General features: G+C 42.8%; 1 protein-coding gene and 1 non-coding gene across 3 annotated transcripts; one reads left to right on the forward strand and one right to left on the reverse strand.

The window, feature by feature from the left end:
- The first annotated feature begins 13,126 nt into the window (after positions 1-13,126).
- TULP4 (TUB like protein 4) lies at positions 13,127-108,380 on the forward strand. Of its 2 annotated transcripts, none has more exons than XM_035108641.2 (15): positions 13,127-13,340; positions 42,005-44,333; positions 80,768-80,896; positions 81,507-81,668; positions 88,019-88,199; positions 92,156-92,290; positions 93,097-93,263; positions 93,701-93,925; positions 94,922-95,156; positions 95,834-95,978; positions 98,023-98,167; positions 98,529-98,622; positions 99,443-99,586; positions 101,119-103,763; positions 105,920-108,380. In XM_035108641.2, the coding sequence occupies exons 2-15, from the start codon at positions 44,082-44,084 to the stop codon at positions 106,034-106,036; spliced, it is 4,776 nt and encodes a 1,591-aa protein (XP_034964532.2). In that variant the 5' UTR covers positions 13,127-13,340; positions 42,005-44,081; the 3' UTR covers positions 106,037-108,380. The 2 variants fall into 2 exon arrangements, with proteins under 2 accessions (XP_034964532.2, XP_034964534.2); XM_035108643.2 differs by lacking the exon at positions 13,127-13,340 and adding an exon at positions 13,395-13,692.
- TRNAI-GAU (transfer RNA isoleucine (anticodon GAU)) lies at positions 22,104-22,179 on the reverse strand. The gene has a single exon. It is a non-coding gene; the product is annotated as a tRNA-Ile (tRNA).
- Positions 108,381-113,593: the final 5,213 nt, after the last annotated feature.

The following is a 113,593-nucleotide window of genomic DNA, read 5'->3' on the forward strand; positions in this document are numbered from 1 at the left end:
CACACTATTTTTGACCTCTTGATATGCTTTGGAATTTATCTTGTAGGCAAACTTGGTTTTCGTTTTTTTGTTTGCTTTTTGTATAAGTCTTCTTTCGCGGTCACTTGTAGCCGAGTAAGATTGTCTTCCATAAACACGATTTTAAAAATGGGTCCATAAGTGACTGTGGAGGCCAATTCTGCATCCACACGTCCTTCCACAGTGGGGACATTGGTTTCTGGGCGGGAGTTGATCACGGTGTGGATTTGCCAAGCGTGCCTTCCTCTTAGCACGTTTCTCTCTTGCGTCCTGTGTTGGTTTTTTTGTGTGTTTTTTTTTTTTGCTTTTTGTATAAGTAACATGGTGTCCTCATATGGCGCCATGATTATCCAAGCAACATTACCTGCCCTCCTTGGTCTTCCCTGGTGTTTCCCTTTGATCACCAGACCTCTGAGGCATAAGAATACTGTAGGTCAAGTAGCTAGAACTCACTCAGCCTATGATAGAGGGAAGTCTTGCCCTGTTGGAAGTTGCCAGGCAACCGATTTTCCTGAGGACCTTGAGCAAAGGAAATTGAGGTGAGCAGCTGGAACTCCCTCATCTTACAAGGGAGGCAAGTCTCCCCTCGCAAAAAAACAGTAAATTCCAGTTCTACTGGTTTGCAGAAAGCCATTTTTTAATTGTAGGTATTGATATTCAACAGTTTCCTCTTGTTCCCTCGCCTCACAAATCTATTTTTTAATTGTTTATTGTAGTAATCTGAGTATTGTCTTCATTGCAGCAAGCTTGCTTCATGACGCCTCACTTTGAGATGAAAAGCACTTTAGTGAAAACTATCCATATAGCATAAGACTTGGTAGAATTAAAATATTTGAAGTTTTTCCACTTAGTGACTACTGCCATTTTCTGGGAGGTTTTGGTATTATTTATATTAATATTATTAATATTAATATATTAATTAATATATAAAATATTAATATTAACAGTGAGAAGCACTGAAGCTAGGCCAATATTTGTGGCACTATAACATTGCTATTTCAATATTGTAATAAGGCCCAATGGCTCATATTTAGATCACAGCCAATATTGCTAGGCTGATACAGATGTAAAGGAAGAAACAATGTCTCCGAAACACATGATATAAAAAAAGGCAGTAATAAAAGTAGGCAACACTAACACAGCAATCCTGTGCAAGTTTACTCTGAAGTTAATTACCATTTGGTTCAACGGGGTTTGTTCCCATGTAAGCGGCATAGCATCTCCACCCAAGTATGTCATCAGGTGGTGAGAAGAAAATGTATTATTTTGTTTCCTTATTATTTCTAGCCCACCTTTAATCACAAAGGATCTATGGTTAAGGCACAATAAATCATTTAAAAACTTTAATAATGCCATAAAGCAAGAGCAGTTAACAAATCAATACCAAGAGCTACCACAGAAATAACTATACTTCACAAATGCCTGAGCAAATAAGTGTATCTTCACTTTGCTGGGAACAAAACCAAAGAAGAGATGGCAGCAATCATTTCCCAAGAGGGAGGCCATTCCACAAATGGGGTGTCACCATTGAGAAGGTCTCCCATGTCACCACATAAGAAATCTCATGTAGCAGTGGAGCATCAAGAAGGCCTCCTCTCAACTATGATGGGGTACATCAGGCACCCCCAAACTCAGCCCTCCAGATGTTTTGGAACTACAATTTCCATCATCCCTGACCACTGGTCCTGTTAGCTAGGAATGATGGGAGTTGTAGTCCCAAAACATCTGGAGAACCGAATTTGGGGATGCCTGGGGTACATTTCTGGACTTTTAAAAAGCAGAAACTAATGTTGAGGAAACAAGCCTCCAGTTTCAAATATTAATGTCACTGAACAGAAATTCAAATATTTCCGAATTTGAATTTTGAATCAGAGATTTGATGACTACAGCTTGAGACATTTTTCTAGTTTGGGGTAAACTTCAGTGTTTGAGGGGGGGTCTGTATGTATCATTGCTCAAATTTTGGTGAGAAATTTTGGTGGTCTGAAGATATCTGAAGGTATCTGAAGAAGTGTGCATGCACACAAAAGCTCATACCAATGACAAACTTAGTGGGTCTCTAAGGTGCTATTGGAAGGATTTTTTTAATTTTTAATTTTGTTTCAATCAGATGTAGACTACGAAATGCCCCACTACGAGAATTCTAGCTATTCCTTCTTTATTTGTATTCCAGTGCCAATTAAAAACATTTCTTATTTAGATGTACCTTTCACAAATGTGGTTACAACTTATTTGTATCCTTGTAATAGTTGCTTGTTGGTTTACGTATTGGCTGTTGGTGGTTGCTCTCTACTTTTTCATTTTTTTCTGTTTGTTTTGTTATTTATTAAAGTTAAATAACTTGGAAGCTTCATTGTGGAGCGAAGTATTTGGTTTACGAACTTCGCAAAACCGGAAGTAGTGTCTCGGTTTGCTATCTTTACATCGGTGTAACAACCATAGCTGCCAAGTTTTCCCTTTTCTCGCGAGGAAGCCTATTCAGCATAAGGGAAAATCCCTGTAAAAAAGGGATAACTTGGCAGCTATGGTAACAACGGAAGCTGAACAGTGGAAGGGCACCACCGGTGGGAAGCCTAATTTTGCTACAGCCTCATCAGGGAAAGCACGCCTCGGTTTAAGAACTGTTTCAGTTTAAGAACGGACCACCGGAACCGATTAAGTTTGTAAATCGAGGTAGATGTACTACTGTAATACAAAATTTTAATTTAGGTATACTAGCCTAAAGTCAGGTTGCTGATTTCAGACAATTATTATTTTATTTTATTATTCATTAAGTTTATATACCGCCCTTCATCCAAAGATCACAGGGCAGTTTACAGCATAATTATCCAGAAGTAACAACCTGAACTGAGCAACTGCAAAGGGCGCTATCCCAATTCGCTCTAGATAGCATGGATCTGTGAGACATATATTAAAAGAAAGAACAGACTGCTATTATGCATGTTCTGTATTATACTGATTTTTATGCTTATAACACAAATGAGAGGAAACTAATTCGGTGAGGCAGGAGGTTCAGCTCAGCAATCATTAAGCCGGATAATCAGGTATTACAAGTAGTGAGTAAAAAGCTGAAGAGTAGCCTTTCCAGATTTCTCAGGACTCAAAACACTTCCAGTTGTGGCTGACATCATTTGTCATGGCTAGTGTTTGCATGTGTCCCATTTTTAAGCTTGGGCTTTAACAAGCACAATAGATTGAAGGTGTGTATGGACTAGAGTACAGTGGTACCTCTGGTTAATAACTTAATTCATTCTGGAGGTCCGTTCTTAACCTGAAACTGTTCTTAACCTGAAGCACCACTTTAGCTAATGGGGCTTCCTGCTGCCGCCGCGCTGCCAGAGCACAATTTCTGTTTTCATCCTGAAGCAAAGTTCTTAACCTGAGGTACCATTTCTGGGTTAGCGTAGTCTGTAACCTGAACCGTTTGTAACCTGAACCGTTTGTAACCCGAGGTACCACTGTAATGTCTTTAAAAACTAAATTTGTTTGCACAATGTCTGAAAGGTGATCCTATATCTGTACCGCTAGATGCATGTTCAGGCTTCCCACGTGTCCAAGAACTCTGCATGATTAAGATTTCCAACCATGTGGAGAATCTATGTGTGCACAAGTGTTTGTGCATCTCCTTTTCTTTCAGCACAGACATGGGGTGGGGGGCAGTGGGCATGGTAATATTGTGAGCAGCTGGGCTAGACAGATGAGATCCTGCTCACCTCTTTTGTATGGTTCCTACAAGTGCTATTTTTCTAGAAAAAGTGGTGCCGGAACTCACCATGAACTCACCCTTGTTCTCTTATAATGGCAATGGCACCCATCTGAGAGGTGCCGGAACTGAGTTCCTGTGAGTTTTGGCTGAAAAAAAGCCCTGGTTCACACACACAGGAGGAACACGTGAATAGGGCTCCTGTTTCTTGTGTCAAGTAGAATGTTGAGATATGGAGTTGTGTTCAGTAGATTCCGTGTGCAGGATTCAACTAATGCGTCATTCTTGTAGAAACCTATGCAAGGACTTCTGCTAGAGCAATGGGACTTTCCCCACTTCTCTGCATGCGTCCTCTGCAATTGGCTTGGGATAGTGTGAAGAGAACCCTGAGAAAAGCATGGAAGAGGAGATGGGGATCGTTCTGTCTGGCAACCTGATTTTTTTGGTACTGACAGAACGATTGCCATAGCACTATACCAGGGGTCAGCAAGTTTTTTCAGCCATGGGCTGGTCCACTGTCCCTCAGACCATGTGGTGGGCCAGACTATATTTTTTGGGGGGAAATGAATGAATTCCTATGCCCCACAAATAACCCAGAGATGCATTTTAAATAAAAGCACACATTCTACTAATGTAAACATACGCTGATTCCCGGACCGTCTGCAGGCCGATTTAGAAGGCGAATGGGCTGCATCTGGCCCACGGGCCTGAGGTTGCCTACCTCTGCATATACAGTACAGTATTGAACTCCTCCCACTGAAATGAATAACCCTAAGTCGTGTCCATTAATTTCAATGGGTCTAATTCTGAGTAGGAGTAGCATTTGATACCATCCAAAGTTATTATCTCTATATATAAAAATATAGGCATTGTGCACGTGGATGAAACAGCCTTTCTCTGTAACTGCTGGACTATAATGTGACAAATTTGGCCACAACATCAGGGAAGGATCTAGCATAATTTTCCCCCCCCCAAAAAAACCACACCTTTCACACCTAAAATAATGATTAAACACAAAAAAGTGGCGCCCAAATTAGATGTCACCACCAGAAGCTCTGAAGACTCCAGCAGCTGCGCTGCCAGATGACATCACAAAATTCCACAGCAACCAACTGAAAACAGTCCTTTTGCAGCAACAAGGCCCAGCTTTTTCAATAGGCCGCAGCATTGCCAAGCAGGGAAAAACAAACAGAATAGGGCCTTTCACAAGGGGGGGGGCAGGGATGAGGCACAAGAAAGGGAGGGGGGACACATAGCCATGGGGGAGGGAGGAGCCTGAGTCAGCCAAAGCAGTGGGGGTTAGGTTGGGACAGGGAAAACTGAGTAGGCCAACTGCCAAAACGGCCATTCTACCTCCAAAGCCCAAGCCCAAAGCCTCTCCCGGCGGCTGCATTAATAAACGCCTGGCAGCATTAGGCAGTCATTCATCATTTCCCCTAACACGCACTTGGGGGCACGGAGAGGGGTTTTTGCTTTTTAATTTAGTGGGCATTGTGTCACATGCGAGGCTACGACAGCCATTTTAAGTAAGGGCAGTCGTGCCCCTTTTAACCTAGGCTTTATACTATGACTGATTGCCAGCCTCTGCGTCTTTAAAAAAACACACAACAACCATGCACTTTCTCTCCCCAGTTTAAGTCCTCAAACCAACACCACATCCTACATTCAAAACACCTACTCCAAAATTAGAAAATCCAAATAACCAAAACAAACAAACCACAAAACACACAACGCCCAAATCATACAATGCCCACCAAAATATATGACAACCCCACAAATAAAATCAAACAATAGTAACATCTGCTTCTCATATTCTTATTTCAAAAAAAAATATCAATCTATATATATATATATAAATGTTCACGATGCATGCGCAGTAGCCAATGTATGGAGATACAGGGGGGAGGGGACAATACTCCCCGGGGACAACAGAGGGCTCAGACAAAAGTAAATACTGGGAAATAGAACCCAGAAACTGACAGTTCCTTCTCCAAGGGTGGGGGCCAATGTAGGAAAATACAGGGGGAAAGGAACAACACTCCCCGGGGACAACAGAGGGCTCAGACAGGGGGGAGGAGGGGGCTCGATAGTTCATGAATCAGGACAGGGTGGGGCCAGTCACAGGGATGCGCTGTAGGGGTGGGGGGAGAAGGGGACTCAATAGCTCATGGGTCGGGACAGAGTGGGGCCAGTCACATGGATGTGCTGCAGGGGTGGGGGGAAGGGGGCTCGATAGCTCATGGGTCGGGACAGGGTGGGGGCAGTCACAGGGATGAACCAGGGGGTGGGGGTAGGAGGGGGCAGGATAAGTTATGTGTCCAGACAAGGTGGGGGGAATCACAGGAAAGAACCACAGCAACGCGTGGCCGGGCTAGCTAGTGTCTTATATAAAATGATAGACTTGGAGGGGACCTTTTAGGCTTTCAGGTCCAAGACTTGCTCAGTGAAGGAACTACAGAGCTGCAGCCCACATCCTTTTAAGTAATTCACTCCATTATTGAAGTACTCTAATTGTCCATAAGTTGTTCCTAATGTTCAATAAAAATCTACCCTCCTGTAACTTAAGCCCACTAGATCTAGTCCTGCCATCTTGGGCAGCAGATAAGTAATTGTTTCTAAGTAAAAGTTCCTCGGATATTGGAAGAGTGCTATTACGTCCCTCCTCTGTCTTCTCTTCTGCATGCTAAACATACCGTACTTAACTTTTTCAACCTTTCCTCGAGGGATTGGTTTCCAACTTGTTTACAATCTTAATTTTCCTTCTCTGAACCCCTTCTAAATTTGTATATACACTATTTAAAGTGTAACAGCCAGAAATGAACATGCTGCTCCCAATGAGGCCTAGCTGCTGCACTATAAAGTAGAACTATTACTTCCTGTGACTCGAGAACTATAGTTCTATTGTTGTTGTTATTTAGTTGTGTCTGACTCTTCGTGACCCCATGGACCAGAGCACGCCAGGCACTCCTGTCTTCCACTGTCTCCCGCAGTTTGGTCAAACTCATGTTGGTGGCTTCGAGAACACTGTCCAACCATCTCGTCCTCTGTTGTTCCCTTCTCCTAGTGCCCCCAATCTTTCCCAACATCAGGGTCTTTTCCAGGGAGTCTTCTCTTCTCATGAGGTGGCCAAAGTATTGGAGCCTCAGCTTCACGACCTGTCCTTCCAGTGAGCACTCAGAGCTGATTTCCTTCAAAATGGATAGGTTTGATCTTCTTGCAGTCCATGGGACTCTCAAGAGTCTCCTCCAGCACCATAATTCAAAAGCATCAATTCTTCGGCGATCAGCCTTCTTTATGGTCCAGCTCTCACTTCCATACATCACTACTGGGAAAACCATAGCTTTAACTATATGGACCTTTGTTGGCAAGGTGATGTCTCTGCTTTTTAATATGCTGTCTAGGTTTGTCATTGCTTTGTCATGGATCAATGCCTTGTCGTGGTGAAGGGGCTTGAATAACTGAGAGAAGCTATGAGCTATGCCATGCAGGGCCACCCAAGATGGACAGGTCATAGTGGAGAGTTTTGACTAAACGTGATCCACCTGGAGAAGGAACTGGCAAGCCACTCCAGTATCCCTGCCAAGAAAACTCCATGGACAAAGACAACAGGCATAGTTCTAAAATTTCATTATCTGCCACGTTCACCTTATGATCAGTTACAATCCTGAGATCCTTTCCTCATGTACTATTGCCATACCATATTCCCCATCCTATACCTGTACATTTGACTGCCGCCCCACCATTCAGAACTTTGCATGGTTTGCCCCTATTGAATGTTACTTGCTGCAGTTTCCGCCCAGTTCTGCAAAATTCATGTTGAATTTTATTCCTGCTAATTGCAGATGAAGATCTAGAGTCTGACAAATCACAAGTCACTACAACTGAATTGTATTCCAGCATTCTTCAATAAATGAAATGTGAAATGGTTTGTCTTCTAATAATGTTATGCACAGCCCAATCTCCAAGTGGTAAGGTACTTTAGGGGTGTCAGCACATCTCCTGGATTTGGTTCCATTAGAATGAAGGTCACTGGAGACTACAGACTTTACGATATGACTGAATTAGCGTAACATGAAAGGACTTCACAACATTAACACTGCAAGACATCCAGCTTCCCCATAAGGCTTTTAAACCTCCTCTCCCAAACCCCATACCTTTGGATTATGCCCAGAGAGGAAGTCAAATCTCTCTGTGCCTTCCCAGCTGCCAGCTTCAGATGAGACTGGTCAAAAACAGAAAACCTAACCATGAAAACCATATCCCTTAAATTCCGTACAATTATATTTTGCAAATTATGTAGTTTTTGAAATCGCTGTTTCATTTAACCGATCAGTTTACAACCAAGTGTTAGATTGACACCAACTCACAGCTGCTTCTGATAATACTTGTTGCTTTCACAGGAGGGCACTCACAAATCACTCCCATGAAAAAATATGGTTGACATTCTGTGCCACAGACATGGTGATTTGTTCTGAGATTTGCAACTTTCTTCTGGATGTGTGAATAGTATTGGTGTTATTATACCTTCGGGTATAGGGCGGTATAGAAATAAAATAAATGACAATAAAATAAAAATATTGTTTTTGTCAGGGAAATTATTCTCCTGTTATTAGAAAAGGTGGTATTAGGACTGAGCAGTCAACAGAAGTGGTAACATGATACCAATGTATGCTAGTGAGGTTTTATATCAAGACTTTGAAAAATCCAATAGCATAAAATAAAATAAAAACCCCTAGTGTGATACTGCTAGACAGGTAGGAGAGATGGAAATCCATGGTGAATAAGCAGTACAAAGCTTTGAAAGAGAATGTTTGGAAGATGATGTATAGATGGCATTTAACCCCGGTGAAACTAGCAAAAATGTATAGAATGAGTAATAGAATGTGCTGGAAATGCAATGAAAAGGAAGGGGACTTTTATCATATGTGGTGGAAATGTGAAAAGGTTAAAGGATATTGGGAAATGATATATAATGAATTAAAAAAGATTTTTAAGTATACCTTTCCCAAAAGACCGGAAGCCTTTTTGTTAGGAATGATAGGTCAAGAGATAACCAAGGAGGATAATATCTTATTTTTGTATGCGACAACTGGAGGACACTGTTAGCCCAAAAATGGAAGACCCAGGACTTACCGACAATTGGAGAGTGGCAGACAAAGATGATTGAATATGCAGAATTAGCGAGACTGACTAGCAGGATTCGAAACCAGAGGGAGACAAGGTTTCTAAGAGACTGGAGTAAATTTGTGGATTATATGGAAAAGAACTGTAGAGGTTTAAAGACACTTGCAGGCTTGAAATAAATCCTACGAATTGACTTTAAGGACTAGATATAAAGGAACTGCGAGATAAGAACTGATTAGAAAACCTATTGAGGGGAGGGAGGGAAGTCAAACTCGGCGGAGTATTTTTTTGGTTAGGAGTAATGAGAAGTGTTAAAAGAGTGATGTATGTATTTTGAATGTTTGTTTGTTTGTTTGTTTTGTATAATGTCTTAAATGTGTTTAATTGGAAAATTTAATAAATAGTTATATATAAAAAAGGAAATCCATGGTGAATATGCCACACTCATTCCCCAACCAACAGAAACCTAATTTTGCCCTCTAACAGATTTTATATGGGATGGTGTTTATGCAAGTATTGTAGTACTGTCAAGGCAAAACTCAGTTATGCTGATTGTAGATCAATCCAACAAATTTGGTGTGCTGGATGATGTGTGCTGAGTTAGGAGATCTAAGTGTGTTTTTTTAAAAACAAACAAAAACAAACAAACAAACAAACAAAAACAGAAGACAATTTCAACATGCAACATCTCCTCCACTGCTGCAAAGATCCCACCATGACTTTGCTGAAACCAATTTTACAAGAGTTTGCAACGTGTCAAGCAATATCCTGGAAAAGCAAAAACCTAGAACAATGACTAAGACTTTTACAGTAGATTAAGGGCGGCGCTGTGGGTTAAACCACAGAGCCTAGGGCTTGCCGATCAGAAGGTGGGCAGTTCGAATCCCCGCAATGGGCTGAGCTCCTGTTGCTTGGTCCCAGCTCCTGTCAATTTAGCAGTTCGAAAGCACGTCAAAGTGCAAGTAGATAAATACAGCGGGAAGATAAACAGTGTTTCCGTGTGCTGCTCTGGTTCGCCAGAAGCGACTTTGTCATGCTGGCCACATGACCTGGAAGCTGTACGCCGGCTCCCTTGGACAATAACGCGAGATGAGCACCACAACCCCAGAGTCGGTCATGACTGGACCTAATGGTCAGGGGTCGCTTTACCTTTAAGGAGCATAAGACTATCAGTGGCTACTAGTCATGTTGGCTATGTTCTACTTCCACTGTCAGAGGCTGTATGCTTCTGAATGCCAGTTGCTGGGAATTACTAGCAAGGGATGATTGTGAGCAACACCATGGGAAGGGTATTTCCAGCTATCCCAAACCCCTGCTTTCAGAAGCCTTGCAAGAGGCTACTGTAGGAAGGGCTGTGAGCAGCATCATGGGAGGGTCGGTTTGGATTTTTCCATGGGAGGGGTTTCAAGGAACACAGGTGAAACTCTCAAGCTCTCTTTCTGCTGTTATGCTATTATATTTGTAGCATTTAAATGTTCAGTTGTTTTGGCCTACAACTCCCATGATCCCTAGCTAACAGAACCAGTGGTTGGGGAAGATGGGAATTGTAGTCCAAAACATCTGGAGGGCCGAAGTTTGGGGATGCCTGCTTTATATGCTATTATAGTGCTGTCTTATTATTATGAAATTGTTTTATGTGATTGTCATTTTTGAGACATACTGCTGCTTGTGCATGTTTTTTGAGTGCCAAGGTAGCATAAAAATTACCGGTAAATTATTACTATGAGAGTGATGCTGCTGCACTCAGGCCCTGCTCATAGGATCCCTATAGGCATATTGTTTGCCATGAAGAGAACAGGATACTGGACCTTTGGCCTGATCTAGCTCGGCTCTTCTTTTGATTTAAATTTCAGTGTAACTATTGCTCAGAAATCCAATCCACTCCAGACACACCCTTTAACTCCAGTGCTCATACCTGGTTATTTTATTTTATTAAAATGCTAAATCAAGCATACAACAAAATAATCACAGGAAACAGGTATTAAAATATCAAAGCAGAGACCGGGGGTGGGGGGTGGGGGTGGCAGCGCAGAGGCATCAGTAATACACTCAACTTTCAATATAATACAAACTATAACAAGTCTAAAGGTAAAGGTAAAGGGACCCCTGACCATTAGGTCCAGTCGTGACCGACTCTGGGGTTGCGCGCTCATCTCGCATTATTGGCCGAGGGAGCCGGCGTATAGCTTCCAGGTCATGTGGCCAGCATGACAAAGCCGCTTCTGGCAAACCAGAGCAGCACATGGAAACGCCGTTTACCTTCCCGCTGTAGCGGTTCCTATTTATCTACTTGCATTTTGACATGCTTTCGAACTGCTAGGTTGGCAGGAGCTGGGACCAAGCAACGGTAGCTCACCCCGTCACAGGGATTCGAACCTCCGACCTTGTGGTCAGCAAGCCCTAGGCTCAGTGGTTTAACCACAGCGCCACCTGGGTCCCATATAACAAGTCTATATACAAATAAAAACACCATTCCTGATTTTCAGGGGGTGAGGTGGGTTTCCATCACACCTTTGTCTGTGAACCTCTGCACGTATTCCTGCTCTATTGTTTTATCCACAGCTCATACCAGTTTTAAACCTGTATCTGAATCTTATTTGAATTACGTAATAGTTTATTCATCAACAGCGCACTTGCAACTTTCTGCCTCATAACTTCAAAGGATAATAGTTTGTCTATTTCCCATGTCGACAACATTTGAGCGATTATTAAAATGTCCCCATCATGTTATTTCTTACTTGTCATTTTAAAGTGCAATTCTCCTTCAAAGTTAAATTAGCTGGAACAGAAGCTATATGCATTCTAGTAAATTCCATTTTTTATTATTTCAGCAAGCCTGCCTAAACATATAATCTATTTCCACAGAGGTGTGTCTGGATTTATTATGCATCGAATGCTGAAGATGCACCTCTTCACCCTGGCCTTTAAGAGATATATTATTAAGGGCCCACCCTATTCCTGGCTGTAATTTGTTTTAAATTGTTTTTAATGTTGCATTGTCAAACCACGGCAAGCTGCCTTGGGAACTTATGGTGAAATGCAAGTAAGAAATTTAAATAATCATCTATACATTTTGCAGAGTGGTGTGTTCGCTCTGCATTTGGACACCTCATAAGATGTTGTAACCTAAATTTGCATGGTTATTGAGATCAAGGAGTGGATTTTCATCTGTGAGGATGCAACTGCCTGCCATTTTTAATCAAGAAGGCGGACCAAAACTGCAGATTTTTTTGTTTTATTAGAATTCCAGAGCAATGCAAGTTATGAGGGCGCTAGTAATGACAACATTGGTTTTAGGTGTTTTACTGTTTTTATTTGCTTTATTGTTATTTGTACATTTGTTTTAAGTTTTTATTTTATTGTTTTTTTAATTTTATTATGTATACCACATTGATTAAATGATTTATAAATCCAGCGGCAGACTTGGGGCTCTCAAATTTATGTGGTGCCCTGTGCAATGCTAAAATTTGGTCTGCCTGTTCTACATTATTGCTGCGGCAACCCTTGCAGTGCCAGCGCCCAGTGCATCTGAACTGGTAGTGCTACCCTAAAACCGCCTCTGTACAATCATTCTAAATACAAACACATCTTTTCTGAAATATAGAGGATTAGGCAGAATGGCTACAATTAGGAACTAGGAAAGCGAGGACACACCCTTTTCCATCCGGGGAGGCCCATTATACATTAGTTATAAAGCTATTGATGCTGGATCAAGGTTGGTGCTGTAGGCAGCAATAAGACGGAATTTGCAGTTGTTGCTCCAGAAAAAACCAATGGCCTATAAACCACCTAAGAATCTATACTTAAATATACCACAAAGAAAACACATCCCTAGGGGAAGCTGCAACCCCCCCCCCCCAGAATGATGTCTTAAATCACGGGAATATTGTTAAGCAATGCAGTTATTAATGTTATTACAAACGTTCAAAAAAAAACGCAGTGGCAAATGATAAACAATAACGGAATCTTCCTTTCGCGATGAAAATAAAGGAATCGCATTGAGGCAGTACCAGGCCGAGGCCTGAAAGCCGCATCCTTTGACCCGGAGCGACTGCCTCCGCTCCCGTATAGCGGGGTGGATAGGCTCGGCTGCGGTTCCCCGCCGCGCGGAGGGGCAAAAGCGCTCTGCACATGCTCAGAGGCGCGGCTCGCCTTTTGCCCTCCTCGCGTGACACCGAGCGAGAGACCCCGGAGATACGGAGAAGAGGAGAAGGGGGGCAGAGCCGGAGTTGCGGGTGGGGGCGGGGGGCGGCGAGAGACAGAGAGAGAAGCAAGTAACATGTTGGGTCATGTGGCTGCGTCACGTGAAAGGGGAGTCAGGCCCAGCAGCAGCAGCAGGACCGAGAGACAGAGACACAGACAGACTCTGGACTCCGGGCTTGTTGGGGAGGAGCAACGGCAGGCAGACGGGGCTGGCGGGGCGGAAGCCACACAGGACGAGCTCTAGTGGCTGCCGCCGGCGCTGCCTGTTTAGTCTGCTGCGCCCTGGACGGAGGTAAGGAATTGGCCTCTCTCTCTCTCTCTCTCTCTCTCTCTCTCTCTCTCTCTCTCTCTCTCTCTCTGTGTGTGTGTGTGTGTGTGTCACATTTTCTTTTAACTGCATCCACCCACCCTATTATCTGCTATGTCGGAACTGGATCTCTCTCTCTCTCTTTTCTTTCTCCTTCTCTCTCCCCCCTCCTCCAATTGCATTCCCTCCTGGCGGTATTCTTCTCCCTTCCCCGCGGATGCAGGATCTCTGTGTATGGGCGGGAGAACCTCGCCAGGGCTGATGTTGGTGTCTATAAAATCCTGCCCATCTCCCCCCCATGTCAGATCAGATGCTCCGGCTGCTTGTGGATGTTGAGGTATTTTATTTGTTTGTTTTCCTCTCGCGATGGAGCAGGGCTGCTTCTCGCTCGGCAAGAGATTTCGTGTGGCTTTATTTTCATTTCCTCTATTATATTCATTATTATTATTATTTTAAAAAGGAGAGGGTGGGGGAGAAAAGCGTGAGACCTCTGAAAGCAGCAAAAATACAGGCTGCCCAGAGGTGTAGGCGGAGGCGATTGGGGTCGGGGTGGTGGCTGTGGCGGGTGGGTGGGTGGGTGAGTGGGAAGGTGGCTGTGTGTTGTTGTGTCATGCAAGGAGCCAGGTTTGTGGTTCTTTTGTTCTGATGGACCACCTGATTTTACCCCCCCCCCTTTCAGGGTGCACTGTTTTTGTCTACAGTCTTGCCTGCCAACTAGCCATCCATCCAGGAGGCTATGTAGGAAAGGAGGCAGTGACTGGAATGGAGCCCCTTGTTTTGCTTGTGGTGTAGGTTTGCAGCAAAACCACCCCTCTTTCCTCTTCTCAAACCCCTTCCCTGTGCTTCCTTCCTATGTGTCACGCCATTGAAGGAATTTTGATTTTCTGAACCTTCCTGTGTAATATAGCTTGCTGGGTGGAATATACAGCATTGCTAAAGATGGACCTGGCAGTGGCTGCCAGCTTTAAGGATAGAAGAAAGGAGGAGAAACAGCATTAATTGTTGTCTGAAAAATACTGATGTCATTTACCTGTAGTGCTGGACTTATGGCTAAGTCTTGTTTTGATCTGGATGTTTTTGCTACCATGTTTGACTTCTTACAAATGATGCTAATTTCTGCACAATTTGGGATCACTAAACCTTTTACCTAAAAAACTTAGGAGATAGGGAACAAGTAATCAATAAGGTCCTGGGAAGAAGATTCTGTGAGCTTTCTCTGCTACTACAACTAATCAGACAGTGTGATAACTTTCTCAGCTCTAGGTTAATAGGCAATATCTCCAGCCCTGTCATTTTCTTTCTAACCCTTGTTTATTTCAAATAAAAAGGAGAGTTGGTGATGGACTTGCCAGGTTACCCCCCACCATAGTTGGTACATATATCTGTGTTCAGTTTTTCTTGCAAAGTGCAGGAATAGTTTTGACTAGGTAGGCAATAGGATGTAAAGGGTCATCTGATGAGAACTGTTGGTCATACAACTGTATGTTGTGCAGCATGTTTCACTGGCAGGTCCATTTTATCATACTGAAATTTGTCTGCCCAAGGCATCCCTTTCTTAAGCCACATGCTGTGCTCTCAAATGCGAGGCTTTGGTGTTTGCATTCTGATAGGGTTTGCAACATCAAAAACCAGACACTGGCAAAATTAGTTTTAAATGCCAGCCTTTGCAAGACAAGTTTGTGAAGTGGAAGATGCTGAACTAAAAGCTCCTCATGCTCCCCCATCCCTCCCACTTAATCAGATTTAAATGGATGGCATCAAAATAAGAAAAGTAGTCCTATCATATAGTTTGCAAGCTCTGAAAATTATTTCATGTTCACTATTCTTCTGATGAGGTTCCTAGAGTTTTTCTAGTTTTACTAATATTTCATTTACATTGATCTTTTCTTTAAATAAAAATAATTTTAAAAATAAGATTAGGTTTATTCATCATAGTTTTGCATAAACTGCAGCTGAGAACTAGAATAGCATATTGATTAAGGATCAGCTGTGGGCTAGGACAGTCCCAGTTCACATCTCACCTCTGCTATGAACTTAGCAGACACCTAAGCCTCATTTCAGGCTCAGTGTACTGTCTGTGTTATTATAATACTGGTGCATGATACAGGGCTGTTGTTCACTGAGCTAGAAAATGTGTTATTTAAATATATTAGTATTATAGTAGTAATTATAATGACTGCATTATTATTGATGTAGATCGGAGTTTCCCAAAGTTGGGTCTCCAGCTGTTTTTGGACTACAGTTCCCATCATCCCTGACCACTGGTCCTGCTAGCTAGGGATGATGGGAGTTGTAGTCCAACAACAACTGGAGACCCAACTTTGGAAAAACCCTAATCTAGAAAGACAGAGAAAGAGGGAATTGCGGGAATATTTAATTCACTGCGCCCTAAGTATAACGTTCTAAGTAAAATCATAAGAGAGCCACAACAACATGGGACAGAGAATTTATCTGCTGTAAAGGATTAGGTAGAAGACAATTAATGTGCTGTTGGGACAAGGTGGGTTGTGGGTGGCAATATTGCAATCTAGACCCAGAGGGCATGTTTTCCAGGTCAGTACCCTGATATTAGTGGGTGGAGTTGGGGGAAGTGAAACTTGGAAGTGTAGCAGGCAGGACGTGCTACCCTTCTGAGTAGGCATAGGCAGAAAGCAAGGCTTCTGGTATGTAGAAGCAGATATGGCCAGTGCAGAGGTATCGTCCTGCCCACCAACTGCAGAAGGTGATGTTGCACACCTCTGTTCTCCCCCACGAGAAGAGGTATCTGAGGCCTAACCACACACAATCCTTAGTAGTTTTGTAGGCTGCGTCCCAACCTCACAACTCAGTGTTCCTGGTTTAAGTCATGGCATGGTATGATTGTATCCAGCGTATTTTTTTTTAATTTTATTTTGCCTGCCTGTGTCAGCCATAGTTCTCCTCACCTTTCTTCTCCCTTACCCTATATGGAGTGGGCAGTTCTATGCATGGTTGCCAGAGTCTCACAAGACTATGAATTTCATATTACATATGGTGGATCTGCAAGCTAGTACCATAGTACAAGGGCGAGGCAATAGTCAGTGTGATCTGACATTCCCGTTAATGTTCTTCTCACATGAATTCCTCTTGATCTGATGTATTGCCCTACAGCTGTGGTTGGACTACAACTCTCATCACCTCTGTCTGGGGCTGGTGGGAATTGTAGTCCAAGAATAGCTGGAGGGCACCATGTTGGCTTCCCCCTGCTCTACTGCAGAGGAAATAGGGAAATGCCTAGTTCAAAAGTTGCTATGTTAGGAGCAAAGGAGCCTGACTTATACTGAGTCATACCATTGGTCCATCTAGCTCAGTATAGTCGTACCTTGGCTCCTGAACGCCTTGGGAGTCGAACGTTCCGGCTCCCAAACGATTGAAAACTGGAAGTGAGTGTTCCGGTTTTTGAACTTTTTTTGGAAGCCGAATGTCCGGCGCAGCTTCCGCTATTGTTTCTGGTGCGCCTGCCCAGTTGGAAACCAATTGGAAGTTGTGCCTTGGTTTCCGAATGTTTCGGCTGTTCAACTTCCAAGGTACGACTATACTGTATACACTGCATTGACTAGCAGCAGCTGCTTCAGACACGGGTCTCTCCCAGCCTTATCTGAGAAGCTTGGGATTGAACCTGAGACCTCCTTCATGCAAAGCAGGTGTCCTACCACCATGCTGTGGCCCCTTGCATTGTTTGTGAAGAGCTCATCGAGAGCCAATTCCTGTTCGTTTTCTTCAAGCAAGGCATAGCAACCTCCTCTGACTTGCCGAATGAAGGGCCAGTACGTGCTAGCAAGCAGTTCCATGGAAGCTGTTAAATTGCCCCAGTGGCAGCACATCCTTCTGGGCTTGTCATATTAAACTAGTGACTTACTGCAAATGTAGAGCAAGCTCACAGCGATGAAAATTGAAGTGAACTTCACGTGGCCAACACCATAATCTGCTCACAGGGCAGCCTAACCAGTTGGCTAGGTAATAACCCCCCCCCTCGTTTTGCCATGAATCTGTTTTGCTATTTAGGAATAGGGTTGAAATCTTGCAAAATATCAGAATTGATGGGTCCAGTAAAAAAAAAACCACAAAAAAACAATTACAACTTAACTTATTCCCTGTCCCCGTTATGATGGGCAATCTTCACTTCATAAATGCTGCGTAGAGCAATTTTCAATTGAGTGATTCAGAAAATAATTGGTATGTACGAATCAACTTTTGTGGAAGGCAACTGTCAAACACCTAGAAGAGTGAGTAATAGTTACTATTAACTTTCTTATATGTGATTCTACATAGCCTTGTATGTTGAGCAGCTTTAAAAATGAAATGGAGAATATTTATGGGATGTGGCGAGAGCTCTGTAATTTAGTTAAGAGTTCGCTTAACTTACACCACCCTTCCTCAACCTGGTACCCTCCAGATACTTTGAACCTTGGCATCAGTCATCGCTAGGCATTGGCCATGTTGACTAATGAGAGCTGTAGTCCAAAACAGCTGGAGGATGCAAGAGCAGGGGAGACTGGTTTAAAGGATGTAAAGTCCTATAAGAGGGCAGTGTTGTGTGCCTCACCAGTACTTTAATTTATCTCTTACAGACAAACCTATGTTATACTGAGTCAAACCACTTCCTTTCTCATTCAGTACCATAAACATTGATTGACAGTGTATAGGTCCTTGGAGGTGCCATGGATTGCTCCTGCTTTTGCAGCTTTGGGACTAAGTGGTTTGATCACACTGCCCTGGTGGGGAAGAGCTGCAGCTCAGTACCGTAGTAGAGCATCTTTGTGTACAGAAGGTCTGTCAGGTTCAACCCCTGGCATCTCCCGGCAGGACTGGGAAAGACCCTTGTCTGTAACCCTAAAGACTGGCCAGTCAGTGCAGACTGAAGTGGGAAACCTAAGGCTGTGGACCAACTGTGGCCTCCAGGTCTCTCTCTTTGGCCCCCAGGATTCTTCCCAGGGGAGGTTCTGTTGCACAAATACAAATCCTTGCACTGACAGAACTGCTTACCTGAATACCTATGGGCTCCAGTTCAACCTGGAAATAAGCTCGGTGAACTCAGTGTGACTTGCTTCTTCTGAGTAGACTTGCCGATGAGTAGATAATGCCCTGAAAATTATCTTTTCATTTCCTTTTTTGGTTTCTAATGGCCTGATCCAAACAGCTTGCTATGCCAACAAAGCTGAGATACAGTGACTGCTACGCCAGCCCACAGTTCTGACCTGTGGTATGGCACCAACCCGAGAAGTTTCGAAATTTCAGTGCTGTTCCAATAAGACCTTTAGTCCAGTGTGGAAGAAAAGCAATGCACAGAGCCTTTCAGTTTATTTTATTTTAGTTTTTGTTTGTTATTTACATCCTGTTTTTCTGTAGGAACAATTAAAGTGGCTTACAGTAAAAAGGATAAAAATACATCAAGGCAAGAATAAACAAAATTAAAACACTAAATCCGCTGTAAGTAGTAAAAATGACAACAGTTGAAAACATTCGGAAGAGAGCAGTTATTAAAAACTCAAATCTCTAGCGTATAGCAGGTTTAAAACTCTTTGAATAGCAGATCATGCATTAAAAATTAGGTTGAACGTTTAAAAAGCACTTCCTAACCACTGAAAGACAGGCAGAGAGGGAGCCTAGCGGGTCTTCACTGAGAGGGCATTCCACAATATTGGTTCCCCACCTAATCTTGCTTATGAATAGGACAGAGAGCTGTTCTTCTGTGACTGATCTTAAGGGCCATGTTCACAGAGGACTGAAGGGGTGGGAAGAGTCAGTACTGGGAATTGCAGTATTTGATAATGTCACATATAGCAATCCTAAGTTAGGAAAGCTGCATGTGCAGGCAGGGCCGCGCTGTGAAACGGGGCGGGGGGGGCACCAGAGGGATCTTCGCACCACGGCGCCAGGGCACCAGATACGCTTAAGACGGCCCTGTGTGCAGGTTGGGTTTACTTTTCCTAGCGCACTGCTTTGTAGCTACATTTGAGCAAGCTATCCTCTGTGTTATGGCAATTCAGCACCCTAAGAACGGGTGTCTGTTCTTGTTACATTTCAGATTATCTCTTTAGCTTTTATTGATAGCCCTGGGAGTTAAAAACTTCATTTAAAAGTAAAAAGAGAATGCCGTGGCACATAACATATATGGCTCCCATAGACTTAGTCATATTAAACTGAGAGCTTTTGATCAAATAGTCTTTATTTGATGAATATTATCCTTTTTAAATAGATCAATCATTAATTTGATGTAATAAATATGTATTTTATGCAAAACTCAATATCTCAAAGACAAAATAGTTTGGTACTGTCTTAAAGGCTAACAAATGTATTATGGCATAAGCACAGGAGCCAACAACATAATCCATACTACATTTTCTAAACTGGTAATATATGGCAGGAATGGTGAACAGTTTGCCCTCCAGATGTTGCTGAACTACAACTCTAATCAGCTGCAGTAAGAATGGCCAGGGATGATGGGAGTTGTAGCTCAGCAACATCTGGATAGCCAGATGTTTCCCAACCTGTTCTATAAAATTATCTCTTTAGGGAAGCTTTTCTGGCACCTATATTTTCCTTTTGGTGCAAGGCCAATGTTGATCTCTCAGGCTTAAAACACAATAAAAATCATAGCATTTTGAGACCTTGACTTTTCCTGCCTCTGTGGCATAACACAGAAATAATTTTAAGAGATGTTTTAATAAATACAAATAATCAATAAATAATCAGTCTTGCTCATCAGTTTGCCCGTTTGCCGTTTCAAGGGGACAAGCCAGACTACCTCAGTGCAAAGAGAATAAGTTAAACAAACCAGTCATTAAAGATGCCAACACTTTGATAATAGTGGGGAAATGTTTCAGTCCCCTTGGGCATTCTCGAGCAGACTTGAAAGCTGCCATACCTGAAAAAGAAAGTTTCAAAGAGATTCTCCAGCATGAAACTGGAATTATTGTAAAATCTGCAAATGATCATACTTAGCCATTACCCACGAGACTAACTCACCGCGAACACTTTTTTAGGTGTCAGTGTACACTATTTGTCTTGCATTGCCCATTCATTACCAGTTAGGAATAGGCTGCTTGCTCTGATTTGATCTTCTGTTCAGGGAGGGGGTTCAAATATATCCCCACATGCATCTGAAGAAAGTGTGAGGCGTCCATGGGGCGGCATGGACTGGCTTTGCCTCCTACCAGTTACGTACCCCAGAGCTATGCTCCTTCTGGCCATGTGCACATTCAGCGTACGTGGATATATGCACACATGTACCGATGTATGCATGTAGAATTCCACTTGGGGGGCGGATTCTGATTAACCCAGAGGACACTCCCCCCCCCCTTATGTGGAGGTGTTCTCTGTATGCATAGCTGTATGCTTGTAGGACCTTTTCTCGTGTGGGCTGAATGTGTATGCCCAGCCTGGTATGTGGCCTCCTTGCACAGTGGCAGTTTGAGGGGGGGGGAGGCTGATGGGGCAAGCAGCTGCCCTCTCAAAAAGATCACGCATTTCACTTATCTGTTGGGTTGGGGCCCTATAATCTTGCTTCATGAAATGTTCTCCCTGCTGATGCCTCTGTCTTTCCCTCTTACTAACATTTTCCTTACAAGAAGTCAAGGCAGCCTACATTGCCCTTCCTTTCCCCTCACAACAACCTTGTGTGGTAGGTTAGAATGAGAGGCAGTGATAGGCCCAAGGTCACCCAGTGCCGTCTGTTGCTGAGTAGGAGTTTGAACCAGGCTCTCTGCAGTATGAGTCCAACCGCTATACAGCAATGGGAACCTTTTTGGCCCTGTGGGCCATATGTTTATCTCCCTCCACCCCCCCACAGGACTGAGCCCTGCCCCCGCAGGAGGTCATGGTTGGGGGGGGGGGAGAGGAATGGCTTTTCAGGCCAACTTGGACCTCCTGGTGGGCCAGATTTGGCTTATAGGCCAGAGGCTCCCCACTCCTGCACTATACCATACTGGCTCCTGTGTTTTGTATAAAATACGTCAGCCAAGGATCTCACAGTCTGTGCATCTCACAAAGTACACTTCGGTCCACAAGCAGTGAGTTAGTCTTTGCTGCAACAAATTGATGGAGCTACACCTCTAGAACATATCAAATATCTCTTTTTGCGATACTAAAGGAATTGTGAAACAACTTGCTGTTTAATAAACAAAATCTACTGATCACAATTTGAAGGAAAGACTGTCTTTTAATATTTGTTTCATTTCCTATATTACAGTAACACACCAGAATCAAAATAGCCTCAAAATGTGTGTCCTTAACTCTCAGCCCTAGCAATTAAAGGTTGCCCTCACTGCTTAAAATTGATCTTAAAGCTGTAGCTGATTAATCCACTGATTAAACCAACTAAAGTTTGCAGTAGTCATTCAATTATTTGATATTGGGCGGGGGGGGGGGGGGAATAGGAGGACTGGCAGCAAGCCAGGCACTGGAAAACAGTTGGGTTTTCCTTACCTATTTCCACATGTATTTCTCGCTGGTCCACTAGTTGGAAGCCGCCAACTGTTGGAAGCCGCCCAGAGTGGCTGGGGAAACCCAGCCAGATGGGCGGGGTATAAATAATAAATAATAATAATAATAATTATGATTAATATTATTATTATAGTTGTGGTGATGGGCTTCCACCTTTCCACATCAGTCCAATACTGAAATAACAGAAAAAGCTGCATGAAACAATGTTGAATGATAGAATTGTAGAGCTGGAAGGGATCCTGAGGATCATCTAGTCCAGCCCCCTGCAATGCAGGAATATGCAGCTGTCCCAAACAGGGATTGAACCCGTGACCTTGGTGTTATCAGCACCATGCTCTAACCAACTGAGCTATGTAGGAACATAAGAAGCTGCCTTATACTGAGTTGGCCCCATTGGTCTCTCTCTAACTTAGCATTGTTTACACCAGGGACAGCCAACCTGGTGCCCTTCAGATGTTGTTGGACTAAAACTCCCATCATCATTCACCATTGGTTATGCTGGCTGGGGCTGGTGGGAATTGTAGTCCAACATCCCATTGGCTACCCCTGGTTTACACTGACTGCCAGGAGCTGTCTGGGGACATTCCCAGCCCTATGTGGGATCGTATTCTGTGTACAAGGAAGATGCTATGCTGCCGAGTTATGGTCCAAAATGGAAGAAAGTAGCATGAAACGAAGTACGGAAGAACAGGAAAAGCTAACTGTTGATGGCTATCTGTCACCCTCTCTCTGTTGCCATTGCTTCTCCTTTATAGGAGAGATGAGCATAGCTACTGGGAGAACTAGCTAGAGAAAGGGAAAAAAACTTTGCTGAGGAGCAGTAAGAGAAACAGGCGAGGAAGCAACAAACTTAGGGGTGGCTGAAGCAGTCCAGAAAACTGCCTGGGAGTAGCTAGTCTTACCCCCAAATAAAACCGCTCCTGCTGCAGTGTTGACAAGAAGGAAATGCATTTAAGAGTTAGTACTCCAGTCTGCTGGAGTTAATAATGGGCAACCCCTTTGGATAATGCGTTGTGTAGGAGGACGAGCCGCCAGCTTCAAAACTGCAAAGCTATTTTAAGAGTCTTTATTAAAATTGAACCATATTTCACTGGAATCCACTCCCTGGCCCTTCTGTTAAATATCTCATTAGCACCAGTTTATCATTGAATTTTGAGCTTAACATAGTCACACACACACACACACACACACACACACGTAGTGGGTGTCCCACTGTGAGAGTCCTGAATTGCTGGTGACCCCGTAATGAGTTGCGTGTGGGTTTTTCTGGTATGTGTCTTCAGATGAATGATTATGCTTTTGTTTTGTGGGGGTAGAAAGGCGAAGGATGATGTGTTTTGACATTTGCCGTGCGTTTTCTAGGTTGAGCAATTGCTTGACATGAGCCCTTTTCCCAGGAGCCGATGAGTCTAGCTCTCCTCCCAAGGAGACTTCTTGTCGATTGCTAGAGAATATAACTCTTGTTGGTCACTAAGGTGCTAGTGGAAGGAAGTTTTTAATTTTGTTTTGACTACGGCAGACCAACACGGCTACCTACCTGTAACTCTGCTTCTGGTAGTGATGGAGCAAGGTCTCAGGGGAATAAACGGCTTGCGGCTCTCCGGAGTTCACACACACAAACTGCACGGGCAAAGAAAGGGTGATCCTGAGTGCTGTGCACACTCACACACACCTGAGCTCTGTCCTACACGTTGGGAAGGCTGCAAATACACATTTCACTTTTTATATTTTCTAATTCAGACAGGGTGAAAAGATGGGCAGCAAGCCATGAGTTTTGTTTTTGGTTTTTTTAAAACACATCTCCCCTTGAAAGGTGCAGTGAGAGAGCTGTAGTGGTTAGAGAACTGGATTCAGACCTGGGAGACCAGCATTCAAATCCTCACTCAGCCATTAAGCTCACTGGGTGACGTTGTCCCAGTCTCTCAGTCCAGCCTAACTCCCAGGGTTGTTGTGAGGATGACAGTGGAGAGGTCGGAGAACCATGTATGCCATCTTGAGATTCGTGGAGGGAAAGTGGGGTCGCAATGTAACAATAAATTTAAAAAAGTAAAATATATTGCCTATGCAGTCATAACTTGGAAGTCGAATGGAATCTGTTCCGGAAGTCCGTTCGACTTCTAAAATGTTCGAAAACCGAAGCACAGCTTCTAATTGGTTGCAGGAAGCCCTTGCAGCCAATCGGAAGCAACGGAAGCCCTGTGGACATTCGGCTTCCAAAAATAGTTTGCAAACCAGAACATTCTCTTCTGGGTTTGTGGCGTTCGGGAGCCAAAACGTTCGAGAACTAAGCTGTTTGAAAACTAAGGTACGACTGTATTGGGTTTATTTGGGGTCCAGAAAGTTTGTTTTGAGAGCTCTTACTGTGCAGCCTCTGCTCCTGACCCCTGCTGCTGCAGGCCAATCCCACTCAGAACCCATTTTATAAAAGGGAGGTCACATAACTTTTCTTTTTTAAAAAAATAATTTTTATTAAAGATTTCTTAGTTTACAAAAATACGTGCATTATCTCTTTTTTAAGTTGCCTTTTCTACAGATCAGTTTCATTTTTTGGTGAGACATTAGTGTTGCATGCAGTATAAGGTTGGGAAGAAAAGAGGGTGAAGGTGGGGGTGGGGTGGGAATGCTTCTATAGCTATTTAATGCTCCTTTATCTATTGTTTCTAGAAGACTTGGGAGGGAATAATTGTAGTATTGGTGCCAAGTGTCCTTTACAGTGGGTGTGAGCAGAAGTGCTTCTGGTAGATCTCTGGGTGATTGGAAGCAGTTTGAAGGGTTCTGATTCTTGACAATAGCAACAACAAAAAGGCTTCCCTCTCTTCTAAATTAGGCTGCTGAAATGAAGAAATCTTGGGAGGTGGAAACCAGGACTGTGAGCTCAGTCTTGTTACTGAAAAAATATATATATCTAGGCACCCTGTTCCTTCATTCTATGAGTGTGTTGCCTTTCCCAGCCAATATTTTGTTCACCTGGCTCAGGCCGGTGGGCTTTTAGTCTTAATAAAATAGGTTGTGAACTGCCCTGAGATCTACAGATAAAAGGTGGTATGCTGAAAGAAAGAAAGAAAGAAAGAAAGAAAGAAAGAAAGAAAGAAAGAAAGAAAGAAGATAGAACCCACCAACCTAAAGTTTGCCCCCCCCCCAAAGGATATTCATTGTCAGGGCCGTCTTAAGCATATCTGGCGCCCTGGCGCTGTGGTGCGAAGATCCCTCCGGCGGCCCCCCCTGTTTCCCAACACCCGCCACGCAGTGCCCCCCTGGCGCCCTGCTCCACCCAGCCTTGCCGTAGGGCCGGCCCTGTTCATTGTGCCAAGCTTTTTCTCTCTGTAGTTAACATTACTTAAAAAAAAACCCTAGTACAACTACATTCAAATGTATTTCTCTGCGGAGCAATAACAAATGCATTCTATCCCTTTTGGTATTTCATTAGATTCTCAGAATCAGTGAGTACATAGTACATCACCTCTCCAGAGGTATATCTGGCCACTCCTGTTCTGTAGGAGCACTCAAGCTGCGGGTCAGCTTGATATAAGCTTAGACAGGGTTGTTGACTTATAAAAAGATGCTTAGTACATGAATTGCTTTTCTTTTGATGGGAAGCACTGAAATACGCTGGACTGAAAGACATAGTCTAAAGCCAACATTCTCAGACAAAGATGGAAAAGAAAGCAGCCTTGCATGTTAGTCCATAAACATCATTTTACCAGCCCACATTTATTAGTCATTTGTGGCACATTGACTAGATGGATTTAAAAGGGGATTAGACAAACCCATGATGGAGAGGTCTCTCAATGGCTCCTAGCCTTGATGGCTGTGCTCTGCCTCCAGCAATGCTTCTGAATGCCAGTTGCTGGAAACCACAGGAGGGGAGAGTGTTCATGTGCTCAAATCCTGCTTGCTGGTTTCCCACATGCATCTGGTTGGCCACTGTGAGAACAGGGTGCTGGACTAGATGAGCCATTGACCAGATCCAGCAGGCTTTTCTTATGTTTTTATAACAACCAACTCTTTCAATTTACATAAACCTCCCTGTTTGGTTGCCAGTAGGTGCTTATTAGTCAAAACAGGCGACCAGGTGAGTAGCTCTTCCTGAACCTGAACAAAGCATGAGCACAGGGATACAATTTGCTTTTGCTTGGAAGTTAAGCGAGGGCTTCGTCAAGGAAAGTGATGTGTGAAAAATGTACTTGCGTCAAGTGGTTTCACTTAGAACAAGGCAGCTGCTGCTAACTGTGCCTGTGGTGTTTGGGCTAGGATTTCAATTATATGTCAAGGGCATCTAAAGCTTGGACTCTTTCATATTGCAAAATAATAGCTCCCAAAGTGTGTGTCCATTCTGCATACAAGGAAAAAAGGGAGAAGAACTGCAGGCCATTGAATAGCGATGGGATGGTAAAACCATTTAGTGGCTGAGCTCCTGGTACTTCACACTGTTTCCTTTATCTCATCTGCCACATACCCTTGTACTCTGTATTATTTAATCCAGAACAAGTAGCACTTCTAGACTCACAACTGGTAGAGTTTAAAAATGCTGCTTTGCTCTTCATTATAAATAAATCAAAGGGGCTTGCAAGGTTCCCAAAATAAATAAAACCTAATAAATGCAACAAACCCAAAATATCTGAGGTCAATATTGTATTATAAAACCAAGAGCAGGTTAAAATGATGAGAGTTGTTTGGCAGTGAACAGTCTACCTACCTCAAGAAGTATAGTGGTTTTTCTGTCACTGGAGGTATTCAGGCTGAGGCCAAATCGGTCAGAGATGCTGTAGTTGCATCCTGCACAACAGATCCTGTGCCAAGCAGAGGTTGGTCCAGATGACATCCAAGGTTACACTCAGTTCTTTGATTGTATGAAAACAACTCCACATAAAAGCAAGGATGCAAAAACTCTAATCTGCATCGACCCAGTTTAGCATGAATGTGTGAGTGTGCAGGTTTCTGGGGAGGAGATTGTGGCTGCTTTGCTCTTCCTCCAGTTGTGCTGCTGTGAGCTAAGCCATGGTTTGGCTTAGCATGCCCTCTGAATCCAGACTCATGGTTTGTATTGCTCTACCTTTTTGGTTTACAGCTTGTGGTTTGTCAGGGGCAGGCTAGTGCAAACCATGGCTTAGTTAGCAGCAGCAAGACCAAAGGAGGAACCAAGTGTCCCTGATCTTCTCTTGAGGAACCTGCATGCCTTCCATACTCACACTGATGTCTTGGTTTGGCTTAACATTATGTGAGAAATGAACTATTAAATGCTTGGAGAATGAAAAGCTCTTAAAAGCCTGTCTAAAGCTTTCAAAACAGAGAGCCAACCACATCCCATCCCTCTATGGCAGGAGTTCCATTCCCTGTGTGCTGTAGTAGAAAAGGTTGCTATCACTTATCCAGATTAGAATTTCATTAAAAACAAAGGGAGAATTTTCCAATACGTAGAGGAAAGACAGGGCAGTGACCACAAAGATGCAATGTCTTGAGACTTCTTTTCCGACTAATTAAAAGTTGGTACCTCTTTAATGCAGTATCATATCTTGTGCAAGAAAAGCAGGTACTTGTCAGTGGTCTAACACAATACTATGTGCAAAGTCCTAGTATGTTTCCTGGTAGAAGGTAATGCGAAAAACTACCATTCTTGGAAAGTGCCAAATGTTGGCAAATTTCTATTTAGTGTTTATACCCCCAAAACTAGAGCAAAACCCTATTTTAAAACAAACTTACAAATCCACATATAAATTCTTTTTTAAAAAAGACTTACCGGTACCTAAAATTAGAGGAGGCCAAAGCAAGATGTTACAGGTTTGAGGGTAGAGTTTGCTCACATCTACTTGAGCTGCTGCTCACTGAGCAAGTCTAATGGTAAAGTTGGAATTGGAAAGCCAGTTACTCCCAGTATAGTAGTGTCAAGGGAAGAGCAGAAACTGAATTAAGATCCAAAAACGAAGAGAGAACAATTAGACAGTAAGGGAATACAAGGGCGAAAGCCTAGAAACGCCAAAAGGGAGGAGAGTCGGGAAAGCAGAGAAGCTGAAGGTTTTGGTACTGATGGGTTTTTAAGACCAATTTTTGAACATGCAGGAACAGCAAGAGAAGAACAAGAGCCTTAGGAACAGCAGGGCAGCCTCTAGCTTATCTCCCCCAGCATTTATACTGGGTGATGCTAGTCCTAGCAGGGTTGCCTCTAACCAGGTTGTCGCAGTCTTCTGTTGCCTATTTATTACCTTGACTGAGTCCTGAAAGACCTCCTCCCTACCTTGCAGGACCTGGCCTGGGAGGGTGGGGCCCTGACGGACTCCAGCTACAAAAGCAGAGGCTGCTGAACAGAATCTTGGGCTGGGGTACTGTTTAGAGGGGGTTGCTGTTATTTTTTTGTATTTTTATTTTGGATATTATGATTTATGCAGAAATTGTTAAATTTGGCTGTCTGCTTTTCGATGTTTTGTTTATTGTTTAGACTACTTTTGGTATGTTTGTAGCTATGTAAGTTTTTATAAGTTGTAAGCTGCCTTGAGCATGGTTTTAACTTTGGGCAGGTGGCATATAAATAAAATGATTGATTGATTACTTGAAGAGGGTGCTTGTTCCTCCATGCTCCGCAGTGACAGCATATTGGGCCACAAAGCCCAGGTTCAATTCCTACACATTTCTTTTACATTCCATTTACAGCTGAACTAGTCAGATTGGGCAGAACTATAGCTGCATGTCCTTTCGCTTCTGACCTTTGTTGACAATGGGTTTGAAAAGTGTTAATATGAAGAACCTGTCCTAGGTATGCTTAGAACACCAGAAACCGTGGAGCTAGTGTCATAAATCTAAATGGGTATGAAAATCAAAGTGTAATATTGGGAATTGAAAGTAGAACATACAGTGAAGGAAGTAATTGCTTCAGCAATTATATACATCGCTTGAGCAATTGTGAGAGAATTATGCCTCAAACCCTGTTTTCTGGCTATTGATAAAATAGATGCATCGTCTGACATGCTTTGTAGTTAGAATGAAGCAAAATTGATCATTCATTGGAAAGAGTGGATACATGCACATGTTGTTGTTTAGTCGTTTAGTCGTGTCCGACTCTTCGTGACCCCATGGACCATAGCACGCCAGGCACTCCTGTCTTGCACTGCCTCCCGCAGTTTGGTCAAACTCATGTTCGTAGCTTCGAGAACACTGTCCAATCTTGTCCTCTGTCGTCCCCTTCTCCTAGTGCCCTCAATCTTTCCCAACATCAGGGTCTTTTCCAAGGATTCTTCTCTTCTCATGAGGTGGCCAAAGTATTGGAGCCTCAGCTTCACAATCTGTCCTTCCAGTGAGCACTCAGGGCTGATTTCCTTAAGAATGGATAGATTTGATCTTCTTGCAGTCCATGGGACTCTCAAGAGTCTCCCCCAGCACCATAATTCAAAAGCATCAATTCTTCGGCGATCAGCCCTCTTTATGGTCCAGCTCTCACTTCCATACATCACTACTGGGAAAAGCATAGCTTTAACTATACGGACCTTTGTAGGCAAGGTGATGTAGGCACATACATGCCTCCATGCACATACATGGAGTAAATAGAAATGGTATATCTGTCACTCTTGAGTAACAAAATTTGCCTTTTAGGATGATTCAAGCAAACAGATATATTTAGGGACTGCTTTCCTAATGGATCTTGGGAGGGGGGGGGGGAGAAAAAAAAGCTATTTTAATACCAGCTATACTATCTGGTGTATGTTTTCCTTGTGAAAGGAAAATTCATCCAAGTGTTGAAAAAATAAAGTCGGAAAAGCTTTCTCCCAAGTGCCATTAGGTACTTAGAGTAACCTCCTATCTCTCAAGCTTATAGCTTACATCTGCCCACGTTGCTTCATCTAGACAGGCACCTGGTAATACTCTGTAACCATTGCCTTAGGTTCTGACCCAGAGCTCTTTCACCAATACCGTAGTAGCTCCCTCAAGATTCAAGACTCCTGGCAATACTGTATATAGTACCTTCCAGGAAACCCCTCGGTAATTAATATACCTCCCTAGTTACCCAATTCTAATTGGCTGGTGAATAATCCTTTCTTGGGCATATCAGGGCCTATGCTGTGCACCGGCTATCTTGTTTCAGGTGTTATGAAGCAGCATATTGAAGGTTTCGATTGATTTCCCTTATTTTCTTTAGTTCTGTGTAGTTTGTTCCCCACCCCCTTTATTTCTAGGAAAGCTGTGAAAAAAGGGTACAGTACTTTGCTCTTAGGGTCTGCAGCAAGGAATTGTGGTTTTTTTCTGTGTGTGTTGTACAAAAGCAGAGGCTACAGTTGTGTAATGGTCTATTGTGGAAGGCCCATTCTCTTGCGGTAGGTTGCCCTTTAAAAGGTACTTTGTGTAGCGGGTGGTTTGGGAGATGGTGAGGAGATTCTAAGAAATGTGAGTTGAAGAGATTCAGAGAAGGAGGCTTGAATATTTGAAAGAGGAGAAGAGGACTGAGGAGGCGACAGAGAGAATTACGGTAGCAAAAAGAATCATCCAGAGCCTGGCAGTGCAGGAGAAAAATGAAACCACCTAACCTGGTAGCATTTATCCAGCAGCAGCTTCACCGTCTGGGAGTCTGAATTTTATTGAGATCCATCCCTCCTTTTTGGATTAAGGTTAAAGACTTGCCTTAAATTGTATTTTACCAGAGTTGTTTCCCTCCCCCACTCCCCTGCCTCAGCTTATTAAGTAAATCCAGCTGTTACTTTCCCATTTTAGTGAGTTGACTGCTAGTTTCCTCCTGTATACTTTCTGGAAGTGAAGGGACTGGAAGTGCCGGGTGCTAATTTGGGGCCTTGGCATTATGCCTCTTTACATGGTTTTGAAGTGAAATACCTAGGATCCATAGTTCCCTTGCCCCCAGACAAATTAGTTGCTTGTAGGGAACTTGGCTCGTGGCTGTTAGTTTGTTTCTACAAATAAATAAGAAATTCTCACTGTCACATTCTGTGTTGAATTACCAGATTCTGAACATGCTGTGAATGGCTGGAATACTGCCTGGGCAATATGGGGTGCTTCTCCTTTCAACAGGGTTGGGGATTTCTTGTCACTGATTGTTGTATAGTATACAGTATCCTCCGCCTGCCATTCCTATGTTCTCCCTCTTTCCCCCAATCTCTCTTGCTTCAGATGGCAGAATAAAAGTATTCTCTAAACTGAAAGAGATTCCTAATTCAAGGTCCCTTGCCTAGCCTTCTGATAGGGTCTGCATCTGATAAACTGATGATTCTCTGCTTTTTTCTGCATGCCTTTTCTGTCCCCTGCTTTGCACTGGTGATCAGAGATACAGTATTCTTTGGCAGGGCTGCTGCTTCTGCACATTATTGGTTAGTAAAAAGCCTGATTAGCAATGATGGTGCCAGTTGTAGGCTGCCAGCTGTGAAGCAGTCTGGGCTGAAATGCCATGTGGGGTTTCAGCAGCCACTTTTTATGGCTGTGGCTGAGAAACAAGGCTCCTTTTGATTTTATATGAGTAACAATCCCCTGGAATATGATCCTGGGATATTAATGCTGTGCATTAAGTATGATTAGGGAACTCTCCTGTCTTCAACAGTCTCTTGAATTGCTGCGTATTGTTACCGTGCCATTAATGTGATTCATCAGCTTTGAAACAGCTTGTCCATTGCAAAGGAATTATGTGAATGTATTAACTTTGTAAAGCTTTTTGAAGTTCTGCTGGCAATAATCAATATGAAGCCATGCCCAAGGCTTTTAAGGCAATTTGGCCATGCTCTTTTCTCTAGACTGAATTGCTTTTCCCCATGGAAGTATTAGTGAAGAGATAGGAAGTGATAACGTTATTGCATTTAGCGGGTGACAAGAGTGCCAGCTGCACGGCAGTAATGCAATAGCTTAGATGCAAAGTCCTCAGCATCAACAGGTGTGTATGTTCCCCCTTCACATGAGGCTTAGAAAGCATGGGAAATTCTTCACCACCTGCCTGCTATTCACCCATGCAACAATTCCTGAGAAATCATTTGACATCTTTCACCACCACGGTTGCATTCATATCTTTTCCCTCTTGGTGTTTTGCAGTGGGGTTGTTTCTCCAGTTTTTAGGAAATGTTAGTGCTTTGGGCAGAACAAAGCTTTCAGATGGGAACACGCTACTATTTCTTCGAGTCTTGAGGTGCAGTTTTTGATGTGGCTGGTGACAGAATGCAACCCTGCTTCTTTGTCATCTGTCAGCGCTTCTGTCTTTGCCTTCCCCACCCTCCGTTCCGCTTGCCAGTGGAACTGACAAGGTGTGTGTGGCAGGTGGGGAGGGAGGTCTGTCAGTTTCACAACTGCCTTGTTGGTTTCACAGTGATAGGGCACTCATATTTCCATTTAAAAGCAATTCCCCTCTTTAGAACAGCAGCAGTGGTGGTGGTGCAATTAATGTAATTTTGTCCTCTCTTTGGTGAATCCCATTTGTTACTTGTGCTGTGCTGGCTGGCAGAGGAACAGATTGAAAGAGATTGTAGTGCTGGAAAAGGTTCAGAAAAGGGCAACCAAAATGATCGAGGGGATGCAACATCTCCTGTATGAGGAAACACTATAATATTTGGGCTTCTTTAATTTAGAGAGAAGGCAAGTGAAATGGGATATGATAGAGGTGTATAAAAATATGCATGGTATATTTTTCCCATGGAAGTATTAGTGAAGAGAAAGTGGGCAGAGAAAGCCCCCCCCCCGGTCCCGGTCTTGTAATGCTAGAACTCAAGGACATCCAGTGAAGCTGAATACACCACCACCACCACCACCATCATTTATTCAATTTATGTATCAGGGCAGTGTACAACATTAGAAACACATTGCAAAACATCAATGATAAAAACATAGCAAAATGCATGCTGACAGACAGCCTAACAGTAAAATAATCACCATAACAGTTATTTCCCCCACACTTACACAGGTCATAGATTATTTAATATCCATGGGTAAAGAGCAGTGTTTTGGCCTTGGCCTCTGAAGACATGTAATGATGCTGCCAGATCAGCCTCTCTGGGGAGAGCATTCCACAATTGGGGAGCCACCACAGAAGAGGCCCATCCTCTTGTTGCCACCCTCCGAACCTCTCGGAGTGGACACATAGAGAAGAGCATCAGATGACAAGTGCAGGGTCCAGGTTGGTTTGTGTGGGGAGTGACAATTGAGCTATGTTAAGTGCAACACTAGCACTTTGAATTGGGCCCAGAAACTAATTGGCAGCCAGTGCAGTTGTGCCAGGATTTGCACCAGCTGAAGTTTCCGAAATTTCTTCAGAGGCAGTATAATGCATTACAGTAATCCAACCTAGATGTTACCAAAGCATAAGCCCCAGAAGTTAGGCTATCCTGTCCAGGTACGGGTGTAGTTGAGCCACCAGCTGAAGCTGGCAGAAGGCACTCCCGCCACTGGTCACCTGGGCCTCAAGTGACAGTAGTGGATCTAGGAGCACCCCCAAGCTACGTACTTGCTCCTTAAGAGGGAGTGTGACTCCCTCAAGAGCAGGCAATCTTCCACCCATCCAGTCTAGGGAATGACCCACTAACAGTGCCTCAGTCTTATCTGGATTGAGCTTCAGTTTACTGGCTCTCATCCAGTTACAGGTAGGTAGCCGTGTTGGTCTGAGTCGAAGCAAAATAAAAAAATTCTTTCAGTAGCACCTTAAAGACCAACTAAGTTTTTATTTTGGTACTAGTGGTTTTCAGCCCGTTCAATAACGGGCGCTAGAATCCTGGGGTTCGGAGAAGCGCTTGCGCAGCGCTTCTCCGAACCCTGGGACCTGTCCTTGCTGTCGGCGGCAGGGGGACAGGAACGGAGGAGGAGAAAGCGCTGCTTTCTCCTCCTCCGTTCCTCTCCCGCACCCGCCGACAGGAAGCAGACATCCCAGGGTTAGGAGAAGCGCTTGCACAGCGCTTCTCCGAACCCTGGGACCCGTCCTTGCTGTCGGCGGCAGGGACAGGAACAGAGGAGGAGAAAGCGCTGCTTTCTCCTCCTCCGTTCCTCTCCCGCAGCCGCCGACAGGAAGCAGACATCCCAGGGTTCGGAGAAGCGCTTGCGCAGCGCTTCTCCGAACCATGGGACCCGTCCTTGCTGTCGGCGGCAGGGGGACAGGAACGGAGGAGGAGAAAGCGCTGCTTTCTCCTCCTTCCTTCCTCTCCCCCAGCCGCCGACAGGAAGGACGCGCGCACTCTCCCCCCCGCCTCCTCCAACCGCCGCTCCTCTCACGGGCCAGGGAGGGTTGTGAGGAGGCCTTCGCCGGCCTCCACCCTCACTTCCCTGACGTGCCGTGCAGTGAGGCAGTGTCCGGCGGGAGCAGCGGTTGGAGGAGGCAGAGGGGGGGGAGAGTGCGCGCATGCAGTCTCTGCTGTCCAATCCCTGTATCCCTAGCGCACATGCGCAGTGACCCAGGGACACACGGGACAGCTTGGACGCAGGGACAACTTGGACATTATTATATAGGATAGGATGAGATTTCGTGTGCATGCACACTTCTTCAGATACGCTGAAACAGAAGTCAGCGTATCTGAAGAAGTGTGCATGCACACGAAAGCTCATACCAAAATAAAAACTTAGTTGGTCTTTAAGGTGCTACTGAAGGAATTTTTTTATTTGGCTCTCATCCAGTCCATTACCAAGGCAAGACAAAAGGTCCAGGCTGTAGCTCTGCTGTAGTTTTAGTCCAGATCAGACTCCCAGTCTTTCTTTTTTAGGTGAGATACAAACCACACATTTAGTGCAATGTGCAGTTTTGACTGTATCCAAATTTTGGAAAGATTACATTTACATGGGGACCAAGTAATGCACAATTACCGGTAGCACTGAACAGGACTGGGATTAGTGCTACCGTAGTGTTAAAAAACATCTGCTGTTGCTTGGAAGCACCTCTGCTTGTGCATTCTCTCCTGTCACTTCTGCAACAAGGTTTTGAAGGTTGGAGATGTTGCAAAAGACTGCACAGCTTATTAGCTGTCTGTTGTGGTCTACCAGGTGCTTTAATTTCTAAAGAGGAAAAGTAAAGTCAATACAAGAATATCAAGCAACTAGGTTTTTATCTTAAGCAATGAAGATGGAGAAGCCTTTAACCTTTTTTTGAACATTGCAAAAGTTTATCCTAGAATTAGTGGCAACCCCTTTATCCTCTACCCTGATATAGCTACGTATCTCCAGTGCTGGCATTGCATCTGAACAGATTCCGGTCCCAATAGCCATTGTATATAATAAGGCTGCTCTAGGTTTCTCACATGGTGTGGTCCTGCCTACATTTTTTTGATATCCTGGGAGATGAAATAAGTCCATGTAGACCAGTAGAATGGCTATGGAAGTACGGTAGCTTTGTGGCCAGCTGGGGAAGACTGAAGAGCAGAGTCCACATGGCTTATAAATTGAAGATGCTCTTCATCATATATTAAGGAAAGGAAATAACTTGTGACAGTCATTCAAATAACTCTGATAGCCCTCTTTGAATAGGTAGTTTTTGTCTTTGTTAATTGATTGGGTCACTGCCCTGTAAAGATGTGATGATGGCAAAATCTCTGAGCTTTCACAGGATACAAAGGCATCTGGGCTACATCTGGGCTACAGCTGATTACACAACTCAGGTCTGAAATATTGGCCTTGTTCAGTTTCCTTTTCTTAGACAAAAAATATCCGACCTGCTCTTCATTCTGATGGACACAATCATGAAAAAATCATTTGTATAGTAAGTAGTAGGTACGATGAAGCCTGCTCAAATTCCCCATTAACATATATAGTAAAATTTATCCACCTAGCATCTGCCCAATCAACATCAACTGTGTAAAATGCAGAGCATAATGTTCACCAACTGGCTACATGACTATTAACCAAGACTTGAAAAGCAGCTGTGATATGGCCATGGTTCTCAGTTCTTTGTTGTTTGTCACTTTGAGGCTTCAGAAAGTACTTTGCCTTATTTCTTGGGGGTGTAGTGGGCACCGGGGACAGAGTTTAGCGCATGGGCTCACAAAGTACTTTGCCTTAGATCTTAATCATGATTTCACAGCTCAAGAGCTTGATGTACAATATGGTATTAAACCTTGCTGGTAGTTTCCCCCTTTTCTTTTTTAATCCATTAGGCGCTTCACATCTCTTTGCATGTGTCATAAATTGATATAAATAACACATGTTATTAATTCAGAAGGAAATTGCCCAAATAAATCAGGCAGCTCGGAACAACATGGAATACTGGTTAAACAATTGGGCATATTTTGTGTCTCTGTACAAGATGTGTTGAGGTGAAATTGCTTTTTCAATTTGTTTCCTCTAATGGATGAAACCCAGTTAAAACAACCAAACCAAGCTGTATGTAGCATTATCAGCTTCTTATTCAAGCTGATCAAATCCCAAGTTCCTCATAAAAAGAGCATTCCTCAACAATTTATTACAGTACAGTGGTACCTCTGGTTGCAAATGGGATCAGTTCCGGAGGCCTGTTCGCAATGTGAAAAGGCTCCATCCTGAAGCGTTGTGTCTGTGCACGCGTGTGATGCAATTCGGCGCTTCTGCACATGCACGCACGCCGAACCCAGAAGTAACCCGTTCCGGGATTTCCGGGTTCAGTGTGGCCGTAACTTGAAAAGATGTAACCAGCAGCGGACGTAACATGAGACTGTATTATACAAAAAAAACCACCTGCAGTTTGAACTCTATGTACAGTGGTACCTCTGGTTACAGACGCTTCAGGTTACAGGCTCCACTAACCCAGAAATAGTACCTCGGGTTAAGAACTTTGCTTCAGGATGAGAACAGAAATCACGCGACGGTGGTAGCGGGAGGCCCCATTAGCTAAAGTGGTACCTCAGGTAAGAACAGTTTCAGGTTAAGGACGGACCTCCAGGACGAATTAAGTTCTTAACCCAAGGTACCACTGTACTATGATTGGAAAGTATCTTCTTTTTACTGGTCCTACAGTGTTATAAATTGAATATCCTTCCCAGTTGAAGGACGGGTTTTTAATGTCTTCTCTTTGTAAAGCAACTGTGCAAGTAGGCTAATCTTTAAGGATCTTTTCCTTTAATTTCTTTTAATGCAATAAATGCATATTTCCCCTCATATGTTGTACATATGGCCAGTTCCCCTGAAAGTAGCGCTTTTGTCATGGATATATTCTATTTTCTGAGTGTGCAATGTATATCTTGCATGGGGGACGAGAGGGGGACGTGATATTCCTGACTAGTTCATAAATTAGTATTGTGTTTGCTTGATGGACTGTGGTACCAACAGGATATTGTTTGTGATGACCTTGTTACCAAATATTTGGTACTTTTTATTATTTATTTGGAGGCCATGTGCAGGGAGGGGCATAGCAGCTTTCTTCCTGTACAACCAAGCTATCACCTCATTTTATTTTTATTTTTAATGTGTGGGTGAGATACCGCCATGTAGTTACAGAAAATCCTCAAAAGGATGATTGTATCAGATGTAATATTCTTCATATTATCAGAGCATTTTTGTTTATTTTGAAGCCTCCAGAATTCCTCAGTACTTACATTTATATGAAATGTGGGCTTGGAGAAACAGGAAACGGCTCCTGTACCGTTAATAAGCAAAATCAGCCATCTCCTATCAGGTCATATAGGCCAGAGGGGTTGAATAGAAGGTTTTAATCAGCAAAGTGGATGTCAACAGGGTTGGTATTCTAAAATTAGGAATTGATTACCTGCAGCTGACATGGCCACGTGTCATTATTTAAAATCTAGTTTCTTAACATCTGCCTTCACAGTAATATATATTGCCACTCACAGGCTGTTGCTGAGGAGAAGCCTCTTAATGAGCCTAAAAGTATACAGAAACCTTTATTTGCCTGCATAGACATTCAGTAAAAGGGGGTTCTCTTTTACCCTGGAGACCAAAATGGGCAAACAGTTGCTTAAGAGCTGGCCCTGGTGAAAAGGTGGGTCTGGAGAAGGGATGGAGGTAATGTTTTGTGGACTCTGCAATCATCCTCTGAAGCCCTTCTTCATGTGCCCACTCCAGAGGGTGGCAACATGAGAACAGGCCTTTTCTGCAGTGGCTCCCCGCTTGTGGAATGCTCTTCCCAGGGAGGCTCGCCTGACACACTTTGCTCAACAACAACAACAACTTTATTTATACCCTACCCATCTGGCTGGGTTTTCCCAGCCACTCTTTAAGCAGCAGATATTTTTAGGCACCAGGCAAAAATATTCCTCTTCTCCCAGACCCTTGGCTAATTAAACACTCTGTGGCCTTTTAAACTGTGGGAGGGTACAGTATTGTTTTTGTTGCATTTTTAGATTCTAAACTTCCCAGTGATCTTCAGATGAAGGGTGATATAGAAATTTATTAAATAAAAAATTTAAAAAATCACTAATTAAAATTGTTAATTAACATTAAGAATTGACTAATCAACATTAACATTAATAATTCACTAATTAACATACAAACAAAATTAAGTGGAAGAATACATTTGAGTATGGTATTAGCTGTTGGACACCATTGTATTTCAAGCAAAGGATGTGTGGGAAAAGTTGTGCTGGAATATGCCTATTGGTTGCTGTCCAGTGGAAATTTCTAACATACTAGCCTTACATTTAGGGGAAGGTCCCATTTATTTAAATGGAACTATCTAATAAATATGTTAAAATTTATGGTCTAAATGTATTGACCTAAATCTATTGAATCCCAGAGATTTATGCCTGCTGTGAACTACAGTACTGTACCTCTATAGACAATTTCAGAGCAGAATCCCAGTGCATTATGAGCTTCTGCTTTCGATTTCAAAGGTATGTGGATTCCATCCTGAATTGTTCCCTTGCACACACTCCTGGCAGCCTAGAAATGTGTGTTTTTCTAACCTGTAGTGAGTGCAAGGGGATAAATCAGGAACATGCTAGGTCTCCTCCTCTAACATTTTGGTTGGCTTGGGCTGGTAAAAGGTATTAATTGGAAACCACTAAATAATATAATATAATATAATATAATATAATATAATATAATATAATAATATAATAATAATTGACAGAATATATACTGTATCCAGTTTTTAACATTTTTCTTTTCTCCCGTAGATAAGGCCAAAGCTGTGACTCTCTAGCAGATAGCAGTCATGAGATAGATAGTCGATGAGAAAAAGTGACTGTGTGGAGTTTCCTCTGAACAGCACCTGCCAGCTGTTGATCATTTGTAAGCACCGTGGGGTCTTGTGTAGTACCAGAAACTAGGCCTGCAAGTCCTTTTGCCAGCTTTTAACTTGGCAGGAGGAATGAAATGGGAAGAAACCTGCTTCAGAGCTGTTTTGCCAAAAGTCACAAGTGCTCATTTTTGCATTGGGGGGCAGGGGTTCTGAGGTTTATTACTGGTCATCTGTTTGCGCACTCTTACAAAAAAAAATCTAGAGCATTAATAAGTAGCAGTCTAGGACACCTATACCTAGCCACCTTTCTAGGCAGAGATCAAAGCAACAGGGAACTTTTAAGAGCTGCTACTGGCTTCATCAAAAGCGGCAGTCTTGATGTTCAGTTCTGTGACTGGGGAGCATGCATGCGCATACTCCAAAAAATCCAATGTATGTTGCATGGAGATTCTGTGAGTGTTACAAAACATTCTGCTTCATCCCATACTTACCTGTAAGTAACCCCCAGTGAACTCAGTGGGTCATGTGTTTGAGTAGGCAAGTCTAGCAATATCAATGGAGTGTCCAGTTCATCATGTGTTGCGTGATGGTGGGACTCCATTTGCGACTTTGTCACAACAAACTTTTTAGTTAGGTCACTGTTACATATTTTACAAGTAGAATACTGACAGCTGGTGGCTTGTTCAAGTTCAGTTGGAGAACTTATGACCCGGCATGTATTTGAAACTAGATCTCTACTCCAGAATTCTACCTCCAGGAGCACCTTGGCTTTTAGCATTTGAATGAAAAAGAGTAAGCATTAATTTTGGTTTTAAAATTATTTCTATTTCTATTTTTTAATTTACAGAAAATGTTGTTTACAGTTTTAGTATGCATGCAGTATGTAGTCTAATTCAAAATAAAAGTGGTCTGCTTTTCTAGTAATTTTGAATTATTGATTGATCTAGGTAAGTAGTTTCCAAACTCCCCCCCACTATTGGGTCCCTTGAAAATTTCTGAGGGTTGGTGGACCACTTAATGAGGATAAAGAGGAGATGGAATAGCAGAGGGGATTGAGAATACTTAATTTCTATTGGATAAAAAACACCACTCAAAGGGTGTGTGTGTTAATGTTTATCGGCTGTAAAGAAGCTTCTCTGCCAAGATTGGCAGAGAAGACTTGTTCTTTTCAGTTGGAGGGTAAGAAGAAAAAGATGGAGCGAGAGAGGAGGGCTGTTCTACCTAGAAGTTTGTAAAGCACAATATATGGGATTAGAATGGCTGTTTCAAATAATCTGTTGCAATAGGGTAGGATTGATTCCATCCAGCATCCCCAGTAAGGGCTGGGAGTGGGAGAGGCCACTGCTTGAAATTCTGGACTGCCAGTGTTGACAATACTGAGCTAGATGGATCAGTGCCTAAATTAGGTATACCTCAGTTAGCTCCCTATGTTTAAAATTGGGAAATATTTATGTTTCAACTATGTAGCAAAGACCTGTTCTTTGTTTTTAACGTTTTAAAAACTGTGTGGTATTCACGTTTGGGAGAACCCTGCACTTACCACAACACTACCAAAAGGTTGTCTTTTAAGAAGTAGCGATGACTACATCTAGTTTTAGGTGACAGGCCAAAACTTTCATTTTTACCTGTGTTTTTGGCCTTTAATTTGAAGTTTTAAAGTATTTGTGGCATCTTTGGATGAGGCAAGATCTGCTAGACCTCTCATTTGCATAATGTGGTGCTTCCTCACCTATTGATTGCATTTATTATCATTGGTTTTAGTATTTCTGTTGTGTTTGTAAATTGCTTTGGGTAATTTCATCATCATCATCATCATCATCATCATCATCATCATCATCATAGAAATCAGATAATTATTTCCAGAAAAAGTCAGCAGTGGCAGCTACTGTTTTTGTAAATTAGATCAGTAGTCCTACAAACTAGGAAAACATAAAATGCCAGTGAAGTTCCCTCTCTGCAAGAAGTGAGGTTACAGGGAACCAGGCAGAGGGCCTTCTCGGTAGTGGCACCCGCCCTGTGGAACGCCCTTCCAACAGATGTCAAGGAAATAAGCAGCTATCCTATTTTTAAAAGACATCTGAACGCAGCCCTGTTTAGGGAAGTTTTTAATATTTAATGCTGTATTGTTTTAATATTCGATTGGAAGCCGCCTAGAGTGGCTGGGGAGACTCAGCCAGATGGGCAGTGTACAAATAATAAATTATTATTATTATTTAACACCAGGCATATTTGAGCAAATTCATTTACTGTAGTAACAACAACAACAACAACAATGACAATAATCCTGGACAGTGTGAGCAAGTAATGGTGTAACTGAATAGCAGCTTATTCATATTTCTGAGACTCAGATGTTTAAACTCAAACAGAAAAGTACCTTTTAATCTTTTGGAGCTAATGCTGAGTCTTCTGTTAAGTAGCAGTTGCTGAGAAATATTTTATCAAAGGAAAATTGAAGCTTCTTATCCGAGGAATAATAGCTGAAGAAATAATTATCTCCTCTTCCTGTTTTGCTTTGTGCTACCCAAAAGACTCATTTGTGGAGGCTTGACAACCCATTTATTCCTCTTTGTTTTGTTTTGTTTTATTGCGTTTATATCCCTCCTTTCCTCCATGGAGTTCAAGGTGGAGTAGATGGTTCTCTGCATCATCTCCTGATGATATTCTCACAACCCTGTGAGGTGCATTAGGCTAAGAGGCAGTGACCATCTCAGTGTGCTTCATGGCTGAGTCCAGGGACTTGAACTCTGGTCTCCCAGGATTTAGTCCAACACTCTACACTGTCTCTCAGTTTACAGACTTGCTGACAAGTTTCATGCGTGATTTTGGAACCGATGGTCACGATAGCGTATATTTCCTACTCTGATACCCTACCCACCCATCTTTCCTACTTTTACTTAAAACCTGCCGTGTCACTTTCTGGTCCTGCGTGTTACGTGATTTAAATTTTTTAAAATGTTTTGAAATATTTTTCACACCAAAGTTGTAAAATGAGAGTATATTGTCAGTACATGATACTGAACAAGAACTGCCATCTCATTTGGCACCCTCAGTTTCAATGTGCACAGTTGTACAGTCCTGCTATTTCAGTACATGTGTGTATATATAATTCTTTTTTTATTTTATTTTACAGAATTGGAAGCACCCAGGGAGTCCCAACTCAAATAAGTGACAGATGGCTTGCTAGACTGCCATAGCCAAACTGCGGCACCAGATGCAGCCCAAATTGCCAAGTTGAGGGAGTGCCTGTACATACTGTATGTATGCGTACACACACACACACACACACACACACACACACACACACACACATTTCTGCAAACCCACAGACTGGCAGTTGCATACTTTGGAGAGTTTTTGCCATGGATGAAAATTAATTCAAGGACCAGATGGAGCGACTTGACAGCACAAAGACCAAAATGCCACGGAATGCCATCTGTTACTAGTGGTCAGTTTGCCATACGGTCTGTGGCAAGTGGGGAAAAAACCCTTCCAAGAAGCAGCATAAGAAAAACACCCTTTGCACAGAGCAAATTACGCAAATACCTCTATGAAATAAATAAAACAATCTGAGCGGAGGGGAGAGTGATATTGGCATCCCTGAAAGAGGAATAATGCACAAATCTCTAGTGCTTTTCTGCACTGGACTCTGATCGATGCAGTGGGGTTTTCATATGTCTGCCTGTTAAGTTGTGACAAGTAATTGTGTGCTGATGACTGGAAGCAGACAAGTTTAGGAGCAGTGGGGCAGATCTAGGGATTGAGCTTCACAGACTTTATCATCCTGTATTGAGTTTTGCAGCTCAGTTTGCTACTTTTTCTTCTGGTTAATGCAGTTATTATTTGGGTTCCTTGTATCATGGTACAAATATTTGATAATAAATATTACTCAAAGCATTTGGAACACTTTTTAAACTCATTCTACAGCTGCAAACGTGTTAAAATTATGAATCTGCACTCTGGAGAAATATCAATAAGGAAGGAACCTATTGGACACGCAAAGGAGGCATGATGGGAAACCGTAGAAGGAAAGGGAAGTTGGATTTTCTGTGCGGCTCCCCAAACTGTTTCTAATTGGCCTTCTTGAATCCATCAGGATCTGCAAATAATCGCTTACTTGATGTGCTTTCAGTTCTGGCACTTCTTTTAACAAGAGGATGAAAAGCGAGTCCTACAATTCTCTCCTAGTGGAAAAAAGGGAAAAGACAAAGGCATAAAATAAAATAAAAACAAAACAGCCCAAATTATTGGAGGAGACTTCAGAGTTTACATGAGGTGAATGTCTCTGTTTGAGAAGCTTAAAAGGTTCAGAGCGTTTAAGGAACAACAAGAACACAACGACAGCTAAATGCAAAGGGGCTTTTCTTTTCATGCCTGCAGGTGGTTGTGAGTTGTGAGGAAGCAGGCAAGGCAGTGTGATAAACGGGGACTCCATTGGAGGTGGTGGGGGAGCCACCAGCTGCCGAGGAAATGGGGCAGCCTTTGGATTGCAGAGACTGCTGGGTTGAACAGTGAGCAGTTGAGTTCAGAAAGGGCTTTCCCACCTGGCTTGGCACATTGGTAACTGCCCAGAACTCTGGTCTTTGGTCTCGCACGGTCTGTGTGCCTTTCCCCCCCACCCCTTTATGCAATCTATTTCAGCTTTAGCAGCGGAAATTTCATCTGACGGGGAAGATCTGCCAGAGGGTGGCTTTGAGGAAAGATGAATGTCCGATATTTGTGAACGTGTGAAAATCCAACTGAAGGAAATATTTTTAAAGCCTTAAGTTACTTGAAACCTACACATCTGCAAACCTTTGTCTCTGGAATCACATCATGCTATACTGGAAATCTCAGGCTGTACGATGATTATATCCAATTGAGCAAAAAGACGGCTTGCCGTTTCCTCGAACGCCTCTTCTGCAGTAGCTGTTTCTCCAAAGGATAAGTGTACCCTCACTCCAATGACTCCAAATCAAAATGAACCTGGTTTTGTTTTGGTTTTTTTAAGCATTACGTTTTCTTAGCCGACTGTCGTCATCTTTTATAGAGAAATTTTTCACTATGCATTTGGTGGATATTTATAAAAACTGACCTTCTCTCTCCTCCTCACTTCGTATTCTGATCTGTCGAAACTCTTGAGCTTATCAATAAAACAGAAGCGTCAGATTTACATTTTCTGCACTAGACATAGTACTTTCTTATGCCAAAAGGGAAATATATAGCAAAGCATGTATGCCGCAGTGGAACATGGGCCTGTTCTCTGTAGTGATTCCAACATCCTCTGCCTCTCTTGGAAAGGCAGGGTTCCTAAAAGTGAGAAGGAGAAGCCTGTATGCCGCAGGCGATATTATGAGGAAGGCTGGCTGGCAACGGGCAATGGCAGAGGAGTTGTGGGCGTTACGTTCACCTCCAGCCATTGTAGAAGAGACCGGAACACTCCGCAACGCATCAACTTCAATTTAAGGGGCCACAACAGTGAGGTGAGTAAATGCCAAGCTCTTAAGTTTCAGTTTAGAAAGGTGAACACAGTGGTTTGTTTTGATAAAAGGGCATTTGTGCCAAATAGATAGATTACAGAAAAGCCTTAGGAAAATAAATGGAATTGCTGCTTGCCATTGCCCCACCTGCTTCCGTAAATAACTGTGATGGATTAAAGTTTATTATTGGTAATGCCTTGCTGTAATGTATGCATTGGTTGTCTTAAAAGAGAAAGCAGACGTAGCCCACATGGTCCCCGCCTTCCACCAGATATTGTTGGATCCCAACTCTCTTCAGCCCCAGATAACATGGCCAGTGGTCAGGGACAAAGGGAGCTGGAGTCAAACAACACCTGCAGGCCACTAAATTTGCTATGCCTGGGCTTACCTTTAGAGCAAGACCAAACAGGTTCCAAATAAAAAAGGAAATGTAAGATGCATGCCAAAGTTTGATCAGGAATGGTGCACGGTGAGGCCTGTGCCCTCCCACTGCTATCCTCCTGAGCTCTCCCGACACCTGCACATTGGACAACCTGTTTGCATAAGAATATATGGGGACCAAAGTATACATCATAAAATGTGGGCTGTGTGACAGGTGTGGAATCCAATGTGTATATGTGAGGAACTGGGGATACAGTGGGCATGCCAGAGATAGGATGTTTTTGTGTTGCAAACTTCCGTAGAAGTTGATTAGAGATGGCGTATTATGAACATCTACATCAGAATATAGGGTTTCTGCTGTCAGCAACATTCTGGTGTGTGAACTTTTAAGATCTGCTAATGTGCTACTCTAGTGCTGCTCATCCCCCAGGGCATAAACACTTCCTTATTTTTATTTTTTATTTTTTGGAGGCAAACAAAAGCACTATTGTTGTACCAGGTCTTTTGAGAATGAAGCCTTTGTGCAGTGAAACTCATGTTCCAAGATTTGAGAACTGATTCTGCAACTGTTTTGTTTGCTTTTTCATCCTACTGGTTTTGGTTTTGGTTTTGTATTTAATTTATTACTGCCTGCTTGTATTAGTTATATTTTTTTGTTCTCATGCTGTAAAAAATCGTATTGGCTATAATTGCAGGAAAATGTGGGCATAGTGTCCCTTAGAATCTGTTTGTAAAATGCAGGTGGAAATTAAATGCTGCTGAATACTTTCTAGTAAAGTAGAATTATAATGGAAAGCATTCCAATAAAAGCCACTTGTAGAAACCTGCCTCAATCATGCTCCTCTCTATTTCTAGGGAAGACCCTCTGATAACAGATTATATAGAATGCCTGGAACAGAGGCCTCTTAAATGACTCATAGAGCCATAAGCAATTGAATATGACAGCCTCCACAGTGCAGCTGTGGTGGTGCTTTTTCTTAAAAAAAAACTAAACAAAACCACTACTGCAAGGTAATTAGATTTAAATAATGGTTAGAGCCTGAAACTGGAAAATGGCTTATTCTTACAAGCAATCCAAAAATCTCTTTAAAAATGGCACACACATACCAATATAAAAATGTGTGGGATGAAGCATAGTCTTTTGTTGTATTTTGTAAGATAATGCTTCATTCTAAAGCAGACTTATGCTAACCCTAACTTGGTTTAAAAGCTTTTATGAGCATGATTTAAAGCAAGGTCCAAAATGGCCATAAAAGTATTGTTTTAGATTTTGATCAGGGGCAATCTTGATTCACATATAGAAATTTAGCATGGGAGTTTAACATGAGAGACCAGGCATCAAATCACAGCTCATCCATGAACACACCTGGCTTGCGCATAGCACTTACGCCATACTATATTTGATTGCCAGAACCCAGCCCAGCAGCTAAACCATAGTTTCTTAACCACAGACAAACCATGTTCGTAAATCATTGTTTGTTTATAAAGCTGGATTAACATTAACTGTAGCTTAGTGTTATGTGCGAACCAGGCCACTGCATGGCTTTATCAAGTCCATTATCCCCCGGCTTCCAATTTCCATTTACAAAGTGGAAATAATGATGTATAGAGGAATGGCTTGTATGTGCAAAGGGTTTTAATGAATTCAGTACAGAAGGATGTCGTAAGAAGGACATCCAGTTGATTTCTCTGTCCCACGCTATTACAGAAGGCCACCCAAAGCTCAGGAGAAGCTTATGGGGAGCTGTTGGGTAGGAGGAACTGGTGGAAATCAGGGGCTGTGCCTTGCATCAGCAGAAGTGCTTCTCCTAGTTCAGCCTTCCCCAACCTGGGGACCTCCAGAGGTTTTGCACTACAACTCCCATCAGCCTCAGTCAGCATGGCGGATGATGGCAATGATGGAAACTGTAGCCAAAACATCTGGGAGATACAAGGTTGGAGAAAGCTGCCTGTACTTCTAAAAATACCAAGAGTGGTGTACAACGTAATCATAAAACCAAATAATATAATTGCATTTTCAATATGTGCATTAGAGGAATTGGCCAAACAGTGGCAGGCAATTTCAACTAATTAAAGAGCAGCCCCCCCATCCCATCCCCCCTGTTGCTGAGATTCTAACAAGTTGCGGCTTTTGCCTGCTCTTCTGTTTAGGGCTGAGATGAATACACAGGGATTCTAGTACAATTCTAAAAGCAGAATTGTAAAGGGTTGAAGAAGTGTTTGGATTTGATATCCCACTTTATCACTACCCTAAGGAGTCTCAAAGCGGCTAACATTCTCCTTTCCCTTCCTCCCCCACAACAAACACTCTGTGAGGTGAGTGGGGCTAAGAGACTTCAGAGAAGTGTGACTAGCCCAAGGTCACCCAGCAGCTGCATGTGGAGGAGTGAAGACGCGAACCCGGTTACCCAGATTACCAGTCTACTGCTCTTAACCACTACACCACACTGGCTCTTGCTTGGAATGAAAAAGCCATGGGGAATCTAGAGAATAAGACAGAGGGTTGTATCCGGTGCTAGCCCTACTCATCATAGGACCATTGAAATTAATGAACATGACTATTTTTGGTCCATTAATTAATTAATTGGTCGTGGGTAGCACTGTGGGTTAAACCACAGAGCCTAGCGCTTGCCGATCAGAAGGTCGGCAGTTTGAATCCCTGCAATGGGGTGAGCTCCCGTTGCTCGGTCCCTGCTCCTGCCAACCTAGCAGTACGAAAGCACACAGTGGAAGTAGATAAATAGGTACCACTCAAGCGGGAAGGTAAACGGTGTTTCCATGCACTGCTCTGGTTCTCCAGAAGTGACTTAGTCATGCTGGCCACATGACCTGGAAGCTGTACACCAGCTCCCTCGGCCAGTAAAGCGAGATGAGTGCCGCAACCCCAGAGTCATCCGCAACTGGACCTAACGGTCATGGGTCCCTTTATCTTTACCTAATTAATTAATTAATTAATTAATTAATTGTATACCACCCTTCATTCTGTAGATCTCAGCGCAGTTTGCAACATAAAACCACAAAATACATAAAAAAATAAGAGCAAAAACAAATCAATACTCTCCCCTCCCACAACACATTTAAAAGGGTAGCAGATGTTAATTAGCCTGGTGCTTAAAAGTGTATGATGAAGGCACCAGCCAAACCGCCCAACTCTGAGTAAAACTTTGTTGGATACAAGTGAAAGAGTACAAGTGAGTTGGAATCATGGTTGTTTGGGAGAGATTGAGGGGGGAGGCTCAATGAAAAGGTTATTGTTTGGATTTGGGATGTATAAGAAAGTAGTGTTAGGGGCTATACTGGGGAAGAGTGCTGAGAGTGACCGCCAGAGAGTGAATTACTTGGCTCAATGTGTAGCTTTGAGAAGATGTAGCTCTGAGGTCCTACAATTGGTGCTCGTGAGAAGATTTTTGAAGGATTGGTTTTGCTCACACATACTTTTTTTTGAATAAAAAATGTTTCTGATAATTTAACAGTGTTTTGTAGAGTTCTGTATGCCTGCCTGAGAATTAAATCTGTCCTACTAAAATGGAGTGTGAGGTTCTGCATATGTCTTCCCAGTGACTCCTGTCTACATGCAAGTGACTTCATGTTTTTTGTGAATTAAACCAAAAATTGTTAGCATGTTCAGCAAAACAGAAAACTAATTTGCTTTTAACTTCTGCTCAACTGTTAAAACTGATTTCTGGGAGTGAGTCCACACAGGCCGACATTAATTTCTGTGAAGGGTCGGAGAGTACTAAGAAGGCCTTTTGGCTAGGGAGATGCAAACTACCTACCTGCTTGCTTTTGTGAGAGATCCTTCAACAAGAGAACAAATCTGACCATATCTTGGAACATTTTACAAAACCTGAATTATACAATCTACCGGTTATCCCAGGGGAGAAGTACTGAGGATGAAGGCTGCATTTCTGAGCCATAATAGCTAGAAAACAATTCCACCTTGATTAAAGTGACTTGTCTAAAGATGAAATCTAATAGTTTAAATGGTTAAGAACCCAATGAAACACCAGAAACAATTTGCAGTGTAATTGATCACAGTCCTCGGAATAATTGCCTGTCGGTACAATAGCTGTTTTGTTCTAGGACAGGGAGCAAATTATATAGGCCCTTGTCCTTGTACTAATAACAAATAAACTCTTGGTTAATCTCTCAGAGTGTAATTGTTTCATGTGAGCAGTACGAAGAACAAGTTTGTCTTGAGTCTTCCTGTTCTACCACCTTAGAACTGACAAATATTTTTCTCCTAGTGAAAAACTCAACAGCCACCAAAAATGCCTTATGTAGAAGATACACCAAAGTATAATAAGCACACACAGCGCATGTATCAACAAGGGCTTGTTTCACACTAATAGCTTATCTCCTTCCAATTTTTCTTACTAATTTTTCTTTGCCTTGTTACCTCTTTGGGCCCTTCTCTCTTGCAAGTAGAAACATTGAGGCATACTTGCAATTTAGAGGTGTAGTTCAGACATAGGTTTACTAGCTTAATGAGAACTAGACCGTAGTCTAAAGCTATGCTTCTAAAAAACGCACATGTCTGTGCTATTTTGTGCTTTCTTTTTCCTTACACAGAAGAAATGCTATAGCAGATGCTGCATAGAGGTTAATGTTAAATCCTGCCTTTTGGAATTAGGAATCAAAATCTCAAATATAGGATGGGTAAACCAGGCATGGCAGCAGTACACATGAAAGGCATCTAGGTGACTTAGCGGATCATAAATTGAACATGGGCCAGTGACGCAATGTGAGTGATAAAAAGCTAATGTAGTATTAAGCTGCATTAATGGGAGCAGATTATGAAAAGTAATAGTTCCACTCTGTTCTATACTGCATCTGAAGTACGATGTTCTGAGTTCCACATTGTAAGACATTGTAATGTATGGACATTACATTGATCATGTCATTCCTGCATGTCCAGAGGAAAGTGTCCAAGATGGCGAGGAGTGTGAAAATTAAGTCCTTTGAGGAATAGTTGAAAGAGTTGGGTGTGGTTGGCCTGGAGAAGTTTAAAGGGGGGCGTGACGGGGGCCTTCAGATGTCCAAAGGGCTGTTCCGCAGAATATGTTGCTCCAGAGCACAGGAAACAGGTGGAAATTGCACCGAAGCAAGTTTCAATGAAATGTTAGGAGATACTTTTCAGTTGTGGAACTCCCTTCCACAAGAGATTAGATTGGCTCCCTTTTAAGCTTTAAAGTGAGTTGCTGAGACTTTGTTGTATTTTGCTTGGATTTTAATCTGGTTTGAATTTTTGATCTCTATCCTTGTGTTTTGGCTAATTTTGTTCTGGACTTGGTTTGACTGGATGTTGTCATGTTTTCTTTCTGTCCTGTGAGCCGCTTTAGAGAAAGGCCTAAAAGGTCAGATACAAATGATTTCAAAAACATTATTAAACTGAATCAATAAATAATCCCTGCATCTAAAAGAATATATACAACATATCAAAATGTTTGAGCAAGATTTGATCAGATTTAAAAAGTGTTTCATGCTATTGGTATCTTAGGCCATCTTGCCAACAGGCCAAGGTGCGGTCTTCATACGGTTGTTTTGACTTTTTAAATACTGTAGTATTCTGTCAGCTTATACAGCCTAATTCTGACAGGTATCTAAAGAGTGCATAACTAGAACCCTCCAGGGCTTCTTAAATACAAGACCTAGAATATATGGAAAAATGTTATTTGGATGCTACTATTTTGGCAGTCCAAAAGGGTCTTGGTTCGTAGGCTGAGGGAGGTCTTCAGAATAATAATTTGAAAATGCTAGAAGAACACCTACTAGTTAGAAGAAATCAGAAACTGGGATGCTGTTGAAATCTGTGATACCTTTCCTATGACTTGAGGGCAATCAATATTTCTTTCTAGGTCCACTAGATGGTAGCTTCTCTCTCCGACCCCTGGAGTGCTCCACACACCCCATGTCCTTCCTACCGGTAGTCCACACCCCTCACCACCTGCTGGCGGGAATGTGTCCTTGAACTGTGATAACGTCTAGCTTGCCTGGATGGAGGTGTATACATGTGTGCATTCAGAAACACACTTTTGTGTGGCTGGGACATAGCACAGTGTACATGTCAAAGTCACATATGTTGTCTTGACCCCCTTTCACCTCTCACCCCACCCACCACTAGCGCAGAAGTGGAAGATTCCCCATAAGGGAATGTAACCCTCCAGCTGCAGAATGTTCCCACCTGTGATTTAACGGTTGGATATGGAAAGGAGGGAAAATGTATGTCTGTGTGCTGCAAAGAGGATGGTTAACCAATAAGGCCCCCTCTGCAAATGTTGATTCCTTACGAGATACCATTGCTAAGGTGTCAGAAGTAAATTCTGCTCATGTACAGGGCTGTCATAATTTGTGCTGACTACAAACAGGAGCTGCATTGACCAATAACTCCAGAGAAATTGGCAATTTTAGAGATACGTTTATGGATCTGATCTTAGAATCTATGCAGGCTCCATCCCGACCTTTGTCTGGATGGGAGACCACCCGGGGATGCTAGCTGTCTACAGGCACAGAAAACGGGGAAGTAGATTGCCACATGATCTAAATGGAGTACAGGGGTGGGGACGAGGACAAGGGGAAGGCTTTGATATATGAACAGCAAGAAGTTGGCAGCAGGGAGTTAATGTATCAACAGAACATGCAGAAAAGATGAGGTGGCTATGCAATTACCGGTAAAAGGGTGATTTATGCTTAGTGCATCACATTCATGTCCCACTGAAGATAATTATAAAATTGGTGTAGGTTTCACTAGTACAAAGTCTTTGGCCAGTTGTGCTTTAAATCATAAATGCCTGCATGTACATAGGCTCCATTTGTCACAGGCCTTTTACTTTAAATTGGTTTTATAACCAGGGAAGATCTTATTATTGCTTTTATCATGTTTTATATCAAGGCATAACTATTGTCTTCCGTCGAGTTTCTTTGACCATTATGGCTAGCTTTTTACTGAGATTGGGCCAGCTTCAATAACCTAGTAGTGGTGCATGAATGTGTGGTTACTCTGTCTTCATTCAGGAATATGTTCATTTTCAATTTCTTTCTGCATTCCCCACTGTCCTTTTCCTGCATCAGTGGTGTACTTGATTGGGACATGTGCACAATGACCCTTAGAAGGGACGTGGGACTGATGAGCCTTGAGACTTAGAGAACCGGGAAGTACTGAGGCAAAAGAGATGGCTGTGTCTCTTTCGGAAGTTTGGAGGGACCAGAGATACCCATCGTTCACAGTACCATTGGGAAATGCAATGTAGAAGAAAGAGAGCAAGGAGCCAGCCACTTCTCCCCCAGCCTCAAAAAGTCCCTACATTCAGAAGGCTCTGGTTGTCTCAGAACATGTTTCAATCTTGGTTTTTTCTGGTGGAATTTCAACCTTTTGTTCTCTCACTTTTTACAATGCATCCCCATTAAATCCTCTGCATTCCAGTGTTTCTAACTACCAGTATCCCTTTTTTTCCTCTGATTTGTGGTGTGTGCTTACATGTCATAATTCGCAGAAGACATGTGTATAGCATAGACTTTGCCAATTTGGTGCCTTCCAGATATTTTGGACTACATCTTTGTGAGATTTTTCATCATATGTCAAGGATGGAACCTGAAATCTTGCTTGCACATCCCTGATCTCAGCTGGCTGGTCCTTCACTAAATGGTTCCAATGGTTAGAATGGTTCCAAGTGGACTTGCTTGTCTGGAGGTACTGATGAGGTAGCTTAGCTACCTTTTTTTCGGAATAAAGTGAATGAAAAACTAATGGTGGTTCTACTGCATAAAGAGGGCAACAGTATCCATTGTAGGCACAGTTTAAAAATGCTAACAGACCATATGTAATGCTACCGTCTGTTTTGCAAAACATATCTTTGGAGCATTTGCAGCAGAAATCAACAACAGCTGTTGTGTACAGCAACCAGGGGGGATGAGGAACCGAAGGCTAACTCAGGAGACAGCAAGGATGAAGTCAAAAATAGAAAGAATGAGGTCAGTGTGTGGTGCAGCACAAGGTAAATTAAATACAAAGGTTGATTTGCTTAAGTATACGGACAATTGCCTGAGGACGGTGGGGACTGAGCATCTCAGCAGTGTTACAAACCATCCGCAGTGTTTTGGACTGTCCATGCATAAGCCAGAATTGTTCGTGCATTGTTTCCAAGGCAGAATAAAATGCAATATGGAGCTCTGTGAATCCAAACAGCATAAGAGAAAAGGGATACACCCTTTAGGAAGATCTTTCTCTGCAGTGGTGTCCCAAATGTGGAATTCCCTTCCACTGGAAGTGCAGTTGGTGCTTCCAGCACCGAGTCAGAACATACCTACTGTATTCACCCTGGCCCTTCGTGGAATTGTTTAGAATTGTGGAAGCCCTGGGTGTATGGGATTATCACGTTTGCTGCTGTTATCTGCCATTTTGTATTGCATTACTTTAAATGGTTGCTTTGTTTCATGGTTTTAATTATGCTTTATTAATTCCTTGTAAACCACCCAGGAATCTTTCCAGATGAAGGGTAGCCTTGAAGTTTAAATAAAATAAAATATCCCCGTTTCCCTTAATGGGCCCATCTGTGTTCCACACTCTTATCATCCCTACTGAGAATGGCTGATGATTGGAAGGCCCACGTTGCCCTCCCTAAGCTTGTTAAAATGCATGTGCTTCTCATAAAGGGGAAGAATAAGAACACCAGGAGCTATATAACACAACACCCAGGTGTTTTTTAAAGTAATATATAGCAGCTGTTGAAAAGAGGAATACTATGCCAGTTATTAAAAGCAATGCATTGCAACCTAATGCAGTCCAGTAGCAATTTATCAACAAAACAGACCTCCAGAATTGCCCAAAAGAATGGTCATTGTTGCCCATGGTCTTTCCCACCATGGCAGGTGGTGGTGTTATGTCTATCAACCAACCAGACTTCTTTCCCAGCTCTCACATAGACCAGTGTTAATGTAGATCAGGCACCCCCAAACTTCGGCCCTCCAGATGTTTTGGATGTTTTGGACTACAATTCTCATCTTCCCTGACCACTGGTCCTGTTAGCGAAGGATCATGGGAGTTGTAGGCCAAAACATCTGGGGGGCCGCAATTTGGGGATGCCTGATCTAGATTGTAACCCTACATTCATTTAAGAGGGAGCATGCTCAGCAATGAAAATCCTCTCCATCTAAAACAGGGGTCCAAAGAAGAGAGGATGTTGCCATTGTTTGGCTTCAGAAAGGATGACCTGCTGCCTGCATCTGCCTCTGCCTTGTAGTAGCCTAGTTTTGTCAACTCAGTGGCTGTCCAGGGTCTCAAGCAGGTATCATGAACATCATCTGCTAATTGTTCCCTTTTTAACTGAAAGTGACAGAGATTAAACCTGAGAACTTCTGTATTCAAAGCATTTCCTTTTCTATTGAGCTTGCACTCTGTTCTTAGGATATTGAGTAAGGACTTCCCACAGCCATCTCAAAGTTCCTGTGGCTGGTCTACAAATGGACTGCTGTTGATCGAGGCTGCAGTGATCTTGGGGAGATAGCCATTTCTGCAGAAGTCACCACTGTGGGGCTGATGCTCAGCACTAGATATTATACTTAGTAGAACAGTGTTCTAGAGGGAGATAGAAAGCAGTGATATCTGATGCAAGGACAGGCAGGTACTGCCTTCCCCTCTTCTGAGATCTCTACTGTGTTAGAAGCTAGGCGCCAAATGGCATCTTGAATCTAGGTTGCAGTCACCACAATCACAATCACAGTCTATTCACTGGGGGTTCGACTAAATCACCCTCGGGGTCCCTTCCAACGCTTCAATTCTATGATTCTATGATCTCAACTACATTGCTTGACTGTAGTTCTTACAACAATTCACTTGTCCCAGTGCAGGAAGGAGAAAAACACACAGTGGAATTGGAAACAATATTAACTAAGGAAGAGGTTTTTAAACTCTGGCTGCCAAGCTGGCACCCATAAATCTCCACATACCGGTAGTCGCAATTGGACCTGCCAGCCAGTAGCAAAATGTGTCTGGCCCCAGCCTAATTTCAAACACTGCTCACCAACTAGAAGGGCTAGAAGCTTATTTTATTGTTTGTTCTAAATGAAACATGAAGTTGGTAAGAAGATGACCCCCCACCCAGCATGCAACAGTCCGTGGTCTCTCTTCAGCTTACACATAACTGTGGTTTACTCACAATCCTACCTGTGGCTGAGTTTTGGTATGCCCTGCTCTCTGTGCTGTTTTAGGTATTCACATTTTTCAGAGAGGGATCTTAAAGACAGATACTTGAGAAGTACAGCTATGGAAAGGATGCTGTGTGAAAGTAGGTTTGTATCACTGATAAAGTGAGGTGTGTTGTGCCAATGACGAAACACAACTTTCTAAAAGCAAATATGTATAATCCTATGAAGGACAGTGCTGTAATCTTGTAATGGTTTAATCTTTTTTGAAGTAATGCTTCTAGTCAGTTGCCAGAGATATTTACATCCTGTTTTGCTTTTAGATTATTGTATCGTTCCCAGGACAATGATAGGCAGACATCTTGCAAAACAAACAAAACAAGCAGAACATCTTTCTGTGTAGCATTGCTTCACTCCAACGCATCACCCATTTCTTGAATAATGCGAGTTTGCTAAACTTCCTTCGTCCTCTGATAATCAAAACATACTTTTCTGCTTGGAGAAAATTCATTTATTTAGGATACATTCCATTTCCCATCAGTGCTCACTGCAAAAACACTTACTGTATTTTAAGCTATTGTGAACTTTCTATTCATAATTTATTTATTTATTGTTATATTTATAGCTTTTCCCCCCAAGGTGGCCTGCATGGTTCTCCTCCTTCCTAATTTTATCTTGACAATCACCCTGTGAGGTATATTAGGCTGGGAGACAGTGACAGGCCCAAGGTCACATAGTGTGCTTCATGGCTGAGCAGGGTTTTGAACCCTGTTCTTCCAGGTCCTAGTCCAACACTCTAATCACAACACCATGCTGGAACCCTTAGTTTCTTCTGGCATTAAAAGACCTAGTCCTGTGAAGCCAGGAGCATAGCTGCCAAGTTATCCCTTTTTTTAAAGGGATTTTCCCTTATGCTGAATAGGCTTCCTCGCGAGAAAAGGGAAAACTTGGCAGCTATGGCCAGGAGACAGAGCAGCTTCTGTAGCATTGCATTAATAATAATACAGCATTGCTATGTCTCTAGAAAAAGCAGCACCAATCTGAGCTTACATCTCCACCAAGTGCTAGAGAAACAGCTGGGGTAGCCACAGTGTTCGGCAATGTGGAGGACTCACTCTTCACGCCATGCAAAGGGTGGCTTGGGAGAGCACATAGGATGGCAGTTGGAGTTTTTGTACATAGTATTTACAGCAGGCATGCAAGATCCAGTTGTCAAGACAAGAATGCAGGAGTCAGTCCAAAGCTTGGCAGACAGAAGCAAGGGGGTGGTTAGGGAAAGCAGCCAAAAGGATGCAAGGTAGTTCCAGACTGTCTAGACTAGTAGTGGAGCCATTTTTCTAGCAAAGATCACAGTGAACTAGGCCAAGGCCAGTTTATACATTCAGCAGAATCAAATGGCAATTTCCCCTTCCTTGGACTGAGTTCTTTCAGGTTGCAAGTAAAGGAGGATTGCTTTTTTGCTGTTGCATTAAAGCACCTACTGCATATAGGAAACAAGAGATGGGTTCATCCTAACCTCCTTCCTGATTATGCTCTTTTTCTATGGGCAGGAAACTTCTTTTTCCTCTCTCCTGAGGCAGCACACATGCAATCCCTTCCTCACTTGCAGTCTGAAGCATTTCAGTCAGAGAAAGTCTTTACTATATAAATAAAAAATGGAGTTAGAAGAATCATACAAACACATCATATTCCCAGAGGTCACTAGGTAGGGCTGAGCAAGATCTGGTTTTCAACATTGCGATACGATACATCACCAGCTAAACATTGCGATATACTGACATATCACAATATCTGAAATAAGGATGGAGCTTGTTTTAAGCTTCGTGATATATCACCAGCTAAACATCACAATACACTGATATATCAGTGTCTGAAATAAGGATGGAGCTATGTAGAGGCATTGTCTGACTTCACGGTTTTCCCCACATTGTGATTTGTGCATGACACACGCACGCATCATGATTCACGATATATTGCCAGGTCAAGAACTATGAAACCGATATCACGACATGGACTCCAAACTGGTTTTGGGCGATGTACCGATATATCGCCTAGCCCTAGAGGCCACCAGTGAAAGTCTCTGCTCAAAGGTTGCTATCCTGCCCTGTGCTTATAAGTGGTAAATGGATAAAATACTGCCAGCTACTATACGTACATGGCCTAAGCAATGGAGATGGAGCGTAGATGCCTGTGTGTGTACAGGACAGTTTCTATTCATTGTTTTGGGGACAACAATGAATTAGGATTAAGAACTGGCGTTGGCATTTATAGCACACCAGTCCCAGTTCAGATTGTATACTAGGGATACATAGCATCTGCAGTTGGTCCACAACAACAAAAGTGTGATGAATGCTTCCGATCCAGCTGAGGCATTCAGATAAAAGCTGCTGTTGACAACTAGTGAAAGAAGAAACAGGAAAATTGTCACTTCTTGCAGCCCCAGTGTGTGTGGCTTGAAGTTTGCTCCTTTAACGTTTCCAATTCAACCCACTACTCTTGATTTAAGCACAGAAAATTCTACCCCTTCCAAAGCATTAGAAAGCAGACTTCGCGAAAATGAATACATACGCCCAAAATGTGTCTAAGCTGCCGGTGATTGTTACTGCTTCTCTCAACCTCCCCCACCCCTTTCCTTGTTCAAGCAGAGGATGCATCTTTCAGATATGATACTATAAAGTTTGAGTCTCACCCCTCTCTATTATTTTGGTAGTTCTAAATCTTATAATAGGGTTTTGTTTTAGGCTGGGGTTCTCCCCCCCCCCCCGCAAGAACAAAGGTGGTGAAAGAAAGAGAGAGAAGTTGGATTTTGTTGCCCTTTCACGCTGTCCAGTTTAAGTCAAATTGTTTAGATTCAAATCTGCCAAGGGTGCAATCCTACAGAGTTTACTGTGGAAGAAAGTTCCATGGGGACTTTTTGGGGCTTCTTCCAGAAGCAGCTGTGCTTAAGAACCAGTGTCAAATTAAATACAAGTACTTTTATTTAACTGGGATATTGGGAAGCATATCCTCTGGCGGACTTTGTGGAGTATAAAATCAACAGCGAGGTTGCTCTGTGTGTCGGATTTCAGCACCAGACTCCTCTAGAATCCATAGTATTCCCCTTGTATAAGAGCTTTTTAGCATACTACACACCAAATATTATTATTTCTATGCTAAGTGACTGATGAGTAAGAAAGAACCTTCCATCTTCCTGCTGTTTCCCAGGATACCAGCCAGTGAAACCAAAGTAGTACCTTGAAAATGCAAGAAATAAATCCAAGGACTGTGCACGGTCATGATCCATTTGATGCAATATTTCCCCCCACAGATATTGACACATACCCCAACCCTTGAGTACACCAGCCCCTCTAGCATTTCCGAGGGCTGCAAGATTGCTAGTCTGGATCTGTGTTGAAGGACACGTATTTGTTTTTCTCACCAATTTTACAGGTGGCTGCTTCTCTTCCCCTAATGTTTATATTTGTTTGCAAGGCTAGAAAGCCAACTACTGGGGTGAATAATGCCATATATCATTCTGAATAGGAGAAAACATCAAAAGCACACCCACTGGTATCATTAGGAACAAGGAATGAAGTATGGTGATGACCTTTGAGCAAAGGAAAGAGAGAAATATCTTGGTGGAAGCAAACATGTGGCAGTATTGCCATTACTTGCTTTTTTCTTACTGATTTAATGATCATCCCAGAGGGTTATCTGGTATCTTTCACTGCTGTACGGGAATGATGCCTCCATGTGCTCATTTTATGATAAAAAAAGCAAATAATGTAGCTAGCTCTCAGTAGGAATTGGTTGTGTCCCTTGATTTGCCAGAATTTTCATTTGACAATGGATTTTAGTTTTCAGAATCTTTATGTGTCTTAATCACATAACTGATCCAGTTTTATCCACTAAAAAGTGTGGAAAGAATAAAGAGACGAGACCCCACAAATTAACAGTGAATTTAGGGAAACAAACTGGAGAAAGAGCACAGCAGGGAAAAGTAAATCCCAGTGGGAAAATCCCAGTCTATATCCCCTCTTATACCTGCTTTTAAGTGTCAACAGAAATAGGTTGGAACATCCAGTTATGAACCTTCCACGTCACTTTTTGTTTGACCTTAATGGTAGGGATACATAGTTCAGGTGTGTGATCACACCGTGATCAACTCCCACCTGGAAACCAATGTCCCCACTGTGGAAGGACGTGTGGATCCAGAATTGGCCTCCACAGTCACTTACGGACCCATTGTTAAAACTGTGTTTATGGAAGACAATCTTACTCGGCTACGAGTGATCACCAAAGAAGAAGAAGAACATAGCTCAGGTGGTAGACCATGAGACTCTTAGTCTCAAGATTTTTGGTTCAAGTCCCACATTGGGCAAACAGTTCCTGTAGTGCAGGGGGTTGGGCTAGATCAGTGTTTCCCAACCAGTGTGCCTCCAGATGTTTTGGGACTACAACTCCCATCATCCCTAGCTAGCAAGACCAGTGGTCAGGAATGATGGGAGTTGTAGTCCCAAAACATCTGGAGGCACACTGGTTGGGAAACACTGGGCTAGATGACCCTCAGGGTCCCTTCCAATTTGGTGGTTCAGTGATACTGTCGTATTTGCCTGTAAGCCAAGGGCTGAGTTAACCCATTTCCATGTACTTAAAACTAGGAAAATTCCCACTGGGAGGGCAAGTTGCAGATACTCTTGGGAGCACACAATGCATCTCTGTATGTTCTATAAACACACACACACACACACACACACACACACACACACCCTCTCCCCCCTAAAGTCCCTTTCAATGGAGGCCAGGGCATCCCAGTGTCAGGGGCTGTGTCCCAGAGTGCTTACCCACTCCCCCAAGAGTGAATGCCAGCCATTGTTTTTATTAAGAAATGTGATAGATTCGTTCTACAAATGCTCCCTTGTCTAGATGTAAAGGATTCTGTCTCTTCCTTTTCACCATGTGCGCAGTTGCTTGGGGAAGAACATCCCCGTAGACTTCCTAGTTGAGTAGCTGTGGCGTACATTTGTTCCCTTGTATATTGTTTGGAGTTATGGGGGTGGAAAGGAAGCACAGCGATCTCCCTCGATGGCTGCTTATGCGCCAGCCCAATTCCGAAAAGGCGGCCAGAAATCAAGCGTTGCTTCTTCAGGGGCAGCAGCGCTCCCTCCCCCCGGCATCCCCCCCTCCATTCCTCCATCAAGAGCATTATAGGTTGCACTACAGCAATCTTGGTTCATGTTTATTCCTTTTCATTATGGAGGGCTGTGTTATGAGAAAAAATAATAAAAAAGGACCTTTCGAATGAATGATTGCTGGAGTTGTTTGTTTATATTTTAGACCTAATGTTTAAAGAAGAACTGCCAGAATCTCAGTCAACATTTGAGGGGGGTGGGGGTGGGGAAATTATAGCTTTGCAAAGAAGCAACCATATGGTGGTTTACCTAATTTTAGAGATGGAGAATAGAAACGGTACTTGCATTCAATATTCGTTTTGTTGTTTTTTAAGCAAGCAGCGGCAACAAGAAGAACCCCTCAAGCAATTATTTTCATTTCAGCTGGCATTTTGAATTTCTTGATGCATTTAAGATTGGGTAGGTGATCAGCTTTAGGTTCTGCCTTACCTAGTGTCCTGTCTATGGGGAAGGTCTGGAATAAAGGCAGCTGCACACAAGCGTGATAGACATCTCATTAACCTCATATTAGGCTACGTGAGTTTTTTTTTTTAATAGGACTGTCGCATAGCTGAAGCAAACATTATTCATCATTAGCCTGAGTTGTTTTAATAGATCAGTCAATAAGATTGCATAAGTTTGCATATGAATAAAACAGCCGGCTTTTTAAAAAATACATTTTTATTAAAATTTTCTTAGTTTACAAAAGTACATGCATTGTCTCCCCCCCCCCCAGTTGCGTTTTCTACAGATCAGTTTCATTTGTTGCGAGACATTAGTGTTACATTAGGAAGAAAAGGGAAAGAGGTGGAGGGGGGAATGGTGAGTGGGGTGGGGTTGGGTGGCAATGCTTCTATTCTGCTTGGTGTATGTATGGGGTTTTGTGTCAGCGTCACTTGTGTGAGTTCTCTTTACTATTTGCTTGTATTCCTTTGGTTGTGAGAGAGGTTGGGGGCAGCCTAGGGGGTGGTTGGTTGTCTTTGATTGGGTGTGGTGAACTTTGTTTTCGTGTGTGAGTGGGGTGTGTGTGTGTGTGTTTGGATCAGGTTAGCCAGATTGATTTGAATGCTGTTGGCGAGTTCTTTCTGTTGTCTTGTTGGGCTGTGTATGTGATAAAGGGTAACCATACCGGGGTGAAGGCGTCTTCTTCTATTTGTCCCCATGTCAGTTTCAGTTTGTTGGTTTTTTGAACAAAGAGGCATAATGCCTTTGTTTTTGGAGTCAAGCTGGGATGGAGTGATTTCCCTCCCCATACTGGGATGCGGGTGGCGCTGTGGGTTAAACCACAGAGCCTACGCCTTGCTGATCAGAAGGTGGGCGGTTCGAATCCCCGTGACGGGGTGAGCTCCCATTGCTTGGTCCCAGCTCCTGCCAACCTAGCAGTTTGAAAGCACATCAAAGTGCAAGTAGATAAATAGGTACCGCTACAATGAGAAGGTAAACGGCGTTTCCATGTGCTGTTCTGGTTCGCCAAAAGCGGCTTTGTCATGCTGGCCACATGACCCAGAAGCTGTAAGCCGGCTCCCTCGGCCAAAAACGCGAGATGAGCGCCACAACCCCAGAGTCGGTCACGACTGGACCTAATGGTCAGGGGTCCCTTTACCTTTCCCTTTACTGGCAGTTTAAACCTCGCTGCCCAGCTCAGCACTGCGATGGGAATGCAGATTTCCTCCTCTCTGCTCATTTGCTCAGTCACCTGGAGAATGGGGAGGGATGCAAAAGTCAGCTGAGGTGGGGGAAACTGTGTGCCTGTGCATGCATGTGAGAATATGTCGGTGTGTTGGCCACACGCACAACTGACATGCAGCCCCCAGAGAGTTAGCCAAGAATGATTGTGGTCCTTGGGCCTAAAACAGGTTAGCCCACCCTTGCGTTGCATGCAGTAAGTGCCATTTTGGAAGAGACATTCCCTTATGCATGCTGTATAAATGAAAGTACCGGGAAACGTGCCTGCCACCTGCACCTTTCATAAGAGCTTGCATTTAAATAATATTTTTTCTATTAAAAAAACAACAACGGCTTGCATAATTAATTGGGGATCCCTTTTGCTTTTTTAGAAAAAGTTTTAATTGCTTTAATCAACTACGGCTGCAAGCTTTCAAGATTATCCTCTTAGACAGGGTTCGGCTAGGAGAAAGAAACAAAACATTCCATCTTAGGAGGTTCTGCCAAAAATAACTGGAAGAAATTACAGTTAGGAATTAATTGACAGAATAGAAATGAAAGCTATGAGACTTGGACGTTCCTTCAGAAATCTAAGAGACTAATGATTTTATTTGTGAAATGGACCATCAATCTTTTTCTTCACCGAGGTTTTAAAAATGCCAGATATTGTATAACACAGCTCTCATGTCTGTTGATGTGGCCATAGCGTTGTTGTTGTTGTCATCTTTTTAATAATGCTTAATTGTCAGAACCTCTAAGCGGTTTACATAGAATGCAAAACATACCTTAAAATTGTCAATAAAAGTCAGATGTTAATAACAAAAAATAAGTTAAAACCTTAAAATAAAATAAAATAAAGCCTGTCATTAAATATATACTAAGCTAGAAATACTTGATATGAAAGACTGTGGTTACATCAGCAGATGTGAGAACTTCGTTATAATACTGTATTGTGGCACATCTTCAGTCTTAGGGAATAAGAACAAATGGAAGCTATTGAATGTACATTTTGCAACTCAAATTTTTGGTCTCACAGATCAATGGGCTGCTAAAGGGTCACATGACTTAGATGTTATCCTGAAGCTTAATTCCTAACTATAATTTCTTTATATTTATTTTATTTTGCATTTTCTTGCATTGTCGAATGCTCTGTCTGGTAATATAATCATAGCTAAATATGGGATTAACTAGATTATTATCGAGGAGAATCACAGACACATGGAAAAGGCTAGTTTTATTCCTCGGTGTAAAAATAAATAAATAAATAAATAACATTGACAGAGCTACCATTGCATTCTAGGAACAGTTTGTAAATAGCTGCTTGCTATTTAAAACCTAACATAGCCAAATGTCCAAATTGGATTAATTGGATTAGGAAAATTGTGGAAAGGAAGAAAAGGAAAGGCTGCATTCAAATATATTAATAAAGCCAGTCTAACTTAGCTAGTTACATGCTATCTGCTTGAGTAGGCTCTTGGGATTCAGAACTAATAATAATAATTATAATATATTTTATAATAATTTATTTCCCCAGCCACTCTGGGCAGCTTCCAACAAAATATTAAAATACAATGGTCTGTTAAACATTAAAAGCTTCCCTAAACAGGGCTGCCTTCAGATGTCTTCTAAAAGTCTGGTAGAAGTTTTTCTCTTTGACATCTGGTGGGAGGGCGTTCCATAGGCCCTCTGCCTGGTTCCATAGAACTTGGCTTCTCGCAGCTAGTTCCTTGTAGAAGAGAGTTTCTGAGAGTCAGCATCTTTGGACATTTCCATGAAGTTAAAAGTAGAGAGTAAAGTCTCACATTTGGATAGGAATAAGAGACCAGTAGAAGCCAACTTCCTTCCCCAGATGAATTGTTGTTTGACCCTGCCATGAAATTTGCTCCATCTCTGATGTCGGGCCTATTTTTGCCAATCAGAAAATTACTGTGAGGCTAGTTCTGCCTCCCTAAGGACTCTGAACTTCCATTACTAAAGGTCTTAACCAGTTCAGTCCTGTCGAACCATTGTGAAAACCAGCTGTATCTCCTGGATGCTTATCAGGGCAGTCTCGAGCAGGTCGGGCGCCCTGGCGCTGAGGGGCGGAGATCGCTCCGGCGCCCCCGCCCCGACCTCGCAGGGTGCAGTATGGCTTCCACACGGCTTTGCCACGCAGCGCCCCACCTACCGGCCCGGCGCCCTGGCACCCCGCACCACCGGGACTCTACCTAGAGCCGGCCCTGATGCTTATTAAAAGACAAAGGACAGAATATGCTTGCTCATAGCTTATGGATATGCTTACTTGCCATTCTTCTGAAATTTCCAGAAGTTCTAGGAGGCTTTACTGAGCTACATCAGAGTATAGGAGTTCATCAGAGGGGTATTAACATTTGCTGCCTCTTCCTCTTAATTCTGTTGAAGTGGCAGGCAGAGGAGGAGAAGGAAGGAAACAAGTATGGGTGACGAAGAAATGGATGCTCAACCAGCCCCTCATTAAGTATTAGATATTTATTTAATTAAAACACTATTATACCACCCTTCATTAAAAATCCCAAGGCAGCTCACAGTAAAAATGAGACAAGTTCAGTAATGTTAACATTAAAGAAAGAATATAGCAACATCTGCAATAACTAGAGAACTCTACAAAGGATTGGGCAATGACCTGAAAATGCTTCGCACTTTTTGTAAAATGCCAAAAGCACATTGCAGTTGTGCACTTTACTTTTTTCAGAGAAGAGACAATTTCACAAGCCGTTCACCAGCACAGAAAATAGTTTAATTGGAAAAGTGGTAAAAACATGAGAATCTCACACACAGTTCATTAATGTCATTTTTGTAATGAAAGAACTGCATTCCCCCACTTGACAGTTGAGTGACAGCTTTAAAACAACCACCACCAGGAATACTCAGCAAGCCATATTGCTGCTCTTATAATTTCTGCTATGGTTGAATGTCCCTTTTGGGGCGGGGGACATTACCTTGATTTATTTAAAATGATCAGGTATCTGCTTTCACCGCTGCTTGTGGTTTTTGCACACAAGGCTGGCCATTGTGCATTCGCAAACTGCCCTCCTGAAAACTGACGCAGCGCTGATGTTTCTCCACGTTTGAGCGGTCATCACCTATTGAGACATGTTTGTATAAAAATAATCGCTGCCTTTATTCTTTTTTATTTTATTTTGCTGCATCAGCATATCCAGGTCTTGAATAAGCCTAAGTAAATTTTGCTGCGCTGAAAGGAAAAGCTGTTTGACAACGGAAGCCAAAAATAACTTGAATGGTCTCAAGAATATACATTCCTCTCTGGAGTTAGCCATAACTAAGTGGAGCAAGGTTGATAAACCACATTTTGTTCATGTCAGAAGGAGCAACAGAGCAGTTGGACACTGCTGACAGCAGTCAACCCACACCTCCCTTTCCTACAGTGTTAATATTACATTATTTACTGAGTATTCAGCGGGGCCAGCCCAAGGCATTTTGTTGCCTAAGATGGAAACCGTTAGGGGCCAGGAATCAGATTCCTCTTTGTCTGGTGCTGGAGGTGAGAAGGAGTCCTCTGAACCGACAAACAGGGCCAGGCCAGCCTCACAAGCATTCTTGATGTGGTAAACCTGGGTCTTGGGTATAGCACTTTAGGATGCAGCTTGGAGCGTACAGGACTGACAGCTGCTCTAGCTTCCCCATCCCCTGAACAAAATTCCTTCCACATAGGAAGGTAGCATGTGAGGGAGAAGGCTCTCGTCCCTCAAATCCACATTTTTCTGAAGAGCAAAGATGGAGGATCTGGAGCCCTCAGATGTTGTTGGACCACAACTGCCATCACCGCATGACCATTGGCAGTGCTGACTGGGGTTCATGGGAGCTGGAGTCCAACAAAATATGAAGGGCCACCGGTTCCTCAAAAGGGACTTTTTCATCTGGAGGAGCGTTCAATTATATGCACCCTAAACTGCAATCTAAAGTGGGTCTAGGAAACCTTTTTCAGCCCGAGGACCACATTCCTTTGTGGGCAACTTCCGAGGGCCACATGCCAGTGGTGGATGGGGCCAAATGTTGAAGTGGATGTAGCAACAAATACAAAAATTGCTGTTCTGCAGTGGTCTAATGCTGCACACCCTCTTCTTTTTATTCCATCCAGACAATAAAGAGGAATTATCAGAGTTCAGAGACACATTCCAGCCAGGTAAAGGCTTTTGGGTGTGAAGCAGAGCAAGTGTGGGATGTCACCTGAGGGCCAATTGTCTCCTGAAGGGCCACATTTGGCATGTGGTTCTCCACCCCTAGTCTAGAATATAGCGCCCAGGCACCCCTACGTTCAGTGAAAACTAGGCATTTGATTCTGTGGATTTCTTTAATGACACGTCATTTTCTTGTATTCAAGGAGTCAAGCAAGATGCATTTTTTAAAACTGTGTAGCTAATGTTGATCTGTGACCAAAGTATTCAAAATTAAAATGGTTAGTTGTTGGTAGGTAAACAAATGTTTATATGCTTAATATAATAATATAATCTGACACTTGAGTTAGTCTTGTTATGATATAAATTAAGTGCCTCACAGAATCACTGAAGTATACATTCCGTGGTTTAAGAATTATTGATGATGTCCTCTCAAAAAACTGTAAATGAAAAATTAACTTAAAGTGGTGCTTCTATATGTGGGAACCCAAGGTAATATATTACAGGTTCAATACTGTTCAGATATCTCTGGATGATTTAAAACACCAATTTTCTCTTAGCACCATGTTCAAGCTCTCCTAGATCCATCATAAGCATCATGATATTCTGCCTTTCTATAATAGATAGCATGGCGCTTCCACCTATCCATTGCAGGAAGGCAGAATATCATGTTGGGGACGTAGCTGTCTTTCTGCTTACAATTTTAAAAAATGATCACATGAATTAAGAGCTCTGCTTGGAAATGTGGTGTGCAGACTTTGAACAGTTAAAATAAAAACCCACTTGACTGTGCTTAACGTGAGATGCACAGGATTTTGCTTGTGCAACAGGGTTTCCACTTTCTCTCCTCTCCCCCATGCACCCTCAAAGTATGTTCCAGTGTCCCTCGACCTTCTGGAGCAGATTTTATGGGGCCTGAAAGGCATGGGGAGTTGAGATACAGAAGAGAAGGAGACCTCGCCACAGTGCTATGGTGCATGCATATGCAAATATTTAAATGATTAAGTCAACTGCAATAACATCCACAGCAGGAGAAATATGGTGCTTCTTGGCTGATGAACCTAAGGTCCTGCACTTCTGTTCTCAAAGTTTTATGGTATGGTATGGGTGGAGAATCCACGCTTAAATCAGAAGCTCGGTTCCTTTGCTTTAAATTGGAGATTTGTTATATTTGTATCCAAGGAGTTGAAAGTTGTGTAATGGTTCACCCATGCCCACCATTAATATACTCACAACAAGCTTGTGAGGTAGATTAGATTAGGCTGTGTAATTGTGACTGTCACAAGGTTACCTGTTGAGTTCCATAGCTAAGTGAGGAATTGAACCTGTGCCCTCCTTGTCTTAGTTCAACACTCCCACCATTGCTACACAACCAATGTTGACTCCTGTGTTTGTTTTTGAGCCAAACTTTATATTTGACAGAAGATCTGTCTGAGAACCTGGCTCTCTCCCAAGTTATCTAACAGCAGTGGAAGAAAGGCAGAAGAAAACCAGTGGAAATGTGTTTAATGCTTCCTCTGTTTCTCCCCTCTATTCTCATCATCAGGGGTCAGCAAGGGTTACCTTGCCTGAACCGGTTCGCTCCAGCGGAGATCCCTCTGTGGCCTGTGATTTCCGGCGTCTGCGCAGATGCGATTTCCAGCACCGCAGAAGCAAGTTGCTGTGCTGCGCTAGTTTAGCACAGCACTCAGAGACTTGCCGAATGGGCGGCTCGGTTTTGGGGCCAGTTAAATGACCCCCGTGGGCCGCTTGTGGCTCATGGGCCTTAGGTTGCCGACCCCTGCTCATCATCTTAATAAATAATAAGAGTGGGTGTCTAGATGCATTTTGCTGTGGTTTTAAGAAAAGTGCCTAAGAGAGCCATTTCTTCATGTCAGGGGAGAAACTGCTGACAAGGGAAGGGTTAAGCCAGATTTGACAACAATATGGCCTCCAAATGTTTTGCACTAGAACTACCCAGCATGGCTGTGATGGGAGCTTTCAGGTTGGTGAAGGCTGGGTTATCTTCATGGTCTAAGATGGTGCCCAAATTGAGTAAGAGAAATTTACTCTTCCTCTGATCCAGTTATGCAACACCTCTGCTTGCCACCCATAGCTGAACTAGGCTTCTCCACTGATATCCCCTCTGAAGGGGACAGTTGACCTACGGGTCCCTGTGATAAGGATTGCCATTTCCCTCAGACATCTAGTTTCATTCAGGGTTATTCTGCCTATAAAATAAACTTGGGGTGTCAGTTGTTTACAAATAATGACATAGCTGCCGCATAGGTTTGTACATGGTGTGGCTATGTGCTCTTTTTAAAAAAGCATAAAATGCCTGCCTTATTTTCTGTGAGAAGTGGTAGCAAAATTGCTAACAACTCATGTGACTTTTTACTAAAAAACTAGCATTTGGTTTCCTCTGTTGACAGAGCACCTGAGCTCATTTCATTTACTGTTGCAGCAGGAGGCTTCACAGCATCAAGAATCATGATTGTGCTCTTTTAAAAAAATGCTGCTGCATTGCATGGGGCAACTGTCAAGGAACATTAATCAGATTAAAAGCAAAACAGTATCCTTTAATATAACTATGTCAAATAGCATCCATACTCAGCCAACTTGTTCACAGAATATGTCAGAAATCAGTTCAACTCAGAGAATCCAGAGCATGAAAACAGTTGGATACCTGGGGGAAAAGCATAGGCACAAAGGCTATAATTTTATGCAATTTCATGTAGGGAACCAACATTGTGGATGATGTAGACTGCACCGACTGTGCTGGCCCCATGAATATACAAATCTGATCAGCAGACTGGCAGAAAACCAGTGCCAGCTGAAAAATGGCATTTGATGATCCTTCCAGGGTTTTCAAAGGGAAAGGGTGCTATTTGGGCCATGACTTTAAGGAAGACATGATTGTAAGCACCATAGACTTCATCTATCCAGCAGGGGAGAGAAGCACCCTTCCACTTGCATTGCTGATGCAGATGAAAATGTGCATCTCAATGCTCATTTTCATTATGCTCATCCAGGCCACACTGAATTGGCAAGACGTGGCCAGTGCACCATTAGTTGTCTAATTGCATCGAGTTAAAGTTGGGTCAGAGCCAGTGAAACCAGTGGCAGTTTCCCCAGCCCTTTCATTTTCTCTGGTCTACATCTTCTGCGAGGAACTTTCTGTTTCCATATAACTGTCTATGGTGCCTCAGCTGGCCTTCAAAATAAATGCCAGCTTACCCCAGGCATTGCCCTTTCTTTAAAAAAAAATCTGTGGGGGTGGGCAAAGATAACCCTGTGATCAGGGATATTTTGGGAATGGTAGGTAAGTAGAAATAGTCTAACATAACTCTTGTTGCCACCTTGAGAACCTCTAGGGCAGAAAACTCATTCATTCGTAGGTCATTTCATGTTACAAACTTGGGTTTGCTGATTTTGCTCTCTCCAGTTCATTCAAGTGACATAGGAACTAGGCTGACATTTGCACTTACATAACTATGAACTTTTGCATCCCAGTCTGCAGAAGACACAAAAGGAATTATGGAGCCAGAATTGCTGGTGCAATCCTTTCAGGCACTCGCGCTGGAGAGAGGTAGGCTGAGCAGTTGGATGCAGGATAGAAGAAAGTCCCACCCACCTCTTTCTTTCTCCATGAATAGGGAAGATGAAAAGCTCAGTTGGTAAAGCAGAGGGTTGGATTAGAGCCTCGTGGTCCCTTCTGTGATTCTATTCTATATACAGATAGCTATATCACATTGGTGTAGAAAAACTGACCGTGCTTATCAAGTGCTGAGGTTATGGTTCTGATTTTTTGGGAGTGGGTGGAGTAGTGACTCTTTCGTTAACTTGCACCATTTAATGGTCCATCATAATCTGGGTTAGTAGAGAAGCTGTCTCCAGAAGCTGCTGTAGGGCATGAGCACAACTAAGGGAAACTCACAGATGAAATCCTGGTGGTGGGAACAGCTAGTCTTTTTGCTGATCTACATGCTGACATGAAAAAGCCCACAGGCCTCTGGCTTTTATAGAACAAGTCCAGCACATGTGGAAAGATTGTGATGTAACTTTCTCTGCCTACAAAGAGGAGCAACTTTCCTCCAGAACCAGCATTGTGAAGAGTTTGAGAGTGTCACAGATATTGAAAATGTAGCCTCCTGGTTGTGATGAAAGCTTGTCTATATTTTATTTTCGAAAATAGTATAGTACAAAAGAAAAAATAGCTTGGCTCGACTAGATTTCTGACTAATACAGTTAAGCTGTTGCTTTAATGATATAATGATAGGATGCATTTTTATTGTGTGTGTGTGTGTGTGTGTGTGTGTGTGTGTGTGATCTTTATTCTCCTTTGAAAGGACAAACCAGTTGTTTAGTTTTTCTTTTAAGACTAAACAAAATAAAAAACCCTTCCAGTAGCACCTTAGAGACCAACTATTTTGTCATAGGTATGAGCTTTCATGTGCATGCACACTTCTTCAGATACACTGAAACCGAAGTCACCAGACTCTATGTATAGGTGACTTCTGTTTCAGTGTATCTGAAGAGGTGTGCATGCACATGAAAGCTCATACCTATGACAAACTTAGTTGGTCTCTAAGGTGCTACTGGAAGGATTTTTTTATTTTGTTTTGACTACGTCAGACCAACACGGCTACCTACCTGTAACTACTTCTTTTAAGACTGTTATTGTATTTAAAATCACTTGACAGATTCTAATCTTTCCTCCATATCATAACATTAATAAAGGTGAATTATTACAAAATGTTGAGACCCCGTTGCTGCTCATTGTATGATGTGTGGTTTAATTTGCACATTAGCAAAGCCTTCTAATTGTGAAGGAAACAATCCTTTCCATCCTAGCTACTGGGAAAGGCTCTGCTCAGTGGTAGAGCACATGTTTTGCGTGCCACTGCTCTCAGATACAATCCTTGGAATCTCCAGGTTGGGCTGGGAAACCCTCCTGTCTGAAACCCTGGAAGGCCACTGCCAATCAATGCAAACAGTACTAAGCTAGATGGACCAATGTTCTGGCTCAGTATAATGCACTTCCCTATGTTCTTCACATGCAGGAGGAGAACAAGTGGGGTGGAGGGATGTGACAGGAAATTTGATTGACCCCATGGTATGTGCTATAATGTTAAAGATGACTGAAAAGACCAGAGAAAGTAAGTGCTGGTTCAAGAAGTGTAGGCAGATTTTCTCCATGTCTGGTGGAAATGCCAGAAGGCGAAAAGCTGCTGGTCAGTGGCTATAAATATGATCAAAGAAATCTTCCAGGCTAGTCTAATTACTTTCCTCTCATTATGCCTTTTAAATTAATCGCAATGTGTGGTAGCTCTTGAGAAATTTCAAACCCAGGTGTTGAATGTATTCACCCTAGCAAGAATATTATATGCTAAGACTTGGAAGAAAGAACAAGCATCAATCAAACAGGAATTAATTTGGAAATGATGGGAGCAGTTAGGACTGATAAAATTAACATCAGTGTTATGCTCTACCTCCAAAGAGTCTTTAAATAAATTGAACTTAGTCATGCGATATATTAAGCAAGAATTGGAAATAAGGGAGATAGAAATTGATTACTGGTATTTGTGATTAAAACACAACACAATTCAAAGTATTGGTGTTGACCTTTAAAGCCCTAAATGGCCTCGGCCCAGTATACCTGAAGGAGCATCTCCACCCCCATCGTTCTGCCCAGACACTGAGGTCCAGCACCAAGGGCCTTCTGGTGGTTCCCTCACTGCCAGAAGCAAAGCTCCAGGCAGAGGGCCTTCTTGGTAGTGGCACCCAGAGATAAATAACTACCTGACATTTAGAAGACATCTGAAGGCAGCCCTGTTCAGGGAAGTTTTTAATGTGTGACATTTTTATGGATTTTAAATTTTTGTTGGAAGCCACCCAGAGTGGCTGGGGTACAAATAATAATAATAATAATAATAATAATAACAACAACAACAACAACAAGGAGTGTTTTGTAAATAAAAAAGGTTTTTCTACTATTAAATATTTTTATAGAAGCCTACATACGTAAATGATTTTTTTTTTTAGAGTTTCTGTTGGGTGCTTAAATTAATAAATCTTCTGAAGATATTAGTAATATAGTTAAGGTATATGTAGTGTGTGAATGAGAAGAAGAGAGCTTATAAGCAAGTGTGATTTGACTCAAAATGTTTTTTGGATGATACCTATGGAAACCTACTGCCTCTGACTGTGGAGCCAGAGTATAGCCACTGATAATCTCATCCTCCACGAATTTGTCTTAATTCTCTCCAGGTTGGTGGCCATCAGGGCCTCTTGTGGGATCATTCAACACCTGAGTACAGAAACCAAATATGCAGTGCAGAGGACTGAGTGAAGACCACTTTCCAAATATTCAGTGGTGGTTTATGAGGCTCTGTGGAACATTTGTTATGGAATAACTTATGGGCTGAATTAAAAGTGCACAGGAATGGAATGATGTGCGGCTGGCTTGCATGTAATGCTGAGCCATAGTTTAACACTAGGTTCGCTATAATGAGCCGAGTGAAGCCTTGGGCTTGATGCCCCCCTTCCAGGACGTGGAAGGACGTGGTTAGTATTTACTTTCAATTTCAAAGAACCAAGGTTTAGCACTTGTTGTTGTTGTTTAGTCGGTTAGTCGTGTCCGACTCTTCATGACCCCATGGACCATAGCACGCCAGGCACTCCTGTCTTCCACTGCCTCCCACAGTTTGGTCAAACTCATGTTGGTAGCTTCAAGAACACTGGCCAACCATCTCGTCCTCTGTCGTCCTCTTCTCCTTGTGCCCTCCATCTTTCCCAGCATCAGGGTCTTTTCCAGGGAGTCTTCTCTTCTCATGAGGTGGCCAAAGTATTGGAGCCTCAGCTTCAGGATCTGTCCTTCCAGTGAGCACTCAGGGCTGATTTCCTTCAGAATGGATAGGTTTGATCTTCTTGCAGTCCATGAGACTCTCAAGAGTCTCCTCCAGCACCATAACCCAAGGCTGGTTGAAAACAAAGGGGTCAGGTGTTGTTGTTTTAAAACAACTTTTAAACTATGGATTGTGAAGCTGGATCAGATTCTGGTCCATGAAAACTTAAGCTGTAATCAATTTGTTAACTAGTAGCAGTGGCAGCAGCAGTATTTGTCAATGTATCTGCCACCTAATCACAATAATCTCTAAGCAGTATCTCTTCCTGTCAACATTCTAGCTGCACTGTTTGCCCCAGCCTCTGAACCAGGCCTAAGGGTAATCCCACAAGACTCTTTGTTGCAAAAGAATTACATCAAAATTGTAAATTTGGGCTTCCAGCTCTAAACTTTGGCTACTGCCATAATGAAAGTGGCAACAATTCTATAGGCTTTTAAACAGTTCAAGTATTTCCTTTTATTAAGATAGTAATTCTTTCTGTCAGACAATCTCACAGAAACTTGCTTCTCCTCCCTGCTGCATCTTTCCAGCTTCGTTCCTGAGTTACTGAATGCCTGAAAGGGAGCAGCCAGTTGCCTGGGGGAAGGCTTTTTTTTTAACATGACAGGAGGGAGGAAAATAGTACTGTACTGGGAGGATAATGAGAGGAAAGGTATGGTCTCACTTGTCTAAATATAATTCATTCTTTCAGCAGGTTTTTTCCTCTGTCACTTTCCAAATGCTCAGGAGGCAAGCCATTGTTCTGAGGCAGGAAATAGGTACATATCTCGCTCCAAAGAATCCCCTTCAGGATTCTTCTGAAATATACAGGTTTCATACTTTTATAACTCACCTTTTTCTTTTTTCTGCTACAAGAGGAAAGTAAACACATGATGAACTGACATACACGTTTCATGAGCAAGCTGATTTGCTCATCATAACTGTGAAAAAAGAAATGTCTTCCACTTTTCTACTCTGCAGTTGGAATAGGTTTTTTTTCCTGCTTCCAAAAGGGAAAGCTGCAAAAGACGACAGGTTATGAGCACAAAGCTAAATCCTACAAGAGAAACAGCCTAAACCACATGACCATGTTTCTAATTTCATTTTTTCCCCATTTTGCCTTCATGACAACCCTGCGAGGTAGGTTAGGTTCATAGACAGTGCCTTACTTCTCACTTTCATCACTTACTCAAAGCCGCTTTGGGAGGTTTCTATTCCTCTCACTGTGCAGGTCACATGCCTGTGTTATGCATTCCAGCAAAGATTGTTGGAATCACGGGAGCGGATGTTTGCTGTATTCTGTTTCCGTTTGCTTTTCTTCTCCTTTGGACTTCTTTCAGCGAGAGGAGACATGTTTTATTTTGTTCTGCCTTACGCTTAATAAAGTAGCTTTTAGTACACAACCTCAGCCTGGCTCCATCTGCGTTTTATCTCTGCTGGACTCTGAATCAGTGTCTCCAAGACATGAGTCTCCAAGATAAATCGTCAGGAAGGGCTATCGGAACTCCCTAGGGCTGCACGTTGATCGCTGATGGGAGAGACGGGCTGGATTTGTTCCTGCATTATGCCTGTGGACTGTTCCTGCCCCCAGCTGACCCGACACCAGTAACCTTCATTTGGACTGGGTTCCCCATAGGCAATCCTGACATGTTACCCACTTGTTACCCACTTAACAACCCTGACAATGGGGTATTCGATGAAGCCATCAAATTAAGACAGGACATCCTCTCCCTCTCCCCATCCTGCTCCCACAGCCCCCATCTGGTCTAGATGTTGAAGGAAAACCCAGAACTGAACAGAACTCAATGCTTGTAGAATTTACAACAGGATAGCGGCTATCTTTTGTGATCACGTTCTGCTACAAGTCAGCCACAATCATCCAGTTCTTTCTTTGTTGTTGGCATGGCAAAATTGATGCCATTATTTTCCATTAAGATTTGTGCCCAAAACAGCTCAAACAAACAACCAATAAAAGACCTATGGAAAATATGCAAAATTTTCCTAAATAATAATGCCAAAACGCTTAAACAATAAGTATGAAGTCAAAAAAGCACAGTAGTCAGAAAGGATAGGACAGAAATAAAATCAAGGCATCTAAAAGGCCTGGGTAAATTAAAAAAAGGTTTCACAGAAGAAGTCACACAACCTGCACACCTTTGATTATTTATTAGGTTGAAATTAATCCCACTGACCAGCTGAAATAGAATTGTTTCTGTAATATTCAGCATCATAAACTCTGATCATAAATAGGTCACCAAAGCTTCATTTCTGTTCAACTTCCACAGTAGATAGCTCCCTGCAGTGAATAAAGAAATCTCATTTTTATTGATTTTTTTTTTCCAGAGAGGGCGGAGAAAGGGAAAAAGCAAACAATCCAATAAATATTTCTAATCGAATAGCTCTTAAAACATATTTTAATTGCAGCATTTAGCTTTAAAACTCCTTATCTCCCATGTTGCGATAATATGTGCATAATTTATTATCTGCTCTTTAGAGGAAGAAACCAAAGATGACAGTAATTGGCAGAATAATTCATCTTCTCCAAGTAAAACTATAAACATAAGATGAAGTGTCTGAAATATGAGTTCAACTGGAGGCCATTGTCCAGTGCAGCCTTCGGGGTTTGCAAGCAACTGCACTGCTGTCACTCTGAGTGGAACTTGTCAGTGACAGTTTTTGTTCCTTTGCTTCCAGTTGTTGAAGGTCGTTAAAGGATACCCCCCCACCATTCCTCTAACATATGAATGCTGTTTCCTGAAGGATAATACTGTATATTCTGTGTTGTCTTTCATGCATGCGATTTGCTTTTGTGCAGAAGCTGATAAATGATTCCCAGTCAATGAAGTCTGGGAGAATTGACAAGCATTGATCGAGCATTCAAACTTGTTTAGCCAATAGGAAAAGGTGAAGAAGTAAGGCATGTGAGTGTTTGTGACAGTTTAGAATGACTCAGCATTTAAGTGATGCTCTCATATGACCTCTGCATTTGCAGTATGAGAGACTGATTTTGCTAGAAATAAAATGGCTATGAGGGCTATGCTCTGTCTCCATGATCAGAGGCAGTAATGCTTTTAAATACTAAAACTACTAATAATGCTGCTGCTGCTGCTACTACTACTACTAATAGTACCCCACCCATCTGGCTGTGATACTGATATGGGCAGATGATATGGGTGAAAATCACAAGTCATATCAACAAAATCCAAAGTGTGGCAGATAAAAACCAGCCCTCAACACAGACCCTTTACCTGAGATGGTGCAGCAAAAGCCTGCCAGTAAAACAAAGGTCTTCACTGGCCAATGGAAAATGGCAGGAGGAAAATTAGGAAAATATTTTCCATCCATTCCTACTGGCTCACATTCTCAGGCTCCTCCCCCACTGCCCTTTCCTTTCAGAATTATTTTGGAACATACGGTTTTGCTCATTTCATTGGGCCATTTGCAAGTCACCTTTTCCCATGGCATGGCATGATTAGATTCTGTAAGACAATCTGCTTTAAATGCTACACAATAGATACGTAGATGTAGATATAGAGATGATGTTTATATTTTAATGTTTTTAACGCTTGTTTTATTGTGTATTTAAGTTAAGGAGTTTAATGTTTTAATGTTGATGTCATTGGTTTATATGCATATAAACCACTTAGAAGCTTACGGTATTTTAGCATCAATCAATCAAAATCCGTGTTTAAGATGGGCCATGTAAATTAGTCCATATATTCAAAGATGGAGAAATATTAAGAACATTTAAACTGGAATCTGCTTCAGAAAGTGTCAACAACTAATACAAATATCTAAAGAAAGAGTAGCTATTATGAGAATGAAATAAACAAGCAATCTCGGCAAAGACCTCCCGGACTTGAATTAAGAGAAGAGAAAGAGGTTGCAATAGGCAATAGCATTGGACATGTGTCATTGTACATCTCAATTAAACATATCTTTAGAATTTGGGGGAGGGGGAGTCAATAATCCCATCCATTGGACTGTTCAGTTGGAACCGAGTAGAGCAGATGATGGCAAGTGAACAGAATTTATGTCTCCATGAAGAGTGTTTTGTAGAAAATCTATGTTGATTTTTGGATGCTGCTCAATTCTCCACCGATATGGGACAGTATTTTATGCTAATTTTTCTGGGGGCGTTCTGAAAAACACCCATTTTAGCCATCTGTTGTCCTGTAGTTATTTGGCTGACACAGATTGACGTTGACTCAGCCTAAGCACATGTCTTTTTCAGTAATGCATCTACCACTTCCACCCCTTCACCACAAAAGTGATAATGAAATAATAATAATAATAATAATAATAATAATAATGATAAAGCTATTATTGAATTACTCCACTTTCCTTCTGGGCTGGAGCTTACCCTCCTCTCAGTTTTGTGGTCCTGCAGTGATGCTTAGTGATGGACGTGTCATCAAATAATCAGTAATGGCTTTGCTGGTGTGCTGTATGCTTTGTTGAAAGGGCTTGTGGGGCTCATTGTAGGAGTCTGGGGGCTGGTTCACAAATGTTTACCTGTTGAATATTAATGTATTTGTTGTTGTTGTTGTTGTTTACCTGTTGAATATTAATGTATTTTGTTGTTGTTGTTGTTGTTGTTGTTGTTGTTGTTCCTCCAAGAGGCTCTTACAACTTTAGAGAAAAAGTGGCTGATGTAGAAGTTAAATGGCCTCAGCCTGTACGCCACATGTGAAATGCCTTGTATGACCTGGAGCCTACATGGGCACTTTCGTAAGGAAGTATGCTCTGCCCATGCAATATGCTGATACCTGCTTGTTTTATTTGTTTAAAGCAGTAGGTTAACTACAAGCTTGCATGCAAATTTATGCACACAGGCCCTTGGTTACATAAAGTGTTGTGCCCAAAGTTGGGGGAGGGAGGCTCCACTGCTGGGCTCCACTGCACATGGAACATGCACACTAGATCTATGTGTGAATCAGACTTTCCCTTCTTTGATACACTGTGGCCTTTAGACACTACAGATAGATCATTCTACTAGATTTCCTCTGCCGCCATGCCTCTCGATTTCATCAGAATTGGAATTACATTGCAGAGCTGGGGGCGCACCATGAATATGGTGTAGAATGGAAGGCGAGAGGCTGATGAAGGGGTGCACCGAATTTTGGCAACTTATGGGGCGTCCCTGAAATCCTGAAGATCCTGGGGTCTATCATTGATTTCATACTTCAGTACCAAGAAAGGATTCAGGGAAAAGGCATCAGGTATCTTTAACAATCCAGTTTAGACCTGGCAAGACTTGACATCTTAGAGTCTAGAGTTCTGACACTTTTCAGCAGGTGGCAATTACATGTAGCCTGAAAAATAAGTAAATATTACAAGAATCAGCCTTTGTGGAGCAGCTATTGAATGTATTGGCTTATTTTGGTATCAGATAAGGATTGTAACATGAGAGCTGAGTGAGTATCTTATAATCTCTGCATTATTTCCTCCCTGCAGTTTTCTTTATTGTATCTGTCAAATGTCCCATTACTTTCTCTTTTATCAGGTATTAAAAGGCTCTATTTTTCAAAATGCCCAGCCACCCACAACCTTAGTTAGCAAATAGGAATTGTGCAGGCATTGAGTTTTATTTGAGAGAGAAAAACCAAGTTCATGCTGTGCTTTTCCAGGTAGCAAACAAGATGTTTTCTTCACCTCCTCCTTGATACTGTTGTGGATGTCATGGGTACGTGCTGTCATGGTGTGGCTTCATTTCACCCCAGGGACCGAGGAGGCAGTTACTTTGGGGTGATGGCGGTATTTGCCTGCCTGTAGGAAACAGTGAAAGGCATGGTGTGGAAATGCATAATGTGAGCTTATTATGCATATGTGGGATGGAGTTGTTCTGGCAGCTTTTCCGCCCAACTGCAGAACAGTTCATAGCAACAATATTGCAATGGTTTCCTTGCTTCTCCTGTAAACAGGGGCAGCACATGAGAGAGTGCATCTCTCTCTTCCTGACAAAATTGTGCAACATTGCTAGCTATACGGTGGGATGCCCTTGTTAGCTAGCAGGCAGAATTCACTTAAAGCTGCAGAGTGAAACTGACACTGCATCAGGACATGCCTCCTTAGTCATCCCTGGGTTACAAGCAAAGATCCTGGTGCATAAAACAAGGCAAAACGTTCACCCAACAAGCTAAATGCATAACAATCCAAATAGCTGTCATGATACTTTGTTGGGAGCATTGTCATGCTTTCTGGAAACGATGCATTGATTCATGAGTGCATTGTAAATACTCAGAAGATACTATCTTAAGTCTTCAGCGCATATGAATTTAAAACAACATAACATAAGTTAAGAGTCTTATAGCATCTTAAAGACAGGGCAGATTATGTTCCTCACCCTTATTGTATGGTTGGGTTCTCCTATATCAGTCACTAGTTTATGAAGTGGCTGACTATAACCAGATCAACTGGTAGACATTTTTGGCTGTCCCCTTCTCTAGCACTTCTTCACGCTTCTAAAGATTTAGAGCAACCCAGAAAAGTTGATTGGGGGTAGTTTCAGGGACACCAAATATAAATTCTTCCTATACTCCATAATTGACTTTTGAAATGTGCTTCTGGTCTGTATGGTAACTGACATTAGTGTGGCTGTTTTTTATATAGTAAAATATTAATCGATTGCATAGATCTGTCAGTGGTTATTAGTCAAACAGATTCCTCTACAGCTAGAGGCAGGGTCCATCTGATGGCTGGTAGCTAACAGTGCAGCAGGGCCATGGCTGATACTAGACATCACAAGAGTTGTGTGGCTGCTACTTTCATATTCCTTCTCATTTCACCTGGTAATCCCAAACTAGTGACATCATGTCATTGCACTGAAAGTTTCCCTGCCCCTGTGAGTACCCACTAGTGAAGTGGAACAGGGGAACGTGAAAGTGGAATGACACCATTTTGGACTGCTAGACTTCATGAGGGAGAAGAGGAGGTGCCGTGTTGTTGGGCCCTGTTCAAGCTTTTTACATCAAACAGCTTTGATCTCTGGAAAGGCCCATGACTCCAAGCACATTAATCCTTTCAAGAAACGGCCATCTCTCTAGATCTCCACAAACTTGTTGCACAAGAACCTTCCACTCCCACCAAAGTCTGCACTCTGTCAGAGAGAGGTTTCATGTGTGTTTTGTTCAGCCAGGTCAACAAATGTCCCTGTTTCCCCCTTTTTAATACATAGTCATAAAGTAAGCCATGGCAGGGTTTTTAAGCATTTGAGAAATATAAGACATACCCCCAAAATAAGCCATACTTCCGCGCCATGGAAACCAACCCCCACAGGCACCTCCACTCACAAAGTCACCCCATGCGGCCAAGAGCTCTGCTTAACAGCTGATCGCGCTCCCGCCTTGCTGGCTGCATCCCCGTGCTCCGCTTGCCACCACCGCTTGCCACCACCGCTGGGCTCACTGCTTCTTCCTTGCCTGGCCCAGCCAAGGAGCTTGGAGCACCCTGCAGCGGCGGGGGGGGGGAGCGCCTGAGCCAGTGGCCTCCGCCTGGCCTGGCCAAGGACGCCTGCTGCCCCGCCGCCCGGAACCGGTGGCTGCTGCAGTGCTGAGCACTCAAGAGAGCACAGCAGCGCCCTGAGCCAGCGCCCTGAGCCGTAAAAACCGTACCAGTAATTAAAAAATAAGACATCCCACCGAAAGTAAGCCACCCTGTGTTTTTTTGAGGAAAAAAGTTATAAGACGGTGTCTTAAAAAGGGGGAAACACGGTGTGTGCAGATCTCAGAGAGCACAGCTGTGTTTTACAACCTAGAGAAAGCTGACAACCTTTTAGGAACTTGATTTGTTTCCATTTGAAAACATTGGAGAGAGCTGGACTTAAAAGTCCTTGGTTTCAGTAAAGTGTGCCCATGAAGATTCTCAGTTGCTTTTACTGTATGGCAGCAATGAAACACATCCTGCTGTTCTTAAAGAGAAGCCTCATCGGCTGAAGATTTCTAATTTTTGTAGCCTTAATTTATAATTTAAGCATGGCAATATATTTTTGCTATATCAGATAATGAAATTTCAAGTGAGCTGCATGTTGGAACCTTGTATAGAATCTTGGGAAAAAGTTCTGTTTTCTGGAATCTTCTTAGGTGGTACTGGTAAGATGGAACGAACCATTCCAGAAGCTGGCAACTTGCGATGCAGACGGTGGAATATTTGTTTGGATTCAGTATGAAGGCAGATGGTCTGTGGAACTTGTGAATGACCGTGGGGCACAGGTTAGTATCCCCTCCTTCCTTTTTTCCTTTTAAAGAAAGACCACTAAAGTTCTCACTCTGTGTGGAAAGAGCAATTGTTAGAGCAGCATTTTAATTGAACTCAAAAATCCATAGTTGGGCAATACTTTTATTAGCACCGACAAAAACATCACAAGATAGAGAGCACATTTTTGAATTATTCAGAACTCTTCCGCAGACTAGACGTTACACAAGGTAGGGGTTGTGGTGAGGTGCTCCCCCTCTTCTATGTACTACATGAACCCAGTTGCACCAGCAGAACTTTTTATACCTGGATACCACCCTTGTCTGGATTGCACTTCATTTTATTTTTTTAAAAACTTTTTATAGCATGGTTTGAAAATCTGAAATTCAAGATGGTGGCAGCAGCAGATGCTCTGGCATTAATGTTCCCTGCTTGTTGGCCAAACTTCTGTTAACTTCTTGTAAAAGAAAAGGGGGGGCACACGAGCCACTTAACCAGAACCTGCTAAACATATTGGCGCCAATTGATTCTAGTCTCATTTGCTTCTATAGGGAGCTGTTTCTTTTAGATATGGGCTGCATTGTCAGAATAATGTTCTAGCCTCTTCTTGTCTCTGTGTGTTTTAAGGTGAGTGACTTTACATGGAGCCATGATGGAACACAAGCACTGATCTCCTATAGAGATGGGTTTGTGCTCGTTGGATCAGTCAGTGGACAGAGACATTGGTCTTCAGAGATTAACCTGGAGAGTCAGATCACCTGTGGCATATGGACTCCTGATGATCTACAGGTAAGGTTGCTTTGAAAACAAATATTGCCACTCTCTGTGTGTATGTCAGGGTTGACCATGCTTTAATCGGTAAGCACCTTCCTGCTGCACACAGGACAGGAAGATGGTAGATTAATTTAGCTGTGTGACTTACACACTCTTGATGCCAAGCTACACAAGTGTTCAGTGGTAATTCAAATCACATGGCTACATACACACACACACACCCTTCCAGTCATATGTATATCAAGTACAGTGGTGCCTCGCTTAACAAACGCCCTGTAAGACGAAATTTTCGCTTAAAGAAAGGATTTTTCTAGCGGAGGTTGCCTCACTAGACGAATTTGTTTTACGAAAAATTCGTCTAGCGAATCGCGGTTTCCCATAGGAATGCATTGAAATTCAATTAATGCATTCCTATGGGCAATTTAAAAAAAAATCAATGCATTCCTATGGGATTCGCTAGACAAATTTTTCATTATAAGAATTGACCTGTGGAACGAATTAAATTCGTCTAGCGAGGCACCACTGTATTAAAATGCTTGAAAACTGCTTGAGAGCACCTTCAGTAGTAGACATATTTGATGAGCAGTAGCATTGTTTTCAAATGCAGTCAACCCAATCCAGTCCTGAGCTTGGTAATTGCTGCAGCATCCTACCTTCCCCTACTGGGGGAAAGAAAGTGTCTGAGGATAGAATAGGCAGGCAGGAAAAGGGTTAACACATTCTCAGCACAGATTCAAGGAGGGAAGCTCACCTTGGGGTCAGAAATGAGCCTCTGCTCATCTCTTCCTTTGTGCATACCAAACCATGCCTTAAAAGACATGCTCACCCCAGGTGAGCTAGCAAATGCATTTGTGAATTCCTAATCTCAAAACCAGTTCAGGGTGTTCTATTTCAGAAACCAGTCAATCTAAACCAAATGCAGAATTCCATAATGAAGTGTTAATGAAATATTATACTAACACTTAACATTTAGCTCTCTCTGTGGGTCTCGTATCATTTTGAAGAGGGAATTAATTATCTTCATGCCACTCTTGCTAAGGTGCACCTTCTCAGCTGCTCATTTTGATGTTGAGGGAAAAGAGAAAGAGAAATTGCTTGCTTTGCTTAAAAAATCTCCCTGGGATGAACCAGTTCAAATCTCATTGGAGCTGATAAGAAAGTTCTCATTGACTTCAGTGGCCACATTTAAATGAAAAGGCTGGGGTCAGAACACAGATCTGCGGGCTCCCAGTTGTATTGCTTAATTGCTAACCTGCAGTTGCTGTTCAGTTTTTAGTATCAACTTTCCTGACTGAAACATAGGCTTGCTTCTCTGCTCTCTCTCTCATTTTTACTTCTCTTTTGCTTACAGAGAGCTCGCCGCAGCTTCTGCTGCCTAAAATAAAAAAATCAGGAGAAAGCTGATAGCATTTGAAATCCTGTCACAAAGCAAAATACTTTTTTTTAGTAAGGCCTTGTTTCCTTGTTCTGCTGATGCTAAAACACCACATGTGTCTTGGAGGTTGATCGCAAACTCAGCCACAGAAAGGAAGGCAGTGCAGCTGCTGCTTGGCCAGATGAAGCCACAGCTGAAGGCAGGCGATTTTTTAAAGTTATTATTTTAGTCAGAATATGCTATATTCTGTTAGAGAGTGGGGTGAGGTGAGATTTGATATACAAAGGCAGCAACATGGCCATAGCTTACTCAAACATTACACAGAAACTGCTCACCTAGACCTTTCAACAAAATTTTCTTGGGATGCCAACTCCACAGTTCCTAACACCACATGGTTGACATTATAAGATTGCATTGTGCTCTTTGTTAATCGATATGGGGAGGGTGGAAATGCCCTCTGATTTTCCGAGATACGTCCTCAGCATGAACCTTCTTCGGCCAGAGCCCTTAAAATATCTAGGCCAGGGTTCAGCTATCAAGCAACAACATTAGAAGATATCCAACAGCTTGCTACCTGGAAGCCATTACCCCACCCCCCCCATATGGTGGCTTAGACCTATTTTCAAAGTTGTTCTCTGAAAATGCCAAGAAATACGAACACCATAGTTTGCAAGCTGTAACTCCAAAAGCATTCTTCGATCCCCTATGTTTATTACATTTCTGATTCTTAGGACTACACAAAATACCGGTAGCAAGCAGAACGCTTTTAATTAATTAGGCAGTACATTTAATGTTGCATGGAATGGAGTCAATGACTAAATTGCCGGTGTAAAATAGAGCAGTATAACCAATAACAGTGCAATTCAGGGAGTTCAGATATAACAAGGGAAGAATACTTGAGCTCATATCGTATGAGTCTCTTGTTGTATAAACAAAACATCCCAGCATATAATATTTTGGGCTATTTTTAGAATTACTTCAGGTTTTCTTGTTAGCCTTAGCATTTAAAATTAATGACCTCTGGGTGCTCATGCTAAGAGCTTTATGAATGTTTTATATTCCATTGCTGCTCTTTTTGGACGTAATACGTGACTTTCTTTCTATATATAGAAGGCTTACCTTTTAGTGAGACCTGCCTGCTTTTATATAGTTATAAATTATGGAAACAGACAACACTGCTTAGCTTCTTGCTCAGTCACCTGTTTTATGAGTTTCTGTGAAATGGTTAATAGATCCTGTGTAAAAAGATTGCAGTCCATTGAACTCAGTGGGACATGTATAGGATTGGACTCTGAGTCAAGAAAATCACTGCTGCCTTGGCAGAGCTTTACTCTTGTCATCAGCCAAATATGTTTTTTCTGGGATTGCTTTGAAGTAAAGCATAAAACTTTCTTTTAAATAGGGAACCAGTAACTGAGGAGTTCAGTGGTTCTTGTCAGATCAGTATAGTGCATTCTGTGTCCTGTATAAATACCATGGGGGTGATAGTGGATTTACATAGGGCTGCCAGACTCAGTAGAGGACAGGACTTCTGTGCCTTTAATTGCCCTGCTCTCTTTTGAGTCTGGAAACCTTAAAGAGAAACCAGCAGACCCTTTGTTTAATTTCCAAGCAAAGGGTCTGCTGGTTTCTCTTTAAGGTTTCCAGACTCAAAAGACAGCAGGGCAATTAAAGGCACAGAAGTCCTGTCCTCTATTGAGTCTGGCAACCCTAGATTTACATATAACAGTCAAGCAAAGCAATTAAGTCACTTATCAATCAGGATTAATATACACTCTCCTAAAGAGGAGGAAAGCCTTTTTTTAAACATACAATCCAACCAGTAGGTTCAGAGTGTCTCTCACACTCTCCCAAGAATTTGAGATTATAGTACTGATGAAAAGCTGTAAGACTTTTGGTGCAAAAAGGATCTGCAACCATTTAAACCTAGAAAAAGAGCAGGTTTTCAATATGAAAATCTGGGTGGTTTATGTTTTGTTTTTTAAATTGCCTTGAAAAGGTTTATGCAGCTCATCTGCTGCCCCAGCTGCTCTCAAGTCATACCTGGTAGTAGTCTAAAAGAATAAAAATCCCTTTCCAATATTGAATTTTCAGGGACTCTAAAGCTGGAGAACTCACACTCTTGATTTGAGGTACATCTGCCTGGGGCCTAAGCCTGGACATGCTGCTTTGATTTGAAGGTGTGCTTTGGGCTTTAATCAGTTAGTAATAGTTTCTGTACCTGGGATAGTGAAAGGACTGTTGTGAAGACTGTAAAGTCATTTTCTGGTCTGACTATACTAATAAATGGCCAAATGGGTGAATGGAAGCAAACAGAGATTCCCTTTAAGCCTTTTGCCATTATACCTCTGACAAAACAGATGTGGTTTTCACTTACTGTCTCCTTTCCAAGGAGTGCCTTTTTCCAAGTGGCATTTGATTGTGAGCAAGTATTCTTCATCTGTGGATTTTCTCCACCATCCCTAATAATTATGCCTCTGGCCGGGGGAAGGCAGGCAGGGAAGAGAAGGCACAGCTGATCTAGAAGGCACAGCTGTCTGCAAGTTATTAAAAACCTCCAATCAGCCAAAGCCTCATCTTTTAACAGGCAAAGCACTGAAGAGGTAGGCAGCTTACACAATATAGCTGCCATTTGGATCACTGACCAAGGACAGCACGCTTTTGTCAATGGCCTTGTTGTGTTGAATGACTAAGCAGAGGCAGAGATATAGAATGTGAAATGTTCCTGTCAGAATGGCTGCAAACTAAGAACTTCACATTTATTTCTTGTTTTCTTAAAATTTGATTGACTTACAGTGCAATCCTATGTGTGCTTCCTCTGGAGTTAGTTGTACTGTGCTCAGTGGGGCTTTCCTCCATCTAAGTTTGCATAGGATTGCACAATCCCATCTTTTTGATCCATAAGGTTCCCTAAAGCAGTCGACATAACATGGCAGGATCCAAATAACCTTCCAAGCTCATTTAAAACATATAATTAAAACAAACCAGGCAAAAATAGTAAGCTCCTAAAATAGAAAACATAGGTGTCACACTAACCATACCAGCAATTCTATACTGATAACTCTTGGAACCTGCTAGTTAGCAGTTTTCCACACTGACACCTTTGTAAAAGAATCCTCTATGATTTCTCAGCAGTGGTTGAATTTAGTTTTTTGCTGCAGTAATGATTGAACATAATGTAATGGGAGTTTAGTCAGTGCTCTTCATTTCCTTAAACAGAATGAGCAAGCCTCTGGAATATATTCAGATTCCCAATCAACCGTACTGCATAAACGAATCCTAAAAATGTTCATGTGAAAGAGGGCCCTTTAACATTAGTGGACTGGAACTGAAATGGAAGTATGCGTGACTAAGATTGTAGGGCAGTTTAGTTTTCCAGGCATGATGCTCTTAATGCATTTGCCCTTTACTGGATTATGTTGTGTGTCTTCTATAACCTGCCAAAATGTGCAAGCCAGAGCTTGTTCAATACATCAGGGAACAAAACATGCCCAAGGGGAAGATATCTGTAGGTTACAGTCAGCCTTATCTTAGATGATGTACCTTGGCTGTTTGCTAACTGCTATTTTAAACAACACAAAAGCCTTGCCTCCTCCATTCTGTATTTAGGTGGAAACTTTCCTTTATTTGTTGCTGCCAGGCTTGTAACACATTGCTTTTCCACCTGTGTTATAATGCTCTAGTTCCACCTGATTGATTCACATTGTTTTTTTGCCAATTTTGCTCCAGGGACAGGTATCCACATTGGTCTTCGATGGTTGAGTACTCATTGGTCCAGCATCCCATCATGTTTGTAATTTGCAACTATCTGTAAATTGCTTCTGGATGACAGTTAAAATAATTGCAGCAGTGTTGTATCATTTTTGCATCATTTATGCTCCCCAGTATGGGGACATTTTCAAGTTTTAGAAATTTTAAACATATTCCTGCATTGGTTTTATTAGAGGTATAAAGTTGTTGCTATATTCTGTATGAATATTTATCACTCAATACTGAATTTCCTCCTTCTTCCAGTTAATCTTTCCCAACCAACTATTCCCTTTTCTTAAAAAAGAAATGCAGGATTTCAATATTACTGTATACTAAATCTGACAATTTATCCATATTTTTGTATGCTAATAAATTAACAAATGTCATAAAAAGCTGCTATGTTATCTGCAGATAGGCTGGTTTTATGCTCTACATTAACAAATCTTAATACTTTAATTTGTTCATGTTGCCTAATTACATCTGCTAAAATTCAACTGAGATAATGAACAATGATGCCAACAAGAGGCAATAATATCTAAATTCTTTTCAAAGCCAAATCAGTTTAAATATTCTATTAGATAAGCCCACTCTAACATATCATATGCTTTGTCTGCATCAAGGACAATACTGTTGGTGTTCTTTCTTTTTAATCGTTTTGATGATGTCTCATGTTCTTTAAATATTTGATTTCAAGGACCTATTTTCTATAAACCCAGTTGGGTTTATGCTGATATATTTAAGGAAGGTTTTTCTGTAATCTGGAAACCAAAAGTCAATATTTTATAACTAATTTTTCAAGCTAGTATGGGGTGGGGGTGGGGTTAGCTATAGGATGACCACAGGACAGATGGGGATGTGGAATTGGAAAGGAAAAAAGAAGCCAGTTTGTGGAAAAGAGCAGGAGAAATGGCAGGGATGAAGAAGATGAGGGCTTCAGTCATGATGGCATTTGTGGAAGAGTAGTAGATATGACATGGTACCCAGTATTGCCCATAATCCTAACAGAGAATTTAGTGGGGATTCTGCATTTTTGGAATCAGGAACTCCACTTATTCCTGACTGGATAAGGATATATATTTTTAATAGCTGTTTGCTTTGTCTTGTATTCATTGTGGATGTGGGCAGTTTAGCATTTCAGATTACTTGAAATATGATAATAGAGAACTGTCTTCTCCAGCCTGTTTTTATTTTTAATCGCATTTACATTATTGTTAACTATGATTCTTTCTTATTTTGCCAGGTCCTCTTTGGCACTGCTGATGGTCAGGTTATTGTCATGGATTGCCATGGCCGAATGCTGGCACATGTTCTCCTTCATGAATCTGATGGCATCCTGAGCATGTCCTGGAATTACCCGAGCTTTTTGGTGGAAGATAGTAGTGAGAGTGACACTGATTCAGATGACTACTCCCCACCTCAAGGTCACTTTGCCTCCATTTTTTTGTTGTTGTTCATTGAATGTCTGTGGCCTACTTTTCACTGAAAAGTTGTGTGACATGCCTGAATGCCCTTCCATAGGAAAAAAAATCGCATTGAAAAACTCCACATCGAAGGGTAGGCTAGAACTCTTGTCCCTGTTGTCTGGTTTTCTATGAAGAGGGATGTATTGTTATTCTGAGCATTTGGTTGTGTAAGCCTGCAGCTGCAGATTGAAATGATGCAGCCAAGGACTATAGTGAGAATGATTCATTCATTCATTTAATTCCATTTGTTAATTGCTTCCTTCAAAACATCTCAGAGCGATCAACAATAATAACATCAATACTGAAAACCTTTAAGTACAATTCCATATATAAAAACAGTAAAAACAATTCCGTATATAAACAAGTAATTAAAACAATTTCATGGAAAACCTCAAATCCAATGAAGATTCAGACTGCATTGGTAAACCTCACATGTACAGCATGTTTGTATTGACAGTGCTTTTAATGTCATTAGCATCATGCAATTGCTATTAACAAGACATCAAGTTTTGCACAGTACACTAAACAGCCATGATATCCTTTATGGTTTATCTGCAGTTACCAATACTTTGTAGAATACAGTGGTGCCTCCAACTTTCAAATTTAATCGGTTCCGAAGGCACCTTCATAAGTCGAAAAATTTGTAAGTTGAAAAACACCATTGGAAACATGATTTCCCATAGGAATGCATTGGAAACGGAAAAATTCGTAAGTCGAAGCAACCCTATCTAAAAATTCGTAAGTCGAAAAATCCGTATCTAAAACCGCCGCGTTTCCCCCCCGGATGTTGAGACATTCGTAAGACATTCGACTTAGCCCCATTCGTAAGTCAAAAAATTTGGTTGTCGAGTCGTTCGTAAGTCGAGGTACCACTGTATAGTAATCCCAAAGAATGTAGCTTCCCCTTGACATCCTTAAATTACTTGTTTTCTTCTTGCTATGTTATATATTTTAAAAAATAAGATGAATGTAAGAAGCCTCCTTTCCTTTATTTCTTAATGCAAGAAAAACAGATATGGTGCAAAAGATGTTCAGATCAAATAGAGATTAAGTTATTGTGCACTTGTATATTACTTAATCAAAAGGAGGATCTAAGAAGACATTTTTCTTCTCCAGTGAATGACCTGCTGCCCCTAGTTAAAAGAATAAACTCCATATTTGATGTGTGACTTTTAATAATGGAGCAAGAAGCAAGATAGAACAGACTACATCTACACTTTCTACATCAGAAAAAAATGCACAACCAAAACAAAATTAGTTTACCCTGTTTCTCCAAAAATAAGACGTAGCCATAAAGTAAGCCATAGCAGGATTTTTAAGTATTCAAGGAATATAAGCCATACCCTGAAAATAAGACATAGTGATAGGCGCAGCAGCAATGCCGGCCACAGCAGGAGGAGGAGGAAAAAACATAAGACATCCCCTGAAAATAAGCCATAGTGTGGTTTTTTGAGGAAAAATAAATATAAGACGGTGTCTTATTTTCGGAGAAACACGGTAAAAGCTTGCATGAAACAAAGTTGACTGTGAATTAGCATCACATTTGCAATTCTGGGTCCACTTCAGGTGCAACTGTAAGAAAGAAACATTTTTGACAACGTTGGTTTCCGTGAGAAAACTTCCTTCATTTTTTTTTAGGAAGGTTAACAACACTGGGGAAAATGTACTGCATGAATGTGACTTTCATGACATACCTTCAAGACCTACTGAGTGTCATCGTTGCAAAGAGAGAAAATGTTGAGGGGAAATATCAGGGTTCCCCAACTGCAAGGAGGGCTCTACTCAACCTTCAAGTGAATACAAGCAAAAGCCTCCTTCAGACCTTTCTTGCTCAACACAGGGTGTATAGGGTGGGGACTGAGTACAAAATGGGTTTCTGAAGAATGATTATTCTGAATTGTGTTGCACCTGAAGTAAGTCTTTCTCCATGCATCTGGAGTTCCTGCCTTTTATTGGTTGGGGCAGCATGCGTCTGGGTGCAAGGGCCAGGGACCCTTCCATTCCTCACTCACTCTTCTAGGACAATAGGAGCAAAAACGCCCTACAATGCGCTCAGTATGGGTGGCGACTGGCTTATTGTTGACCAACCCTTTTGCCTGCTTAGGACACTTCCCTGCAATGGCATACATGCATACATGAGGGTAAATCAAATATGCACAACGTCCTTAGAGGACTGTGCTACAGTTTTCCTTTGTCGGAGTGTGATTAATGAGAGTGTTCATATTAGGTTTGTTATAAGATTGGTTTACTGTTCTAGACAGGAACATTGTAACTTCTGGTGCATCCCTTTAGATGAGTGAAGAAGGCTAGTGTGTAGTTGATGCTGAGTCAATCAGGAGTGGGTGAGCTTGGTAGCTTCTAATAATTATTCCGATATGACGTGTCCTTATGAAGTATCGCTTGTTCTTCATAAACCTTTCAAAGGAGACATGCCTTTGACTCACATACATGGCTAGGAGGGGCTTAATTGGATTTTACTTCTAAAACTACAAGTATACCAATTATATGGTGCTGGCTTTTAACTATACCAATTTTAACTTTTAACTATACCAATATGGTGCTGGCTTTTAAACTCTACCAATTATATGGTGCTGGCTTTTAAGTCGCCGTCCACAGCACAATTTCCTTGTAGTTCAGCTACCTCATTTTAACACATAAGCACATGGATAGCAACATTTGGATCCGTTCACAACTGAATGTAGCCTAATGTATGATTAGTGAGACATAGTCGAAACAAAATAAAAAAATTCCTTCCAGCAGCACCTTAAAGACCAACTAAGTTTTTTATTTTGCATGCACACTTCTTCAGATTATGATTATGATAATTATAATTAGTGAGAATGTGCTTAACTGGTGCCTGGAGAGCGCCTTTCTCTCGGGACAACAGCACCTTCTGTCAAAGCTAGTTACACAAAACAGAGAATGAAATAGTGAATGCTGCAGATGGTGCTGTAGGCAATTTAATATTATATACAAAGGAAGTTAAACACTGAAGGAATGATTTTGTAGAAACCAGACTCTCTTTTGTAATGGCATGGAATAGGGTTTAGCCAACTTGTGCTCTCAGGGCACATAGATAAGCCCATTCTGATGCTCCAGACTCCCATTTTGGGGTCCAGTCCTAATGGAGGGCCAGTTTCTATATTAAAGTCTGTGTCATGTAGCAGTAAGGGCTTAACAGAGCTGAAGTATGCTTGGTCCAGTACCATGAGGTCTTCAATCTGGAGGGCTGAGGAGGTGACGTGTTTCTTGAAAAAAAATCTCGAGTCAGATTGGTATTAGTCCCTTGGCTTTTGAGAATGTGGACAAGACAGCAGAGCAAGAAACTTTTTATGAAATGAACATGGTGAATCATTGCTTATTTTTCTTTCAACAGAAAGCTGTGAACAAATTGCTTTTTTGAATCCCACCTTGACTAGACTTTCATAAGGTGATAGTAGTGCTACTTCAAGGGCCAGGTCTGGGCCACAACTGCCACTTGGCTACCCCTGGCTTAGAGGTTGAACATTGCTAGGTATCACAGAGAGGTGCCAACTGAACAGACTCTTTGTACGAAGGCCCCTCTACCCTTTTATTTCCAAGCATGGTTGGCACTGCCTCTGTGTTTGCGCCCATTATGGGCCAGGATGGTTGCTTCTGACTCCATTCTTTTCCTCATACAGCTCCAGGGACATGTAAATATTCCCACTGTGCAGGATCACTGAGGGCACAATAGAAGAATTGTGTCATTTGCATAACACTGCAGAGACCATGCCCCAGTGCTGTGGCGTGAGGGTGGGGTTTGTTCCTTAACAGTCTTTGACAGGGTAGGAAAGCATCCCCTGAGTGTCACAGCTCTTTGCACAGACAACTGGTGATGAGATGGGAACCTTGGTTCAAACTTCTTCCTAAAAGTTTTTTCCCCCACCCTGCAGATGGTCCAGCTGCATATCCAGTTCTGGTGCAGAACACCAAACCGCTGCTCACTGTCAGCTTCACATCAGGAGACATTAGCTTAATGAACAACTATGACGACTTGTCTCCTACCATCATCCGCTCAGGGTTGAAAGGTACGCAAAGGGAGACTTGTCTTCCTGCCCTGCTCCCACCGCTTCATTTTCTGCTTTAGATCTTGATTGCTTTGACATGAATATTTTAGCATCTGTCTCTTGAAACGCAACATCCATCTGCAGCGATTTCCACTAACAAGAGTGACGCCTGCTGGTGAAAAGAGCACACCTCAACGAGGGGATTCCTTCTGAAATAAACTGGTAGCCTGTCTTACATTCTCTGGCGCTCGACAGCAGCAAATGAGAAGCATGTGCTTTTCAAAATAACCTCCAGCTTTAGGCAACGACCAATTTTGTTTTGCTCCCCTCTGTTCTGTACCGTCAAGGGTTTTGAGAAACCCTTAGGAAACCAAAGCCGGAAGGCTGGCGGGTTCTGAAGTAATTTTAGTTTGAGGCACTGTTTCAAAAGGCTTAAAAGTGGAACTTCAGGTTTAATTCAGTTGAAGCAGTAGCTTCAGTCGGTAGACTGAATGAAGGCTTGCTCCACCAACCTCAGCCTGCCTTTAGCCAGACCCCACCTGCCTGCCTCCTTGCTTACAACCAGACCAGGAGGTAGCACGGCCTGTCAGCTTCCTCCTCCTCAGTCTCAGGGCTGCCGCTTGTAGAAATTAGCAGGGAAAGGGAGGTGGAGGGATTTACCCCCCCACCCCCCGATTAGTGGCAGTAACCTGTGGTTTTGGTTAGCCAGGGGAGCAGTGGAGGTCCCCGCTGCCTCCACTGGCTGCTCACTGAGCGTGGGTATGTGGGATTGGGCCTATTTGCTAAGCATAGTAAAGTGAACCTCCCCCTCCCCTTTGTGATTTCAGATGTAGTGGCTCAGTGGTGCACCCAGGGAGACTTGCTGGCTGTTGCAGGCATGGAAAAGCTAAGCCAGCTGGCTGAACTCAGCGGTGCTTCCTTTCTGAAAAGTGCACTGGTCAAGTTCTACAATGTTCACGGAGAACATATCTATACCCTGGAGACCCCTGTGCAGGTAAAGATTACTCTGAAGTGAGATATTGAAACAGGAGCGTGGGAGAATACAGCCCACAAAAACAACCGCTAGCGGGGGGATATTATATCAAGGGAGGTTTGCCCAGTGGATGACGGTCACTGTAATTTAGATAATTTTGTATGTAGGTCTCTCCGCACACAACAAATAAGTTTTGATTCCATGCTATTAGTTACAATAATATTCTATGAAGGATGAAAAATAATGGAGAAATCTGTATTTTAAAACAAAATGTCTTCCGGTTACTGTAATAAACTGATACCCTATCCTAGCGGAATTGGAAGTTGTACAGTCCCCAGAGAATTATACCACTTGAACATACAGAAAAGCCCTGAGACATTAGGGTTTTCCAAAATAGAATGGGTCTTAAAATATGCTTCAATGAGAGGGAAACATCTGAAATGTTACTTTTCACGCAGCGCCCCATAATCTCAATCTGCTGGGGTCACAGGGACTCCCGCCTGCTCATGGCTTCTGGTCCTGCCCTCTACGTTGTCCGAGTGGAGCACAGGGTGTCCAGCTTACAGCTCATGTGCCAGCAAACCATCGCTAGCTCCTTGCGGGATGACAAAGATATCAGTAAATTGACTCTGCCTCCCAGGCTCTGCTCATACCTCACCACTGCCTTTACACCAACGATCAAGGTAAACAAACAGCTGGGTGTTAAGTGTGTCAGGGTCAGTGGACAAAGGTAGATTGAGCTAAACAGCTGACAGCAGCTGAGGCATAAAGCACACAAGCAGGAAATGTTTGATTGGTAATAAACATTCAGATTGCACTCTGAAGCTGCCATCTCAAACGCACTTATTTGGGACTCTGTCCCCTTGAACGCCTTGGGACTTCTGAGTAAATACGCCTAGGGTTGCATAACTGTGCAGAGCAGCTTGTAGGGTTTTATCACTGTCATTTTGAGAGGGTTGTGATGGCCGTTTGAACAGCAGCGCAGGGCAACCTGACTAATTTCACAAATGGAGTTTTCTTGTACAGGTTAAGCAGTCCAGACTGCCCTCAGGCATGTTCGTGTACCAAGAGCTTATTAATAAAACCAGTCAATCACAACTGCTGCCAGCCACAGTTTGTGGCTGTAATGACATTTTCCACATCTGCTTCAGTTGTGGCCAAGTGTATCCATGATTAGAAGGTTCACATATTATATTAGCCATGCAAATGTATGGGAGGTGGATGGGACTGCTTTGGGGTAGGTGTAAACTTTGTGCATGAACAGAGCCTGGTGAATGGACCTTTATTTAAAGGTTTCCCAGGACAAGGCCTAAAAGCTACCAGCTAGATTGCAATAACACCTTTTGTCTGGCTCTTATGAGAACTTCTTGAGAAATCTGATCCCAGTCCCTGTGCTGTTGACAATCTTTATACTTCTGTAAAAGAAGCAAGCACATATTACTGAAGTGGATGCTTCTTGGTCTCTCTGCAGTTCTAGTGCATCATTCTAGAAGTGGTCGCTTCTCATTTAAAATGTAGCTAGCTTTTTGTGGTCCTGATTTCTTTTATTGTTTTATTAATTTAAAGGCAGAATTTACCACGGCAGTCATTAAAAATAATAATAATCGGGAGCATGAAAAAGCAACATGAGGGAAAACTCTTTGTATAACTCATAATTTTTCCTCCTATATTTAACTCAGCCTCCTATCCCAGACCCCAACAACATGAGAGATTTTGTTAGCTACCCAACATCTGGCAATGAAAGGCTTCACTGCACAATGAAGCGGACAGAAGATGACCCAGAGGTTGGAGGGCCTTGCTATACACTGTATTTGGAATACTTGGGGGGTCTGGTGCCTATTTTGAAAGGGCGCCGAATTAGCAAACTGCGGCCTGAGTTTGTCATCATGGACCCGAAGACTGATGGAAAAGCAGGTACAAGGCTTTAGGCAACTTATTAGTGCCGATTTCTAGATTCCGGTCCTGTGCAGAGACCCTCAAGTGTTCAAGTTTACTGCATGTGAATTTCTCGTGCAAACCTCGTTGATTTTATTGTATGTAACTGATCTTCACATGGAAAGAAATATGCCCACAGATCTGCCCTTTGTTGAAATGTGTCATTCTTGTCGGTCGAGCGTCATGTGGAGCGTCACTGGAGCTCCCGTTTGTGGAACAAATTAGTGGATTGGGTTGTGGAGCTGTGTATCCTGTTAATGCCCCAAAATTGTGCATCCACACAAGAACCCATGGCAGTACTATTTCCCTGCTCTCATCGGCCATTCCGAAATAGACTTGGTAACAGGCATAGTTCAAGTCATCTTCCAAGTTGCAGTACATTATCATATTCAGTGTCCTGACAGGAGAGGGAAGATTCTCTAATTAGCTGTAGATATTTTTCAGTGTCAGAGAGATGCCTGTCAACTAGCATAATTGAGCACCATCCGCTTGATTTTAGGCTATTGCTGATTCTGCATGAGTTTCAAAGAAAACACTGTGCTCCTTGCTGCAGTTGTAGCTCGGCTATTGCTTGTAGGATATCCTAGAAATGATTGACAGTTGTAATTGGGATTTGGTTTCTGAAACTTTTTTTTTAATGGGGCCTGTGTTGACAGATGAAATCTATGGAAACAGTTTGATTTCCACCGTGATTGATAGCTGCAACTGCTCTGATTCCAGCGATATTGAACTGAGCGATGACTGGGCTGCAAAAAAGTCTCCCAAAATCACTCGAGCTAGCAAATCACCCAAACTTCCCAGGTAATCATTTTGGTATTTTCAAAACTCCACCTTCCTTTTTCTCCTGGGTCTTTGAATTCCTTTTTTATGCTGAGAGGGCTCCCTATACACTTAGAACAAAGGGGAACCTTTTCATACAGGCATCAGAAACGGGCTGCTTCAGAAATGTTAGGGTTCTTTTTGCTGTGAAACATTATTAAGGCCCTTAGAGTTCTCCTCTGTGATTAGCTACAAGCATAATGCAGACATAATCCCCCTATAGTTCTGGTGTCCTGTCCCTGACAGTTTCAAATATTTAACAGCATATAACAGTGCAGGGTACTTGTTAGGTTCTTTGCTTGCTACTAGTGAGTGTTTTAAGCAGAGTTCTATATTGTGTGTGTGTGTGTGCGTGCGTGCGTGCGTGGGCACGTGCGCACACGTGCATGGTGCAAAAAATAATAATCAAATCCTGTGATTAGGATAAGACCACCCACTTGGATTTTAATTTGTTGACTTAGTTTACATACCATGTCCTGCTTCCAAGATTTGCTTTTCAAAAATTTGGAATAATTGGCAAACACTGAGAAAATCATTGTTTCGGGGTAAATTCTAGGTATATAGTGTGGGCAATGACCAGTGAATGATAACAACCCAGGGTGCTGAAGTTCCACCCCCGGACCATTGTATTCTACTATATACCGGTATCCTAGATATATATCAACATAAAAAAATCTACAACAATCTCCCTCCCTCCCTCCCTCCCTCCCTCCCTCCCTCCCTCCCTCTCTCTCTCTCCCTCTCTCTCTCTCTCTGCTCAGACTTTTGAGAGCAAGGTTCCAGATTTGCTACTGGTGCTCGGAGAGTTTTGTTTCCCCTTCTGCTTGGCTCCCTTCCCTGAGAAACATGTTCTCTAAGCACTATTCTGCTCTCTGCTTATGGGAAACTGTGGTCTGAGTTGTGTATTTTGATCCATGTGGGGCTGGGCCACATGACCCTTTTTCAATTCCAGCTTATTAATAATAGTAATAGTAATGGTGGTAGTAGTAGTAGTAGTAGTAATTTATTTATACCCCTCCCATCTGGCTGGGTTTCCCCAGCCACTCTGGGCAGCTCCCAACCAAATATTAAAAACACAATACAGCATTAAACATAAAAAACTTCCCTAAACAGGGCTGCCTTTTGATGTTTCTAAAAGGTGAGTGATGCTTCTCCAAAGCTCACAGCACCAGCCATGTGCATTGTGTCGGAGAAATAATGCCCTAGTTCTTTCCAAACAGCTGTTGTCCCTGTGATGCTCTTTAGCAGGGTATTAAGCCCGATGCTCTGGTTTGATGCATAGGCATAAGCCTATTATGATCCTTAGCTCCTGAACCTGGAGACAGGCCAGCAAGGGAGAAAAATGTTTTCCTTACCAATTATTAAAATAGAACCACTTTTCTAGTACAAAAATCCCATGGGACTTCATATGTTATCTTTCTGTTTACCATTTAGCCAGAACTGGAGATGCTGGGCAAAGTGTCCTTGGATTATCTAGTATGTTAGGTTGAAGACAGATATGACATCTTTTATAGGAGTGGGCCAGTCTGAAATGCTCGTTCTGCATTCGGTCCCAATGCCACTCGCCTTTCCAGAGTCATTCTACAAAAGTTTGCAAGTATGAGACAGAAAGCAGTTATGCCAATTGACAGGCACCATGTAACATCACCAAGAAACCTCCCTCCAATCCTCAGGTCCCTTTTGCATTTAAAGTTACCATTTTAATTAATAAGGGACATGAACATCCTTGCAGTTTTTTTCCGGGGGGGGGGGGGGCAGGGAGGAAACCTATACAAGTCTGATGGCTGAGCCAGGGTGTGCTGTTCATTGGTGTGGCTGTCTGTCATCCCATTTGCAATGTCAGACTTCATGAAGATTGAAGGATGCCCTGTGAACTCTTTTCATATTAACCATACTTTTGAATCGTAAACCTTGTTAGCATCCCCCTCCCACCTAAATTTGGGTTCCGCATTCTCTTTTTGTACAGAGAGACAGAGAGTACCTATTTGTGCCTGCCTCATTATTGTCATTTTTGTTTTGTATGCAGAATTAATATAGAAGCTCGCAAATCTCCAAAGTTGTCACGAGCTGCTCAGGAGATATCAAGATCTCCCAGGCTACCGATAAGGAAGCCTTCCATAGGTTCACCAAGCCTAACTCGTAGAGAGTTTCCTTTGGATGATATCACTCAGGTACTGCATGGCTATCTCATTATCTACCAAAAACAGAGGCACCATGTCTCTGAATACCGGTTGTTAAGGTACAACAATGGGAGAGCCCTCTTGCCCCCAGGTCCTGTTTGTGGACTTCCCATAGGCATCCGGTTGGCCACTGTGAGAACATGATGCTGGACTAAATGGGCCTCTGGCCTGATCCAGCATGCCCTTCTTACTTACTTCACTCTTTTTCATTGGTAGAATTGCCCTTGTCAATGTGAAGATAGAAATAATCATACCGACTGACCTAACAGGACTATTGTAAGAATAACTAAGTTAATGTATGTGAATACTATATAAATGCTTGTCGTCGTTCTGTCATACCTTTTTATTGCAGCACAACTACCTTGCTCAGGTCACGTCAAATATCTGGGGAACCAAATTCAAAATTGTGGGTTTGGCTGCTTTCCTACCAACCAATCTTGGTGCAGGTAAATTAACTCTTTAAGAACTGTCCTCATTTCACACCCTTCCTGACCAGAAAAAAGTGTGCAAATATTCTTTAACGGTAGTTACAAGTTTTGCATCTAATTTAGTCATGGAGTTGTAAGCCATGAAACAGTTTGGACTGTTTCTGTGGCATCTTCTACTGGGTCAAAACTCCATAGAAGTGGTGCTTAAAAGGATACTGTCCCTAATTGTGGGAGTATACCAGAAAAAACATTCCATGTAGGGAGAAATTCCTTCTGCTCCAGAGCCTATTTCATTGCCATGTTAAGGATAGACTTTATATCTGTTTGTTTGTTTGATAAATAAATCACATCTGTAGCTCTTTTGATTCTCCCCACTTGCTTTTGAAGGAGTGGTCATGTTTGTATTCCTCATCCACATGGTTTCCCAGTAGTCCAGACACTGACCAAGCCTAAACTTGCTTAATTTCAATAATTGAATGAAATGATACTAGACCTTTTGCTTAGAGACTTCTTCAGTTATGAAAAAATACATAAATAGAAAGTCCTTCCGGATACTTGTATATTTTTGTCTTTGTGTGTCATCACTGGGAAACCTTGTTTGCCTGTTATCTTCCCAGTGCATGTACATACAACAAAATGTAGTTGTGTGAGCTTGTCACATGCAGTCATCCAAATATTGCATCCTCTTTCTTAAATAGACATGATTTCCATGTAGGAGTTTTGTCATGGTTGAAGTCCCTCTAACTGGCTGATTCCTTTGGTAATGCTGGACCCTCCCTTTGTATTTTCTGCACCACAGATATTTTCTTTCTTCCCTTTCCTTGCATCCTTTTTGTAGTTATCTATAAAACCAGCTTGCTGCATCTCCAGCCCAGGCAAATGACGATATACCTTCCAGAAGTGCGGAAGATTTCCATGGACTATATAAACCTGCCTGTCTTCAACCCCAATGTTTTTAGCGAAGATGAAGATGATTTGCCAGGTGAGATTGAGCTGATTGTCTGAAATTTTATGAAACTCTGTAAGAAGATTGACCCTCCTTGGAATTAAAAGCCCAAGGCACATGAGTCCATTCCGTGTTTTGCAAGATATCCTTGTTGTGGTGGAGAGGCCAAATTGGAGCTTGATCTTTGACTTCCATTTTGTAGTCTGTGGTGAGGCTGGGAACTCCAAAATAGGACTTGAAAGACCTGTGTACTTCTGGTGTTGTCATTGGGAGCCTGGTAGAGCCTAGAGGGCTCCCTGTGCCCTTCGCAACCTATGTGGGGCGTTCCCTACCATCCTGCCCCTGCTCTGTGTTGTGAACAGTGCATTCAAGATCAGGGGAGCTGGAAGGCCTCAGGCACTGGTGTACATACATGGTGCCTTCTTCTCTGACTTCTGAAAGGAATGTGAAGTTGAAAAGGGTGGTGAGGGACAGTGCAGGCTGCTGGGGTGGAGGGGTGTTTCTTGGCTCCGACAAGTTTCTGATGACATAGCTGAGAGCTCAAAAGGGCCTATTGACAATTCATACTTAATCTGTAAGCCGCAGCAGCAGCAACCACCACCATTAGTTTAGATGTCCAGTGGATATTCTTTTTAATTAATCCATTTTAAATGGGTCAGTTATGAATTTGATCCCTAGAGAGTCCATTAATCCCCTGAGAAGAGGCATTTGTTAAATTGGGAATTAAATTATGAGGCTTCAGTATTAACCGCATTATAGAAATCTGCAAGCGGATTGACACAAGCAAACAATCAAAAGACCTGGAGTGATGTAGAGGCACTCATAATTGAAAAGGTTCAATCCCCAATGGTGGCTTAATTGCACAACCTTAGAGTGGCAGGAATCCATCATGGTGCCTGGGAATTGAGGCTGCAGTGGTAGCCAGAAGCATTCACAAATGTCAACAGGTGAACAGGTTGTATTCTCTCCTCGGAGTCACATTGGGTTACTGTCATTCATGCCTTCATAACTGCTTGCTTTTCCACCCACTTGCATCAAAGAGTCTGGTTTAACAGAATGGCAGAACACTAGATTGTTCTTGTTTCTTCTGAGATAAAGGTCTGATACAGATACAGTGTTGACTTCCTGCTAACTGTGGTCAACAAATTGGAAGCCAAACCCTCCTCTTTCTGGGGCAAATTCCCTCTCCTTTGTTATGACGGAGCAATTTGTTGGCTCCAATGCTTACCACTATTAAGTCTAGCCAGGATTTCCCTTAAACCAGGTTCTTGAACTGAGGACCATGGAGAAAGAGAGACTTACCCCAAGGAGGTAAGGCTTTGTGGAGGGACTGCATGTTCTCAGATCTGTCTCTTAATACCCTTACTGTAGTGAGGTGGGAGATAATATTACTGACCTATTGTGACAGCACAAGTACAAAAGTTAAATAATCAGTATTTAACAAATGATTCCAATACCTTTAAAATGGAAAGTAATGCTATAGATGGCAGAATTAATTTAGTACTGTATATCTCTTTTGGATGAAGGCTGCGATGCTGTATTCTAATACTCATGTCTTTTTGTCTCAGTGACTGGAACATCTGGAGTTCCCGAGAACAACCCACCTTGCACCGTAAACATCCCGATTGCTCCTATTCACAGCTCAGCACAAGCAATGTCACCAACACAGAGCATTGGGCTGGTTCAGTCTTTGCTGGCCAATCAGAATGTACAGCTGGACGTCCTCGCCAATCAGACAACCGCTGTGGCAGCGGCGGACCACGTGACTGACAACGCAGTCCACTACCCAATCCCAAGCAGGTATTCCAACCCAGGCCAAGTGATCTTTGGAGGAGTTGAAATGGGGCGCATCATCCAGGCACCCCCTCAGCTCCCCCTGCCGCCCCAGGGCGCAATCCAGATGGCAATTGTGGACCACAGAGATGGGGACAGAGACCACGAACACCTCCAGAAGGCTAAGATGTTGCGCCCAGTGCCACAGGCGGCTGAAGGAGAAGCATCCGTCTTCAGCACTGCCCAGGAAATTCAGATGAACAAAATGAATCCTCCCCCTCCGTACCCTGGGACCATACCAGCAGCTCCCACCACAGCCCCTCCTCCTCCTCCGGTACCTCCCCAACCTCCCATAGATCTCTGCTTGAAAAAGGGAGATTTCCCCCTTTATTCCACAGGGCATTATCAAACCCCTCTGGGCTATGAAAGAATCACCACCTTTGACAGCAGCGGGAATGTGGAGGAAGTTTGCCGGCCTCGTACGCGGATGCTGTGCGCCCAGAACACTTATACTCTGCCAGGGCCTGGCAGCTCCGCCACTTTAAGGATCACTTCCTCGGAGAAGAAGATTCAGCAGCCTTGTACCAGCGCCACCCTGAACAGGCTCACGGTGCCGCGCTACTCCATTCCAACCGGGGATCCGCCACCTTACCCGGAGATCGCGGCCCAGCTGTCTCAAGGTCGCGGTATGGCCCAGAGATTGGACAACAGCATAATCCATGCCACTCTGCGGCGGAACAGCAGAGAGGCAGCACTGAAAATGGCCCAGCTGGTCGACAGCCAGAGAGCCACTCTGCAGCTCCCCCCAAAACTGAAGAGCAACATTGTGGCAGCCCAGTACCAGCAGAGGGTGCCGACGGCACTCTACACCTGCAGCCAGTGCAGCAGTGGCAATGGCAACAACGGTGGCGGCGGTGGCGGCAGTGGCAACCCTAATAGTGGAAGTGGGAATATGAGTGGCATCAACGGTAACAGCAGCACGTCCAGCATGAACAGCATGAGACCAGACATGACAACCGGGAGCAGCTCTCAGCACAGCTCGGTCATCGCACACTCCGTCAGTACTTCGCCCCTGGCCTCCCAGTCCTCTTACAATTTGCTGAGCCCGCTGGACAACTCTCGTGAACGGACAGATTATGTGAACTCTGCCTTCATGGAGGATGAAGCTCTTTCTCAGCACTGCCCTGTGGAGAAACCGGTGCGCCACATGCCTGTGGCCATGGCTGAGCCAGGCATTGGTGTCAAAAGACCACCCCCCTATCAGTGGGAACCAATGGTGGGTGAGGAGATATGGGTCCCTCAAGAAAGGACAGCTCCGAGTACTTTGCCTCACCCTGCCAAACCTTCCCCCCTAGTCATTGGCCAAACTCAGCACCTGGAAATATCCCGAGCACCGTTTGTTTCCCCCAGATCTCCAACCAGTCCTACTGCCACTTTCCAGATGAGCTACGGGGTTGGAGCCCCATACTTGGGGAACTACGGTGTTCCTCCCCCTCCCCCTCCTCTTCTTCAGGGAATACAGGTCCCCTGTTCTCCCAAAGAAGCTTTGGCCCCACCCCAGATTGCACAACAGGAGCCAACGGTTGTGCTTCAGCCAGGTTACCCCTCCAACCTCGCTTACTGCCCTTTACCCCCCCTGTACCCTGGAAATAGCACTTGCTCGAGTTTACAGCTGCCACCAATGGCCTTGCACCCGTGGAATTCCTACAGCACATGCCCACCTGCAGCGCAGAGCACCCAAGGCACTCTGCCCCCCAAGGCGTTGCTGGTGGTGGAGAAGCCTGTCATGTCTCCACCACCACCGCCGCCAGTGGAACCTCAAGGCCACGCGGGCACAGATGCGATGGCGGAGACAGCAGACAACTTCCAAGAAGTCCTGTCCTTGACTGAGAGCCCCGTGCCTCAGCGGACAGACAAGTTTGGGAAGAAGAATCGGAAGCGCCTGGATAGCCGAGCGGATGAAGGGAATATGCAGGCTATTACGGAGGGAAAGGTCAAGAAGGAAGCAAGGACGACTCTAACCGACTTCAACTCGCTGATATCCAGCCCTAGGCTGGGCAGGGAGAAGAAGAAGGTCAAAAGTCAAAAGGACCAGTTGAAGTCCAAAAAACTGAACAAGATGAACGAATTTCAGGACAGCTCAGAAAGTGAGCCTGAACTGTTTATTAGTGGGGATGAGCTAATGAACCAGAGCCAGGGCAGTAAAAAGGGGTGGAAAACGAAAAGGAACTTGAGAACAGCCAGTGAACTGGATGAGTTTAAGTGCCGGAAAGCCAACGAAAAGGAGGACGGGCGGCTGGGAAGCCAGGGCTTTGTGTACGTGATGGCTAACAAGCAGCCCTTGTGGAATGAGGCAACCCAAGTCTATCAGCTGGACTTTGGAGGGAGAGTGACCCAAGAATCTGCAAAAAACTTCCAGATTGAGCTGGAAGGGAGACAGGTAGGATTACAAGTCGGAAATTCCAGGCTGCTTCTTGTGATAGGCCTTGACATGTGTGCCAGAGGAACAGGGCTGGCCCAAGACTTTGTGCCTCTGGTGCGAGTGCTGCCACTGCCAACTCCTCTCCCCCCCCCCTCCCCAGCTTTGTAAGTTTTGCTGCTGCTAACATGGTGGCAGAACTAGCCATCTCCCCCCACCCCTATTTTCTGCCTTGCTCTGGGGAAAGGGGTCCTTCTGTTAGGCATTCTGGGCGAGGTGGCCTTGGAAAGTGCCTGCACCACTACCACTTTGTCTCAGTGGCCAGTTAAAGGTTTCAAATCACTAGTAAATTAACTATTTTTTAAAGTCCAGCTGTTGTGGCAAAGCAGTGTTAGGGCAGGCACTCTTCCCGTTCACCTCACTCAGAATACTTTGCTCTAAGGAAGGACCCCCTTCAATGTGAGGCATGAGGATGAGGCAAGCGCTCTGGAAAGCTCAAAGCAACTGGGTGGTTGGGTAGTGGTGACAGCTGGGTGGATGGACTGGTGAAACAAGTGAGTGAGAACCTGGGGACAGTAATTTGCCACCCCCTACTGCCACCACCAGAAACAGTTGCCCCAGTTTGCTTTCTTCAGGAATGCTGGCCCTGCAAATGCAGTATGATGCGACTTCTTTCAAATAGACACACCTTCTTGCAGATTAATTTGCAGAAAATAGTGGCATGTGAAAGGCCTGGTGCAAACAGGATCCTGATCCCTTATCCTTTGGGTGGCCAATATCTGCCCAAGGCGTTGGACATACGTTTGTGTAACATCTGTAGAGCATTTGTCTCTGTCACAATGTCAGAGGTGCCCAAATACTGAATACGATCCATACAGAGGTTGCCTTTGAGATACATGCAACTTCTCTGCAGCATAAAAATCTTGACTGTATAAACCCAAAGCTATTCTATTCCACCAAGAAGAGGTTTGACAGTAGCTGCTTATAATTGTGGCTTCTGTGCCTCAGAACACCTATAACAGATTATGGGATATTTTAAATGTCACTAGAAACATATGAACCCAATGAACATAGAAATATGATGTTATCTTCAGCTGATGTCATACCACAGATGCGCATTTCACATGAAAATAATACAATGTGAGAACAGCCTTTTGGTCCTGAGACTGCACTCTATCATGATCACAAGAGTAATACAACAACCAACCAACCCACCAACTAACCAACCCACCCAGTGTCAAAGGTCATGAGAGTCTGAAAAACAAGCAACAGTAATGTATGTGTAAGGCGAAAGTGATGGGGGGATATATGAACTTTAAACCCTGGCCATTATTTTCAGTCTCTTAGAGCGGGTATAGCGAATTTGTGGCCTTCCAAATGTTGTTGGACTACTACTCCCATTGTCCCTGACCATTCACAATGCTGACTGGGGCTCATGGGAGTTGGAGTCCAAGAGCATCTCAAGAGTCATCAGTTCCCCAGTCCTGCTGCTGCTGCAGTGTAGAAAAACGGGTGCATTCTATAGCAAAGATGTATGAAAGGAGGTGCAAAACATTGTACAAACCTTAGACAGCTTTTATTTTCTGGGATCCAGGATTGGAATGGCACTTTTGCTAGCTCTGCTTCGTTGTGTAATTTTGCAGTCTCCCTGATCCACCAGGAGGCTGAGCAGACAAGTCACTGTAGATTCGATTGTGATATCTATAGGTTATTTTGGGATTGTAGTCATGTTGCATTGGCGTTGTCCAAGAACAACCAAGATCCACCAGAACATAACGGCTCCAGTCTGCTGAAAATCATGGAAAATTCCTGTTGTGCTGATAGGATCTCCTCAGAATATTCAACCTCATTAATCATTGTGGGCTCTGAACTTTCCCTATGAAAATAGGCGAAGCCAGTGCTATTTTTCTAGAAAAAGAGGCGCCAGAACTCACCCTGAACACCTCCCTCATTCTCTTAGATGGAGCCCACCAGAGAGGTGCCAGAACTGAGTTCCTCTGGGCAGAGCCACTTTCCAAGTGAAATGCAGCTCCCATATGAGGCAAGAAGTTGTGAAATCACCCCCTCCTTGCTTTAATGGGCCAATTTTCATATTTAACTGCTGCTTGATTTCTTGTTTAACTTTACCAACTTTTCCTCTTCTTTATTCCCCCCCCCCCAACAACTTTCTCCTCCAGGTCATGCAGTTTGGGAGGATCGATGGCAATGCTTACATTTTGGACTTTCAATATCCATTTTCAGCGGTGCAGGCCTTTGCAGTGGCTCTGGCTAATGTGACTCAGCGCCTCAAATGAAAAAGAGAAAAAGACCAGAGAGGGGGAGGGAGAGAAACCCTGATAAATCTTTCTCATAAGGGCCAACCCACGAAGGCCTGGTAGAGACGTGCAAAGGATTCTGCAAGTAAAGAAGAAAGTGCAACTGGAAGAAAAGAGCCTCCGAGTGCCCAAAGGAGGGCATCAACTTTAAACATTATCGGGGATGGGGTGGGGATTCTGTGGTTTGGGATTTCTTTTATTTGAATCAACATATGTGCTGGTTTCTTCAGGGCAAGCCAAGGAGGAGAGCTATTCAGTGTTATGTTGGGAAATGTGGCTTTTGGCTTGTTGTGGCGGTTCTTCTGTGTTTGCTGCAAAAAAGAAAAAGAAAAAAAAAGCTGATGTAAGCTGATAGAAGGATTTTAAAAGACTGCCCTTCGTTTTCTTTCATTCTTTTATAGACTGCCTTATACCATGCTGTTCTTTTTAAAGCAGGGAATGCAACTTTCTTTTCCCCTGGACCACTTTGTACTATTTTCATCAATAGTAACAGCAAAAAAGAAAAAAAAAGAACAACAAAAATGCTATAATATACTTGAAGACACATGTTTCTTCTCTGATAACTGAGCACTGTGGGCACCATGGAGGTTTTTCAGAACCCATACCTAGTTTCCAAAATGTTATTCAAAAGAAAAACAGAGCTGTTACCTTTTGGATGGCTTGCAAAAGACGGCCTGATCAGCACGTAATGCTAAGACAGATGGTGACATAGCTTGAATGAGCAAGTGTGCAGCTACAGAGAGCAAAAGTTGTGGCCACTTCACTCCTCCCCTGCTGCTCCTGTGATACCCAGAGCAAAGCCATGGTTTGGCTTAATGTTGCATGTGAACCTGGGCTCTTGGTTTGTCCTACCTCCAAATAAACCATGAGCTGTAAGCAAGGTTTTTTTCTTGGTAAATCATTAGTTTGGATTGATACCAATGCTATCACTCAGCAAGGCCTGAAATGGGAATCATTATGACAAATCCCCTAGGTTCACGAAGAACGAAAGAAAGAGGAAGGAAGGAAGATGAAAAAGTGACAAACCCCAATACGGTCCCACAATATATGAGGAATCTTTAATAAAAGTGTCAGTTGTCTGATGCATTTCAGTAGAAACGTTCCTTGGGGTCACGAGAATATTATTTTGTTGGAATAACGTAGCAGGAAGACGTGTTTCCCTGGTGGAGAATTTTAACAAAATGAGATTCTGTGTGTCAGGGACTCTGTGTCCCAGAGGTAGCTTTCTACATAAATGCATTGGGCAAGTGACATGTTTATGTCAGTTTCCTCATCTATCTTGGCACCTTTAATCTTTTTGCTGCACTTCTTGACCATGACACCTTCCCCATGGAAACTAGCAGCCTAAGACATTCAGCGTTGGAATTTTTGATTGCAACCTTAGAAAAATATTCACCCTTCCTTTGCTCACAGGCTTATTTGACTTTAATTCTCCACACACACAATGATACAGAGCGTGGTTTCTCAAAGGTGGCCACCAAGATCTTTTGTGTGCATTTGCTTGATTGATTCCATTGATTCTTCTATATGAAACAGGCTGCAATCAAGAAAAAACTGAGACGATAATGTGCATACACACACGATTGGTGGAGTGCATTCTCTCATTTCACTTGCACGGGATAACATGAGAAGTAATAAAACACTTGGATGGAATCGGCAACCCCTTCTGGCACAGAGCCTGTAGACAACTGAATGGCCAAGTGTCCCCTCCATTGCTTCCTAATCAATAGCATGCAGTACAGTACAGTAGGTTAACCCTTAATGCAGCGTTCCCAGAATGTTGACATTTTCTTTGGCTACACTTTCCATCCAGTAGCGGTTGTTGGGGTTGGACAGAGCTGTGGAGTTGCCCTCCTGTTGCTGACATTGCTGCAGCTTACCTGGCCTGCGGGCTAAGGGCTGTGTGGATGTACCTGTGAGAATGTCCATTTGGCTCTACAGGTTTGTCTACAAGGCCCTAACCTCACTGCTGGCTGCCTCCAGACACATCCAGGTAAGTTGCAGTGACGCCAGTGTTCAGAGGGCAGCTCCACTACACTACACCAGCCGCTACTACTGCAGTCAGAGCTAAAGACTAGCTTGAGAGTCACCAGGATAGTGGAAAGGCTAATTAGGAATATGTAACTCTCCAGAGAATTCTGGTCCGGATTATTCCATAAGTGTGAGAAATGTCTCTTGATTTAGAATGTGAAATGGAGCTTTTAAGTTCAGGTCTATATATAAAAGTTATATGGCATTTAGGAGAACAGCATTTAGCAGCGCTACATATCCTAGAAACACACTTAGAACATTTCATCTAAAACATTTCAAAATAAAACCAGGGGAGAAAAATCAACATGTTCGCAGCTGGCATCAGCATCTGACATCTTTACGCAGCTGCCATGGCACACTGATGATGCTTGCTCTGGGCTTTTCTTTAAAAGAAATTCTGGTCTGATTCTCTGAGCACTGCCAGGCACCTGGATTTAGCCACCCTTCTCATTTCCCACAATGCCCCCCAACTTAATTGTTCTTGAGCATTGTGGGAAATTAAAAGGTAGCTAGATCTAAGTGACTAGCACTGCTACCACTGTCAGGCAAGTCCACTAGGACCTACTGACAGCAGACTGGTGCCACTAGAAGACGCTGCCCAGTGCCTTTTCAAATTTGGAGTTGGCCCTGAACATGTTAATCTGGAACCCTATAGAGAAAATAAAGCAAATATAAAGAGAAATAAATATAGAAGCATAGTATCCTTGCAAAGTGGAGTACAAACAAAGATAATTAAGAATAGATGCCAGCTGTGTAAAATCAATCTGAATCAGTAGGAAGGTTTACACAGGTCACTGTGTGGTGAAAATGTCTCCAGACTGTTACTAGAATGAAACAAGCTCTGTGATCCTCTCCTGGCTGTAATTGATGCTTATAATACATGTCTGTGAGAATTTCCCCAATATATTGTCTTAAAAGACATTATCTTTTATGGGTTTTTTTTGGTCTTCTTAAACTTGAATTATATTATTTATAAGGAAACCTTGGGAATACAGAACCCAGGCCTAACTAACATTTCATTTGAAGGGAAGTCTTGGAAGATGTATAGAAAAATTAAAATATTGGTGCTGTGGCTTGTTTTTGTTGTGTTCGTGAAATGAAAGGCAAGACCAACTAACCTAGTAAGAAGACAAAATGATGGAATCAAAAGGGCCATATTTGCTTTTTGTGTTAAACTCTGCAGCCTTAGCCTCCAGCTCATGTGAGCAAGGTTGATTCCCTTACATCTCTGCAAAATTGAATTGGATCCAGTGGTCTACCAAAACAGAACCCAGTGCCTTTTGGAGACTGATTATTAGGCCATGCTGGTGCTGCAGCAGAATCTCAGCTGATTGAATAGTAGAACTGGCTTTTGAGACTCAAGGTGTACATTTAAAGTCACATGATGCAGCAACTTGGTTGAAGCTAAGGTTTGATCAGTGCTTGCATGGGGAACCCTATATATACTGTCTTGAATGTACATGGAAGAAAGGTGGAGTGTAAAGAGTGGGATATAAATTAAATATATAAATCCTGGTTTCCTGCAGCGAACAGTATAGCATCTTGTGCAGGGAAAATATTTTTAAGGCCCATGTCCCTCATACTTTCCCCTTCTAGTATCTTTTAAGAGCTTTGAATAGAAGTGGTTTGTGTGTGTTTGCCTGAAGACCAGATGGAGTCTTTGTGATGGCAATATAATCTGACATAGAGTTCGTGTACCAGCTTTGAAGAGCTTTGCATTTGACACTGCAACGTTTTGCATCTTTGGCCATTTACTCCCCTGCTTTCTCAAGGGCATTTCATACACTGTATAAAATCCAACCTAAGTCTGCCCGACAAAGGTATATTTGGGAGGGAGTCATAACTCCCTGTCAAGTGGGCCTGTATAATACCTGTGTTTTCCATTTGCAGGTTACATTTTTGGATGTGCACCAAAATGAAATGTGAGAAGTGGCTCTCACAAGCAACTGAAAAGATAAGAGTAGGAGAAAGTTATGTTAGAGCTGGTCCTTATATTGAACAGACTGATCACATGTGGCAGTGGCTTATAGAGTTGAGTGTGCTGGAATATATCCTTTTCCAGTCCTTCCAGCACTTTTGGGTACAACTGGAATTTTCTTCCCTGCCTTGTCATGTAACTTCTATCAGGGCAAGACAGCCATAGCAGTCAGCAGCTGGCCAAATCCTCTTGTCCATTGTCCCTTCCTCTCTACAAGAGTGATGGGACATGCTAAATATGTCATTTGGAATGTTAATAGTTTATGAGGAACTTATAAAAAGTAATACTTTCCAGAATATTATTGGAAGAATTGGCTAAAATGGATACATTTTAAGATTGCATTCCATGTTATGCAGCAATTGTTGTTTCACACCAAAAATTATTGGGATGGAGGGAGAGAGAAATCTGATGCAAACCTTTTAATAAATTTGATTTCTGTTTAAACCAATGCATACAACCCAAAAGATTGTAATCTGATCGAGGTGTTCTGGAGAGTTAGGAAGGTCTTCACTTGTTGAATGTTTGTCTTTATAAATGGCTAACTGAAAGAGGCATTGAAATAGCGTGTTAAGATGAAATGGATAAAAATATTAGAAGATGCTTGTATTTCCAGTGTTTTGTTAAAATAGTGCTCAATGAGCTCATGTCATAATCACCATTGTTCTTGTCATTTCAGGTCCGTTTCTCTTTTCTTTTGTTTCCATTTGGTCTTCCGTTCTAATTTTCCCTACTCCCCTCTCAGTCTGTGTTTTTATCCTCTCCTGTTATTTAGCAGGGGAGGGTTTTAAGCTCTTGCTATTTGTTGTAGATACAATTTTTTGTATTATTGTGGAATTGCATGGGGATACATAGGGTTGAAAAGGCACTGTAATCTTTACTGGAAAAGGGTGATATTTTTAATTTTGCATTTGTTTATAAATGCATTATTTGGGTACTGTAACTTTGGTAATTGTTTCTGAATTTATTACTTGCCTTTAAAAATGTTATTTGAGGATTGCTTTTGTTTTATTTTTATTTTCTTCCAAGTTTTAATAAAAATATATAGTCAGGTGCATGGATTTCCTAACCATGCAAAACCTGCATGATGATCTCAGTTCTGCAGAGAAAATGGTACACTTATCTGACCACCTGCAGTATTTTAATGGCCTTTGTTTTGTTTTTCTTTTCTAAATATGCCATTCAGACCTGGGTTTCCATTGTAATTCTGAACCTTGCCCTGACTTGCCTCTCCTGTTATGTGCCCTGTGTAATAGATTGTGAAGAAGGTACCTAGAAAGCATTAAATGGTTTCCCTTCAAAAATGTGGTTTGTCCAAATTTTTGACTGTCTACATGATTGAGATGGGGTCAGTTGCCCTATTTTCCTTGATGGTTTGGAATTGTAAGAGTTGTCCAGGTGTTGCTTATTAAAGTTTTGGCAAACTAGAGAAACTGAGAGTTGATTTTGGTGTTTTGTCTTGCACTGAGAATATTGAATGTTTGTGTGTTTTAGTATGCAATGTATAGCCTCAATATTATTAACAGATAGTTTTGTTCTTATTAGCGTATCTGGATGCCTCTTATTTTTTCTGATGCACACTTGCTGTCATTCCTACAGCATGATGCTGGACCAGAAACCTTGTAACAATGTTCTGCTAGAACCAAATTTTGGGTAATAGTCAGTTTCCTCTGGATAGTTGATGAGGATATCCCAATGGGATTTGTGTTTCTTTTCATACTTAAAAGTAGATAAACAAGAAACAGCAGTGTTCCCTCAAAGAATACCTTCATATTTTCCTTTTGTGTAAATAAATAAAGTGCTGGGGTGCAAGATTGTTACCCTCTTTTAGTGGGCAACCTTTCTGGATGCAGATGCAACACATATTTCTCAAGTGGAACCAGGTACAGTCCATATGCTCTTGCCTCTGAATCACCGTAGTGAAGCCCTACTTTGGATGCCGTGGCCCATTGGAAAGGAGCCCTTTTAGAACTCTCTCTCACACATACACACACACACACTCCAGAAACATGACTATAAGGCTGATGCCTTAGAGTTTATAAAAATCCCAGAAGATTGGATCAAAGTGCCAGCAACAGCAAGGTCTCAGTTCTCCAGACTCTGTCAAACAGCAAGACTGACACAGCATTTGGTATTGCAGGGCTTCAAACAAGGGTGGAATTCCCAACCCCAATGGGGAACAGGTTTATTGGCTGCACTGCTAAGGGTTTGGAATTCAATTTATAGAATTCTATGCTTTCAATTGTGGGCGCATAAGCAGCGACTCAAGTGATAGGCCACAGGTTCTGATTTTGCTCTCAATGCAAGCCAACTATTTGGAGTGGTAGGATTCTGCCACTTGGGTTAGACTTGAAATGTAGGCGGAGCCAGAATTTTATAGTTTGATAGGACAAATTCCTGGAGGATGAGGCTTTATTCTAATTCCACTGTTGGAGGAAATATGCCTCTGAACCAGTAGATGGGAACCACTCAGGCCCTGCTTTTGGGCTTCTAGTGGGCACCTGGTTGACCATTTTGAAAACAAAATACTGCCTTTGGTCTGATTCAGTGGGTCTCTTATGTTCTCCCCACCCCCACCCCCCAGTTTCAAGAACTGCCCATTTCTCACTTGCTTGGTCTTTGCTTGGAAACTGATGCTTTAAAATTGACAGGCAGCTGTAGGTATTGTTTCTATGCTGCCCTAATGTGTTCCTCAAAGCAGAGCCAAGCCTCATGTTTTGAACTGCCTGCAGTCTGAAGGCTGTTGAAAGGTGATATTCCAGTAGCACGGCATAGCTGCCAAGTTATCCCTTTTTTAAAGGGATTTTCCCTTATGCTGAATAGGCTTCCTCGCGAGAAAAGGGAAAACTTGGCAGCTATGTAGCACACCAAACATGTATCAGGCAAAATACCAGCTGATCAAGGGCGTACCCACCATGCGGCAAGTTAGGGCAGCTGCCCTACTCTAGAAGCAGGGCTGGTGGGCAGAGGCGGAGCACAGCCCGGCGGAGCGCGAGTTCGCCATTCCCGCCGCACCGCGCCGCACCCTCCCTCCAGCTCCCCGGCGCGCCCTCAGGCAAGGCCAAGCGCGGCGGGGAACCAGGGAGCGCGGCGCGGTGGGCGGGAACGCCGAACTCGCGCTCCGCTGGGCTGGGCTCCGCCTCCGCCACCAGCCCTGCTGCTAGGGAGGGGCACAGCCCGGCGGAGCGCGAGTTCGCCGTTCCCGCCCGCCGCGCTGCGCCCTCCCTCCAGCTCCCCGTCGCGCCCTCTGGCAAGGCCAAGCACGGCGGGGAACCAGAGAGCGCGGCGCGGCGGGCGGGAACGCTGAACTCGCGCTCCGCTGGGCTGGGCTCCGCCTCCGCCTACCAGCCCTGCTGCTAGGGAGGGGCACAGCCCGGCGGAGCGCGAGTTCGCCGTTCCCGCCCGCCGCGCTGCGCCCTCCCTCCAGCTCCCCGTCGCGCCCTCTGGCAAGGCCAAGCGCGGCGGGGAACCAGAGAGCGCGGCGCGGCGGGCGGGAACGCTGAACTCGCGCTCCGCTGGGCTGGGCTCCG

The sequence above is a fragment of the Zootoca vivipara genome, chromosome 3 (assembly GCF_963506605.1).
Source record: "Zootoca vivipara chromosome 3, rZooViv1.1, whole genome shotgun sequence".
Taxonomy (NCBI): Eukaryota; Metazoa; Chordata; class Lepidosauria; order Squamata; family Lacertidae; genus Zootoca; species Zootoca vivipara.

Bases quoted from the DNA above. Each gene is read 5' to 3' on its own strand.
- TULP4 (XM_035108641.2), top strand. From the start codon at position 44,082: ATGTATGCCGCAGTGGAACATGGGCCTGTTCTCTGTAGTGATTCCAAC. The intron at 81,669-88,018 runs GTAAGGTTGCTT...TTATTTTGCCAG, and splicing joins GGACTCCTGATGATCTACAG to GTCCTCTTTGGCACTGCTGA. The intron at 93,926-94,921 runs GTAAACAAACAG...TATTTAACTCAG, and splicing joins CCTTTACACCAACGATCAAG to CCTCCTATCCCAGACCCCAA.